At 41.4% G+C, this 144179-nt stretch overlaps 1 protein-coding gene across 2 annotated transcripts; it reads right to left on the bottom strand.

Annotated features, from left to right (window-relative positions):
- Positions 1–38661: 38661 nt before the first annotated feature.
- On the bottom strand, positions 38662–143933 carry gna12a (guanine nucleotide binding protein (G protein) alpha 12a). 2 transcript variants are annotated; one of them, XR_005945295.1, is made up of 5 exons: positions 143470–143933; positions 105338–105553; positions 50110–50160; positions 44916–46600; positions 38662–42322 (listed from the first exon to the last, which is right to left on the bottom strand). XR_005945295.1 is itself a non-coding variant. In XM_041206241.1 (4 exons), exons 1-4 carry the CDS (start codon positions 143740–143742, stop codon positions 46031–46033), a joined length of 1110 nt encoding a protein of 369 aa, XP_041062175.1. In that variant the 5' UTR covers positions 143743–143933; the 3' UTR covers positions 38662–46030. The 2 variants fall into 2 exon arrangements, 1 of the variants encoding a protein (XP_041062175.1); XM_041206241.1 differs by having other exon boundaries at positions 38662–46600.
- Between the last annotated feature and the right edge of the window lie 246 nt (positions 143934–144179).

Below are 144179 nucleotides of genomic sequence, written 5' to 3'. Positions count from 1 at the left end.
CAGGTCCCGACGAGAGCATGAAGCAGCACTGAAGTAATCATCGATGTACCGGAGAAAGAGTTGTGGAAGGGGGCCGGAGTAGGACTGGAACAAGGAATGTTCCACATACCCCATAGAGAGACAGGCATAGCTGGGGCCCATGCGGGTACCCATAGCCACACCTTTTATTTGGAGGAAGTGAGAGGAGTTGAAGGAGAAATTGTTCAGTGTGAGAACAAGTTCAGCCAGACGGAGGAGAGTAGTGGTGGATGGGGATTCGAACACAGTTCGAGGAAGAAGCTAAGGGCCCTCAGACCATCCTGGTGGGGATGGAGGTGTAGAGGGATTGGACGTCCATGGTGAAGAGGAAGCGGTTGGGGCCAGGGAACTGGAAGTTGTTGATGTGACATAAGGTGTCAGAGGAATCACAGGTGTAGGTGGGAAGGGACTGGACAAGGGTAGAGAGAAGGGAGTCAAGATAATGAGAAATGAGATCCTTGGGGCAGGAGCAAGCTGACACGATCAGTCTACCGGGACAGTTCTGTTTGTGGATTTTGGGTAGGAGGTAGAAGTGGGCCGTCCGAGTTTGGGCGACTATCAGGTTGGAAGCTGTGGGAGGAAGATCTCCAGAGGAGATGAGGTCAGTGACAGTCCTGGTTTCATGGTCATCATTAGACCTTTAATTCCAGATTTTTATTAAATTCAAATTTCATCATCTGCACGGTAGGGTTCGAACACAGATCCCCAGAGCATTACCCCGGCTCGCTAGATTACCAGTCCAGTGACAATACCACAGCCACCATCTCTCCCAATTCAATGAGACCAAGGTCAAGTGATGAGATTTAAAATAAACTCATTATTTCTCAGATGTAACACTGGATGGAAGAAATGAATGCACTTTAACTCTGGGTTTTCACAACAGTATGATGGCTTCAACTTTTTAAAGCTAAAGTCAGTTTCTGAATCTGACACAGTGGGCTTTGAACTCTCATTGCCTGCAGTGCATTGCCTGTCCAGTTCACAAACACAATTCACTACCATACGCACTTTAGTTCCACACTTGACAACAAATAAACCAGTGCAGACATCAGAGAAGCTGATTTCACATTAGCAATGATGCACTATCATTATCCATCCTTAAAGGGTCTATGATAACACATCTGATGGTCAATTTGCAATGAGCTAAAACTGTTGTGCAATGCAAGTATTAAAGAGCTTGGATGAAATATTCCAGCACCCACTGGAACCCTGCCTATTTTTCCCAAGAAGCTTCCAGAACATTCTTAGCCCCAGAGCAATTAAGCACATGCTTAGCCTCAAAGTAATTAAACAGTAAGGGTAAGAACTTTTGTTTAATGTAAAATGAAAGAAATAGCAAGAAAGCTGAACACAATTCCTCTCGACAATATGCCAGGTTTGTAGCCAGCCAATGAGTTGAAGAAATTTATTTTTGGTTTTCTATTAAAGCTGATAGAAAACAGAAATGATCAAGTCTGTCATTAGGGAGCACTGTGCCATTTACTTTGTTTCTCTGGGAGTCTGGGGCAAGCTTGCTGGTTCCCAAGCTCAGCTGGATCCTGACAATTAGTTTTTGCAAGGAACTGTTGTTCTTGGATTGGTGTACAAGTCGGGTTTCAGTGTTTTTGAAGATCCCAAAAAAAGCCATCAGTCTGCAGCGTTTGTATTGCAGCCAGATCAATCCACCACTGGCTAACAAAAATCTCACAAAGGCTTCACTTTTAGGAAGACTCTAGGAAAGTTACAAAAAGAAGATTTCAACTTCCAAGGGCCATGAGGGGCAGGGCTGGCAGCACTCAGGACACTAAATATTGAAGGCAATGAGAGAAGCGCCATTGATTTGGTGAACACGTCGCTGCTTTGGCCCTGCATTTTGAATCTATGTGCACAAAGTGATTTCAATGGGCACCAGGTGCGATATTATGGGGGGGTGCGGTGGTGGAGGGGAAAGAGGGTGGTGGATTCTTTTTAACCCTTCAAAGAACAAAGTTAGGGGTCATTTGAAACCTCAAAAGGGGTGTATTTGGGAGAGTTGGGAAGCTAAAATGTTAAAAATGTCAAATCCAACCCCAATCACTAATGAAGCTGTCAATCATTAAAATCATTTAAGGAGGCTGCTTACCTCCATTTTAAAAGTTTTTTTATTGCTGTCTGGGTTTTCTGGGTCTTGGAAAACACTGAGTAAAAGCAAGAATGAAATGTTGGATGTATAAGAACTGTGCTTTTATAACACTTCTTGTGGGCTTGGAGGAGCAAGAGTGTTTCCTGTGAATTCCCTCACCTCACCTCCAAGATCTACCGTCAAACTCATGCGCTCAACGGATCTCTGTGCAACCATCCAACCTCCCAAATTAATCAAACCATCTACTTCACTCTGCCCCAATCCTCAACACCAAACCTACTTGGCTCCTGGTCTGCAGCCTTTTCCCAAAGCTTCCTCGTCCAACAGGGAGCCAGGCCTGTCCATCCAGCTGGCTTTCAGAAGGAGAACTTGGACAAAAGAGGAAAAAAAACTCTCACCTTGTAGTTAAAGCTTCATGACCTTTGGGGAAACCTGCGCTACTGGGATTCCCATCCATAGTCCCAGCCCCTATCTCACGCTGAAAACTTGCCACAGTAAATGTCAAGCCTGCGCTTAGCTTGAAACATTTCCTGGTTTTGATGGATAATGAATACCCAATTTGCTGAAAACTTGCTCCCACCTCCAAAAAGTAGGTTTGTGTTGTGAACATAAAGCAGGAGTCAGAATTCACCGAAATTCAATTCAATCTGGATTTTATTACTTGGAAAAAAGAAAAGACTCAAATTTATACAGCATTTTTAATAGGATGTCCCAAAGTGCTGTTCAGCCAAAGTAACACTTTTTGACATATACTCACTGTTGCAATGTAGGGAAATGTGACTGTTAGTTTGCGCATAGCAAAATTCCACAAGCATCAATATGATAATGACCAGATAACTTTGTTTTTTTTTTAAAAAACAGGATGTTGTTTGAAGTATAAATATTGGATACTGGAAAGTACTCCCCTGCTTTTCTTCGTATAGTGTCATTGGATATTTTATGTTTACCTGAAAGAGGAGTCAGGGCCTTATCTTAAACATATCATCAGAAAGACTGCACCATTGGAGTGGGATGTAAACCCCCAGCCTTCTGACTCAGAGGCAGGAGTGCTACCACTGAATCACACAGCTGACACAGAAAACTCTGGTGCATGGTCAGCAAAACTTTTAGCATTGCAGCACACTAATGCCAGATCCTCATCTCCATAGATTTAAGATAAATTTAAAGAATGGATAGGTGAATTCTATGGATGCCCAATTGGATTACACCCCAGTGTAAACCTGGTGAAAATGGGTCCGACCCTACAATTCACTGCTGAAAATACCTTTGCGCTGAAATCATGCCTCAAAAATGAGTAATTTTAGTGCTACTTCACTTGAACTAAGAATGAGAGGTAAGTTAAGCATAGGAACTGCAGACATAAAACTGGAATGGGAAAAAATAACATGTGCTGTGATTTCTGCATCAGACTTTATGTTCTTCCTTTAGGGATGGGTGAAAGGCAGTAATTTATCTAATTATATGATCAAGTCAGTTGTGACTGGATTAGGCACACGTGCAGAGTCAACACACAATTTTCAGATTAGAAGCTGCCTCCAATAGTCATTTTCTGCGCTTGCCCTTGAAGTAAAAGTAAAAATTCCTGATTTGTCACGCAATATTGAAAATGCTCAGCATACACAATTTTAAATAGGGCATTTATCTATTGTTCAACACAAAGGAAACCCTGTCTTCAAGTACATGACCTGACCACAAAGAAACTTTGTTAAGTCTTGCTATAATTCACTAAAACGCTATAGTTTCAGCAGCTCTGCCCTTGAACCCCCTACCAGAAGGTTTCATTCAACACTCTGAACTCCATTCAGCTGCTTGGTGACCTCTGATAAATGCTTTACTAGATGGAACCACAGAGACCATGTTGTACCCCAGTGTAGGTATTGCATTTCCATCAGGCTTGAATGTTGCCCCATGCATCTAATTGAGGGAAAAACAGACAATGCTGAAAACACACAGCAGGACAAGTCGCGATTGTGGTCAGAGAAATATGCTAATGATTCATCAGATCTGGTGGGCGTTAGAGATTTAATAGTCTTTAAGCGAGGGCAAGAGGCAGAGAAATGAAGGTAAATGGGGGAGGAAAGGACAAAAGATAAGTTCTATGTGATAGGGTGTAAGGTTGTACAGTAGTGGTGATCTGCTACTCTGCTTATTTCCCCCACACCTCACGGTCCTGCCCTTTCCTCTTCAGTTGCTCATAAGAGCCTCCCATTTGCAACTTCAGTGAGCAATATGATTAAGGAAAAGACTACGTTAGTTGGTTTCCTGTATTTAAAGGAAACACAAGTTCTCTTCCTGAAAGATCCTCTGCCTGTAAGAAGCCGTTAATCCTCAATGTTCTTGCCTTTCCGCCATCATCACTGAAAATTCACTGGTTTCACTATTAGCTGTGACTCATAACTGCGCCTTACTTGACCCTGCTAAGATAGGAGAGATTAAATGACAAAAAGGATGATGGTTATGGTGAAAGACAAAATAAAGTGGTAATAGGAACCAGAAACAAAATATGGGTCTGGAGGAGGGGTAAATGGCAGAATCATAACCAGCACCTGCTGTCTGAACAAAATGGGAGCAGTGGTTATGATCTGAAATTGTGGAACTCGTTGTTGAGGCCAAAAGACTGTAAAGTGCTCTTGGAAAGATGCGGTGCTCTTGAGGTGTTTAAAATGATTAAAGTAGTTGACAGTCTCCCTCTATGGATCCCGTTTTCTCTTGTGGGGAGATCCAGAACAAGGGGCATAACCTTAAAATTAGAGCTAGGCCATTCAGGGGTGGTAGGAGAAATCTAAAACAATCTAAAAGCTGCTGAGGCTGAAGACAGGTCAGAGCAGGGAAGGGGCAGTGGTGGTGCAATTGAAAATTTTAAACCAAAATCGATAGATTCTTGTTAGGCAAGGCAATTAATGAATGTGGAATCAAGGTGGGTAAATGGAGCCAAGATACAGATCAGCCATGATCTAATTAAGCAGTAGAACAAGCTGAATGGCCTCCTCTTGTTCCTATGTGCCCTGATGACCAGTTAAGGTGCAGCATTGACTCAGTCAAGAAGATTCTTGAATCTGTAGACTGTCCTTCGGAAAGAAAGTCGGTCTTTCAGCCTATTCTGCCATTCAGTTAGATTGTGGTTGATCTGTACCCTCAACTCTGTTCTCCTGGATATGGAACAAAATCAGGATTTTTAACATCTACTTCAAAGAAAATCATATGGAAATGTTTATTGAATGCAGTTTCTAGGCTAAGAATTTTGTTTATTCTACAGTAACAACTGCCTCACATGTGGAGGACAAAGCTAATTTACTAAGGATGTTGGGATAATGGTTTTTTTCATGATTCAGTGGGTACAGGCCATTCCTAATGCAGAACTGAACCAAACACACCATGGAGATCCCGTGTCCGATCCATGATCAGTTCTGGGTTAGTACAGAGTTCTCTGCCACTGGGTTAAAGAAGGGGAAATTCAGCCCAGGGGGTTTCCAGCCTGAATGCTATCTATGTGCAGACAGATATTGGCTGACAGGATTGGGCTCAGTTCCAATGTTCAACATCTAGATTCACAGATATTTAGTGACCAGGTTTAATTTCTTTAGAGTTGAGTCTCAAGTATCTGTCAATGAACTTCATGCTTTCAATGTACAGTGACTTCCTTCAACTTTCACCCCCACCCACATCGACCCATTCAAGTGAGATCAGAGAGTGAGTGTCAGCAGGTTTTCAATTATGGAGAGCTAGCACAATCCTGGCATCAGCCATTGCTCACATGCACTCACTTCTCAGCAGGTGTGACTGGGGAAAAGGACTGTTGGGATGATTTTTCCTCTCCCTAAATCAGGATGTGCAGGCCTGGTGCAGTGCCCCAACTGGCTGACCTGACTTACATCAGTTAATTCAGCACAGACCAAAAATCAAACCAGGAAATGGCTTGGTAGTGTACAGCATGCTGATTATCAATTGTCATATCACTATTTAAAGTTTATTGAAAATATTGATTTCTAATAAATGTATATCTACAGTATAAAGATCTTACATCTTCATGTACTTCATGTACCAACTTTTTCCATTATAAACTCCTGTGTCCATATTAATGATGTAAACCACCGAAGTAAATGTATCACCAATGGTGGCACTGTTGCATCTCAGCCTTGCATGTTCCGGCTCCTCATCCTGTACTGTTAGAGAAACGCAAATGTTGCACTGACTTTACATCTCTGTTTCCCAAACAGCTACAAGTTACACATCAACCGCACCACCCCCCCCCACCCCCACCACCTATCTGCACTCACTTATGACAGGCTACCATCTATTTCAGGCAATCAACACTAACCATTTTCCATCACAATAGGAGTTAATCACAGAGGCATCATTCATAACTTATTAAGCACTAGTTATTTCAGGCAGATTCAGTTTTCAATAAGCTCAAAGCACCTTGTTGAAGTACAATTACCTTAGTTAACCAACTGTACTTGCTGATTTAAAAGGCCTGTTGATTTCAGGCAAAGTCTTCCAGCAGCGCTTCGCAATTCATTAAGATGCAATTACCTCGGCCACTTCCAGACTACTAATCAGCTGCCAGTGTGAAGCAACCTATTGAATAAGGCTTGCATTTATAAAGTGTCTTCCACCGACTCCCGGGCCACCTGCAATTTCTGTGGCCTGCAGGAGTCATATTTATGTAGGGTGCAAGAGGTTGCAGCCCTTCTTCCATCACCTGAAGGGCTCTTTCTCATCTTCTTGTTGCACTTCAGTCCCACACTCCTGACCTGGTGCAGAGGAGAAGGGACAGATCAGACCTTCTCGTTGGACTGCTCCTGGGCCCGGCCATGGTGGCCATTAACAGGTCCAGGCAATTGGTGATCAAGGGGGTTGCTCAGCCTGATTCTCTTCTGTGGTTAAAAGCAAAATACTGCAGATGCTGGAAATCTGAAACAAAAACAAAAATTGCTGGAAAAACTTAGCAAGTCTGACAGCATCTGTGGAGAGAAAGACAGAATTAACGTTTCGAGTCCATATGATTCTTCTTCAGAACTGAAGGGACTGTTCTGAAGAATCATACAGACTCGAAACATTAACTCTTTCTCTCCACAGATGCTGTCAGACCTGCTGAGCTTTTCCAGCAATCTTGTTTGTCTCTTCTGTGGTTACATCTGTGCCCGAATGTCACTGGAGAGGGAGCATGTGACGTCCACCAGTACGCTTCAGGACTTCCATGACTGGTGTGCACTGTGGGGACTGGAGTGCATTATCAACCCTGGGAATGACATTTTAAGTTAAGTTTCCTTTAAAGTTTGTGTTTGTTTTTGTTCTATTTGTTTTCATTACAGCGGGTCAATAGTATCCCTTTCAATGGGGCACTTAATTGGTGATGGGTTCACAAAAGAGATATGAAGTGCCTTTTGCAAACACAGGATGTCCCAAATTGCTTTACAGCCAATGATGTACCTTTGAAGCATAGTCACAGATTGCAATGTGGGAAATGTAGCAACCAATTTGCACACAGCAAGCTCCTACAAACAGCAATGTGACAATGGCCAGATTTTTCTTTAGTAATGTTGATTCAGGGATAAATACTGGCCAGGATGCCAGGGATAACACCCCTACTCTTATTAAAAAGTGACATGGAATCTTATTTGTCTACCTGAAAGGGTAAATGGGGCCTTGGTTTAACATCTGAAAGATGGCATTTCTGACAGTGGAGTGTCAGCTTTTTTTTTTGGCACTCACATCCTGGATTGGGTCTTGAATCCACAACCTTCTGGCTCAAAGGAGAGAGTGCTATTAGCCAAACAGTGTCCAATGTATATATATAAACTACTAGGATCCACTTCACATAGCAGGCAAATTGCATCAACATCAACTATAAGAATGAAGACTGTGTACAAACAAAAAGGCCAAATGCATGACTAAAATGGGACTGAATTACAGTGTTCCCTGCTCCAAATGTCACCCACCCTCTCAACATTAAACCCCCACCTCTTTCAATTTAGAACAGCTCTTTTACTCAACTTCCCATGTGCAATACCATGAAAGGTCAACTGGTATATATAGCAAAAGTTGTGTTGAAAACACTTGGCTAGTTTACTTTGCTGCACTATAATTTAAGCTGGGACCCCACCCAATGGGAAAGTAATAATGTGTAGTTATTTTTCATCTGAACGAATTATCACTTGCCTTGGCACTAAAAATAAATATTCCAATCCCTGTGATCATGGGTTTGGGTCCTATGGGAGGGAAACAAAAATTGGGAAAACAGAAACGGATTAAAGCAAGAGACAGTAGATGGTGTGCAGCAGCAAGGCTTGTGTGCATTACTGCAGAGTGTATGAGATTTGGTCCTCAATTTGGTTATGGGGAATTCAAAGTAAAGGGAAACTTCAGCCATTTATTTTAGATGCTTCCCCACCCCCGTCCTTTCACACATACATACAGATTTTTCTTTTCCTGCATTACCTTTGATGGGCTCTTGTGACATTGGCAACGTAAACCCTGGAAATGAACATTCTTAAGCTGATTAGCACAGATAATGAGAGCTGTTGGCCTTTCTCAGCACGATGGCTTCACCAGTCATCACCACTCCCGTTACTACTTTAACTCCACACATGCCCACTTTCCAGTAAGGGTCATTTGGACCGCTAGGAGAATCTGGTCCTCTGGCTGCTTTCCCCTGTCCCTAGCCTCTGAGGCTGCCCTGGATACAGGATTGCCAACTTTCTTTGCACACATTTGAGTTTAATCGCTGTCACCATTGGTTGCCCAAAACATCCATTCTCACAGCTCATCCACTTCCCACACCAACTGGAAAGTGAACATGCTCTTTGTAACTCGATTGAATGATTTGTGACCAAACAGCCTTTTATCCTAACTTCAATAATTTTATAAATAAGAAAAAGTGAAAAAATACAATATTATTTTAATTCCCAATGATTTTACTCCCTTGGATACTCACAGTAGTGACCTGGAGATTAATTTTCAATCCTGGAGGTTGGCAAACCTACCTGGCTCAGTGTGGGTGGAGGGGGTGGTCAAAAACAAAAGGAGTTAGTAAAATATTCTTTACACAGAGAGTGGTTAGAAATTGAAATTCTCTGCAAAAAAACACAACATTAAAGAAGAGCCCCAAATTATTTCAAAATAGAATTCCATACAAAGAATGGGAAATACCGAAGGGCACAGTGGGCAGGAGAGTGGGATTAGACAACATGAAAAAAAACACTAGCATGAGTTGATTGAGGAAAATGGTCTGTTTCTGTACTTAATATTCAATAAGGGTGAATTGCTCAGGGCTTCTCTCACTCTTCTGCCATTACTTACATACTACATTTTGCCTGAGTTACAGGGCAGAACCAAAGAATTGGAGCAACAGTTTTGATCAGATTCAATTGATCCTTTGGATCCCCTTGTTGCACATATGGGTCAGTTACAGTTTATCAATTAACCTCAAGTCAATGGACAAGTTGTTCTGACTTTGGTCCATTTGATTCAACAGAGCACAGATAGAATGAGCACCTATGCTCATGTTACCTTTGCTGATTTCTCTTCAGCTTTTAACATCATGCAGCCATTCAAGCTTACTGAAAAGCCTGGATGTCAATCCTATTCTGCTACATTAGATCAGTGATTTCCTTTACAACAGGACCTCAAAAAACAGTAATCTCAGGGTTACTCAGTGCCACGTGCTTGTGAACATAAAAACAGGAACGTTGAGCACTTCAACTTGTAGCTGGAGAAATGGAGTAGGAGGGACGGCTTTAGATTTCTGAGGCATTGGGACCGGTTCTGGGGCAGGTGGGACCTGAACAAGGGCAGGTTACATCTCAACAGGACTGGGACTAGTGTCCTCACAGGGAGGTTTGCTCATGCTATTGGGGAGGGTTTAAACTAGGTTGACAGGGGGATGGGAACCTGGGGGGAAATTCGAAGTGCAGAGGAGAAAAACTGGGAGTGGGAAGTAGTGATCAACTAATAACGAGGATATATCGGAGAGTTGCATCAAGGTAAATAGCATTAAGAGTAAGCAATAATAAATCATTAGATGGAGTCAGAGTAAGCAGGAAGTAAACAGCCTCAGTCATGTATGTGACTGCACGGAGTGTGATGAATAAGATTGGTGAACTGCAGGCACAGGTTGACAAATGGAATTATGATATTTTTGCTGTAACAGAGACCTGGCTAAAGAAGGGCAGGGCTGGGTGTTAAATATTCCTGGGTACAAGATGTTTAGGAGAGACAGGAAAGGAAGAAAAGGAGGGGCATGGCAATATTGGTTAAAGATGGCATTACAGTACTGGAGAGAGAGGATATTCCAGAGGGGACAAGGACAGAATCTCTCTGGCTAGAGGTAAGGAATGGGAAAGGTACAATAACATTGATTGTTATAGTAGATAGACCACCAACTAGTGGAAGAGATGTGGAGAAACAAATTTGCAAAGAAATTACAGAGAGGAGCAAGAGTTATAGAGTAATCATAATGGGGGACTTCAATTATCCAAATATAGACTGGGGCAGGAATAGTGCAAAGTGACAAGAGATTCTGGAATGTGTTCAGTATGTTTCCAGTCCAACGGGAAGTCAGGCACTTTGGACCTGGTTCTGGGGATTGAGTTGGCCCCAGTGGATCAAATATCAGTAGGAGAGCCTCTAGGGGAAAGTGACCATTGTATCATAAGGTTTGGGTTAGTCATGGAAAAGGAAAAAGATCAAGAGCAGGGATAACTAATTGGAGCAAACCCAACTTCAATGGGATGAGAATGCATCTGAGTCGAGTCAGTTGGAATCAAACATTGGCAGAAAAGTCAGTGGTTGAACAATGGGCCACCTTCAAAGAAAAAGTATTGTAGGCGATGTCAAGGTATATTCCCTTGAAGGGGAACAGTAGGACAAATAAATCCAGAGTGCTCTGGATGACAGAGAAATAGAGACAAAGATGAAAAGGAGGAAGTGCTCATACGACAGATGTCAAGTAGAAAATACAATGGAGAATCAGGCTGAATATAAAAAGGACCAGAGGGGAAGTGAAGAAACTGGTATGAAAAGCAAGGAAAGAGCACGAAAAGAAGCTGGCAGCAAACATAAAAAGGGAATCCCAAGGTCTTCTATAAGCATGTACATAATAAAATGGTGGTAAAAGAAAGAGTAGGGCCAATTAGGGACAAAAAAAAAGGGGACACTTGCATGTGGAGGCTGGAGAAATAGCAGAGGTGTTGAACGAGTACTTTGCATCTGTCTTTACAAAGGAAGAACTTGCTACCCAGGCTGAGGTGAGAGAGGAGGTAGCTAGTACACTAGAAGAAGTTACAATTGAGGAGGTGGTGGTGTTGGAAAGACTATCTTTACTTAAAATAGATAAGGTACCAGGTGCATCCAAAGGCACTGAGGGAAGTGAGAGTAGAAATTGCAGAGGCACTAGTGATAAACTTCCAGTCTTCCTTAGACGCAGGAGAGGTGCCAGTGGTGCCAAATGCTGGAGAACTGCGAATGTTACACTCTTGTACAAAAAGGGGTGCAAGGATAAAGCTGTCAACTACAGGCCAGTCAATTTGACCACAGTGGTAGGGAAACTTCTAGAAACTATAGTACGGGATAAAATCAATAGTCACTTAGACAAGTGCAGGATAATTAAGGAAAGCCAGCATGGATTCATCAAGGGAAAATCATGTTCAACTGATTTACTGGAGTTTTTTTGAGGAGGCAACAGAGAATGTTGATAAAGGAAACACTGTTGATGTGGGGGCATATGGATTTTCAAAAGGCATTTGATACAGTGCCACACAACAGACTTGTGAGCAAAATTCTAGCTCATGGAACAAAAGGGAAAGTAAGCACTTGGATAAGAAATTAGCTGAGTGGCAGGAAGCAGAGAATAGTGATAAATGGTTGTTTTTCAGATTGGAGGAAGGTTTGTAGTGAAGTTCCTCAGGGGTCAGCGTTGGGACCTTGCTTTTCCTGATATATATTAATGACATAGACTGTAGTGCACAGAGCGCGATTTCAAAATTTGCAGACGATACTAAGATTGGAAATGTTGTCAACTGCGATGCGGATAGTCTTGAACTTCAAAAGGACATAGATATGTTGGTGGATTGGGCGGACAAGTGGCAGATGAAGTTCAATGCAGGGAAGCGTGAAGTGATTCATTTTGGCAAGAAAGACATGGTGAGACAGTATAAAGTAAAGGGAGACCCTGTAAAGGAGGTGCAGGAACAGAGGGACCTCAGTGTATATTGTACTACATTGAAGGTGGCAGGCATGTTGAAAGAGCAGTTAATAAAACATATTGTATCCCAGGCTTTATTAATAGGGGCCTTGAATACAAGAGTAAGAAGGTCATGTTGAACTTGTATTAGACAAAAGTTAGGCCTCATCTGGAGTACTGTGTCCAGTCCTGGGCGCCAAACTTGAAGGATGTGAAGACATTGGAGAGAGTGCAGAGGAGATTCATAAGAATAATTCCCGAGATGAAGAACAGTAGCTATGAGGATAGATTGGAGGGGTTGGGACTGTTTTCCTTGGAGAAAAGAAGGCTGAGAGGAGACTTGACAGAGGTATTCAAGATCCTGAGGGGTATGGACAGGGTAAACAGTGTGAAACTGTTCCCACTCAATAAACGCCAAGAACTAGAGGGCACAGGTTCAAAATAATCGACATAAGGAGTAAATGTGATGTGAGGAAAATTTTCCTGAAAGATTGGTGGAGGCAGGTTTAACCGAGGTATTCAGAAAGGAATTCGATTGCTACCTGAAAAGAGAGAATGTGCAAGGTTAAGGGGTAAGACAGGGGAATGGGACTAGGTGGAATGCTCTTTCAGAGAGCCGGTGCAGACTCTTTGGGCCAAATAGCCTCCTTCTGCACAGTAAAGGTACTGTGATATGGTGATAATGTCTACCCTGAACAGATCACTTCACGCTGTATATCATGCAAACTCATGAACTGGCCTTAGGCCATAACTTTAGGCCCTGAAAACTTCCCAGTCAACCTCAGATTACCCTGGAAGGGCAAGGTATCTCAAAAATTTGAGGAACAGGTGAAGCTAGCTGTTTCACGCTGCTGCTATGCAGTAGCAACACAAGTGGTATTCACCACTAACAGGATGCTGCCGTCAAGCCAAAAAGACATTCTGCCTATCACACAAATGAGTAATGTGGTATATGAATTTCAGTGCCAGTGAGCTGCTCGGTTTGTAGGCCATATATCCCAAAGACGGGCGGATCATTTTAAACAGCATATCCCAGCCGTTTTTCGCAATGGGCAGGGTACAGACCGTACCCAACCAGTCTGTGCTAGCAAAACTATGTCCAACATTAGATGTGATTCCGCAATTGAGGATTATTTAGCAAATGTTGTCCAATGTGCTAAGAATTATGCTGACAACCAACTTAAGATTGTCAGTCGGGTTCACAATATGGCGCATTTGTGTGTACCGGAAGCTACATATATTAATACACAGGGCCCTGTTCTTTACAGACAGAAAGAACATGTACATCCATTGCACCTGTTTCAGCTAAACAAAATGAGTGACATTCGCTGACTCATTCCTCAGAGCAATGCCTTGACCAGAGGCAAACTACCTGGTTTGAATTTCAAACAGTGCTTGGCAGTTAACTGTCAGTCACCATCAGTGGTGCGTTCTCTATGGCAATGCCACTTGCCAACCAATCAGCACTCTCTTCACATACAGTATAAATTGTTTTCCCTTCTTATATTGGTATTCTTGTGATTGTCCTGATGAGTGCAACATGAAAAGCTTAGCCATGTCTCTTGTTTCAGCAATACTCAAGTTCTGTACAATCAAAAGAGCTTTTAGTTTGGCTGACAACTCAAATTAAATTGTAGGCTGAGGATTGCCTCATCAGGAAAAGAAAATATGGGCATGTAATTATATGTTGCCCTAATACATCTCAAATATCACAAAGCGCTTTTCATAAAACAAATCACTTTGAACTTGAGTCAATGTTGTTATGCAGGTAAAGAAGTCATAACAAAAAAACTTTCATTTTATAATCAAGCTGCCAGAAAGTCACAATTAACCTAAGGGGCCTGGATTTAGTTTGTTGGAGTTTTAACCTGTTGACTGTTTTCCAGGTTTTCTATAACCTTCCTCTACATGTACATCAGGAGAGATTTCAGTTTAATTATCCATCCTTGAACTGTCTGTACTCAGCCTCCTGTACTGTTCCAATGCAGTTCAATGGAAGCTCGAGCAACAGCGCCTCATCTTTCAATTGGGCATTTCACAATTCTGGCCTCAACATCAAGTTTAATAATTTTACATCTTAACCACTGCTCTCATTTTCATTTGGACATTCCACAGCTATTTATTCCTCCTCGGGACCCATTTTTTGTTTCTATACTTGTCCCGTTACCAACACCTTTTGCCTTACACCATCATCCCTTTTGTCCTTTAATCACTCTGCTTTCTACACCATCACAGACCTTCCCTTTTATTCTTCACCACTCCCCTTTCGCAGGTTACATATTTAGTTAAAAACTCGAAGAAACATTAAATCAGTGTTTCCAGCATTTTTCTGTTTTGCAGGCTTCCAGCATTTTGCTCCTGAGATTTAACTTTTACTACTTGCTATTTTAGAGCATGTTGACTGCTGAAAATAAGCTTCATCGGGTTGAGTCATGGGTTTTAGCTAATTAAAAGTCAGTTTCAGTAAATGAGTTACATACAATCACATCTTAAAGTACAAACATATGAACATACGAACAAGGAGCAGGGGTAGGCCATTCAGCCCCTCGAGCCTGCTCTGCCATTTAATAAGATCATGGCTGATCCGACAGTAACCTCAAATCTACATCCTACCCGATAACCTGTCACCCCCTTGTTTACCAAGGATCTATCCACCCCTGCCTTAAAAATATTCAAATACTCTGCTTCCACCCTCTTTTCACAAAGAGATTTCCAAAGAGTCACGACCCTCTGAGTGAAAAAATTTCACCTCATCTCCATTATAAATGGGCGACCCCTTATTTTTAAACAGTGACCTCTAGCTCTAGATTCTCCCACAAGAAACATCCTCTCCACATCCACCCTGTCAAGCCCCCTCAGGAATCTTATATACTTCAATCAAGTCACCTCTTACTCTTTTAAACTCCAGCAGGTAAAAGCCTAGCCTGTCCCACCTTTCCTCATAAGACAACCCACCCATTCCAGATATTAGTCTGGTAAACCTCCTCTAAACACTCGCTGCTCCAATGATTAACTGAGGAATTTGCTGTTAAAATTACTTAACATACTACAGTTAATATTTCAGTGTGCTGTTCATACTGTAGTACATGGCAAAGAATATTGGAGAGGAACGCCTGGTGAGATATATAAACCACACAGCCAAGTATATTCCATTAATGGATACAGTACATTTATACAAATACTTTAACAAATAGTACATGCATTCCAACTATAATGTATGCATTAATACACATAGTATGCACATTACAAATGTATTAATTTGGTTTACCTGTTAGTTTTAAAGGTGACAGAAGCCAAAAAAGTGTTTTTAAATCACTTGGTTTTGGCATTTCTATCACAGGCTACAAATGAGTTTTTTGTCTTCTCAAACAGCAACAACAGCTGTATGTTTATAGATACATGGGCTAGCACTTCAATGGAAATAAAAATTGCAAAGGTTGTAAAATGGGCTTACAGCTCACTGTTACTCCAACACACAAAGTCAAGATCCACACCACAGTCGCTGTAACCACAATCCACTCACCAGACACATCAAAAACCTATCCAAAGACAAACTGATGGTGACCGGGTAATACAGTAGCTTTCCAACTGGCCTCTCATCTCCTTAGCTGGGTTTGATTCCATCCTGGACAGAAATAGTTTAGGGCACTCTCAATCCACTTCTTCTATGGTGTAGGACCACAGTGCAGCACTTGATTCTAATTTGGGATTACATTGGCAACCTCACTCAAAGTGACCACATAGCCTGGTATGGGAGAAGGAAATTCTTACCCAGGTGAAGTAGGATCACTTCACTGAGCTTGGGTCTTGGTACATTGTTGACATGGGGTGCCTAAAGTAGAATAGTGCATGGTAGTTGAAGAAGATAATGAGGATAAAATAAGGAGCTCTTTTCCACCCCTCATCTCATCCCCTGTGAATCAGTGCTTCCACTTCAGTAACAGAATTTATTACAATAATAAAAACAAAAAAACTGCGGATGCTGGAAATCCAAAACAAAAACAGAATTACCTGGAAAAACTCAGCAGGTCTGGCAGCATCGGCGGAGAAGAAAAGAGTTGACGTTTCGAGTCCTCATGACCCTTCGACAGAACTTGAGTTCGAGTCCAGGAAAGAGCTGAAATATAAGCTGGTTTAAGGTGTGTGTGTGGGGGGCGGAGAGATAGAGAGACAGAGAGGTGGAGGGGGTTGGTGTGGTTGTAGCGACAAACAAGCAGTGATAGAAGCAGATCATCAAAAGATGTCAACAACAATAGTACAATAGAACACATAGGTGTTAAAGTTAAAGTTGGTGATATTATCTAAACGAATGTGCTAATTAAGAATGGATGGTAGGGCACTCAAGGTATAGCTCTAGTGGGTTTTTTTTTATTTTATATAATGGAAATAGGTGGGAAAAGGAAAATCTTTATAATTTATTGGGAAAAAAAAAAGAAGGGGGAAACAGAAAGGGGGTGGGGATGGGGGAGGGGACTCACGACCTAAAGTTGTTGAATTCAATATTCAGTCCGGAAGGCTGTAAAGTCCCTAGTCGGAAGATGAGGTGTTGTTCCTCCAGTTTGCGTTGGGCTTCACTGGAACAATGCAGCAAGCCAAGGACAGACATGTGGGCAAGAGAGCAGGGTGGAGTGTTAAAATGGCAAGCGACAGGGAGGTTTGGGTCATTCTTGCGGACAGACCGCAGGTGTTCTGCAAAGCGGTCGCCCAGTTTACGTTTGGTCTCTCCAATGTAGAGGAGACCACATTGGGAGCAACGAATGCAGTAGACTAAGTTGGGGGAAATGCAAGTGAAATGCTGCTTCACTTGAAAGGAGTGTTTGGGTCCTTGGACGGTGAGGAGAGAGGAAGTGAAGGGGCAGGTGTTGCATCTTTTGCGTGGGCAAGGGGTTGTGCCATAGGAGGGGGTTGAGGAGTAGGGGGTGATGGAGGAGTGGACCAGGGTGTCCCGGAGGGAGCGATCCCTACGGAATGCCGATAAGGGGGGTGAAGGGAAGATGTGTTTGGTAGTGGCATCATGCTGGAGTTGGCGGAAATGGCGGAGGATGATCCTTTGAATGCGGAGGCTGGTGGGGTGATAAGTGAGGACAAGGGGGACCCTATCATGTTTCTGGGAGGGAGGAGAAGGAGTGAGGGCGGATGCGCGGGAGATGGGCCGGACACGGTTGAGGGCCCTGTCAACGACCGTGGGTGGAAAACCTCGGTTAAGGAAGAAGGAGGACGTGTCAGAGGAACTGTTTTTGAATGTAGCATCATCGGAACAGATGCGACGGAGGCGAAGGAACTGAGAGAATGGGATGGAGTCCTTACAGGAAGTGGGGTGTGAGGAGCTGTAGTCGAGATAGCTGTGGGTGTCGGTGGGTTTGTAATGGATATTGGTGGACAGTCTATCACCAGAGATTGAGACAGAGAGGTCAAGGAAGGGAAGGGAAGTGTCAGAGATGGACCACGTGAAAATGATGGAGGGGTGGAGATTGGAAGCAAAATTAATAAATTTTTCCAAGTCCTGACGAGAGCATGAAGCAGCACCGAAATAATCATCGATGTACCGGAGAAAGAGTTGTGGAAGGGGGCCGGAGTAGGACTGCAACAAGGAATGTTCCACATACCCCATAAAGAGACAGGCATAGCTGGGGCCCATGCGGGTACCCATAGCCACACCTTTTATTTGGAGGAAGTGAGAGGAGTTGAAGGAGAAATTGTTCAGCGTGAGAACAAGTTCAGCCAGACGGAGGAGAGTAGTGGTGGATGGGGATTGTTCGGGCCTCTGTTCGAGGAAGAAGCTAAGGGCCCTCAGACCATCCTGGTGGGGGATGGAGGTGTAGAGGGATTGGACGTCCATGGTGAAGAGGAAGCGGTAGGGGCCAGGGAACTGGAAATTGTTGATGTGACGTAAGGTGTCAGAGGAATCACGGATGTAGGTGGGAAGGGACTGGACAAGGGGAGAGAGAAGGGAGTCAAGATAACGAGAAATGAGTTCTGTGGGGCAGGAGCAAGCTGAGACGATCGGTCTACCGGGGCAGTTCTGTTTGTGGATTTTGGGTAGGAGATAGAAGCGGGCCGTCCGAGGTTGGGCAACTATCAGGTTGGAAGCTGTGGGAGGGAGATCCCCAGAGGAGATGAGGTCAGTGACAGTCCTGGAAACAATGGCTTGATGTTCAGTGGTGGGGTCATGGTCCAGGGAGAGGTAGGAGGAAGTGTCTGCGAGTTGACGCTCAGCCTCCGCGTGGTAGAGGTCAGTGCGCCAGACAACAACAGCACCACCCTTGTCAGCGGGTTTGATGACAATGTCAGGGTTGGACCTGAGAGAATGGAGTGCAGTAAGTTCAGAGAGAGACAGGTTAGAATGGGTGAGAGGAGCAGAGAAATTGAGACGACTAATGTCGCGCCGACAGTTCTCAATGAAAAGATCGAGAGAAGGTAAGAATCCAGAGGGAGGGGTCCAGGTGGAGGGAGAATATTGAAGATGGGTAAAAGGATCCGTTGAACTGGGAGAGGACTCCTGCCCAAAGAAGTGAGCCCGGAGACGAAGACGGCGGAAGAAGAGTTCAGTATCATGCCGAGCCCGAAATTCATTGAGGTGAGGGCGTAAGGGTATGAAACTAAGTCCTTTGCTGAGCACTGAACGTTCAGCATCGGAGAGGGGAAGGTCAGGGGGTATAGTGAATACACGGCTGGGGTTGGGATTGGAAGATGGGGTGGGGACGGAGGGACAGGCAGGGGTGGAGGGTCCTAGATGGGTGTTGGTGTCGATGAGTTGTTGGAGCTTGCGTTCCTTAGCACTTGAGAGAAAGAGAAAAAGTTTCTTGTTGAGGCGTCGGATGAGCCGAAGGATAAAATGAAACTGGGGGCACGCGCAGCTTTGAAAAAGGGTACGGCGGTGCTGCTGGAGGGAGAGGTCGAGTGTGTTCATATGGCGGCGCATGGCACTGAGAGTGGATTTCAGAATGTGACGGGAACAGCAGTCCGAGAAACGTTTTATGTCCCGGAGATACCTGTAATCCTGGGTGGGTTCGAAACATGAGGGGTGGAATTTCAGTTGAAATCCATGTGGGGTAAGTCGGAGACGGAGACAGTCACTGAGAAAGGAGATATGGCTGTGAAAGCGGGTTTTAGTAAACACCTTGTCAAACACTAGGAGAGAAATGGAAAGCAATGAAGGTGAACAAGGCAACAGAGAAATCCGGAAATCTTGTCGCAGAGAGGAACAGAACTTCTTCAAGGAGGTAGGCATTTCTTGAAGAGCAGTGGCAGTCAATTAAACACAGAGATAAAAACAAAAAAACTGCGGATGCTGGAAATCCAAAACAAAAACAGAATTACCTGGAAAAACTCAGCAGGTCTGGCAGCATTGGCGGAGAAGAAAAGAGTTGACGTTTCGAGTCCTCATGACCCTTCGACAGAACTTGAGTTCGAGTCCAGGAAAGAGCTGAAATATAAGCTGGTTTAAGGTGTGTGTGTGGGGGGCGGAGAGATAGAGAGACAGAGAGGTGGAGGGGGTTGGTGTGGTTGTAGCGACAAACAAGCAGTGATAGAAGCAGATCATCAAAAGATGTCAACAACAATAGTACAATAGAACACATAGGTGTTAAAGTTAAAGTTGGTGATATTATCTAAACGAATGTGCTAATTAAGAATGGATGGTAGGGCACTCAAGGTATAGCTCTAGTGGGTTTTTTTTATTTTATATAATGGAAATAGGTGGGAAAAGGAAAATCTTTATAATTTATTGGGAAAAAAAAAAGAAGGGGGAAACAGAAAGGGGGTGGGGATGGGGGAGGGGACTCACGACCTAAAGTTGTTGAATTCAATATTCAGTCCGGAAGGCTGTAAAGTCCCTAGTCGGAAGATGAGGTGTTGTTCCTCCAGTTTGCGTTGGGCTTCACTGGAACAATGCAGCAAGCCAAGGACAGACATGTGGGCAAGAGAGCAGGGTGGAGTGTTAAAATGGCAAGCGACAGGGAGGTTTGGGTCATTCTTGCGGACAGACCGCAGGTGTTCTGCAAAGCGGTCGCCCAGTTTACGTTTGGTCTCTCCAATGTAGAGGAGACCACATTGGGAGCAACGAATGCAGTAGACTAAGTTGGGGGAAATGCAAGTGAAATGCTGCTTCACTTGAAAGGAGTGTTTGGGTCCTTGGACGGTGAGGAGAGAGGAAGTGAAGGGGCAGGTGTTGCATCTTTTGCGTGGGCAAGGGGTTGTGCCATAGGAGGGGGTTGAGGAGTAGGGGGTGATGGAGGAGTGGACCAGGGTGTCCCGGAGGGAGCGATCCCTACGGAATGCCGATAAGGGGGGTGAAGGGAAGATGTGTTTGGTAGTGGCATCATGCTGGAGTTGGCGGAAATGGCGGAGGATGATCCTTTGAATGCGGAGGCTGGTGGGGTGATAAGTGAGGACAAGGGGGACCCTATCATGTTTCTGGGAGGGAGGAGAAGGAGTGAGGGCGGATGCGCGGGAGATGGGCCGGACACGGTTGAGGGCCCTGTCAACGACCGTGGGTGGAAAACCTCGGTTAAGGAAGAAGGAGGACATGTCAGAGGAACTGTTTTTGAATGTAGCATCATCGGAACAGATGCGACGGAGGCGAAGGAACTGAGAGAATGGGATGGAGTCCTTACAGGAAGTGGGGTGTGAGGAGCTGTAGTCGAGATAGCTGTGGGTGTCGGTGGGTTTGTAATGGATATTGGTGGACAGTCTATCACCAGAGATTGAGACAGAGAGGTCAAGGAAGGGAAGGGAAGTGTCAGAGATGGACCACGTGAAAATGATGGAGGGGTGGAGATTGGAAGCAAAATTAATAAATTTTTCCAAGTCCTGACGAGAGCATGAAGCAGCACCGAAATAATCATCGATGTACCGGAGAAAGAGTTGTGGAAGGGGGCCGGAGTAGGACTGCAACAAGGAATGTTCCACATACCCCATAAAGAGACAGGCATAGCTGGGGCCCATGCGGGTACCCATAGCCACACCTTTTATTTGGAGGAAGTGAGAGGAGTTGAAGGAGAAATTGTTCAGCGTGAGAACAAGTTCAGCCAGACGGAGGAGAGTAGTGGTGGATGGGGATTGTTCGGGCCTCTGTTCGAGGAAGAAGCTAAGGGCCCTCAGACCATCCTGGTGGGGGATGGAGGTGTAGAGGGATTGGACGTCCATGGTGAAGAGGAAGCGGTAGGGGCCAGGGAACTGGAAATTGTTGATGTGACGTAAGGTGTCAGAGGAATCACGGATGTAGGTGGGCCTCCACCCCTGGAGGTGACCCTCCACCCCTGCCTGTCCCTCCGTCCCCACCCCATCTTCCAATCCCAACCCCAGCCGTGTATTCACTATACCCCCTGACCTTCCCCTCTCCGATGCTGAACGTTCAGTGCTCAGCAAAGGACTTAGTTTCATACCCTTACGCCCTCACCTCAATGAATTTCGGGCTCGGCATGATACTGAACTCTTCTTCCGCCGTCTTCGTCTCCGGGCTCACTTCTTTGGGCAGGAGTCCTCTCCCAGTTCAACGGATCCTTTTACCCATCTTCAATATTCTCCCTCCACCTGGACCCCTCCCTCTGGATTCTTACCTTCTCTCGATCTTTTCATTGAGAACTGTCGGCGCGACATTAGTCGTCTCAATTTCTCTGCTCCTCTCACCCATTCTAACCTGTCTCTCTCTGAACTTACTGCACTCCATTCTCTCAGGTCCAACCCTGACATTGTCATCAAACCCGCTGACAAGGGTGGTGCTGTTGTTGTCTGGCGCACTGACCTCTACCACGCGGAGGCTGAGCGTCAACTCGCAGACACTTCCTCCTACCTCTCCCTGGACCATGACCCCACCACTGAACATCAAGCCATTGTTTCCAGGACTGTCACTGACCTCATCTCCTCTGGGGATCTCCCTCCCACAGCTTCCAACCTGATAGTTGCCCAACCTCGGACGGCCCGCTTCTATCTCCTACCCAAAATCCACAAACAGAACTGCCCCGGTAGACCGATCGTCTCAGCTTGCTCCTGCCCCACAGAACTCATTTCTCGTTATCTTGACTCCCTTCTCTCTCCCCTTGTCCAGTCCCTTCCCACCTACATCCGTGATTCCTCTGACACCTTACGTCACATCAACAATTTCCAGTTCCCTGGCCCCTACCGCTTCCTCTTCACCATGGACGTCCAATCCCTCTACACCTCCATCCCCCACCAGGATGGTCTGAGGGCCCTTAGCTTCTTCCTCGAACAGAGGCCCGAACAATCCCCATCCACCACTACTCTCCTCCGTCTGGCTGAACTTGTTCTCACGCTGAACAATTTCTCCTTCAACTCCTCTCACTTCCTCCAAATAAAAGGTGTGGCTATGGGTACCCGCATGGGCCCCAGCTATGCCTGTCTCTTTATGGGGTATGTGGAACATTCCTTGTTGCAGTCCTACTCCGGCCCCCTTCCACAACTCTTTCTCCGGTACATCGATGATTATTTCGGTGCTGCTTCATGCTCTCGTCAGGACTTGGAAAAATTTATTAATTTTGCTTCCAATCTCCACCCCTCCATCATTTTCACGTGGTCCATCTCTGACACTTCCCTTCCCTTCCTTGACCTCTCTGTCTCAATCTCTGGTGATAGACTGTCCACCAATATCCATTACAAACCCACCGACACCCACAGCTATCTCGACTACAGCTCCTCACACCCCACTTCCTGTAAGGACTCCATCCCATTCTCTCAGTTCCTTCGCCTCCGTCGCATCTGTTCCGATGATGCTACATTCAAAAACAGTTCCTCTGACATGTCCTCCTTCTTCCTTAACCGAGGTTTTCCACCCACGGTCGTTGACAGGGCCCTCAACCGTGTCCGGCCCATCTCCCGCGCATCCGCCCTCACTCCTTCTCCTCCCTCCCAGAAACATGATAGGGTCCCCCTTGTCCTCACTTATCACCCCACCAGCCTCCGCATTCAAAGGATCATCCTCCGCCATTTCCGCCAACTCCAGCATGATGCCACTACCAAACACATCTTCCCTTCACCCCCCTTATCGGCATTCCGTAGGGATCGCTCCCTCCGGGACACCCTGGTCCACTCCTCCATCACCCCCTACTCCTCAACCCCCTCCTATGGCACAACCCCTTGCCCACGCAAAAGATGCAACACCTGCCCCTTCACTTCCTCTCTCCTCACCGTCCAAGGACCCAAACACTCCTTTCAAGTGAAGCAGCATTTCACTTGCATTTCCCCCAACTTAGTCTACTGCATTCGTTGCTCCCAATGTGGTCTCCTCTACATTGGAGAGACCAAACGTAAACTGGGCGACCGCTTTGCAGAACACCTGCGGTCTGTCCGCAAGAATGACCCAAACCTCCCTGTCGCTTGCCATTTTAACACTCCACCCTGCTCTCTTGCCCACATGTCTGTCCTTGGCTTGCTGCATTGTTCCAGTGAAGCCCAACGCAAACTGGAGGAACAACACCTCATCTTCCGACTAGGGACTTTACAGCCTTCCGGACTGAATATTGAATTCAACAACTTTAGGTCGTGAGTCCCCTCCCCCATCCCCACCCCCTTTCTGTTTCCCCCTTCTTTTTTTTTTCCCAATAAATTATAAAGATTTTCCTTTTCCCACCTATTTCCATTATATAAAATAAAAAAAAACCCACTAGAGCTATACCTTGAGTGCCCTACCATCCATTCTTAATTAGCACATTCGTTTAGATAATATCACCAACTTTAACTTTAACACCTATGTGTTCTATTGTACTATTGTTGTTGACATCTTTTGATGATCTGCTTCTATCACTGCTTGTTTGTCGCTACAACCACACCAACCCCCTCCACCTCTCTGTCTCTCTATCTCTCCGCCCCCCACACACACACCTTAAACCAGCTTATATTTCAGCTCTTTCCTGGACTCGAACTCAAGTTCTGTCGAAGGGTCATGAGGACTCGAAACGTCAACTCTTTTCTTCTCCGCCAATGCTGCCAGACCTGCTGAGTTTTTCCAGGTAATTCTGTTTTTGTTTTGGATTTCCAGCATCCGCAGTTTTTTTGTTTTTATCTCTGTGTTTAATTGACTGCCACTGCTCTTCAAGAAATGCCTACCTCCTTGAAGAAGTTCTGTTCCTCTCTGCGACAAGATTTCCGGATTTCTCTGTTGCCTTGTTCACCTTCATTGCTTTCCATTTCTCTCCTAGTGTTTGACAAGGTGTTTACTAAAACCCGCTTTCACAGCCATATCTCCTTTCTCAGTGACTGTCTCCGTCTCCGACTTACCCCACATGGATTTCAACTGAAATTCCACCCCTCATGTTTCGAACCCACCCAGGATTACAGGTATCTCCGGGACATAAAACGTTTCTCGGACTGCTGTTCCCGTCACATTCTGAAATCCACTCTCAGTGCCATGCGCCGCCATATGAACACACTCGACCTCTCCCTCCAGCAGCACCGCCGTACCCTTTTTCAAAGCTGCGCGTGCCCCCAGTTTCATTTTATCCTTCGGCTCATCCGACGCCTCAACAAGAAACTTTTTCTCTTTCTCTCAAGTGCTAAGGAACGCAAGCTCCAACAACTCATCGACACCAACACCCATCTAGGACCCTCCACCCCTGCCTGTCCCTCCGTCCCCACCCCATCTTCCAATCCCAACCCCAGCCGTGTATTCACTATACCCCCTGACCTTCCCCTCTCCGATGCTGAACGTTCAGTGCTCAGCAAAGGACTTAGTTTCATACCCTTACGCCCTCACCTCAATGAATTTCGGGCTCGGCATGATACTGAACTCTTCTTCCGCCGTCTTCGTCTCCGGGCTCACTTCTTTGGGCAGGAGTCCTCTCCCAGTTCAACGGATCCTTTTACCCATCTTCAATATTCTCCCTCCACCTGGACCCCTCCCTCTGGATTCTTACCTTCTCTCGATCTTTTCATTGAGAACTGTCGGCGCGACATTAGTCGTCTCAATTTCTCTGCTCCTCTCACCCATTCTAACCTGTCTCTCTCTGAACTTACTGCACTCCATTCTCTCAGGTCCAACCCTGACATTGTCATCAAACCCGCTGACAAGGGTGGTGCTGTTGTTGTCTGGCGCACTGACCTCTACCACGCGGAGGCTGAGCGTCAACTCGCAGACACTTCCTCCTACCTCTCCCTGGACCATGACCCCACCACTGAACATCAAGCCATTGTTTCCAGGACTGTCACTGACCTCATCTCCTCTGGGGATCTCCCTCCCACAGCTTCCAACCTGATAGTTGCCCAACCTCGGACGGCCCGCTTCTATCTCCTACCCAAAATCCACAAACAGAACTGCCCCGGTAGACCGATCGTCTCAGCTTGCTCCTGCCCCACAGAACTCATTTCTCGTTATCTTGACTCCCTTCTCTCTCCCCTTGTCCAGTCCCTTCCCACCTACATCCGTGATTCCTCTGACACCTTACGTCACATCAACAATTTCCAGTTCCCTGGCCCCTACCGCTTCCTCTTCACCATGGACGTCCAATCCCTCTACACCTCCATCCCCCACCAGGATGGTCTGAGGGCCCTTAGCTTCTTCCTCGAACAGAGGCCCGAACAATCCCCATCCACCACTACTCTCCTCCGTCTGGCTGAACTTGTTCTCACGCTGAACAATTTCTCCTTCAACTCCTCTCACTTCCTCCAAATAAAAGGTGTGGCTATGGGTACCCGCATGGGCCCCAGCTATGCCTGTCTCTTTATGGGGTATGTGGAACATTCCTTGTTGCAGTCCTACTCCGGCCCCCTTCCACAACTCTTTCTCCGGTACATCGATGATTATTTCGGTGCTGCTTCATGCTCTCGTCAGGACTTGGAAAAATTTATTAATTTTGCTTCCAATCTCCACCCCTCCATCATTTTCACGTGGTCCATCTCTGACACTTCCCTTCCCTTCCTTGACCTCTCTGTCTCAATCTCTGGTGATAGACTGTCCACCAATATCCATTACAAACCCACCGACACCCACAGCTATCTCGACTACAGCTCCTCACACCCCACTTTCTGTAAGGACTCCATCCCATTCTCTCAGTTCCTTCGCCTCCGTCGCATCTGTTCCGATGATGCTACATTCAAAAACAGTTCCTCTGACATGTCCTCCTTCTTCCTTAACCGAGGTTTTCCACCCACGGTCGTTGACAGGGCCCTCAACCGTGTCCGGCCCATCTCCCGCGCATCCGCCCTCACTCCTTCTCCTCCCTCCCAGAAACATGATAGGGTCCCCCTTGTCCTCACTTATCACCCCACCAGCCTCCGCATTCAAAGGATCATCCTCCGCCATTTCCGCCAACTCCAGCATGATGCCACTACCAAACACATCTTCCCTTCACCCCCCTTATCGGCATTCCGTAGGGATCGCTCCCTCCGGGACACCCTGGTCCACTCCTCCATCACCCCCTACTCCTCAACCCCCTCCTATGGCACAACCCCTTGCCCACGCAAAAGATGCAACACCTGCCCCTTCACTTCCTCTCTCCTCACCGTCCAAGGACCCAAACACTCCTTTCAAGTGAAGCAGCATTTCACTTGCATTTCCCCCAACTTAGTCTACTGCATTCGTTGCTCCCAATGTGGTCTCCTCTACATTGGAGAGACCAAACGTAAACTGGGCGACCGCTTTGCAGAACACCTGCGGTCTGTCCGCAAGAATGACCCAAACCTCCCTGTCGCTTGCCATTTTAACACTCCACCCTGCTCTCTTGCCCACATGTCTGTCCTTGGCTTGCTGCATTGTTCCAGTGAAGCCCAACGCAAACTGGAGGAACAACACCTCATCTTCCGACTAGGGACTTTACAGCCTTCCGGACTGAATATTGAATTCAACAACTTTAGGTCGTGAGTCCCCTCCCCCATCCCCACCCCCTTTCTGTTTCCCCCTTCTTTTTTTTTTTCCCAATAAATTATAAAGATTTTCCTTTTCCCACCTATTTCCATTATATAAAATAAAAAAAAACCCACTAGAGCTATACCTTGAGTGCCCTACCATCCATTCTTAATTAGCACATTCGTTTAGATAATATCACCAACTTTAACTTTAACACCTATGTGTTCTATTGTACTATTGTTGTTGACATCTTTTGATGATCTGCTTCTATCACTGCTTGTTTGTCGCTACAACCACACCAACCCCCTCCACCTCTCTGTCTCTCTATCTCTCCGCCCCCCACACACACACCTTAAACCAGCTTATATTTCAGCTCTTTCCTGGACTCGAACTCAAGTTCTGTCGAAGGGTCATGAGGACTCGAAACGTCAACTCTTTTCTTCTCCGCCGATGCTGCCAGACCTGCTGAGTTTTTCCAGGTAATTCTGTTTTTGTTTTTTTTTTATTACAATAATGTTGGACCCACTCAGTTACTGACTGATTCTGCTATTCGCGACTCAGGAATTTCCTGGTCTCACTCGTTACCATGTACTGGGGCGGAGGAAGAATGGTTGGGGTGATGTTGTGAAGGACACAGAAAAATCATAAAATGACTTGAGATTTGTTGGTTTATCAGTCTCCCAACCTGCCTGGCATTTTATGAATCAGTGAATGTTGGTCCAAAGTTGCTCCACCAAACACCAAAAGCTTTAGAGCTTCGACAGTTTAGCTACCAGCCATTTGGATTGTTTTCATAGAATTGAACAGCATAAAAGGAGGCCATTTAGCCCACTGTGTGGGAACTTTGGAAGGAAGACTGCGGGACAGAAATTGTTGGCCTGCTAGTGAACTTCTGCTATGACTTCATTGAGAATATGATGGATGGGCTTGAAAATAGTGCTGGACCAAGAAGTGCTAGGTCTGAGCTTTCACTGGGAGTTGCACAGGACTTTGCAAGGGCAGAGTCTCTGCCCATCCTTCAAATGGACGGTAACCTGTAGACGGCTTGATCAGGAATGAGGACTTCCCAATTTGAGAGTACCTGTGACTTTAGTCGATAAGGATATGGCACATCTTTGAAGGCCAGTGCACCCAGCCTCCTCAATGTCTCGCCTTGGGGTCCAGGGAATGGCATGGTCACCAGAAGATTTAGGATAATTGAATTTTGGCTGTTTTCTGTGAGTTTCACTCATGGTGAGGGGGGAAGGGGAGACGCCAGAGAGTGCTATTCCATGTATCACCCTAGCCTGGGTATCAAGGTTGAATTTTACACCACCCAGGAACAGGCAAGAGCACAAGAGTGCGTATGGCGGAGTGGGTGCCTACTGCTCATAGTTATAGGTGACCTCACATTGACCTTGGATATTGAAGCAGGGTTAGCAGCAAAGGTAACTGACTGACAATTGTCCTGTTAATAGCCAGGAAGTTATGAACCTGTGAATGAAGCTAAGTATTATAACCTATTTAAATCCATTGAGTTTTCACTCTTGCCACAGTTTGATTTTTTAAAATATATTTGATTCATAGTTTGTAGCTTGAGTCAAATAGTCTGTCAAATGGTGTTTACCATCAATCAAAAGACTGAAGAAGCAGTTTGCAGTCCATACCATACCATTGAGATCTTCTATGGAAAAAGGGGTTTAGTGTTTGCCTGGAGGCTGCTGTTCTAGAATATTTGTGATTAAAACCAAGTTTTGGTTCATAGAAAGTGCATGCTTGCCTTTGGAAGCTGACCAATGCTGCTAACTTGAATAATTTTTTTCTGGAAAGAGCCTAAAATTTGATTCATCCATACGCTTGTCCTTCCCTATCCCTGTAACCTCCTCTGCCCTAACATACCAAAATCTCCGCGCTTGTCCAATGCAAGTCTCTTGCACATCCCAGATTTCCTTCGTTCTACCATGGGGAGCCATGCCTTCAGCTGCCATGACCCCAAGCTCTGGAATTCCCTCCCTAAATCTCCTTGCCACACCCATCTATCTGCTGCCCTTCTCCTTCGAGGTGGTCGTGGTCATGGGTTTGGAAGGTGCCGTCTAAGGAGCCGTGGTGAATTCCTGCAGTGTGTACTACCTACAAGATGCACTGTAGGAATTCACCAAGGCTCCTTCAACAGTACCTTCCAAACCCACAACTACTACCACTTAGAAGGTCAAGGGCAGCAGATAGATGGGAACACCACCACCTGGAAGTTCCCCTCCAAGTAACTTACCATCCTGTCTTGGGAATATATCGCCATTCCTTCACCGTTGCTGGGTCAAAATCCTGGAACTCCCTACCTAACAGCACTATGGGTGTACCTACACCACAGGGACTGCAGTGGTTCAAGAAGGCAGCTCACCACCACCTTCTCAAGGGCAACTACGGATGGGCAATAAATGCTGGCCTAGACAGTAAAGCCCACATGCTGCAAATGAATTAAAAAAACCTCCTTTGAATTCTGAAGTCCCCTCACTAAACTCTCCGCTTCCTTTAAGATGCTCCTTAAAACCGATCTCTTTGGCTAACCTTTTGGTCACCTGTCCTAATATCTCCGTTAAGTAGCTCACTCAAAATTTGTGGAGCACTTTGGTACAAATTATGACAAGAAAGATATTATACAACTGCAACTTTTTGTTCTGGATACAGGCCAATCAACCCTCTCAATGATCACAGAATTACTTTTCTGCAGACTGACACACTGTGCACAGGATTTCATGTAACATTCATTTTAGTTGCTGGAGTAATTAAACAGCTCTCTGCAACACCACAACAGTAAGACTTATGAATCTGAGAATAACATCACTATTGATTATACAAAATAACAGATGCTGGTGGAAATTAAATGCTGCAATTCAATTACATTCATGAAACATTCATGAAGCATTCAAGTTTCATTGTGATCAGAATCCAGAACTGAATTAAAGCTTTAATTTCCTTCAAGCACCAATTCTTAATGTCTATATTAATACTGCAGCTCCACTAAGACATATATCCTGGACACAATGTAGAATACAGTGAACTGTTAATACATCACTGTCATATTTCTAATTACATGGAGCTTACATTAATTTGGTTTTAATTTTCAGATGTTGGGGAAGGAGAGTCTTAATTATTTCCTTTAATTTTACATTTTTAACCCAATGCATGTTAGTCAGGATAACGAGGCCTTAATTAAATGTACTAATCAAGCTTGTTTTCACCGTCAGTTGTTTTGTGGCATCTTGCATTGAGAGTCAGTAAGTTGAAAAGCAAGGAACTTGCATTTATATATGGCCTCTTTTGGGCCATGATCTCAGGACATCCCAAGATGGTTTTCACCATTGTTGTAATGTAGGAAACACAGCAGTCAAATTTGTGCACAGAAAGGTCCCTAAAACAGCAATGTGACTAGATAATCTGTTTTAGAGATGTTGGCCAAGGCACAGGGAAGAATGTCTCTGCCCTTCTTCAAAATAGTGCCAAAGGATCTTTTATGTCCATCTAGCAGTACAGAAAAAGTCATAGCTTATCAAGGCATATTGGTAATGTCACTGGACTAGTAATCCAGAGGCCCAGGCTGATATCCTGGGGATGTGGGTGGAATATAAATTCCATTAATAAAAATATGGATGAAACGATCATCGATGTTGGAAATCTGCCATCCTTACTTGGTCTGGCCAACATCTGACTCTACTGCAGTTGGCCTTTGAAACCATTAGGTTCAAGGGCAATTAGGGATTGGCAACAAATGCCCACATCCCATGAAAGAATGAAAACAAATCTCATCAAAAAGACAGCACATCCAACATTGCAGTTTTCCTTCATAATATATTATAATATATTCTGACAGGCTCAGAGCATGGCATAATGGCCATGCCTGGCACACATGATTTGACTACGAGGGCATCCTACTTGGGCCAGAACCTTAAGGCATTTACATACATGCATTTCTGGCAGGAATAATTAGATAACATTCAGGAGCAGGGCTTCTGGCTGGCTTTGCTTTTTGACACTCAAGGACACGGAGGGGAGGCCTATTTTGCTGCCTTGGCACAGACCAGAGATTGAATCTGGGACCTTCCAAGTCTGTATAACTCAAGTTATTCACTGAATAAACTTGGTTTTTTGATGCAGCGAGTAACAATGATTTGGAATACACTGACCAAAACTGATGGTGATGTAAACAGATTCAACAATGTCAGAAAGGCAACTGAAAAGGAGGCATTTGCAGTGGAAGGGTAGGGGAGCGGACCATTGGATAGCTCTTTCAAAGAATTGGCACAGTTGGCTTAATGGATTCATTCTGTGCAAATAATCCATAATCTTGAACATTTTGGGACACCTAATTAGCATGGCACATTTCAGACATGTCCTTCTTCAAGTGCCAGAAACTTTGCTCACCACTTGCCAATTGGTGAGGGGGGGGGGGGGGGGGGGGGGGGGGGGGGGGTGGTTTGGCCCTCTTTCAGCCCTGCCCTTCAATTTAGCAAGTGGTCCAATAGGGGGACAGTAGTATAGTGATTATGCTGCTGAGTTAGTACAGCAGCTGAAGAATTTAAATTCAATTATCAAATAAAATCAAGTAAAAAGTGTGTGTCAGTCATGGTGACCATTCAGCTACTGGATTATTGTAAAAACCCATCTGCTTCATTAATGTCCTTCAGAGAAGGAAATCTGCAGTTAATTGCCAGTCTGGCCAATATCTGTCTCCAGTCCCACTAATGTGGTGACTCATAACAATCTCTGTAATGACCTGGTATGCCAGTCTGCTAAAACAAAGTACAAAAATAAAACCACTGTACAGACCCTCTGGCATCAATTTAGGCATTGGATTCAGACATGACAAAGACGGAGACAACTCTACAAAGTCCTTCTCACTAACACATGGGTGCTTGCGCCAGGATTGGGAGAGCTGCCCCAGAAACTAGACAAGCAATAGCTTGATATAGTCACGTTCACGGAATCATACCTTACGGTCAACATACCATGTTGCTCTATCACCGTCCCTGGGTATGTCCTGTCCCCGGCAGGGCAAACCCACCACATATGGGTATACATATGGCGGTGTAGAATTGAGAGGACGTGGCTGGGGAGCCCTTAATATTGACACTGGACCCCATAGAGTTTCAAGACAACAGGTCAAACCTCAGAGCAAAGCAAAATACTGCGGGTGCTGGGAATCTGAAACAAAAACAAAAATTACTGGAAAAAACTCAGTGGGTCTGACAGCATCTGTGGAGAGGAAGACAGAGTTAACGTTTCGAGTCCATAAGTCATTTGGACTCGAAACGTTAACTGTCTTCCTCTCCACAGATGCTGTCAGACCCACTGAGTTTTTCCAGCAATTTTTGTTTTTGTTTTCAGATTCCCAGCACCCGCAGTATTTTGCTTTGCTCTGAGGTTTGACCTGTTGTCTTGAAACTCTATGGAATCCAGTGTCAATATTAAGGGCTCCCCAGCCACTCCCTCTCAATTCTACACCGCCATATGTATACCCATATGTGGTGGGTTTGCCCTGCCGGGGACAGGACATACCCAGGGAAGGTGATAGAGGAACCTGGGATGTTGACCGTAAGGTATGATTCCGTGAACGTGACTATATCAAGCTATTGCTTGTCTAGTTTCTGGGGCAACTCTCCCAATCCTGGCGCAAGCACCCACGTGTTAGTGAGAAGGACTTTGTAGAGTTGTCTCCATCTTTGTCATGTCTGAATCCAATGCCTAAGCTGATGCCAGAAGGTCTGTACAGTGGTTTTACCTTTGTACTTTGTTTTAGCAGACTGGCTTACCAGGTCATTACAGAGATTATGAGTCACCACATTAGTGGGACTGGAGACAGATATTGGCCAGACTGGCAATTGACTGCAGATTTCCTTCTCTGAAGGACATTAATGAAGCAGATGGGTTTTTACAATAATCCAGTAGCTGAATGGTCACCATGACTGACACACACTTTTTACTTGATTTTATTTGATAATTGAATTTAAATTCTTCAGCTGCTGTACTAACCCAGCAGCATAATCACTATACTACTGTCCCCCTATCTCATGGCCCAGCATATCACTCACTCGACCATTACCATCAAGGCAAGGGGCCAATGCTTGCTTAATGAGGGGTGTAGAAGAGCATGCCAGGAGCAGCATAAGGCTGAGGTGCCAATCTGGTGAAGCTATAACATAGGACTACATATATGCTAAAAAGCTGAAGCAGTGTTCTATAGACAGAAATAAGGGCATCCAATGGATCAGATCAAAGCTCTGCAATCCTGCCACATCCAATCCTGAATATGGATGGGCATTTAAACAACAGGAAGAACAGGCTCCCATAGACATCCTCATCTTCAATAATGGTGGAGCCCAGTATGAGTACAAAAAGCAAGGCTGAAGTGTTTGTAACCATCTTCAGCCAGAAGTGTTGAGTGAATGATTCAACTCAGCATCCTCAAGGTTCCACCATTAGTGAAGCAAGCCCTCAACCAGTTAAGATTCACTCCACATGATATCAAGAAATGGAGGAAGGCACTAGATACAGTAAAAGCTACAAGTCTTGACAACACCAGACTATACTGCTGAAGGATTACACTCCAGAACTAGCTGTGATCTAGCCAAGCTATTCAAGTGCAACTACAACACTGGCATCCACCTGACAAAGTGAAAAATTGCCCAGTTATGTCCTGTCCACAAAAAGCAAGGCAAATCCAAGTGGGTGAATTATTACCTCAGCAATCTACTCAATCAATAAAGTAATGGAAGGGGTTCACCAAAAGTCATGCCAAGTGGTATTTACTCACCAATAACCTGCTCACACTTCTGACTTATGCCTAGTAGGAAAGGCTTTGAGGAGTCAGGAGCAACGTTCCCTCTAAGGTATGTGGCCATGAAGCAATTGGGAATGCACCATGTGGTGCAGTAACAGGTCAAGCATAACTAACAATTCTTGACAGACCTATCTCTTGGAGCACTATAAGGAAATGGGCAGATTCGCTTTAAACAAAGAAAGATCCCTCACTGCACAAATTCCATGCCATGTCATTTGGACTAGACGGGGCTGGAATTCATTGGGGTATGGATGGGAGTTGGGGGAAAAGCAGGTTTCTCCAGCTACAGATTGGTAAAATCCTCCAAGAAAACTTGAGGACCCAGTTGTGCTATGGCGCTACTGTTTCAAGAGACAGCTATTCTTGCGAAGTGTCCTGATGATTTAGTGAGCACTCTGAAAAGAAAAACATGAACAAGTGACAGATGGCCCTTGTGGAGGGACGGTGGTGGGGAAAAATGATTGAAAATAGGATAAAAGGGGATAAAACAATGAATAAAACTGAAAATAAAAAAAATAAAAATAAGTGGATAAAAAATAAAAATGCATATTGAAAAATGGGTGTAAAAAAAGGGGTGAGGATAGAGGAGAGTTCATGGTCTGAAGTTCAACAACTTGTCACTTGTTCATGTTCTTTTCAGAGTGCTTACCCTTGTCCTGCTATTATCACATTCTGCTTTCTTACCTTAATGCCACTATCAGCACTTTTTTTAGCCATTACCAATACCATTAACACTCCCTTTGTCCTTTTGTTCATGACATCTTTGCCAATCTCTTTGCCCCCACCTATTGCTGGCCTTCTATCCAGCTTCACCTGCTCCACCTCCCTTAAACAGCATAAATTTCATCACATTTTTACTTCTCTTTAGCTCTGAAGAAGTCATGCGAACTCAAAACGTTAACACTGTTTTTCTCTCCACAGATGCAGCTAGACCTAAGTTTTTCCAGCATTTTCTGTTTTTATTTCAAGTTTCCAGCATCTGCAGTATTTTGCTTTTAGTATAGATGGAGCAAGGCGGAAGGGCAAATGTTTAAAATTTTAACCAAAAATATTTGGTTACTATGGCTAAGTTTTATCTTTGCCCACATGGTCATTAAGGAACGATGATGAGTGAGCAACTTGAATGAGGAGGAACTGGCATCACTTCTTGGTTTGGCAGTGGAGCATACAAGTTCATAATTGTTTTCAACAGGATGTCAGTCTCTAATGGAAGAAGTTGCACTGAAGCTCAGGCAGCACAGCACATAAAATATTGATGTCGTGATCTAGGCCCAGTCTTTTTCCAGCACAGTGAAAGGTAAGGGGGCAGATTTAAAGTAAAATATCATTATATTCAGCCATTCAGAACTGTAGCAGCTTTCCTATCTCACATTAAATAACGATGAGAATACAGAGAGATTCACTCACGAGGAATGCAGTTACAGCAACTCATTCAATGCTCATATTGAAGGCTTAGTGGGGTAAGTCTTATCAATCTCATGTCATCTATTTCAAGTACCAAGACCCAGGATGCCAATATCACCGGACAGAAACAACCAACAACTGCCAGCTTCACCATTTTTTAAAAAATCTTGTTCAAATAGAAAATTAGTACCAAGTAGAAGTGACCTAGATATAAGACACTTTCAAAGCAAGTTTATGCTATGGTCCACTGGTTGCTTTCAAGTGCCTCAAGTTGTTCAGGTTAAAAGATTTTTCATATCTGAGACAGCTATATCCCTGAACTCTATATAAGCATCAAAGTTGGACCTGTATAATATTTTCAATTGTCTGTTCAAGACTGGCTTTACAAGAGGGAGAAAAAAAAAAGTGGTTGAATTCTCAAACATGCTTTATTTGACCTACTAAACTATTAAGATTTTTCTTTCCTCAATCCCACTTATTTTTCAGTATCTGAGTTGTGTCCCTGGGGCTTTGGATTTACATTTGTGACTCATTATTGAATGTCAGAGTTCAGTGCAAGGCCTGTTAGTCAGCCCTAAGGGGTTACTGTGGGAGATGCAAAGTCATTAGTGAAATCATATGATGTGACTTGTGACTTGCCATGGAAGTGACCCATGTTGGGTTAAGTACCGTAGTTTCTGAAACAGAAGTGATGCTTAAAATTTGATGTTTACTGGAAAAAAAAAGCTGCCTTATTTCTTCAAATGTTATAAAATTTAACCTATGCATTATCATTTGGCTATTCCAATCTCCCTAGGTCATTATACTTAAATTGAATTGAAGGTCACCTGTACAATATAAGTTTTAAATGGGTTGATTTAATGATCCATGAAGAATTAATGGCAAATAAGATGGACAACTTCAATCATTGGGCAGGAACAACTAATGCTTTCAAATCATAAGCCATTTGTAGCACCTAAAGTCTTGGCCTTACAACTCAAGTTAAAAACACAATGGTTCTTACTCCACTTCCCCTGTAACAATGTTAAACACCAATACCTTTTCAGATCATAATGATCTGGTCATAACACAATTTCAGCCTGCCTAGCCAGTAAATTGGGTTCTAACAACTTTAGAAATGACAAAAACATAAAATCCTGGAAAAACTCAGCAGATCTAATAGCATCTGTGGAGAAAAGAAGAGAGTTAACATTTCGAATCCTTATGACTTTTCTTCAGAGTCTGGAAGAGTCAGCTCTGAAGAGTCATTTGGACTAAAAACATTAACTCTGCTTTTTTCTTCTCTCCACAAATGCTGTTCGACCTGCTGAGCTTTTAAAGCATTTTGTGTTTTTGTTTCAGATTTCCAGCATCCGCAGTATTTTGCTTTTATCTTAGAAATGACAAGGCTGCTTTTGTGAAAAACTTGAGGACCCTACACCTGGGTCAAATGCTTTGATTCCCCAAATAATTTTTGCTCTCACCTCTACATTCCCACTGTTCCCTTATGACTTACATTGAAGAGTTCTTGGTTTTCTCAGGTTGCTTCCACGTTTACTTGACTTCATATATCTATTTATATTATCCCATTTGAAGCTACTGATAAGCTTAGTGGATTGATCTAATGCTCTCCTGTGCATACACTTTCATCTTTTAAACTTCTTTTTGGTTGAAGGACCTCTTTTCAAATCAATGACACACCTTCATCTAACTTATAACACTAGAGAATCCTCATAAAAGTATTGCATGCAAACAATGTTTTAATAATACTTTTGATTAAACAGATATTTACTTACAGATATAGTGATCTTCATGCCACTCCCAGTGCTCTTCCGTGTCCACTCACTCCTTGGCGAGACAGTTGGCATGGCTGATACCAAAGCTGCCGCACTTCGTAAATTCAGCCCTGCTCTAAGTGTTTTCACAATTGTGTAGAACCCTGAAAAGTCTCTATGAATTCTTTAGGGGTTCACAGACCCAAGTCTGAGAACCGTTGCTTTAAATGCACAAACTTTGGAACAGTGTCACCTGGTTCCTAGAGGGCAAGAGTCAATACTGTAAAATATCTCAGAAACTGACAGAAATAGGCCATTCAGTCCAAATGGTCTATGCAGGCTAAAAGCAAAATACTGCAGACGCGGGAAATCTGAAATAAAAACAGAAAATGCTGGAAAAACTCAAGCAGGTCTGGCAACACCTGTGGAGAGAGAAACAGAGTTAACGTTTCGAGTCCCTATGACTCTTCTTCAGAGCTGGTCTATGCAGGCATTCGTGCTTGACGTAAGTCAATTCCCACCTAACCCCATTAACATATTCTGTCTCATGTGCTTACCTATAGCTTCCTCTTAATAACTGGAGCAATAGACAATATTCTCCTTGGTTTATTGATATTGTTAGGGCAGATGCCAACTTGAACTGATTCAAATGTTTGGTGCTGATCCCTAGGTGCAAAAAGTGGGAAGCCTCTTACTCCCCATGAATGACATACTTCACCCTGACTTGCACAATCTGAATTGATCAAGCTCCATTAATAATTCCTTGAATTTTGATGATGATTATCAGCTCAAAAATATTCCTAACATCCTGCACCTCAAGTTCAACATCACCAGCATCAAATTCTCTATTCGTTTAGATAAAAACTTTTTAAGATAACAAAATTTTTCTTATATTACTGTGGCATTTCTCAAAGTTGTAGCAATCCTGTAATGGATATCTGATTTATGCTCTTGAGCACAAGAGTATAAAAGAAGAAAACAATTTAACAACAAAAAGTTTAGTTTGCAACTTATGAGAGTTAAACAATGAAGAGGGGGCCTGGATTAAAATATCAGAAAAGTGCAATGCTGTTCTTGTATCCAATGAGTCTTTGGAGAATGAACTAGGTTTGGCTTTATTTACTAGGCTCAGCTATGCTGTCACTAGAAGGCACTAAATGCATGATGCTTTTAGACAAGGGTGGGGGAAGGGGGAGAAAGAGAGCCTACACAGAAGAATTCCAATCAAGTCTTGGAAGTAACACCAGCCATTTCCATTGAGGAATGTGCATGCCCTGGAGAGTCCTAAACAGATGCAGAATTAATGGGGGTGGGGGGAGAGGGAAAGAGGAGAGAGGAAGCATGAGGGGGATGGGGGTCTGAGGCATGAGGGGGTCAGTAACCCAAGGAGTGGGCGGAAAACAAGGGTAAGAGTGAGACAACAGTAGCAGAAATTCAACATGTCTGACCACATAATCTGTTTGATTCATTCAGTACATGCTACAATTCCCACGCCAATTTATTTTTACTGTGTTCAAAATAGCACCATCACACAATGTCAACTTTTAGCATCAAAAGCGAAAGCCAACTTTTTAAACTGCAGTGGATGCATTTTTCAATTTTTTTTATTATCAGGTTGTACAAGAGTTTACACGCTTTCTCAAAATATGTTAGAATACAAAATAGAGTACATAATGTTTTCCAGGTTACACGGTACTTGCAGAGAGACATATAAAGGATGTGGTTGCAAAGGATGCAGGTTTGGTGAGTTGGGACTGAAACATAGTGAAGCTCGTTTCTGGATAAAACTAATATTGCATTCCATGTGTCAAGTGTTTGGCAAAAAAACTATATCCCACTATTCAGCACCTCAAAAGTACAGAATTATACAAATAGAAGACATTAAATACAGGCAACTACACTCCACATAAAGTACACTTTAATATTTATAAAATCATATATACATAAAATGCAATAGAAAGCAATTTGAGCTAAAATACAATTTATACAGTTAACAAAGGCATCAAGTGTTTACATGCTTTGTCTTTATTTCTTTACTTGTATCTAATTCAAACCCTGTGAGTAAAGCTTGATAGTTAGTATTACCGTGTCCATTAAGTATATGAGATGCTAAAAGTGTTTCACTGCGTTGATTCTGTAGAATGATTTTCTTCAAGGAACATAAATGAAATTAAAGCTTATTCTCTAGGGTGTCAGGCAGCAACAGCTAACCCTATGAGCTCTGAATGCCCTTAGCATTTTCTCAATTTGCCCAATATACTAGCAACCACTGCATGATTATGTAAATCAGTCTGGATTAGAAAAAATATACAAAATTAATACTAAATCTTGTTCCTTTCCTTCATATTTTAACTTTTTTTTAAATTTAAAAACTTCTTCCTCTATACAAAGTGGGTTGGGGTAGGGTTATCTTCGATGCACCAATTGCTCAAGCTTGACATTCAGCTACAGAGACATTAGTTATCGTGGAAACAATCATGTTAAAGATAAAGGAAAGTGATTTTTAATTAACAAGTACATAACCCATCTACTTTTATTTTTATAGACTTTGGCTGTATTGCAGACTCTGCAGGTGCCCATCACTAAAGAGAACTCAAGGTTTTACAAATGGAAGCTTTATCTTTCAAATGAGAATATAAAAACCTCGTTTAAAACGGCAGAGGGATTAGGATTAATGTGACAGGTAGGCAAATATCTACAATAGTTATATTATACCTATAATATATAATGAACAACCATTAATTTATCAGTGCAAGATTCCTTTGCATTTTTCAGCTTTCAAGGGGTAGCGAGAATGCTAAGTCTCACCTTGGCTCAATTGGTAGCATAGTCATCTTAGTTGGTTGATTGAAGTCCCACTGCATACAACCAAAATTGACAAGTGTAGTACTGACAGAATGCTGCATTGCCTGAGGTGTCATCTTTCAGAGACTTGACTACTTCTACAGGTGAATGTAATAGATCCTACACCACCATTCGGAGAATAATGGTGAGTTTTTTTTAAATGTCCTGCCAATATTTCTCTTTGAAAACAACCAAAATCAAAATTAAATCAACTGTTTACTCACCTCACTGCTGTTTGTGGCACCTGGCTTTGTGCAAAGTGACTGTCATGTTTTCTAACCTGACAATAGTGGCAATATTTGAAATAGTATTTAATTAGTTGGCACTTTAGGACATCCTGAGGAAATAAAAGGTGGCAAATAAATGGCAAAAGAAGTTTTTCCTGATATGCAAGAACAGAATATTCCTTTAAATAAACGTTGTATGTAGGTGGATAGGGATTTGTGCAATTAAAAAGGCACTCAATATTGAGAGTCAAATATAATCCTGAAACCATGGAAAGAAATTACACACATTTCCAACTGCCTCCTTTATACAGAATCCTGTGCACGCTGCCTTGCCGATTGTTTTCGACCCCTTTTACACTACAGCACAGGACAGGATGTGTAACAAAGCAATTTATGTGCAGCTTATTAGTAAAAATAAAAATTCCAAATAAAAATAAAGCTGCCATCTTTTTCATGATCTATGCACATTAGGATACCAAAATGTGCCATTAGCTGGCAGTCATGTATTCTAGTGCCAATAGTTGTTAACTTTTACCCAGAAATATAATTGTGTTAAAACTGGAGGAGCACTGGGCTGGATTTGGCTTGTACAAATTCAACAACTATTTTGCTCTCATTTTACAATTCTGCATTTACAGGGTTAAAGCAGCATACAGTGTGATCCATTTAGTATTTCAATACAAACATCTATGTATGTACCACATGATGAGCACTATCCTGATTCACCTCAAACTTGCAGGTGAATGACTGAAGATGAAACTTCTCCACAACCTATTCTTCTCTTTCCTGCTGCAAGGCAACTGAGCAAGAACTTTAGACACTGCTCAACCCCAAGCTGATGCATTCCACAGATGATATACTGATTGCTCTGCACAGTTTCTTTACAATATCTAAGCAGACAGTAATTCAAAACCTCCAATTATTGTAATAACATCCAGTCTGTCTAGTGGTAGCTCTCAGGGTCAGATGGCTATGGGTTCAAATCCCGCTCCAGAGACACGAACAAAAATATAAACTGCCACTCCAGCGCAGTACTGAGGGCAAGTTGTACTGTCAGAGGTGCCTTTCTGATTAAATTGTTAACCCGAGGCTCTGTCTGCCCTCTCAGGTGAATGCAAAAGACCCCACGGTACCATTCTGGCCAATATAAATCCCTCAACCAACGTCACTTTAAAAGGAGAGTGTACTGGCTCATTATCTCATTGCTGTTTATGGGACCTTGAGATTTGTAAATTGGTGACCACATTTCATACATTACAACAGTGGCAACACCTTCAAAGTGCTTTGGGATGACCAGAGGTGGTGAAAAGCACTCTCTAAATGCAAGTTTTCTTCTTTTATAACTGGACATTCAGGCTGCATTATTTTTCCAAGTTCATCATATTAGCAACAACTGAGAAGTTAAGAATCCACTCCATTTATCCAACACTCAGCTGCTGAGTGTTGGAGGTTGGAATTCTTGGAGCTCAAGCCTCATCCGTACAATTCAGTTCCAAGATCTATTTGCTGTTAAACAACCGTTCATCCACACCAACCATGCCTCTCAGCATATTAAAATCTAGAAATTAGAATCCCTTCTCAATATTTTCCTCCAGTGGAAGGAGATTACTTTAGCAACTCTGAGCTTCACAACTTAAATCTCTATGTCCCAGAATCACATATCAATTTTCTCTGAACATTCTCCAATACACTGAAAAGTGAGTTGCGTTATCAATGACATTACAAAATTAAAATTGGTTTACATAAAACCTTTAAGATACATGTCAGTCCTTGATTAGTGCTGTTAAGAGCAATCTCGTTAACCAAATACTAATGAACAATTAAATGACAACTCGTTTCCCTCTGACAGATTTGTAAAAAAATTACTGGAGCTCCATTGCAATTCCTGTGAAACTGAACTTGGTGGTTAAAAATCCATCTCTGACTGCATTAAAATGTTCATTTCTATAATGCGGATACAAATTGTGAATTGAAAATACAAATGGTGACATTTGTATTTTCAATCCCAAAGTTTAGTTAACTGAATTAACGAGGCGATACAATTCATAACAAATATCAATCCAGAATAACTTTAAATAATTTGGATTGACCTAAAATTAGACCCAGGAGAGGCGACACAACGGGAGGTTAATTGAAAGAGCAGTATTGGATTGTGCTGGACAAGAAGCTTTGCAACATGCCTGCAAATGATAAACAAATTAAATTTCAAGAGCAGAATTTATTTAAATTTCATGTAAATGCAGTAAATGAAACCTAGCAAAATGTTCTGGAATGAAATGAATGCACACTGAAGTAATAAGATTTCAACTAGGTTCAACTGTTTTTTCTAGCAAAACAACCTGTAATTGGAATCTGCTGCTTAGCAAGTTCTTATGGGAAGTACTTTGGGAAAACAGCTTATACAACTTAAAAGGATCTTGCTGCATGCTCAGAAGCTATGGAATAGAATTTCAGCAGATACTCCCCTGATTACCCACTTTAACTTCGGTGAAATGGTGTAAACTGTCTTTTATGCCAATTCTACAGGGTTTCCACTGATCTTAAGGCAGGAGATGAGAAGAAATCCCACAGAAATTCTACCCCAGGTCATTTGGCTCAATGCCAGCCATTAGCAACTGAAGCTAAGTGGACTTTTGCAGAGGTAAGAGTTTTTTGCGCAGGGAAAGAGAAATAAAACAATGTGGGCATAAAAGGAACAGGAATTTCAAACTATACAATGGGGAGAATAAACTATCTTAAAAACAGCCAATACTACATTGTGCCACAAAACAGTCTGCATCAGCTAAATCAGGCACGGGCCAACAGTGAAGTGCTAGTATTGCATCAGCAAAGAAATGAGTTCACAACATACCAGAGAAGGCAATTGAAAAAGCTGGTACGTGACACAAAGTGTTAAGCAACAGGCCAGTACCAGAGACTGTATCAATCCATCTATCTTAACCATAACAAAAAATACCATCTCGATTCTTGAAAGCCCTAAACTTGCTTTTCATGTCATTTCAGTTTTATACAAATACCCTTAAAAACAAGAATAAGGCCAAGGGAGACCTACACAGTGGAATGACCACCAAATTAAGCCCCCATTATGAATAAATTCTTCTGCCAATAAGGCTGGTCGTCCCAAACAGTTTGTACTGTGCTGTGTAAAAATAGGAGGATTAAACAGATGGTGTAACTATTTACTGTTTTAAGCATCTGGGGACTTGGTAGGAAGGAGGAGGAGGAAGAGAGAAAGAGAAGGGCAAAAAAAAAATCCCTATTGATCCAAAAAGGATCATTTGCCAAGTATGTTTTACTCCGAGTATTTCAAAGGTGGTTAAGTGCACATTACACAAAATACAAATCATGCAAACCTTAAAGCTTATAAATATACACACACCTCATTCTATATAAATTAATTCTGGCTTGTTTTAAACTACATCACGTTCTTCTGGTTCTTAAAGATTGAAACAGTGCAGAGGGAAAACATTTGAACGAGTTCATTTCACAAGAACTTGTTTGAGGAGAAGATGCCACATGCAGGGTAATTCTTTGACTAAGGTCAGTAGACATGAAGATGATTTGAAAAATGGGAAACATTACCAGTTTAAAAAACACGTTTTCACCGGGAGACCTGCTCAAAAGATTTGACACTCTAATTCTGATTTGGTTTAATTTTGCTTAGATTTCCCAGGGAATCTCAAGTCAAGAAAGTTAATCATTGGAGGGGGGAGAAGAGGAGGAGAGAAATTATTTTCCATGTGAAGATCATAGAAAATCAATTCAAAAAAGAAAATTGAAAAATATCTTCCACATTCATTTTAAATAGTCAGTGAAGGATAACGATAAAAAGCAGAAAATATCAACGTGCAGCTGAAAAAGAATGCACTAACAAATTGCATGAGAATCACATTGCATGGGTTGGCAGTTTTGTAGTTTTCAGATGAATGTCACAACTGAAATTCACTGGAAGTTTCTCGAGTTCTGAAATTGATTGGTGAAAATGATTTTAAAAAAGCAACATTTCTTATGATGCACTGAGTACCTGGGCTAATTTTAACATCAGTGTTAAGCCACTCCTTTTAAACAGTTTAACATATTTACCTTTGTTGTGCATTAACCATTTAAAATAAAAATGCCTCTCACAGTGCTGCCAATTGCCTCCAATTGACTTCAATCTCAGGTGAAAACCAGCTGCTCAGGTTACAAAAAAATTAACCAATTATTCAAACTCATCATTTCTACTTTCCTTGTAGCAGGGTAGTTTAAACCTATATGTAATAACCAGCAACAAAAATGAGGCTGAGCGTTGCTGCCTCTTTATTGCTGAAAATGCTTCTTACAGGTTATACCATTTGTTAGACAAATTAGCACTGAATTTAATTGTGATGCTCCATGATAATTTTGGAATTTACTGACCACACTTTAAGTTAAAATTTGAATTTTCAGAAGGAAGTGAAATAATATCTAACAAGTTCAAGATCTAACCAGACAAACTTAATAGTGCCAGTACAAATCTAAACAAAAAAGTGCTTAAAACTACAGATAAGTCAAAGACATGAAACACTCAGTACTTTCATCTCCAATTTGAACCTGCTGCATTTATCCTGTTAGTGTGTTGCATAAGATATTCAATTAAACCAGATATTAAACCTGGAGACTTAGAAGAAAGATATTAGCCATTTTGCGACAGTAAGAAAAAGCCCAAAGTCCAGATACATGAAGGATTTCGAATCAGCTATGCGTACTAATTGTGGTGCTATGAAAAATGTAACTGAAGTCTATGTCACTTACTTCTGTTTTCAAGACTCCTCTTGTAATGCTTAGTGGCAGCAGCCACTTACTTCAAAAGAGCAACTCCACGCCTGTGACTCATTTCCAAAACCAACTGTGCTACAAAAGGGTGCACAGCCCATTTGGATTAAGATTTCATTTGAAAATCTTTACACTGCTGAGAATCTATTTGAAAAACAAAAATCAATATGCAACATGCTAAAGGTTAGTGTGATTTTGACCTGTTTTCAGATAAAAACGGAGTTTTGAACAGCACTCCAGACAGCATGTTTCCATGACTTCATCAAACTTAATTTGTAAGGCATTCTATGAATGCTCTACACACAAGTCAGATATGGCCATAAAGGAATTTTAATTATAATAGCTGTCAGTAACAAACACATTCACAACAAAGCAGGCTGTACCATAAACTCCTGCACTGTCATACTTGATTGTGAAAAGGTTTACAAGAACAATGAAATAAACTGTCATGCCAGGTCCTTTACGTTGCAGTCCCAAATGTCTAGCAAATTAGCACTGCTGTAATAGTAGCCGTTTTTGTAGCTTTTTGCAGCATTCTCCCTGAAAAGCTATAAAGCAAAGGAGGATCACCATTTCTGGGTGTGCCATCCACACTCTCTGCCAAGAGTGACTTCGGACTCCAGATCCTGTTTGCATTTGGCTGTATTAAATAGTTGAATTCCAGGGAGGGCTCGTGTCCATGAAGTAATTTGGATAATAAACTTTCCCTGAAACTTTAATTGATGCAGACTTCCATGCAAGCACCCTTGAGTTGTATGCCATTTTGGTACATGGAGCTCAATAGATTGCAATACATGGTTCAGTCACCCAACTTTACCAAACATAACCAGAAAAGAGGCCTTAGTGCAACAAATGTCTAAAACTATTGTTCACTATTGTTCTGATGTCTGAGCAATTGTATAGAAGTGAAAAGGACACTTATGAGCACTTCCAATAAGATGCTGTCAAGCATCATGTTTTCATGTAATCCATAACGTCTATTTTATACCCATGACCAAAACTATCAGCAACTCTGAGCTCATGAACCCAGTGCTGATGGCTGAGGAAATACCAAAGAGCACAACAAAGTCCAATGATGATCTCACTACATTTCTTCATTGCAACATCACATCTTTCAAATTCTCCTGCAGAATAGTGTCTTTCACTGCATGGAATACAAACCGAATGTTTTCCGTGTCAATAGCTGTTGTGAAGTGGTGGAACAGTGGTTTGGTGCGATCTCGTCGCTTGTTGTTGAAGCATTGCACCAGGTATTTTTGTACATCCTCCAGCTTGTGAGGGTCCCACTCAAAGTTCGGGAAATATTTCTTAATGTTGACGGTTTTCACCTTCCCCACAAGCAAGTCCATTTTGTTGAGGAACAAAATAATGGAGACAGAAGAAAACAATTTGTTGTTTACAATTGTCTCAAAGATATTCATTGATTCTACCAGGCGGTTTGTCCGCCGGTCTTCCATCAGGACTTGGTCAAATTCACTGGAAGAAGCCATGAACAGAATGGATGTAATGCCATCGAAGCACTGAAACCATTTCTGCCTCTGTGACCGTTGACCACCCACATCTACCATTTTGAAAGGAATGCCTTTAATGACAAAATCGTGCTCCACAATTCCTTTGGTGGCTTTTCTTGCAAGCAGGACATCATGTCTGCTGGGAAGATAACTCTGAAATAAAGAAACCAAATTAGAGCATATTGCACAACCAGGTACATTGGTGACCATCACAAATTTTCTTTTACTATCTCTTTTCCTGCCACCCCCAACAAAAAAAAATCCTAAACACATTAAATGTGGAGGAACTTCTGGATTAGCAATACATCAGTTTTAAGATTCTTATTTCACAAGCCCACAATCACAGCAGGTTCAGGCTCCAGCAATGACTGGATACCAGCCAGACATGGAACTGAGCTTGTTTGCTTTTGGAAGAGGGGGCGGGGGGGGGGGGGAAGAAAGGGAACTGCTTGGCAGGTGTATTTGTTTTCCCTCAATTAGGTCCCATGTTAGTGGCATGTTCTACATGTAGGAAAATGATCAAATATCAGTTGCAATGTTCAATGCAAATAACTGCACAAATTTAATTTGATTATCAAAGATGTATAAAGCAGTAAGTGTTCAGGAAATATTTGAAAATGTTCTTCTATGGTGAGATTTGGATACTATCCCTCAAACTTTGAGCAACTCTAATTTACTTAAAAGAATGTGCAAAATTTAATCTGAGTGACAGCAATAATTGCTGGCACCACTTGTGGTGTAGACCAAACAAAGCTCAAAAGGCTCAAGTTGATGTTAACTGAAATCTACTCCAATGTTTCTCAGAGTGATTGCAAAGCAATAATTTTGCCAAGGGGATCAAAATCTGGAGTGGTTTGGGTGTTCTAAATCCAATGATATTATTGCCTTGAGATCACTGTCATGATTCTAATTGAAAACGCTGTAATATTTCTTATTTCAGTACACAGTTTTTAAAAAAACTTTCCCCTCCCTCTGTATCCAACATTAATTTTAAGAACTTAAGGCTGGTGAGAACAGTTTTGGTCAGCTTCACTGCCATTTATTGAGACTAAGCTGATTCCAAATTAGTGATCTCAGCTGGCTGTTCCAAGGCTACAAATTAGCTCCAAATCTGCTGCAGTAAAAACATATACTATATTCTCAAAGATGGGTAAACCAGCAATAAATTGTAGTTTGGTAATGTGAATAGTCCATTTGTAAGCTAATGATAATTATTCAATTTACAGCTTGAATAAATAGACCACTTTAAAAAAAACAACTTTCCATGAGACATGGCAGTGATTTCCAAACCACTCGAGACTGAGAAATCCCGAGCTTGTACTTATGATGTACGACAAAAGCTGGACTGCATTTCTGAATAGCCACAACAAACAATGGACAAATACACTACATAATAAACTGTAACAGCCAATAGACGTGCAGCAGAACTGTTGTGCGTGGAAGAGCAGTTGTATTTCTTGATTGACAGTTTCTATAAGTTCATCAATTGTAGGTGCACTGCCGAAACTGATCATGGAGACTTGAAAATTCAAAAAAACTTCCAACTTTAGGAATTACCATCAGAAGCAAATGACAGCGATCATAGCCAGACAATCTGAGTGCCTTAAATCAGACAGCAACATTAAGAAGTTCAAAAATCACAGGACAGAATCACCACGAAATATTCAACATTAGAAATAAAATATCATGTCGAATCATACAGTACAGAAGGAGGGCATTTGACCCACTGAGTCTCGATCAGCTCACTAGTGCTGCAAACTACTTCACAAACAAATGCATTGAATGAGAAGCAGGCAGAGAATTCCTATGAACTTGAAAGAGTTTGATTAAAAACAGAGTGGCCTCTCCTCTCTTGCCTTTTAACTCTTTCCTTCCCCTTTTCCTCTTCTCAACTCACCCACACCGAAACTCTCCCAGCATTCTTCCCACCCCAAACATCTGAGGTGCAGAGTCCACTGAACTGCAAATATTTGTAGGAAGGCTCCCACAGGTGTTTTATAATGGATTTTAAAGGTATAATAAATACAATTACTAGACTGTTGGAATGTAATCACCTTAGGGTGCAGTTGAGTGCTTGAATAAGGATTCATGGTGTATTGTGGGACCTAGCTGTGAACAAATTAGCTGGTAGGTTTTCACAGAGAATATGACAGCACTGCAAAACTGGCTAATTGTGTAATAATGAGTTTCCTCCTTAATTGTTGGACCTTGGCTGAACCTCAGAGAACAGTCTGGCACCATGACCAGGATTGCGTGCATCATCATCTAAAGGCAGAGGCTACATGATAAAATCCCCTTAAAGAAGTGGGGTTGGTCTTTATGGTTTTCAACTGACTTCCAGCAGATTTGCAGCTAATTTGTAGCCTTGGAACAGCCAGCTGAGATCACTAATTTGGAATCAATTAAGGATTTGACATCAAAGTAAGCCACAAGCAGAAGCAGCATTTGGTTAGAAACTGCTACTTGCCACCAATGGGCATTTCCAGCAAAACCAGCTGCCACTGCAAGCAAACAGGTGAGCAAGAATGGCATCAATGAAGTCATGGATATCTTCTGCAGCTACAAATGAAATAGTCAGCAGTCTTAAGGAGCCAAAAGGTTTCTTGACAGAACCCTGGGTCACGCTAATGACAAATAACATCTGGGGAACCTAATGTTGCAAACTTTGGCATTATGCATTTTTGGAAGTGATAAGCATTTCATCACTCCCAATGTGAACACAAATCCAACTACTTCTGTTCCTACTAAAATAAAAGCAAAATACGGGATGTGCTGGGGATATGTGGAGCGAGGACCAGAGTTTAATGTTTTCCGTAATCAAAAAATATTTTACAAATAATATAGATTAAATATAAACACCAGCCCATAGAGCCACCTGTACAGGCATTTGATTTATTTCAACATCTGCCAGTAATTGGTTTCCCACTTGAAACAGTAAATCCAATTCAAACTAATTAGCATTAAAAGAGTCTTGTGTACATACAAGACATTGGCATAATTGAAAAAGCCTGTTAAATCCTCCCAGACACACCACCCCAATCTCCTTCAACATGATCTCAGTGGAACCCAATTCTTGCCCAATGCTGTCGGTCTACTCCTGCAAGAGATAATTTTCTGGAGGAAGACAGGCAAAGAATTGCAAAGTGGGGATTTTGACAAAGAAAATAGCCTTTCTAGTTTTATTCCCCCATATGGATAAGTACCAACTACGGAATTTGGCTATGAGAAGACTTTTGAGTGTTTGAATAAGGATACATAGGGTGTTCTATGACTGTTGTGAACAAATCAACTGATAGCCTTTCCAAGAATATCACTGCACTCCAAAATTGGTCCATTGTGTGAGACCTTATGAGGCATTTTTAAAGTGTGGTAAGTTGCTACATGCTGGTCTGGTATTGCATGCAAGTTCAAAACAGCAGTGAGAGGGAGAGAAATTCAGCTGGCCCAAAAAAAGCTCATACAGCCAACAGTCACCATTTGCGGACACACCAACCATCATCTTTACGTGACCTTTTCTCCCTATTAATTTGTGTCTTCCACATAATGCAAAATTAAACTTTGATAAATTTTAAATGTATACCCAGTGTAATCTAGCTTTCCAAATTAGCAAAAGTGAATCCCTGATGCTCTGATTGTTAACTTAAAAGTGCATTTACACTCACCAGTTGTCCAATTTGGTCAAGGTTATCCAGAAAATACTTCACAGATTCACCCTGTTGGCAGGAAAAAGTTTTAAAAAAATCATTAGTTCTAATTTCCAAAATTACAGTTCATTCAGACGAGGGGAAAAAGATTAACCACATTTCTCTTAAAGCAGGGTGAACTCAAACCAGGCATCGAATCATTGTCAGTTATGTTGAAAGTCCTTTTCAATAGTGAATTAAAGGGTAGTATAGCAACATCAGTGGGGAATCTTTTAATTCTGAAGTTTATGTAGAAAGCAAAATATCATTCTCAGATTTCATTCAGCAACCAGACTATAAATCACCTCCAAAACTGTTATTCCAACGCTTCAGTTTCAAGTTTGTTACAGTAAAAAGGTCTAAAATCTAAAGAATTGCTACACATTGGATTTATTGCTACTTGTTTTATAAAAATGTATCTTATCTTTTGACCCACAGAACTTCAGTACATCCCAAATCAACCCACACCTCTCAATGAAAATAGCGACACCGAAACATCAATGTTTAATTGTGGGACCATCTGATTCAACAGCAAACATCCACCATTTCACAAAATTTATTTAAACCTATGACCCTTTTAAACTCATTCCTTTTTAAAGAATGAATACAAATTTTACAACAATCTTGTGAAAAACATTAGATTTAAATAAGTTTGTGCTGAGTTAATGTAAATATCAAGTCAAGAGATTTGAAAGCGATTGGTGACGCTGCAGAAAGTCTCCTGCATGGTGACAGCGAAACCGGCTAGAATAAATGCTTCTTGCACTCCAGTAACAAGTTCCCTCCCTCCTGCCCTCGCTGCTTCTATTGTCATACATTGTGTTCTCTGGAGGAGCAGCAAGAATGGGGGGGGGGGGGGGGGAAAGAGAGAGAGAGAGAACGAACCTGTGATTGGAGGAGCTGCAGCAGCGAGTGTGGGAGAGACAGAATCTGTGACTCCTCTCAGGTTCTGTTTCTCCCACACATGCTACTCCTCCAATCACAATACTGCATTATTTCCCCACTCTCAGTGACCTCGCACTTGCAATTGTTCAGCCCTGTTTGAACTAGGGAGGTGGCAAAATCGGATTTATATTTAGAATGGTGGAATTCCAGAATCCAAATGTCAGAAATCTATCAAACGGCAGAAATATCTCACCCCTGCACTTAATTATTGTAGATTTAACATACATATCCTAGCATGAATGGGGCACAGCAAAGTGGTGTGGATGGTGGTTTCATGATCAGAAAATAGGTCCTATTTGGATATCAAAATAAATTTTTAGCAGAAAGTAAGAGTTTTGCAGTTAATATCAACCTCTCAATGAGAGATCCCCAACATTCCAGGCCTACACAGATCCCCTGCCTTACCTCTTTTCCACTATATTGATGACTGCTGCTTCCTGCTCTTACCCTGAACTGAAAAATTAATCAACTTCGCTTGCATTTTTTGTTTTTTCCTTGCCTTCATATAGTTCACTCAGATTCCTCCCTTCCTTGTCTTCCCTATCTCCATTTCTAGGGATAGGTTGTTAACCAATATCTGATAAACCCAGCAACTCCCATAGGAAGCAGAATTAAATCTCCTTGCACCCTATTCTATTGCCTTCATCCCATCCATTCTGACAGTGGCAACTTCCATACCAGTGCTTCCGATAAGTGTTAGTTTATCCTCACACCATCAACAGTCTTGATATTTTACCTCTGCTTTATAGTTGCATTAAGAGTCCTTGACTCATTGTCGAATGGCATGAACTGTACACTTTTTGTATCACCTCCAATATAATCTATTTACTGTATGGTGAACTTCTGTTTGCAGGGGCTGTGATTATAAAAAAGGGTTTTACTACATCAGCAATTGCTTTAGGACAAACAGGTTTATACAGAACAAATGACTCCTGCAGTAAAAAACCTGAGCAAATGAACATCTCATTTACTCTAATATAAGAACAAAAAAACTGCGGATGCTGGAAATCCAAAACAAAAACAGAATTACCTGGAAAAACTCAGCAGGTCCGGTAGCATCGGCGGAGAAGAAAAGAGTTGACGTTTCGAGTCCTCATGACCCTTCGACAGAACTTGCGTTCGAGTCCAAGAAAGAGTTGAAATATAAGCTGGTTTAAGGTGTGTGTGTGGGGGGCGGAGAGATAGAGAGACAAAGAGGTGGAGGGGGGGGTGGGGGTGTGTGGTTGTAGGGACAAACAAGCAGTGATAGAAGCAGATCATCAAAAGATGTCACCAACAACAGAACAAAAGAACAGATAGGTGTTAAAGTTGGTGATATTATCTAAACGAATGTGCTAATTAAGAATGGATGGTAGGGCACTCAAGGTATAGCTCTAGTGGGTTTTTTTTAATTTTAATATATAATGGGAATAGGTGGGAAAAGGAAAATCTTTATAATTTATTGGAAAAAAAAGGGAAGGGGGAAACAGAAAGGGAGTGGGGATGGGGGAGGGAGCTTACGACCTAAAGTTGTTGAATTCAATATTCAGTCCGGAAGGCTGTAAAGTCCCTAGTCGGAAGATGAGGTGTTGTTCCTCCAGTTTGCGTTGGGCTTCACTGGAACAATGCAGCAAGCCAAGGACAGACATGTGGGCAAGAGAGCAGGGTGGAGTGTTGAAATGGCAAGCGACAGGGAGGTGTGGGTCATTCTTGCGGACAGACCGCATTTACTCTTGCCATTATGTTCCTTTCAACCAGGCGCAATTAAAACAATAGCTCAATCAACCAGCTAATATTTAGCTAAATGATTATTGGTCACACTGAGTAGAAAATTTATATTTTTGATGAAAAAATTATTTGCAAAATAATTGGGGAGTTCCAGAAGAATATCAGCACCTCACCATCTATATGGTGAGAAACTGCAGATTTCTAGTGCATGAATCACAAAAGGCTACTTTGCAGGTACAGCAAGTAATTAGGAAAGCTAATAGAGTGTTTTGGTCATTGAGAGGAATTGAATATAAAAGTAGGGAGTTTATGCTTCAGTTGTAGAGGTCATTGGTGATAACACATCTGGAATAATGTGTACAGTATTGATCTCCTTATTTAAGGAAGGATGTAAATGCATTAGCAGTTTAGAGAAGGTTTACTAAACTAATACCAGGAATGGGCATGCTGTCTTCTGAGTGAAGGTTAGACAGGCAAGGCTTGTATCCACTGGAATTTAAAAGAGTAAGAGGAGACTTGATTGAAACATATAAGGTCCTGATGGGTCTTGACAGAGTGGATGTGAAGAAGATATTTCCCCTTGTGAGAGAAACCAGAACTAGGGGTCACTGTTTAAAAATAAGAGGTCGCCTATTTAAGACAGAGACAAGAAGAATTTTTTTTCTCTGAGGGTCGTGAGTCTTTGGAACTCCCTTCCTCAAAAGACTGGAAGCAGAGTCTCAATGTTTTCAAGGCAGAGCTAGATGGATTCTTGATAAACAATGAGGTGAAAGGTGTGTCGGCAGGAGGTTACAGTCAGATCAGCTATGATTCTATTGAATGGCACAGCAGGCTCAAAGGGCTTGGTGGCCTACTCTTGCTCCTAGTTTGTACGTACATTCGTATTCTATTATAACAACAGCTAATCACAGTAACAAAAACCACAATGTGATCTAATTGAGTTTAGCAACTCAATAAACTAATTCCAACAATTATTAATCATGGAGAAAAAAACAAAAAAACTGCGGATGCTGGAAATCCAAAACAAAAACAGAATTACCTGGAAAAACTCAGCAGGTCTGGCAGCATCGGCGGAGAAGAAAAGAGTTGACGTTTCGAGTCCTCATGACCCTTCGACAGAACTGTCGAAGGGTCATGAGGACTCGAAACGTCAACTCTTTTCTTCTCCGCCGATGCTGCCAGACCTGCTGAGTTTTTCCAGGTAATTCTGTAATTATTAATCATGCATGTTTTCTATTCCTGATGCTTCAGCTCTGGGGGCTGAAGTGCCAGACCATTTGTTGGTAACATTTGTCATTTATGCAGACCCACAGTAAAAGACATCAATTCTTATAGATTTATTTTAACTTGTTCCACCCAGCAGAAACAGGACAATTAAAATGGCCTCAGTGGGTTAACAACATTGATCCCACTACTTGCCCACATGCAGCAATTCTAACTTGCTCTAGTGACCCACATAAGTCAGCACTGTTCTTCTTCAAACAAGTACAGGGAGCTCTGATCACAGGGTCACAGTTTGACCACAATTTTAATCCAAGGTCTGCACAGGGAATCCTTCATGGCTTGCCTGCCAGTGACATGAGGAATCAGGGCCAGAAAAGACCCAGAAAGACATGATCATTTTATTATTTTTTGTGTCCTTGCAGGTCAGGAAGAATGTTCATTCAGGCCTCAAAAGCTTACCATTGGCCTCATCTGTCCCCAGGCTTGGGTCTCCTTCTCCCAACGGCGTCCTGACCTTCCTGTAAACCACTTGCCCGAGTGCCAGGGACTGTTCTTTAGGCCTCTTGGTGGCATCCTTTTGATAGCACTTCCCTCTTGGTTCAGACGAGAAGCTGACTATGCTGATGAGATCTGGCTGTAAAAATCTCCCTAACCTTACTCTGTAAAGGTGTTTCGCTATCCACCTAGGCCCCCAACTGCACGGATCTGCCATAATTAAGATCAGCTTTTCAGTTTCTAAAAGGGTCATTTTAAAATGAATCTTCCACTTGAAAGAGTTAAATGCCCAGTCTTGCTCTGCTATAAAAGACATTTGTTGCTCTGCATAATTAGAGTCTGCAAGGAGAACACAAGCACAATCCATTTCAGAACCGTTTCACAGTTAAATTCCCTTGACCTAACTCCTACTATTGCTTCTATTATGTCCCAGACAGGGTGGTTGTGTGGGAGGGCTTGCCTGAAACCTCCCCAAACAAAAAGGCTGATAACCAATTTAAAACCAATCTCAATTCAGTCAGGAAGCTCAATCCATCACTTCCTGGTTCGACACATGGGAAAACCTGAAATAAAATAATTATAATTGGCTACAACCAATAAACTCTTTTCAGTTCAAGGTTAGACTTGTTAAAATTTGTGCCAAGTCCATCTGTTTTTTGCCCTTTTCACTGCTAATAGGCAGGTAGACAACTTGCCAGTGTGTTTGCTGTTCTGGGATGGTTTTCTGATTTTTCTTCCCTCTATCATTAGGATTCAGCTCATATTCAAACTGGTCCACAGCAGTAGGGAAGAAGAAGTGGTATTTCATTTCATCTCACTTTGAAAGCTTGATATAGAAACAACCCTCTACATCTGACTTCCAGTATTGTGAACAGTGCCAGCACTGACTGATCAATGCTCATCTTCAGCATGGTTGCTCAGAGGTCTCTTTGCCCCAACAATGTTGTGACTTCATTCTGACAATTATGAGTTTTCCATGTTTTAGGAGAAGTGCTTCAAGTTAAAATACAAGATATGCAAGCAGTTTCTATTAAACCTGAGATAAAAACAAAAAAACTGCGGATGCTGGAAATCCAAAACAAAAACAGAATTACCTGGAAAAACTCAGCAGGTCTGGCAGCATCGGCGGAGAAGAAAAGAGTTGACGTTTCGAGTCCTCATGACCCTTCGACAGAACTTGAGTTCGAGTCCAAGAAAGAGCTGAAATATAAGCTGGTTTAAGGTGTGTGTGTGGGGGGCGGAGAGATAGAGAGACAGAGAGGTGGAGGGGGTTGGTGTGGTTGTAGCGACAAACAAGCAGTGATAGAAGCAGATCATCAAAAGATGTCAACAACAATAGTACAATAGAACACATAGGTGTTAAAGTTAAAGTTGGTGATATTATCTAAACGAATGTGCTAATTAAGAATGGATGGTAGGTCACTCAAGGTATAGCTCTAGTGGGGTTTTTTTTATAATGGAAATAGGTGGGAAAAGGAAAATCTTTATAATTTATTGGAAAAAAAAAGGAAGGGGGAAACAGAAAGGGGGTGGGGATGGGGGAGGGAGCTCACGACCTAAAGTTGTTGAATTCAATATTCAGTCCGGAAGGCTGTAAAGTCCCTAGTCGGAAGATGAGGTGTTGTTCCTCCAGTTTGCGTTGGGCTTCACTGGAACAATGCAGCAAGCCAAGGACAGACATGTGGGCAAGAGAGCAGGGTGGAGTGTTGAAATGGCAAGCGACAGGGAGGTGTGGGTCATTCTTGCGGACAGACCGCAGGTGTTCTGCAAAGCGGTTGCCCAGTTTACGTTTGGTCTCTCCAATGTAGAGGAGACCACATTGGGAGCAACGAATGCAGTAGACTAAGTTGGGGGAAATGCAAGTGAAATGCTGCTTCACTTGAAAGGAGTGTTTGGGTCCTTGGACGGTGAGGAGAGAGGAAGTGAAGGGGCAGGTGTTGCATCTTTTGCTTGGGCATGGGGTTGTGCCATAGGAGGGGGCTGAGGAGTAGGGGGTGATGGAGGAGTGGACCAGGGTGTCCCGGAGGGAGCGATCCCTACGGAATGCCGATAAGGGGGGTGAAGGGAAGATGCGTTTGGTGGTGGCATCATGCTGGAGTTGGCAGAAATGGCGGAGGATGATCCTTTGAATGCGGAGGCTGGTGGGGTGATAAGTGAGGACAAGGGGGACCCTATCATGTTTCTGGGAGGGAGGAGAAGGCGTGAGGGCGGATGCGCGGGAGATGGGCCGGACACGGTTGAGGGCCCTGTCAACGACCATGGGTGGAAAACCTCGGTTAAGGAAGAAGGAGGACATGTCAGAGGAACTGTTTTTGAATGTAGCATCATCGGAACAGATGCGACGGAGGCGAAGGAATTGAGAGAATGGGATGGAGTCCTTGCAGGAAGCGGGGTGTGAGGAGCTGTAGTCGAGATGGCTGTGGGAGTCGGTGGGTTTGTAATGGATATTGGTGGACAGTCTATCACCAGAGATTGAGACAGAAAGGTCAAGGAAGGGAAGGGAAGTGTCAGAGATGGACCACGTGAAAATGATGGAGGGGTGGAGATTGGAAGCAAAATTAATAAATTTTTCCAAGTCCCGACGAGAGCATGAAGCGGCACCGAAGTAATCATCGATGTACCGGAGAAAGAGTTGTGGAAGGGGGCTGGAGTAGGACTGCAACAAGGAATGTTCCACATACCCCATAAAGAGACAGGCATAGCTGGGGCCCATGCGGGTACCCATAGCCACACCTTTTATTTGGAGGAAGTGAGAGGAGTTGAAGGAGAAATTGTTCAGCGTGAGAACAAGTTCAGCCAGATGGAGGAGAGTAGTGGTGGATGGGGATTGTTCGGGCCTCTGTTCGAGGAAGAAGTTAAGGGCCCTCAGACCATCCTGGTGGGGGATGGAGGTGTAGAGGGATTGGACGTCCATGGTGAAGAGGAAGCGGTAGGGGCCAGGGAACTGGAAATTGTTGATGTGACGTAAGGTGTCAGAGGAATCACGGATGTAGGTGGGAAGGGACTGGACAAGGGGAGGGAGAAGGGAGTCAAGATAACGAGAAATGAGTTCTGTGGGGCAGGAGCAAGCTGACACGATCAGTCTACCGGGGCAGTTCTGTTTGTGGATTTTGGGTAGGAGATAGAAGCGGGCCATCCGAGGTTGGGCGACTATCAGGTTGGAAGCTGTGGGAGGGAGATCCCCAGAGGAGATGAGGTCAGTGACAGTTCTGGAAACAGTGGCTTGATGTTCAGTGGTGGGGTCATGGTCCAGGGAGAGGTAGGAGGAAGTGTCTGCGAGTTGACGCTCAGCCTCCGTGAGGTAGAGGTCAGTGCGCCAGACAACAACAGCACCACCCTTGTCAGCGGGTTTGATGACAATGTCAGGGTTGGACCTGAGAGAATGGAGTGCAGTAAGTTCAGAGAGAGACAGGTTAGAATGGGTGAGAGGAGCAGAGAAATTGAGACGACTAATGTCGCGCCGACAGTTCTCAATGAAAAGATCGAGAGAAGGTAAGAATCCAGAGGGAGGGGTCCAGGTGGAGGGAGAATATTGGAGATGGGTAAAAGGATCCGTTGAACTGGGAGAGGACTCCTGCCCAAAGAAGTGAGCCCGGAGACGAAGACGGCGGAAGAAGATTTCAGTATCATGCCGAGCCCGAAATTCATTGAGGTGAGGGCGTAAGGGTATGAAACTAAGTCCTTTGCTGAGCACTGAACGTTCAGCATCGGAGAGGGGAAGGTCAGGGTGTATAGTGAATACACGGCTGGGGTTGGGACTGGAAGAAAGGGTGGGGACGGAGGGACAGGCAGGGGTGGAGGGTCCTAGATGGGTGTTGGTGTCGATGAGTTGTTGGAGCTTGCGTTCCTTAGCACTTGAGAGAAAGAGAAAAAGTTTCTTGTTGAGGCGTCGGATGAGCCGAAGGATAAAATGAAACTGGGGGCACGTACAGCTTTGAAAAAGGGTACGGCGGTGCTGCTGGAGGGAGAGGTCGAGTGTGTTCATATGGCGGCGCATGGCACTGAGAGTGGATTTCAGAATGTGACGGGAACAGCAGTCCGAGAAACGTTTTATGTCCCGGAGATACCTGTAATCCTGGGAGGGTTCGAAACATGAGGGGTGGAATTTCAGTTGAAATCCACGTGGGGTAAGTCGGAGACGGAGACAGTCACTGAGAAAGGAGATATGGCTGTGAAAGCGGGTTTTAGTAAACACCTTGTCAAACACTAGGAGGGAAATGGAAAGCAATGAAGGTGAACAAGGCAATAGAGAGATACGGAAATCTTGTCGCAGAGAGGAACAGAACTTCTTCAAGGAGGTAGGCATTTCTTGAAGAGCAGTGGCAGTCAATTAAACACAGAGATAAAAACAAAAAAACTGCGGATGCTGGAAATCCAAAACAAAACAAAATTACCTGGAAAAACTCAGCAGGTCTGGCAGCATCGGCGGAGAAGAAAAGAGTTGACGTTTCGAGTCCTCATGACCCTTCGACAGAACTTGAGTTCGAGTCCAGGAAAGAGCTTATCACCCCACCAGCCTCCGCATTCAAAGGATCATCCTCCGCCATTTCCGCCAACTCCAGCATGATGCCACCACCAAACACATCTTCCCTTCACCCCCCTTATCGGCATTTCGTAGGGATCGCTCCCTCCGGGACACCCTGGTCCACTCCTCCATCACCCCCTACTCCTCAACCCCCTCCTATGGCACAACCCCATGCCCACGCAAAAGATGCAACATCTGCCCCTTCACTTCCTCTCTCCTCACCGTCCAAGAACCCAAACACTCCTTTCAAGTGAAGCAGCATTTCACTTGCATTTCCCCCAACTTAGTCTACTGCATTCGTTGCTCCCAATGTGGTCTCCTCTACATTGGAGAGACCAAACGTAAACTGGGCGACCGCTTTGCAGAACACCTGCGGTCTGTCCGCAAGAATGACCCAAACCTCCCTGTCGCTTGCCATTTTAACACTCCACCCTGCTCTCTTGCCCACATGTCTGTCCTTGGCTTGCTGCATTGTTCCAGTGAAGCCCAACGCAAACTGGAGGAACAACACCTCATCTTCCAACTAGGGACTTTATAGCCTTCCGGACTGAATATTGAATTCAACAACTTTAGGTCATAAGCTCCCTCCCCCATCCCCACCCCCTTTCTGTTTCCCCCTTCCTTTTTTTTTCCAATAAATTATAAAGATTTTCCTTTTCCCACCTATTTCCATTATAAAAAAAACCCCACTAGAGCTATACCTTGAGTGCCCTACCATCCATTCTTAATTAGCACATTCGTTTAGATAATATCACCAACTTTAACTTTAACACCTATGTGTTCTATTGTACTATTGTCGTTGACATCTTTTGATGATCTGCTTCTATCACTGCTTGTTTGTCCCTACAACCACACCACCCCACTCCACCTCTCTGTCTCTCTATCTCTCCGCCCCCCACACACACACCTTAAACCAGCTTATATTTCAGCTCTTTCTTGGACTTGAACTCAAGTTCTGTCGAAGGGTCATGAGGACTCGAAACGTCAACTCTTTTCTTCTCCGCCGATGCTGCCAGACCTGCTGAGTTTTTCCAGGTAATTCTGTTTTTGTTTTCTATTAAACCTGATTGAGTTTGTGGCATTTTTAGATGTTAGAGGCATTACCTAAATATTTTTAAATCACAGAGGTGTTACCTGATCCATGCAAGATAAATTTGAGAATTCATTAAAAAAAGTAATTACTATCTAGGATGCAACATTTGCCTGAAAGAAAACTTTTGAATATTCAGCCCCACAGCATGTTTCAAAGCCTTCTGGAAAATACAAAGAAACTCTCAATGATGAAGGGAGACACCCTTTGTTTCAATCTGAATACTACCTGTATGAACCGAGATGGGACTTGAAGTAAATTAGAACCTTGAGCTGCATAATAGATAATTTACATAATTTACAAGAAATGTACAATATTTCTTCCTTGATTGTCTATAAAGTAACACAGTGGTAACAGCTGAATGATCACCTTCTGAAAGTGAAAATTTCAATATCAATGATTTAAGTTCCTTAATCATTAACTCAATTATTCCTTACTAGACACAATTTCAAACATATTTGTGAAAAACACACTAATTAGATCAAAGGCCGATTCTCACTCAGTACTGATTTTGAGACCGATCTAAACTGGATAAGTAGCTTCACATTTTCAATTAGTCAACCAAACTCTAACCAGACAAAACAACATCGGGGGGAAAAATAATCTTTCAATAATTCGTAGACCAGTGATCCCTTTAAACGAGGTTCAATACAAGTCAGAGACCTTACCATTTTCTTCCCTATAAAATTAGAAGCTTTCTTTTGTAGAGGGTTTTCAAGACAGAATGACCTTCTAGAAACAGTGGTCATAGTCAAATCAATGACAGATTTTAAATAAGTGGATGAAGTATAAATACTTGAAATGGTAAAGGAAGGTGAATAAGGAGATAGAGCAAAGAATTAGCATGGGTGCAATGTGTTGGATAGCCTCCTCCTGTGCAATAAAATTTGATGATTTTATTCAATATTTGAACCCCCTAACTTCAGATTCCACATCATTATCTTTAATATTGTTTCATCAACATCACACTGCTGTTGGTCTGCTAAGTTGACCCTCCATATCATTATGGCCATTTAAAAAGTTTGTCTCGAACTATTCTTAATCACAACCTGACTTTTACATGCAACAATGGAAATTTATCTTTCCCCCCCTCAATTCTCCAACATACAATTTCTCCATGTCTTTCATTAGTCTAACGAATACACCATCTGTTACCTTCGATAGCTCCATGTTTAGTCCTTCTTTATCAATCAACATTCTGGATGTCACTGAACATCTCTTCAATGCCTTCCTTGTTCATTTCAGGGACTCAATTCCCTAAACAACTGTCATTTCCATTAAAACTCAAATCTGTCCAATACTAAACAGTGCTTCCAAGTACAGACAAGCTTGGCTGGCACATCTTTTGCATTTGTGAACAAGACATGAGAAATAGCTTGACAGCTTATCCCTCTGAATTTCACTCTCCAACTTTTACCAAAACGTCTGTCTTTACCTACTGTGGTAGTACATGTCCTTCAAACTTCCCTTTAAGCTCAAATACATAAATATTTGCTTCTTCCCCATTTGATTGACAAGGAAGTCAAAGTTATTGCGGAGGGGTGGTGGGTGCTGCAGACAGGAAAGGGGAGTTAAGGCCAGAATCAGATCTGCCATGATCTTGTTGAATGGCAGAGCAGGCTCAAGGGACTGAATGGCTTATCCTGCTCTTATTTCTTATTACTTCCCCAGTGTGCAGAAATTGAGACTGCTCCAACTCATTCTTTCTCAGATCTTCAAATCGTGGAACTCACTATCTTCTTATATTCTTCAAACCATGCTACTGTCCAATTTACTTGCTGTATTATTTAGTAATGTCAACCCTGCTGACATCCTGCACCATGAGCCTAAAAATAAAATACCTCTCCAGTCCAGAAATCTATTGTTCTGAAACACCAGTTGTCCGGAATTTTTTTTGTATAGAATTACATGTTACCCTAACGTCATTGGCATTTTAGTACAGTGCTTTGGGAGCAGAAACATAGAAGATACAGTATTTGGATACTGAATAGAACAATTATCAAATCTTCTGTAATGTTTTAACACTGTTTTATGTTTCAGATAAATATCTAAGGTGTTTTCATGTTCACATTCTTGTGGTTAGGCATTCTAACATCACTCTATAATCCAGAAAATTCTGAAATCCAGAAATGACTTGGTCCCAATTATTCCTAACTGGAGAGGTTAAAGTGTATTAGGATAAGCAATAAAATTGAGCCTTAATCAGGGCATTATAACAAAATGTTTTTTTCACTTTATCTTGGTCTCACCAAACCATCCATCAATTGAAACCAGAGAAGCAATTCTCCAGACCATATCAAAGGAGCTTGGAACTGAGTATTCCAGTGACAACTCACCCTTGATTCTGTACTCTCACCTGTTGCAAATGCAGAAAAAAATCCAAGGAATTGAATTTACATCCTTCAGCAAACAGAATGAACTCAGCAGTAATTTAACCTCAAGATAAAAGCAAAACACTGCGGATGCTGGAAATCTGAAATAAAAACACCTGGAAAAACTCAGCAGGTCTGACAGCATCTGCAGAGAGGAATACAGTTGACATTTCGAGTCCGTATGACTATTACACCTGGAAAAGCTCAGCAGGTCTGACAGCATCTGTGGAGAGGAATACAGTTGATGTTTCAAGTCCGTATGACTCTTCAGATGAAGAGTCATTCGGACTCGAAACGTGAACCGTATTCCTCTCCGCAGATGCTATCAGACCTGCTGAGTTTTTCCAGGTATTTTTGTTTAGGAATTTAACCTTGATGTTTTCCCACCAAAGCTCATTGCTCACGTGATTTACCTTATAACAGAATCAAATACACAAAAACTCTCTCAACACGTAGCACACAATTCTATTAGATCAACATCTTGGGCAAAGTTTTTAGATTGTGAAAATCCTGAACTTCCCAATCACGGAAAAGAACACATTCTATTAGGCTTTTTATTCCCTCAGCATACTGCATCAACTTGATTCATACATCAGCCCAACAAAATCATTTACTACAGTGAACAAAATCCCGTTGCCTTTGTTTAAAACAAAGAACACCAGCAGTCACATCATCTGCCAATAAAGTTGATTTTTCTGCAATGCGCTATTTCATGATGATATCTTTTCAATCAGTTCATGTAAAGCCGCTCACTATAGCATTTACAGACACTAAACTGAGTACCTAATCCTACTTAATTTTGGAAAAACGCTGTAGTAATTGATTTCACAGCTCAAACAACTCTATACAAAGCAATAAAGGCTTCTTCCCACTGAATGTTCAGCAACAAAAACAGGTTCCTTGCTAGGTTTGTCAGCTCTTCTGAAGCACTAAGTACTTCATCTAGTGAATGAATGAGTCTTTCATAAGCACATTTACATCACCACCACCACCACCACAACTTGTATTTACATAGTACCTTTAATATAATAAAACATTCTGGGCACATCACAAGAGTGTTATCAATCAAATATGACACCAAGTCACATAAGGAGACATCAGGGCAGACTTCCAAAAGCTTGGTCAAAGATGCAAGTTTTAAGGAGTATCTTAAAGGAGGAAGGAGAGACACAGAGGAGAGTTTAAGGACAGATTCCAGAGCTTAGGACCTTGGCAGCTGAAGGCACATCTGTCACTGGTGGTAGAATTAAAATTGAGATGAACAAGGGGCCAAAAACGGAAGAGTGCACGTATCTCGGAAGATTGTGGGTTTGAAGGAAATTACAGGAGCAAGGCCATGCTGGAATTTGAAAACAAGGATAAGAATTTTAAAAATCAAGGAGTTGATTAATCAGGAGCCAATGTAGGTCAGATATAGGGTGAAAAATGAACAGGGCTTGCAAGTTAAGAGATGGGCAGTAGAGATTTGATGATCACAGGTTTATGGAGGTGGAAAATGGGAGTGCACTTTAACAGTCAAATCTAGAGATAACAAAGGCATGGGTGCGAGTTTCAGCAGATGAGTGAAGGCAGGGGAAGAGTTGGGTGATATTACGAAGGTGGAGATAGGTGCGTTTGGCTGATGGTGTAGATATGTATTCCGAAAGTGATCTTAAGGTCAAGTGCACCACCGAGGTTGCGAATAGCCTGGTTCAGTTTCAGATAGTTGCCAGTGAGAGGAATAGTGTTTGTGACTAGGGAGCAGTCAAAGACAATGGTTTTGGTCTTCCCAATAATTAGTTGAAGGAAATTTCTGTTCCTCTTGGGCCTTACATCAGACAGGGAGTGAACCGAAAGTGGAGAGGGCGACAGAAATGGTGTTGAAGGTACAGTGGAGTGTCATCAAGTCTATATGCTGAAACTAATGCTTTTTTTTGGATGATATAGCCAAAGGGGCAGGATGTGGATAAGATATAGGGGAGGAGCCACAGAAAAGTCTTTATGGAGAACACCAATGGTAACTTCACAGGCACAGGAAGAGAAGCCATTGCAGGTGTCTCTCTGGCAATAACTGGCTGATAAGAATGGAATCAACTAAGTGCAGTTCCACCCAGCTGGATGGTGGTAGAGAGTTATTGGATAAGGATAGTATGATCAACCGTGTCAAAGACAGGTTGAGAAGGATGAGGACAGAAAATTACCACCGTCATAGTCACATAGAATATCATTTATGACTTTAATAAGAGCGATTTTGGTACTGTGGAAAGGGTGAAACCTAATTGGAGAGTTTCAAATATGGAGTTCTAGGAAAGATGAACACAGATTTGGGAGTCCAAAACATTTTCAAGGGCTTGGGTGAATGGAAGGTTGGAAATGGAAGGACAGGAGGAATAGGGTGGGCATTTTCAGAATGGCAGGGTGTAACTAGTGGAGTGCCACAAGGATTAGTGCTTGGCTTCAACTATTTCCAATCTATATCAATGTCTTAAATAAGGGGGTTAAATTTGAATGTCCTTGCAACCTCAGAGGGGTCAACAGTTTTGTTTTTGAGAGGAATGATGAAGGAGATTGAAAGGATTAAGGACAGTACTTGAGAGAATATTAAAATCAGCTAACAAGGAGGTCAGGAAGCTGGGAGCCAGCAGTTTAGGGTAATAGGGTCAAGGGAGCAGGAGGCAAGTCTCATGGACAAGGTGAGCTCAGAGAGGGATGAGGGGAGATAGGAGAGAAACAAGAGCAAGATGTGAGTTCAGGGCTAGAGCAGGGAGCAGCTTTAGTGTGAGGATAAAGGCAGTTGTTTGAATGGCCTCAATAAGAACAAGGAAAAGGAAAAGAATATGCATATGCCTCTGTATCCTGCTTTGCTATTGAACGGATCACAGTAGACCTTCTACAATCAACAGTTTCCTGCCCTTAACTCCCCAGATGCTTTAGTGCCCAAAAGTTTATTGATCTCTGTCTTGAATGTACTCTGACTGAGCATCCACATCACTTTGGGCCAGAGAATTCCAAAGCTTCACAATCCTTAGAGTGAAGAAATTTTTCATCCCGGTCCTTAGTGGTTGCCCCAATCCCCCCAATCCCAATCCCCCCCCCCCCAACAAAATCCCAATCCCAATCCCCCCCCGCACCATCCTGGGATTATGATATCCAATTCTAGCATCAACCATATCAAGCCTTCTCAAAAATTTTTTTTTTGTTTCAATATCATCACCTTCCATTCTTCTGAACTCCAGAAATATAATCCCATTCTCCATAGGACAGCCCTCTCATGCCAGGAATCTATCTAGTAAACCTTTGTTGCACCCAATCTGAATCCTTCTTTAGTTAAGGAGACTAAATCTGTACACCGTCCTCCAGATCTGGTCTCACCAAAATACTATACAATTGCAGCAAGTAGCCACTTGCAGACACAGTAGAGGTGGCAGCACAGGTGGTATACAGGTGGGAGGGAGTTCCCCTCGGAGTCCTCAACATCAACTCTGGGCCCTGTGAAGCCTCTTGGCACCAGGTCAAACATGGGCAAGGAAACCTGCTGCTGATTACCACGTATTGCCCCTCCTCAGCTGATGAATCAGTACTTCTCCATGTTGAACACCACGTGAAGGAAGCGCTGAGGGTGGCAAGAGTGCAGAATGTACTCTGGATGGGGAACTTCAATGCCCATCACCAAGAGTGGCTCAGTAGCACCACTACAAACAGAATTGGTTGAGTCCTAAAGGTCATTGTTGCTAGGCTGGGTCTGCAGCAGGTGGTGAAGGAACCAACAAGAGGGAAAAACATGCTTCACCTCATCTTCACCAACTTGCCTGCCGCAGATGCTTGTCTACGACAGTATCGGTAGGCGTGACCACTGCAGTCATTGTGGAGATGAAGCCCATGTTTGACCTGGTGCCATGAGACTTCACGGGGCCGAGAGTCGATGTTGAGGGGTCCCAGGGGAACTCCCTCCCAACTGTATACTACCTGTGCCGCCACCTCTATTGTGTCTGTCCTGTCCTGCCTGGTGGGGCAGGTCATAACGAGGGATGGTGATGGTGGGTGGTGTCTGGGACATTATCTGCAAGGTATGATTCTGAGAGTACAACTATGTCAGGCTGTTGCTTGACTAGTCTGTGAGACAGCTGTCCCAATTTTGGCGCATGTCCCTAGATGTTAGTAAGGAGGGCTTTGCAGGGTCGCAGGGCTGAGTTTGCCATTATTGTTTCTGGTGCCTAGATCGATACTGGATGGTTTCATTCATTATTGAGTTGTTTTTAGTGGTTTGATACAACTGAGTGGCTTGCGAGACCATTTCAGAGGGTATTTAAGAGTCAACCACAAATCCTAATGGCTCTCCCCTAATCTCTTGCTGACCATTCTGCCCTGCCTGCATACTGGGACTCATCTTTCCTATTTACCTACCTATATTGAGGATACCCTCAATGTTGTAAGGCACTACCGCCATGCTAAATGGGATAGATTTCGAACAGATCTAGCAGCTCAAGATTGGGCATCCATGAGGCTCTATCAGCTATCAGCAGCAGAGCTGTACTCAACCATGATCTATAACCTCATGGCCTGGTATATCCCCCATTCTACTATTATCACCAAGCCAGGGGGTCATCTCTGGTTCAAGAAGAGTGCAGGAGGGCATGCCAGGAGCAGCAGCAGGCATACCTAAACATGCAGTGCCAACCTGTTGAAGCTTCAGCACAGGACTACTTGCGTGCCAAACAGCATAAACAACAAGCAATAAACAGAGCTAAGTGATTCCACAACGAATAGACCAGTTCTAAGTTTTGCAGTCCTGCCACATCCAGTCATGAATGGAGGTGGACAATTAAACAACTCAATGGAGGAGGCGGCTCCACAAATATCGCCATCCTCAATGATGGGGAAGCTCAGCACACCAGGGCAAAGAATAAGGCTGAAGCATTTGTAACAATCTTCAGCCAGAAATGATCAATGGATGAACCTCCTCCGGAGGTCCCCAGCAGCACAGATGCCAGTCTTTAGCCAATTTGCTTCACTCCACAAGGTATCAATAAATGACTGAAGACACTGGATACTGCAAAAGCTATGGGTCCTGGCAGTGAACACTTGTGCTCCAGAACTTGCCGCGCCCCTAGCCAAGCTGTTCCAGTCCAGCTACAACACTGGCATCTACACGGCAATGTGGAAAATTGCCCAGGTATGTCCTGTACACAATGCAGGATAAATCCAACCCAGCCAATTGCCACCCAATCAGTCTACTTTTGATCATCAGTAAAGTGATGGAAGGGATTATCAACAGTGCTATCAAACGGTGCATGCTTAGCAATAACCTGCTCACTGACGCTCAGTTTGGGTTCAGGCAGGGTCACTCAGCTCCTGACCTCAATACAGCCTTGGTTCAAATATGGACAAGAGCTGAACTCCAGAGGTGAGGTGAGTGTGACTGGCCTTGACATCAAGGTAGCATTTGACCAAATGTGGCATCAAGGAGCCTTAGCAAAAGTGGAGTCAATGGGAATCAGGGGAAAACTGTCCACTGGTTGGAGTCATACCTAGCACAAAGGAGGATGGCTGTGGTTGTTGGAAGTCAATCATCTCAGTTCCACGACTGATGATGATTTTTTTCAGGGTAGTGTCCCAGGCCCAACTATCTTCAGCTGCTTCATTAATGACCTTCCTTCCATCATAAAGTCAGGAAAGGGGATGTTCACTCATGATTGTACAATATTCAGCACCATTCGCAACACCACAGATGCTGAACCAGTCCATGTCCAAATGCAGCACAACCTGAGCAATATCCAGGCTTGGGCTGACAAGTGGCAAGTAACATTCATGTCACACAACTACGAAGCAATGACCCTTCTCCAAAATGGGAATCTAACCATTGTCCCCTGACTTTCATTGGCATTACCATCGCTGAATCCCCCACTATCAAAATCCTGAGGGTTACCATTGACCAGAAACTGAACTGGATTAGCCACATGAATACTGTGGCTACAAGAGCAGGTCAGAGGCTGGGAACCCTGTGCAAGTAACTCACCTCCTAATGCCTCAAATTCTGTCCACTGTCTACAAGGCACAAGTCAGGAGTGTGATGGAATATTCTCCACTTGCCTGAATGAGTGCAGCTCCAACAACACAAGCAGCTTGACTGCATCCAGGACAAAGCAGCCCACTTGATTGGCACCCCATCCACAAACATTCACTCCCTCCACCACTGACGCACAGTGGCAGTAGTGTGTACCATCTACAAGGTGCACAGCAGAAGCTCACCAAGGTTCCTTAGACAGTACCTTCCAAACCCAAGCCACCACCATCTAGAAGGACAAGGGCAGCAGACACATGGGAACACCAGCACCTGGGAGCTCCCCTCCATGCCACTCACCATCCTGATCTGGATATATAATCACCATTCCATCACTGTCACTGGGTCAAAATCCTGGAACTCTCTCCCTAACAGTACTGTGGGAGTATCTACACCACATGGACTGCAGCGGTTCAAGGTGGCAGCTCACCCATTACCTTCTCAAGGGAAATTAAGGATGGGCAGTATATACTGGCCTAGTCAGCAATGCCCACATCCCATGAATGAATAAAAAAATTCTGCTCATAAGGGAGCATAGAAGAATGCCTTGATTGACCTTTCGGAGGATGCTGAGAGAGGTGTAGAGGCAGAAGATGCAGGCTTACCCAAAAGGGAGTCAAGCCTGGGACAGCACCAGGAAAGTAGCAAGATTGAGAAGTGTGGTAGGAACTGGGAGGGAAGAGTACCTGAGAACAGAAATGAAAGTACGCATGATGACAGGAGAGAGAGAGATCTAGGAAGGGTAAAGAGAACAAACAAAAATTAAAAAATCATCATTGACTAACCTTTAAACACAAACTTATAAACTGATTCAAACAAATGTCCTGATGCATCTATTCACAAGTTTATCAGATTTATTATTTTAGAACATGGAAGGATGGCCTCAAATAAGATAAAATCAATTACCGTTATTGGAGGCATCTTATGCCTGTGCTTAACGTTTTCCTATAGAGAGGAATGACAAATCATTGAGAGCTCCTAGCAGTGGGTATTTATAGAAAACAGATGTGTAGCACCCTGGATCTATCTGCAATAGTATGGAAACATGGAAAATTATTTTAAATCTCAAACCTGAAAAGTTGTATTGCTAGACCCCATTGATTTGAGTCAGTTTTTGAAAGTGAACTACCACTGTTGGGTTAACTTAAAATTCCTAATTGTTCATATAACAAATTAAAAAACTCCCAACCTCCCCAGAAGCCTGCAGTAATACGCAAAGATGAAAGAAGTGCTCTGACCCAAAAGGAAACATTGGATCAATATCATACTGTACTACTTTGAAAAAGAGATCTATGTGATTCAACATGGTTACTTCCAGAAAAAAAAAGGAAAAAAAGTCAGATGTTCTCAGGAACTGTTGAGTTATTCAAAGTCTTAACAAGGGTTAACTTTAAGCTGTTAATGGTAAATACTTCCAATCCCTCAGCGTGCTCATGACCTACTATGGAGTATTTTGCTTGTGGTAATCGGTCTCAAGCTTTAATGAGCACCTTCCGGCAGTTCTACTCTTGCCTTTTTATTTCCAAAACAGCTGGCTCCGGTTGTTCTTTAGTTTCTAATAACAGCTTGTTTTTTGGGTTGCTTCGATGTCCTTGAAAAAGAAGAGCAAATATCTAGCCACATCAAGAACACAAATATATAAGCCTGCCCTGCATTTAGCTTTCAACATACCAGAACACCATCATATTGCTTTTGGAGAACACAAATCAAGACATCTGCTTAACTTCCAGCTACTTTAAAACAAACATTTTTTATACTGTTTGAAGTGTGAAACTTTACACAGTCAGCCAAACCAAATTTTTCCAATGAATCTCATAAGCAGAAATGTACAGGCCTATACCCCCAGCCAAGCACCACAGAAGATAAAGTCAGGAAAGGGGATGTTCTCTCACGATTGTACAATATTCAGCACCATTCGCAACTCCACAGATGCTGAACCAGTCCATGTCCAAATGCATCAAAGTAGTACAGTATGATATTGATCCAATGTTTCCTTTTGGGTCAGAGCACTTCTTTCATCCTTGCATATTACTGCAGGCTTCTGGGGAGGTTGGTAGTTTTTTTTTTAAACTTGTTATATGAATAATTAGGAATTTTAAGTTAACCCAACAGTGGTAGTTCACTTTCAAAAACTGACTCAAATCAATGGGGTCTAGCAATACAACTTTTCAGCTTTGAGATTTAAAATAATTTTCCATGTTTCCAAACTATTGCAGAAAGATCCAGGGTGCTATATTTCTGTTTTTTATAAATACCCACTGCTCGGAGCTCTCAATGATTTGTCGTTCCTCTCTATAGGAAAAGGTATGCCATTGTACTTTGTTCCACTATTAGATTTTTGGGATGGGGAAAAGCGAAACTGATCACGAATACAACTACAAACTTCAATTGAATAACATTTCTTGCATGATAGAACTAACCTTTTCCTGTACAAAATGCTTGTCTGAGGGAGCACATGTTCAATGTTTTAAATATGCATTTTTCTTTCAAGAATACATTGGAAACAAAACATGTACCCAGGGCCCTCGTTCTCCACCTTTAATCAGAGTAAAGATAGTTCTAGTCCTTAAATTTCTTAAAACACAAGAGGCATGGATCATATTTTGTTAACAGATCAGCACCTTCATTAGATTTCATAACAAAGAAAAATGTAATGACAAACCGTGCAAAAATAAGTTGCCATTCATGGACAATGTCGTTGCATCGACCATCTCACTCAAGACAAAAATATTTGCTGGAACTTTGCCAATGGTAATATCTCTTCCGATTCACTTATTAAAAAGAAATCAAATAGCTGCCTCCTGAACATGCAAAAGTGAATGTCAGCTTTTCGATGCAGTTTATATTATTTCTGAACTAAATCTCCCTTGTGTCACACATTCCAAATCCTATGAAAACTTGAATTCAGAAATCGTACCATTTCTCAGCAATACAAATAAAAATGTGGAGCTCAGAAAGTGAATGCTTTCAACTCAAATGTAATGATGGCTTTAGAGTAGCTTGGCAGAAGAAAATTTTTGTTGTAAATGTTAATTTCAGTCAGGGTCAATATTTACTTGGATAGATATTAAGATCTTGCAGTCTTATGATGACTACCAGTAATTCACAGGTATACCAGAAGAAGAGTACATCTCTGCGAAGTCTAAAATGCTGGTTCTTCTTAATTTCATAGAAAATGTAGAAAAAAGAAATGAGCACTACTTATTATCCGTCAATGCAATTTAGAAAGGATTACAAAACACAGATGTTGGAGAGCAATTACATGGCAGTAACCTTAGACATGGGGTCAAACATCAAAGAGGAAAGCTTAAGTACAGCAACTTCCATTCATAAAATGCCTTTAATATGGGGAAAAAAACAGCACAAGGCTCTTTGCAGATGGATTCCAAGTTGAAGGCAATATCATAAGAAGTAACCAAAGGTTTAGTCAAAGATTTGGGTTTTAATCAGGGCCATAAAGTGGAGGACAGAGAGGTGGGTGGATGAGTTTAGGGTGGAGGTTTGAGTTTGGGGCCTCAGCAGCTGAATGCATGGTTATGAATGGTGAGGCGAAGTTTAGGGGGGGGGCAATGTACAAGAGATCAGAGTCAGAAGTTTTTTTGGGGGTGGGGGTAGGTGGGGGTTGAGAGGAGAATGTATAATTGAAGGAGGTTGCAGAGATAAAGAGGGAAAAGGTCACAAAGGGACATAAACATAAGAAACATAACTTTAAATTGGAGTTCCAGGAACTATTTAGGTCAGAAAGGCGATGGGTGAGTGTGGTGCGAGATATGCCATAAGCTTTGGAGAAGGATAACAACCATATCAAAAGCTGCAGAGACCAAGAAGGTCTGAGCATGCTGCAATATCCCAGAGGATATCATCTTTGATTTGGTCCATTTTAGTTTGGTGCTGAGACAGAAACCTGGCTCCAGAGATTCAAATGTGGAGTTGTGAGAAAGAGTGGCAACACATTCCTGGAGTTTGCTGAGGAATGACAGTTTAAAGATAGGATGGTGCTTTGCATGGTGAAGGGTCAAAAGGTTTTTATTTAAAAAAACAATAGCAGTCATTTTTGGAATGGAGGTGAAGCAGGCACCGAAGAAGTCGCCCAACGTCAGGAAATAGTACCTGAGCAGGCACCATCTACTAGCACAGAGGTCAGAAATATAAATTGGATGATCAGCAGTTTAAGGGGAATGGGGTCAAGGGGCCATCTCACAGGCAAGATAACCTGGAGAGGGCATGATATAGGAAACAAGCTAGAGAAGGCACTAGACTAGGCACTTTACAGCCTTCCGAACTGAATATTGAGTTCAACAATTTTAGATCATGAACTCTCTCCTCCATCCCCACCCCCTTACCGATCCCCCTTTTTTCCAATAATTTATATAGATTTTTCTTCTCCCACCTATTTCCATTATTTTTAAATGTATTTCCATCTATTGTTTTATCTCTACCCTTTAGCCTATTTCGATTCCTTCCCCCCACCCCACCCCCACTAGGGCTATCTGTACCTTGCTCATCCTGCTTTCTACCCTTAATGTCACCTATTAGCACATTCTTTAGATAATATCACCACCTTCAACACCTCTTTGTCCATGACATCTTTTGGCTATCTCCACCTATCACTGGCCCTCTGTCCAGCTCTACCTGTCTCACACCATTCCCCCCCCCCCTCGAAACGTTAACTGTGCTCCTCTCCACAGATGCTGCCAGACCTGCAGTTTTTTTCCAGGTATTTTTGTTTTTGTTTTGGAGTTCCAGCATCGGCAGGTTTTTTGCTTTTAAACTAGAGAAGGACATGGGCTTTATGTGAAAGTGACCCTGGTGGTAAATTTCACTTGGTGGGCAAGAAGGGGGAGTGGAGAAGCAGCAGAGCAGAAGCAGCTCAACAAATGGCTGCAACCTCAGTAAAAAATAAGTTCAGTATCTTCTTGCTTCTTGTAGGAGTTACAGGGTGGAGGAAGCAGGGGAGAACAGGTTACACAGCCAAGTGCAGGAGAAGCCTGAGGTTATCTTTTTTTTCTCCACGATGATCCTGGATTACCCAATCTTTTTGACAGATGAGAACAAGAACCAATAGTGCTAACATGATCCAACCAGATCTGGTGACTAACTAAACTAGTTACTATCAGGTGCACTCACACCTGTGTAATTTGGGTTTGAGGGAGTGAAGTTGGGGGTCATACCTGGGTAATGATGAGGATGGAATACAGCCTTGTAAATGCCTACAAAGAGGGATTGGGTTATGTGCGAGAGGGTTTACATCTTCACCAACTGGGCAGTAATCTGGTGGAATGAATCATCCATGATAGACTTCATTCTGTCAAACTTTCTCAAGTGAACAACTCTACTTTATAAGATCATAATTAATTCTTTTGCTCCTTCCAAAAATGAAGGAGCATGATTTAAAACAAATGTATAAGCTTCTCTGCAAATATAATGCTTTCATCCCTATGCAGGTTTTTAAAAAATACTGAATTGAATCTTGTATGTGTATCGGAGTTTGTTGTAGAATACTTTTTTAAAAAAATACAGAGATGAATGTGGGCTGTGATTATTAATGAAGGGGTTTATGGCTGTGCTAAGAATAAAAGTTTGTCTGCAGCTTCAGGACACAGAACTGGCTAGGATTAAAAGTCATAAGACAATATGCCTAAAGGGAGACTATTTATAAGTGGTTTATTTTGAGTACTTTATCTGCCACAAGTTAACCTGTGTTACATTCTACTGTAACAATCAGTTTGTTGTAAGTTTACAATAGGATTTCACAAATTTGAGATAGAAAGGAACCACAGTGCTAGATGTAAAGATGCTTGAAGACTGTACCACTTCACTTGCACTCCTCCCCCAACCCCCACCCCATCCTCCAACACTACTATCTGAACAGAAATGAACACAGTCGCAGTTTCTTGTCAGGACATTATTGCAAACGTGATCTGCCTCCTATACATGGAGCTGGACTATGATAGTACTCTACTAGTGTACATGCATATAGTCTGATTTAATTTCATAGTCAAACATGTTTGATGTTAAGTACAGACCCATTTTATAAGCAAACAGGGTGTATTTTATTCCCGCAACTACAGCATTTTATCTTCATTTCATTTAATAAGCCACAACTGACAGTCCCAGTATTAGAAGTAGAAGACACAGCACTGTTATTTCTCAACCAAGGGATAAACCACCTTACAGCTACATCAGTATGGCACTACACTTGTGGCTGGAAATTCTTGAAAGGCTAAACTTTCTCTCATAGGCAAAACGGACATTGGAGACATGATTTTGCATGACAAATAAACATAACAAGCATTGTTCAGCTAATAACTTTAAATCTCCTTTGTTGCATCGTGGCAAGATGCATCCACTGACAGAACAAAACTATATTTAAGTTCATACCAAATACAAGAAACACAAAGTAATGTGATGGTGTGAATATAGAACAGTGCAAACAGAATTACACAGGTAAATCACAATTAAAGAGACAACAACGTGGAATTTCAATCTTCAACAGAAAAGCATAATCCCATTTGCTTCAATGCACCTTAAAAGAGATGCTATTTGCAAAAGCTTGTTCATGCTTTCCATGCACAAAACTACGATGTAGTGGGGTGTACACAACTTGTGTCTGGACAAAATAAACAAAGCAATTAAGACGCAACCAGTAACGTTGAAATTGTTTTTGGCCAATATAAGTTTGTTTCAAATGGAAGGACTGTATTAGAATGTGGAATACATCTTAACAAGGGGCTATCAAAATAGAATAAATCACAGTTTTTAACATATGAGATTAAATTCTTCAGGAAAAATGTTTGAGTTCAATAGTGAAACATAATACTGACTTGGCTAATTGATTACCTTCTGTCATAAAATCTGAATGATCTGTTCAGTTCCCCTTAAATTACCTCCATGACATCAGTATTTTCAACTGGATTGGGAAGCAACCATTTTATCAACTGAAACCAAACAAATGGTAGTGTCCATTCCATGGTCTGCCAGATAGTGAGGGGCTCCTATGTTACTAGATGAAGGGTATACATGAGGCTTGCCTAAAAATGTTATTTTCAAACAGGGAACACAGTTAAAGTTTAAACAGCATCAGAATCCAGCATACATATATTCTAGCTTATAATTTTCAGAAACATTTAACAAAACCAAAATGCTGAATAGTTTAGACATAACCAGAACTCTACACTTTGCAAAATACAGGGTGGGAGCACCAGAAGTTTGAGCTCATTGGCACGCAATTGGCCATCACAGTTGAAGTGCTAACTCAATTCTCTCTTCTTATTCTACTATCTTTTTGTGCATGGATGTGTATGGCTGCTGCTGTAAATGCCACCCAATGCATGGGTTCTCATGTATCTATAGAGGTTTAGTGCGTGTGTGTGTGTGTGTGTGTGTGTGTTAGTTAATTGAATTAAAGCCAGCTATTCTGGGTGCTTTGATGTATAGTAGTTTTGACATGTAAAAGAAGTAGAGAGTACATTTGTATTTTGTTGAATAGAGCAAACAAGAGTGGGAGTGAAATCTTGCACCTAGCTGGGAGACACCAGGCAATGTTTATATTACTAATAAAATTAGTACCATGAAGGGGTTTTATTGTTTGAAGGGGTGGGGTTCAAAGGGCATGGTGATACAATGAGAATCTGCATTCAAAATGGGTGGCTAGGTATAACAGAAGAGAGTTTTGTGTAGGCAAGTCAGAGGCATGTAAGATCTGAGCCTGTAAGCCTACAACTGTCTGCAAAGGAACAAATTGAAAGGAACCTCATTTTTAATCTGTATGTGAAAATGCTTTGCCTGGTGTCTGCTTAAAATCTATTGGTTATTATTGCCTTAATGGAGATTAATTTGGGAAATTGTTATAAGTTATGATAGTAGTAATTTGTAGCCATGTGTGTAATTATTTAATTTGTTGTAATTTAGTCTCATTTAGTTTTATATAAAAACCTCTCAAGAACTGGTGGTCTTATTCCTGAATTTAAAACTGCAACTCCAAACATACCAATTGAAAATGTAGGATATGACAGTTGTTTAAAGTTATCCTCTGGGATTTTAAATAAAATTTACAAACTGCAGTGTCATAACAAAACCAATGTCAGATGATTAATTAAAAAAAAACATCAGTAAAACCAGTATAGCTACAGAACAACACAAGCACAGAGGGCCAAATGGCCTCTTTCTGTACTGCACCATGGAAAATACAATTGTTCATCCATCAAAAATTGCATTTGTCAACGACAAAAATGAATACTATGTGAAGTCTAAAACTGAAATAAAGAATAAATCAAAGCATGATTTCTAGCACTGAAATACTGGTCCACAAATTTTAGCCTGATGCTGAAAATTAAAACAGACAAAAATCATTACCTTTCAAGCATCAGTTTACTATTTCTCAATCTTTAAACAAATTTTTAAAAATTATCCTAGGAAACCAGCTACATTTGAGTTTGAACTTCCTTTTAACAGCAGCTAAAATTTATGTACCAGTGTTTCAGTGCTAGAAACCATGCTTTGATTTATTCTTTATTTATGTTTCTAGTCTTATTTGCTTCAGGCTTAAGCACAGCATTATTGAAAATTCAGGAGTTAAATGTAGGCTACATAACTTCCAAAACTCTATTACAGAATTACTGGAAGTATTATGCACAGAATCCAAAAGGTGAAGAACAACACGCAAAAATCATTGGCATCTTTGAGAGACAGTAAGAGAAAAGCTTAAATGTAGGATTCCCTTCCTGACCGGCCAATTTTTTTCTCCCACACAAATAAACAGTACATCAGTCAGAATCCAAATTCAACCTGGCAAGCTTTTAAACAAAGCTGCTCTCCAAAGCCACGAGGGAAACAAGGGGAAATGCAATTATGGCTATGTTTCACTGACTAACTTGCTGAATCTAGGCTAACCATAAAAGGATGCAACAACCATCAGAAAACACAACAAATAAGTCAAAAGCTGAGCCAACCTCAAATCAGGAGACTCATTGCTACTTTCCGATTTTACAACAGTTCTGGGGTAGAAAGTCACACATGTCACAGAATCAATTAGAAAATTGTTAGCCTCAGTGCTTGAAGCTACAAATACAAAAAATCCTTTCAACTATATGTATAAAAATAGAGTGTACTACAGGTAATATCTAAGGATAGCAAGAAAATCTAGATAGACTCTTGATATTGACAATTTAGCTCTTTTCTGAACATTGGCTGACTGCCCACAAATTGGCAACAAAACAATTTTCTGAAAGCCTTAAATACTCTCAATTCCTTTAAAATCAACAGTTCGCAAGCAGAGCAGGGGGTGCTATGATGCAGTTTGGAAGATAGAGTACAGTTTCAAAATCCTCCAACAAAATGTTGGTTTTCCAATGAAACTTCTTAACTTAAAGGTCATGTGCCACGACAGTACTGCACCCTGATGACCGAAAACCAACAAGTAAAAAATGCATGAAAAAAAAGGTTTGTGTGACAGCTAAGTTTGAAATTGATTAGAGAGACCAATGCCAACTTGTAAGAGGTACAGCACATCCAGCAGTGAAGACATTGTTGCAGCCCTCAAGACCCAAAAATGAAACTTTTAAATTGCTATTATAGCTAATCATCTGTGATACAAACTGTGCATTTTTATTGTAATGGACATGCTAGTTACACCCCCAGTGTTACATTTGCCGTTAAACTTTAACAGCTCACCTTATGATTCAGCACTTGCCCTTCTGCAGTGCAATGGATTAGTTAATTTCTAAATTTCAATAAAACTATATTGAATTCACTGCTCCAATAACTAGTTATGAACCCAAGCCTGAATGTTGCTCAGGTTGTGCTGCATGCAGACAATGGACTGCTTCATTATCTCAGGGTTTGCAAATGGAACTGCAGAGTCTGCAATCGTCCGCTAACATCTACATCTTATGAAGGAGGAAAAGATATTGAAAAAGCAGCCGAAGACATTTGGGCCTAGGAAACTTTCGAGGTACTCCTGCTTGATCTCCTCGGGTTGAGACAATTGGTCGTCAACAACCAACCTTTGAGATATGCATGACTCTACTGGTGGAGGGTTTTCCCCAAATCCCAATGACTTTAATTTTACTCAGGCACTTTGATGTCCCCCGCTCAATCAAATGCTGCCTTGACGTCAAGGCAGTCACTAACTTCACTTCTGGAATTCAGCTCTTTTGTCCATGTTTGGACCAAGGCTGTAATGAGGACTGAAGCTGGGTGGTTCTGACAGATTGCAAACTGAGCATCGATGAGCAGATTAGAATGAGTAAGTGCTGCTTAATGGCACAGTCAATGAACCCCTTCTGCACTTTGCTAAATGATTGAGAGTAGGTTTTTTGGGCGGTAATTATCTTGTTTTTTGTGGACAGGGTATACCTAGGCAATTTTCCACATTGTAGGTTAGTTGCCAGATAGCATTGTAGCTATATTGGAACAGCTTAGTTAGGGGTGCAGCTAGTTATAGAGCACAAGTCTTCAAAACTACAGCTGAGATTCTGTCAGGCCCTTCGTCTTTGCAGCATCCGGTGTATTCAACCATTTCTTGATATCAGATGGAGTGAATTGAATTGACCGAAAATTGACATCTGTGATACTGGGGACCTGAGGAGGAGGCCAAGATAGATCATCCACTCGGCAATTCTAGCTAAAGATGATTGCAGCCCAGTCTTTTAAAATCACATGCTGGCCTCTATCACCACTGAGAATGGGGATATCCATAGATGACTTCCTGTTAGTTGTTTAATGCACGACTGATAAAACTGCAGAGCTTTTATCTGATCTGCTGGTTGTGGGATCACTTAGCTCTGTCTATAGCATTTTATTTCTGCTGTTTAGCATGCATGCAAGTCCTGTGTTGAATTGCTTCAATAAGCTGGCACCTCATTTTTAGGTACACCTAGCATAGCATCCTACGTTCTTCATTGAACCAGGATTGGTCACCCCCTTGATGCAAAGGTTACAACAGGTTGGGATGGAATACAATTCTGGTATGCTGATGGCCCATTAGTCATGGATATCTAATTTTGAGTAACTTAATCTATTTTGAATCTATCTCAGCTGACACTGTAGTAGTGTCGTGTCACACAACACAGTGGCAGGTGTCTTCAGGGTAAAGATGGTACTGCTGCATCTCAGCCAGCTTGGTCAGTTGTGGTGCTGCTGAGTCCAACTTAGAGATGGACATTAAAATCTCCTACCCAGGTTACATTTTGTGCCAGGGTTGTCCTCAATGCTTCTTCCAAGTGGCACTCAACATGGGGGAATATCAATTATCAGCTGAAAGGAGGAAGTCGCAATCAGCAGGAGGTTTCCATGCCCATGTTCGCCCATCTGATGCCATGAGTCTTCGGGTGTCTGCACTCAATGTTGAGAGCTCCCAGGGTCACTTCCTCCAGACTGTATATAAATAGTCATTTGGTGGTACAGAACTTGAGTATTGCTGGAAAAAGAGATATGTTTAAGCTTTTTGTCTTTCACTCATCAGGACACCTGCAAGAATACCAATATAAAAGAGGGGAAAACTACAATTTATACTGTCTGTGAAGAGAGGGTCAAGCTGCCTGGTTTAAATTACAAACAATGCTTGGCAGTTAACTGTCAGTCACCATCAGTGGTGCATTCTCCATGGCAATGCCACTTGCCAACCAATCAGCACTCTCTTCACACACAGATTCTAGTTCTGAATACTGTCAATGCCTTCAATAAGTTTATTCCAAATTCCTTTGGAAAGTAAGGCAGGCGGATCCAGAAGTTGCCTATTTAAATCTTTTCACAAGGATGGAAACACTGTTGGAAAACAGTCATCAAGTCTTAACACCTAGTGGAATAAATGAATGAAACAACCAGACACTACAGCTCAATAAGGCAGCCTGATTTCAAGTCTTTAAATTACTCCCTCCAATTAGTTATTTTCCAGTAATATACGTGTTATTGTGCAGTGCTCAGTGCACCCAATTTGTACAACACTGATCACATCTTCTAACATTGACTCAGAGATTCACATGGAATGACTTGGAAGTATAATGACCGAATGAGCCTAATAATGATGAGGCAAATATGATAACCGTCATCAGCTGTCCCTCAAATTCAAGGGTGACATCTACTCGGGTAATGAGTTTCTGCCTTGGGTCGTTATGTGACTGAACAGGTTGATTTTTGACCCATATAGCTTTGGCCACAATGGGGCAGGACAACCCATGGCATAATGGGATCTGGAGTGCAGAATTTGCTTCCTTTTCTTTGCTTCTCTACCACTGCTCTGTATCATTAAGATGTTGTGATTCAAAATGTTTTGCAGCTTGATGGATAAGTTGTCATCATTCAGCATGACTGGTAGCAAGCTCCTCCCAGTCATTAATGTCAAGCCGCACTTCGAGGAGAGCTTCAGAGTGTACTGGTAGTGTTTTTTTCTGTCCTTCTCTGAACGTTAGCCATTTGAGAGTTGAGAAAACAAGACCTGACCAGTTAATCTATTTTTAAGCAGTAATGATTCAAGGAGCAAATCTTGCCAAGGCAGCACCTGGAGAACTTCCTGCTCTTTTTCAAATAAATAGCGTCATACGATCTTTCATATTCACCCAACAACTGTATAGAAAAATGTGGTTAATCTTTCACCTGAACAACAATACTTCCAACAATGCAGCACTCTTTCTTGAAGTATCAGTTCAAATTATGCGCTCCAGTTCTGAAGTGGAATTTAAGGATGGGGAAAAGAGACTGACATTACAGTGGTTTCCATATCAGAAAGCAAATCGAATGATTCTTGAGATGGCAGACTGCACCCCATGCAAAGTCACACTTCACTCTTGAACACAAAAGTGAAAAGTCAAACTACTGCATGACTGAATGTGGATTGGGTAAAGGGGCTATGTACTCACTTCAAAGACAGTATATTTAGCCCCAAAGCTCTTAATACCAGCCATTATCTTTTTCATAACAGAAACATACTGGTATAAACAATGTACATGTGATCAAGCCCTTTCTGTAGAGACTGCAATAGAACATAAAAGACAGGAATCTGACTGATACCTAGCTTTTTTGGGGAGCCTTTCTTTTTGTTTGCATACTGAAACATGTTATTTTACTCTTCATTGTGGAAAAAGTTTAGTTCGCCCAAGTAACCAAGGTGTTTTACAAAGTCTCATGAATTAATCAGCAGTGAACATCAGCTCAAAACTGTACTAATATTGCTTAGCACCATGTAAACTATAAGGCTCATTTTAATTAACTTCACTCTTGATAGAATTCTCTGGTTAACACTGCTAGGACTGACAAATCCCCTTTAAAGCAGCCAGCATACTCAGCGTCTTCCAGTAGTTAAAGGCTATGTCAATTTGACTTGAGGCTTTTCCCAACAATAGGACGGTGGAAGTTTCCACACCAGAATCTGTCCCCCTTTCAACCTGTAGACACCAAATCTACCAACAACCCGTGACCCCACAAAAGGACTACTGCAAATAAACCTATTTCACTGCATAGTTTTGCAAAACAGCTAATTACGACATAAAACAAAAACAGGAAGTGCTGTAAAAACTCAGCAGGTCTGGCTGCATCTGTGGAGGGTGAAACAGAGTTAATGTTTTAAGTCCAATGTGACTCTTCCAAAAAAAAGTCACTGTTTTCATTTCAGATCTCCAGCACCCGCAGTATTTAGCTTTTATTTAGATACTGGAGGATTTATCTTCAACAAAATAGCTTACCATAGATTATTCAAAATAACATGCAATGGTTCTCCCACAGCGAGAAACATCCAATATAACCAAAGATGCAGCCATTTTGTTGATGTTATTACAGCAACAGCTAAGCTTATTCCCACACAATTCCTGTTACTGGACAAAAAAAAAGTGATGTGACGAGCAAGCTTTAGAAAATTTCATTAGCAGATCTGCTCATAAAATATCCTGTCAAATCACCATGATACAAGCATCACGAGACCATCAGTTCAGCAAAATTAGAGATATTTACTACTCATTCAACTGACAGGCAAAACACTAATTTGACTACATGTGCTTCATAATTCCACTCAATGCCGGATTCAACATCACCGGTTTCATTTCCAAAGTGATTTTGTTGTGTCTTTCCAGGAGTCAAAGGTATTTCTGTTTCTGTAAATTTGATAAGGGTGCAAACTTGACTCCTATTAGTTACTGGGAATGCAAAATAAAATCTGAAAAATTGAATTGCTATCAACTGGTAAGTCACAGGGTTTCTTAATGAAGTTTTCCATATGGTGCCAACCCAAGTTCAACAAGAAACTAATTCAGGAAGAGTTCAAGAGGCAGGAGAAGCTGCTTGAAATTTTGGCACTGGGATATGAATAAATTCAAGAGAGAGATCAATGGTTACTGTATTGCAGATGCCAGAAAAATAATGCGAACAGCAACAAAGATCCCAAATGTTGAAAGCATGTACACGGTGATATGGTCACTTATCTGCACCTAATACAAGTACACCATAGAGGAAATTTTGAAAATTAGCCTATTCAGATAACTGACATGCTTTGCTGCCAATTATTTTCTTGAAGTCTGGAATAAACTCGATGTTCCTCCTTATATGGCTCATTCGATTCCTATTACTGGAATCGGTCCATTTTTTCCTATAAACTTAAGCAGTGTTTCAATTTAACAACATCTGATTTATTTTCTACTGCAGGTTTTGAGCTGTGGAGTGTGCACGGGCAAGGGCAGTATTAGTCAGGCTTCCACTCCTGGTCACTTTGCATGAATGCTTGCAAGAAACACGAGAACTGGGTTTTGGCTGTGATATCCTTGCAACTGAATATCCTGCTTAAAAATTTGAACATTGGGCTTATCTATCTGAATTTAGATTTTTTTTGGAATCAAATCCTCTCATTTTGCGGTTACCTTTAATAATTTTTCCACATTCGTATTTCAACGAGCATTTATAAAAACACTATCGCTACAATTCCTTCATCCTCCACTAGATCGACCCAACCTCCTTTAATTTTAAAAACTATTTTGCTTATAAAAGCATTACTATTTATGCTGCGTGTTATCTTTTTATATTCCCTTTTCAAATCCCTTCTGCACTGCTGATCTGCCATCCTGTTTACCAACTGTTTTGTCCAATTAATTTTGGTACGATTCCTACTAATCTCACCAAACATCACCCTCTTCTCGTCTAGTATCCTTACCTTTTACGATATTACCCTTTTCTATTTTCATACTGAACCCATTGTAATTACTATTTCCCAATTGGTTTCTTAGCCTGACCAAAAGGAAACAGCGTATTTCTTGTTAGATGAGAAACAAACTGATCTAGAAAGCAATAGTGGATTCATTTTTGAAATATTCCCTACTCTTACCACATATCTAATACTACATTCTGGGACCAAGTTAATGTAATTACCAGGCATCATTGCCCTGTTGTTCTTGCATAACTACCTCAACTGCTTGCAGCTCTCCCCCTCTATATGATCTGCACTGTTTGATAGCCTGTAATGCTTACACATCCAGGTGAATTCTGTGTTAATTCACAAATAAAAACAAAACTGCGGATGCTGGAAATCCAAAACAAAAACAGAATTACCTGGAAAAACTCAGCAGGTCTGGCAGCATCGGCGGAGAAGAAGAGTTGACGTTTCGAGTCCTCATGACGGGTCATAGTCATGAGGACGGGTCATGAGGTCTCGAAACATCAACTCTTTTCTTCTCCGCCAATGCTGCCAGACCTGCTGAGTTTTTCCAGGTAATTCTGTTTTTGTTCTGTCTTAATTCAACCCTCTACAAAACATTCTTATGATGTAACAGAATCCTGCTGAATCAGTCCTTTGCCTCACTCTACTTTCGGCTCAACTTTAGCTATGTCATTTCCTATCTCACTGAACATTTGACTTTTTTCTGATCCAGCATCCTTACCTTAGGCTCTACATGAAAATGGGAAAGAATAATGAAGAGTTAAACAATATTATGGTCACTATTTCCCAACTGTTCTCAAACTGCTTTTTGTCCCAAATGATTTCTCAAAACAAAATAAAATAATATTTCTTTCCTAGGCGGGATTGGAAACATACCAATCTAGGAAGCAAATGATAAAAACAAAAAAACTGCAGATGCTGGAAAGCCAAAACAAAAACAAAAACAGAATTACCTGGAAAAACTCAGCAGGTCTGGCAGCATCGGCGGAGAAGAAAAGAGTTGACGTTTTGAGTCCTCATGACCCTTCGACAGAACTTGAGTTCGAGTCCAAGAAAGAGTTGAAATATAAGCTGGTTTAAGGTGTGTGTGTGGGGGGCGGAGAGAGAGAGAGAGGTGGAGTGGGGGTGTGGTTGTAGGGACAAACAAGCAGTGATAGAAGCAGATCATCAAAAGATGTCAACAACAATAATACAAAAGAACACATAGGTGTTAAAGTTAAAGTTGGTGATATTATCGAAACGAATGTGCTAATTAAGAATGGGTGGTAGGGCACTCAAGGTACAGCTCTCGTGGGGGTGGGGAGAGCATAAAAGATGTAAAAAAATATATAAAATAAATAAATAAATAATTTTCCCCCCCTCTTTTTATAATGGAAATAGGTGGGAAAAGGAAAATCTATATAATTTATTGGAAAAAAAAAAGAAAACGAAGGGGGAAACAGAAAGGGGGTGGGGATGGGGGAGGGAGCTCACGACCTAAAGTTGTTGAATTCAACATTCAGTCCGGATGGCTGTAAAGTGCCTAGTCGGAAGATGAGGTGTTGTTCCTCCAGTTTGCGTTGGGCTTCACTGGAACAATGCAGCAAGCCAAGGACAGACATGTGGGCAAGAGAGCAGGGTGGGGTGTTAAAATGGCAAGCGACAGGGAGGTTTGGGTCATTCTTGCGGACAGACCGCAGGTGTTCTGCAAAGCGGTCGCCCAGTTTACGTTTGGTCTCTCCAATGTAGAGGAGACCACATTGGGAGCAACGAATGCAGTAGACTAAGTTGGGGGAAATGCAAGTGAAATGCTGCTTCACTTGAAAGGAGTGTTTGGGTCCTTGGACGGTGAGGAGAGAGGAAGTGAAGGGGCAGGTATTGCATCTTTTGCGTGGGAATGGGGTGGTGCCGTAGGAGGGGGTTGAGGAGTAGGGGGTGATGGAGGAGTGGACCAGGGTGTCCCGGAGGGAGCGATCCCTATGGAATGCCGATAGGGGGGGGTGAAGGGAAGATGTGTTTGGTGGTGGCATCATGCTGGAGTTGGCGGAAATGGCAGAGGATGATCCTTTGAATGCGGAGGCTGGCGGGGTGATAAGTGAGGACAAGGGGAACCCTATCATGTTTCTGGGAGGGAGGAGAAGGCGTGAGGGCGGATGCGTGGGAGATGGGCCGGACACGGTTGAGGGCCCTGTCAACGACCGTGGGTGGAAAGCCTCGGTTAAGGAAGAAGGAGGACATGTCAGAGGAACTGTTTTTGAAGGTAGCATCATCAGAACAGATGCGACGGAGGCGAAGGAACTGAGAGAATGGGATGGAGTCCTTACAGGAAGCGGGGTGTGCTATACCCCCTGACCTTCCCCTCTCCAATGCTGAACGTTCAGTGCTCAGCAAAGGACTTAGTTTCATACCCTTACGCCCTCACCTCAATGAATTTTGGGCTCGGCATGATGCTGAACTCTTCTTCCGCCGTCTTCGTCTCCGGGCTCACTTCTTTGGGCAGGAGTCCTCTCCCAGTTCAACGGATCCTTTTACCCATCTCCAATATTCTCCCTCCACCTGGACCCCTCCCTCTGGATTCTTACCTTCTCTCGATCTTTTCATTGAGAACTGTCGGCGCGACATTAGTCGTCTCAATTTCTCTGCTCCTCTCACCCATTCTAACCTGTCTCTCTCTGAACTTACTGCACTCCATTCTCTCAGGTCCAACCCTGACATTGTCATCAAACCCGCTGACAAGGGTAGTGCTGTTGTTGTCTGGCGCACTGACCTCTACCTCGCGGAGGCTGAGCGTCAACTCGCAGACACTTCCTCCTACCTCTCCCTGGACCATGACCCCACCACTGAACATCAAGCCACTGTTTCCAGGACTGTCACTGACCTCATCTCCTCTGGGGATCTCCCTCCCACAGCTTCCAACCTGATAGTCGCCCAACCTCGGACGGCCCGCTTCTATCTCCCACCCAAAATCCACAAACAGAACTGCCCCAGATCGTCTCAGCTTGCTCCTGCCCCACAGAACTCATTTCTTGTTATCTTGACTCCTTGCTCTCTCCCCTTGTCCAGTCCCTTCCCACCTACATCCGTGATTCCTCTGACACCTTACGTCACATCAACAATTTCCAATTCCCTGGCCCCAACCGCTTCCTCCTCACCATGGACGTCCAATCCCTCTACACCTCCATCCCCCACCAGGATGGTCTGAGGGCCCTTAGCTTCTTCCTCGAACAGAGGCCTGAACAATCCCCATCCACCACTACTCTCCTCCATCTGGCTGAACTTGTTCTCACGCTGAACAATTTCTCCTTCAACTCCTCTCACTTCCTCCAAATAAAAGATGTGGCTATGGGTACCCGCATGGGCCCCAGCTATGCCTATCTCTTTATGGGGTATGTGGAACATTCTTTGTTCCAGTCCTACTCCGGCCCCCTTCCACAACTCTTTCTCCGGTACATCGATGATTACTTCGGTGCCGCTTCATGCTCTCGTCGGGACTTGGAAAAATTTATTAATTTTGCTTCCAATCTCCACCCCTCCATCATTTTCACGTGGTCCATCTCTGACACTTCCCTTCCCTTCCTTGACCTTTCTGTCTCAATCTCTGGTGATAGACTGTCCACCAATATCCATTACAAACCCACCGACTCCCACAGCTATCTCGACTACAGCTCCTCACACCCCGCTTCCTGTAAGGACTCCATCCCATTCTCTCAATTCCTTCGCCTCCGTCGCATCTGTTCCGATGATGCTACCTTCAAAAACAGTTCCTCTGACATGTCCTCCTTCTTCCTTAACCGAGGTTTTCCACCCACAGTCGTTGACAGGGCCCTCAACCATGTCCGGCCCATCTCCCGCGCATCCGCCCTCACGCCTTCTCCTCCCTCCCAGAAACATGATAGGGTCCCCCTTGTCCTCACTTATCACCCCAACAGCCTCCGCATTCAAAGGATCATCCTCCGCCATTTCCGCCAACTCCAGCATGATGCCACCACCAAACACATCTTCCCTTCACCCCCCTTATCGGCATTCCGTAGGGATCGCTCCCTCCGGGACACCCTGGTCCACTCCTCCATCACCCCCTACTCCTCAACCCCCTCCTATGGCACCACCCCATGCCCACGCAAAAGATGCAATACCTGCCCCTTCACTTCCTCTCTCCTCACCGTCCAAGGACCCAAACACTCCTTTCAAGTGAAGCAGCATTTCACTTGCATTTCCCCCAACTTAGTCTACTGCATTCGTTGCTCCCAATGTGGTCTCCTCTACATTGGAGAGACCAAACGTAAACTGGGCGACCGCTTTGCAGAACACCTGCGGTCTGTCCGCAAGAATGACCCAAACCTCCCTGTCGCTTGCCATTTTAACACCCCACCCTGCTCTCTTGCCCACATGTCTGTCCTTGGCTTGCTGCATTGTTCCAGTGAAGCCCAACGCAAACTGGAGGAACAACAGCTCATCTTCCGACTAGACACTTTACAGCCATCCGGACTGAATATTGAATTCAACAACTTTAGGTCGTGAGCTCCCTCCCCCATCCCCACCCCCTTTCTGTTTCCCCCTTCCTTTTCTTTTTTTTCCAATAAATTATATAGATTTTCCTTTTCCCACCTATTTCCATTATAAAAAGAGAAAAAAAAAATATTTATTTATTTATTTTATATATTTTTTTACATCTTTTATGCTCTCCCCACCCCCACTAGAGCTGTACCTTGAGTGCCCTACCATCCATTCTTAATTAGCACATTCGTTTAGATAATATCACCAACTTTAACTTTAACACCTATGTGTTCTTTTGTATTATTGTTGTTGACATCTTTTGATGATCTGTTTCTATCACTGCTTGTTTGTCCCTACAAACACACCCCCACTCCACCTCTCTCTCTCTCCACCCCCCACACACACACCTTAAACCAGCTTATATTTCAACTCTTTCTTGGACTCGAACTCAAGTTCTGTTGAAGGGTCATGAGGACTCAAAACGTCAACTCTTTTCTTCTCCGCCGATGCTGCCAGACCTGCTGAATTTTTCCAGGTAATTCTGTTTTTGTTTAGGAAGCAAATGGCCTTTTCCTTAAATTCCTCTTTATCTCTCCTGAAAATATTATCAGGAATATTAAGTTTACAATTCTTAGACCCAGGCCACATTTCTAACAGAGTTACTAAATCACAAGCCTCTACTGTAGGTCCCAGCATATAAGTAAACTGTTGAAGCCCCAAAAATCCTTCCAAAAACGAGAGCCAAGATATAAACTGCTGTGAACCTTCACGACACAGTTTACATCACCTGTTTGATCCCTTGCTTCTGGTTATAAGGTAACGGCAAGTAACAGGCACATTTGTGGGGTGAAACATTGAAGCTGACTACTAATGTGGGAACAGCATGTTACGTTTAGAAAACTGAGAAGGGTGGTGGGGGTTGGAGGTCAACTTATATGCCAAGGAAATGCAAAACATGATCTTTGAGGCCAGAAAAAATGGGATTGTCTGATACGCCAGGTCAACTTATACACTGCAATGCTTCTAACCCTCTAGTTTTAATTTGAACGTTTTGTACATTCACATGCATTGCACTCAATCTTATCAATTTTAAGGTAATCTTACTCTTAATGTCTCCCTCTTAAATGATTTAATTTGGTTTTTTTGCTTTTATCTTTTCCTATCAACCCTTTTGCCTTCATTTGTTTAGACACTCTTCCTCTTACCTGCCCCTGCTCTAGTACTTTAAACCCTGCCCGTATATATTTTTTACCCACTCTGACATCTATTACACTGGCTTCAGGGAAGTAATACAACAACTAGGACTCTTGGTTGTAGCTACAAAAGAAATGTAATTATTCTCCTAAATATGGAATCCCTCTTATTACATGGCATCTTAGCTCTCTCTGCTCCACAGTTATCATCGGTTCAGATATATGGTATCAAATGCCTGTTTGCCAATTCAACGCTCTCTGGGTATCCCTACATCTCTTTGATTAGTGGTAGGTCAGAGGATTGGACAGACTTCAAGAACCAGCAAAGAGTGACTAAAAAGATAATAAAGAAGCAAAAAGCAGAGTATGAGAGAAAGCTTGCTAATAATATAAAAACAGATATTAAGAGTTCCTAGATGTATTTGAATAGTTAAAAAAAAGTAAAGCTCTTGTTGAGCCTCTAGAGAGAGTCTGGGGAACTGATAATGGAAAACAATGAAATGGCAGAGGCATTGAACAGATATTTTGTGTCTGTCTTCATGGTAGAAGACTTTGAAAACTTCCCAAAGAAAATTGAGAATCAAGAAGCGATAGGCAAGAACGAACTTAAAGCAATCACCACCATGAGGGAAAAGGTGCTGGAAAACTATTAGACTTAAAGGCTGACAAGTCCTCAGGGCCTGATGGCCTACATTCCAGGGTCTTGAGAGAAGTGGCAGCAAGATATTAAATGCATTGGTGATAATCTTCCAAAATTCCTTAGATTCAGGAAGGGTCCCAACGGATTGGAAAATAGCTAGTGTAACACTTATGAACATATGAATTAGGAGCAAGAGTAGGTCACTCAGCCCCTCGAGCCTGCTTCACCATTCATAAAGGTCATGGCTGATCTGATTGTAACCTCAACCTCATATTCCTGCCTACCCCGATAGCCTTTCACTCCCTTGTTAATCAAGAATCTATCTAGTGCTGCAACCCTCAGAGGAAAAAATTCTCATCTCGTCTTAAATGGGTGACCCCTTACTTTTAAACAGTGACTCCTCATTCTAGATTCTCCCACAAGAGGAAACATCATTTCCATATCCACCCTGTCAAGCTCCTCAAGGTTTTATATCTTTCAATCAAGTCGCCTCTTACTCTTCTAAATTCCAGTGGATACAAGCCTAACTTGTCCAACCTTTCCTCATAAGGCAACCCCCCATTCCTGGTACTAGTCTAGTAAACCTTCTCTGAACTGCTTCTAATGCATTTACATCTTTCCTTAAATAAGGAGACCAGTACCGCACACAATACTGCAGATGTGGTCACAACAGTGCCTTGTACAATTGAAGCATAGCCTCCTTTCTCTTGCAATCAATTCCCCTCACAATAAATGATAACATTATATTAGTGTTCCTAATTACTTGCTGTACCTGCATTCTAGCCTTTTGTGATTCATGGACTGGGAACCCAGATCTCCCTGAATCTCAATCATCTGCAATCTCTCACCATTTAGATAATGAGCTTCTTTTTTATTCCTCCTGCCAAAACAAACAATTTTACATTTGCCCACATTGTACATCATTTGCCAGATTTTTGCCCACTCACTTAACATGTATGTCACTTGGTAGCCTCCTTATGTCTTCTTCATAATTTACTTTCCTACCTATTTTTGTGTCTTCAGCAAATTTAGCAACCATTCCTTTGGTCCCTTCATCCAAATCATTAATATAAATTGTAAAAATGCTGAGGCCCCAGCACTGATCCCTGTGGCACACCACTAGTCATATCCTGCCAACCAGAAAAAAGACCCATTTACGCCTACTCTCTGCTTCCTGTTAGCCAGCCAATCTTCTATCCATACCAAAATGTTACCCACTACAGCATGAGCTTTTATTTTCTGCAATAATCCTTGATGTGGCACTTTATCAAATGCCTTCTGGAAAGCTACGTACAGTACATCCACCAGTTCCCCTTTATCCACAGCACGTGTGACTCAAAGAATTCCAATAAATTGGTTAAACATGATTTCCCTTTCACAAAGCCATGTTAACTCTGCCAGATTGCCCTGAAATTTTTGAAGTGCTCTGCTATAACATTTTTAATAACAGCTTCTAACATTTGCCCTGTGAGAGATGTTAAGCTAACCGGCCTGTAGTTTCCTGCTTTCTGTCTCCCTCCCTTTTTGAATAAAAGGAGCTACATGCTTTTTCTTTTAAGTTTGATACTGTCTTTAACTATTTTAGTTAACCATGAATGGTGAACCCTCCCGTGGGAATTTTTCTCTCTCTTTGGAATGTATATATTCTGTGTATTCTGAAATATCCCTTTAAACATCTGCCACTGAACCTCTATTGACCTATCCCTTAACTTCATTTGCCAGTCCACTTTAGCTAGCTCTGCTTTCATGCCCTCATAATTGCCCTTATTTAAGTTTAAAACACTAGTCTTGGACGCACTAGTTTCTCCTTCAAAATGAAAGTAAAATTCAATCATTATGATCGCTGCTACTTAGAGGTGCCTTCGCAATGAGGTTATCAATCCTATCTTGATACTCAATACCAGGTCGAGCAAAGCCTGCTCTTTGGATGGCTCCAGAATGTGCTGTTCTAAGAAACTATCCCGAAAACATTCTATGAACTCATCTACGCTCCCTTTGCCCATCTGATTTTTCCAGACCACATGTGGATTTATATGTTTGTCTATATCCCCCACGGTTATTGCTGCACTTTTCTGACAAGCTCCCATTATCTTTTTTTATTCACTGTCCTACCGTGTAGTTACAATTAGGGGGCCTGTAAACCACTCCCACAAGTGACTTCTTGCCTTTATCATTTCTCATCTCAACCCAAACTAAACATCCCTCTCCATTGTGCTAATACCATCTTTAATTAACAGAGCCACCCCTCTATCTTTTCCTAACTTCTTGTCCTTCCTAAATGTCACCCACCCTTCAATATTTAGGTCCCAATCTATGTCATCCTGTAGCCATGTCTCTGTAAAGGCTATCGGGACATACTTATTTAATTCTATTTGCACCATCAGTTCAGCTGTTTTGTTTCAAATGCTACATGCTTTTAGATACGGAGCCTTTAGTTTTTACCTATTATTTTTGTAGCGCCTAGCCTTATCTGCAGATTTACTCAGATTTGTACTCTGTCCCTTCCTGTTTATCATTTCCCATATTAATACCTTTCTCTCTTGCCTGTCTTTATTCCTTGGTTTACTACATCTTCCCAAATTTGATCCCTGGCCCCCAATATTCAGTTTAAACCCCTTTCTACTTCCCTATTTATGCAGCTCACGAGGACACCGGTGGTGTATAAGGTGGGTAAGTGTGAACTTGTCTATTTTGACAGGAAGAATAGAAAAGCAGTATATTACTTAAATAGATGGAGATTGCAAAACTCGCTGGTACAGAGGGGTTTTGGTGTCCTGGTACATGAATCACAATAAGTTAGTATGTACGTACAGCAAATGATTAGGAAGGCAAACTGAACGTTGGCATTTATTGCAAGAGGAAATGGAATATAAAGTGGGAAAGTTTTACTGCAGTTGTACAGGGCCTTGGTGAGACCACATCTGGAGTACTATGTAGGTTTTGGTCTCCTTATTTGAAAAAGGGTATAATTGCCTGAGAAGCAGTTCAGAGAAGATTCATTCAAATTATTCCTGGGATGATGGGCTTATTTTATGAAGAAAGGTTGAACAGGTTAAGCCTATACTCATTGGAGTTTAAGAATGAGAGGTGATCTAATTGAAACATAAGGTCTTGGGAGGCAGAATTGGATATGGTGGATACCAGGATGATGTTTCCTCTTATGGGGGAGAAACTAGAAATTGGGGACATAGTTTATGAATAAGGGGTAGGCCTTTTAAGACAGAAATTAGGACAAAATTCTCTCTCTCAGGGGGTGATTAGAATGTGGAATTCTCTTCCCCTGAAGGTAATGGAGGCTGAGTTAGAGAGATTTTTGTTGAATTGTGGTGTAGACTTGAGGCATCGAATGGCCTACTCCTGCTCCTATGTTCCACTAACAAAATGGATGGCCACCCATTCCTCATTACATTACTCTGCCTTGAGGCGGCACCTTTTGCAAATGTACATCCTGTGAACTCTTTAGCCTCCTTATGTGACAAGTAGTCACCAGGGACTACACAATCTACAACTGTCCTCTACCATCATTTCTACCTCACCCACTTCAGCCAATTCTAAAATATTTATTAAAAAGATTAATAGAATCAAAAACTTAACAACTTAACCTCTCAAGTATAACTTATGGCAAAATACACCCACAGTTGAAATACTACGGAAACAGTGGCCTTTTGCTGCTCAAGAATAATCTCTCACTGCTTCACTCGTTCATACTGTCTTAACTTACATATAGCCCAACAACCAAAGGTAGAGTCAAAGAAACAGAACAGTTAATCATACAATCTACGTATAGCATTATTTAATCCACTGCTGGCTCAATCCAGCTCACATACAAGACACCAAATAAACAAGCTTAAACCAATCTTTGTACTGAATATCTAAAATTAGACAAATCAAAGTACAATAGAATAATTAAGTAAAAATTTCAATTCCTGTACCTCTCAGAGTGTAAGCACCACACTCTATTGGCATTCACACTCCACTGGAAATGCAGGCTAAAATTGTGCATGGGTCAGATACTAAAAGTAGTCTTTAAGACTGAATACGTATAGTTACCAAATCTGTCTTTTCTCCTAAAACTTAATGTCCGAGAAGGGGCTTAATCTCATTTTCAATTAGTACTTGCCTATGGAAGATGAAAAATGTCTCCTTCCCCACACCCCACCAACAAAATTACATTTGATTTCATACAGTTAATTAAATATATCTTTAAGTGAAAGAGGTGGCTTTTGGCTTATGTTATTTCAAAAGAAGGAATGTAACACAAAAAAATGAATAAAATTCAATAGATTTTAACTTTTATACAAAAGTGATTTTTTGAATAATCAAGTATTATGAACATTTCAGAAAAGCTATTCTTGAACTTAGACATTTTTTGACAGATGGAAAGATGTAACTTAAGGCCATCTCAGTAATGGAATGATCTAACTGAATTCTTTAAATGATAGGAAACTTTCTCACTCTTTTCCTTGGATATTTGTCTACAAATAATAGCTTTACTTGAACTGCCCACAGGAACGAGAGTTCTTCCAATAAGATCTTAAAGTTTAAGACAGCAAACTGGTGGGTATTTTGATTTAACAGGTTTAGTAATGGAGAAAACCCTAAAAATCAGCTTTTAAAACACTCAATTCTTTTATCTCCAAGGCTTGCTAAGTTTTTAATGACATGCTTTAAAGAAAACGGAGTTACAGACCATGCAAAGTGTCTTGAGGCAAATTAACCTCCTCAGTTCTCAACTTCGACAATGCTGAATGTTCTGTTGAACCTACTTAATAGAAGCTGTCCACCTCATATTTATCTAAGCGTAAGCCAGACTGATCATCTGGTAATGTCATGCTTCTGCACTCTTTTCAAACTGATCACTATAAAATTACATTTTCTAAAGAGTAGCAGAGGGACAGATGCACTTATGTGGATTACCACATAACATTTGGTTTGTAATAGCAAATACTGAGTCATACACAGAACCACAAAGAAGAAATGTGTAGCTACAGATCTGAAATCTTTGGTCTTGAGGAGAAAATCTTATTAATTTAAGCCCAAGGTGGAGAAATTGAGCACTTTTCAACATAAGGAAGGAAAGGGATTACATTTATATAGCAACTTCCACAATCTTAGTAAACCTCAAAAATACCTCATTGGCTTTAATGTTTTAACAGCAGTCACTGTTGGAATATAGTCAATTTGCACACAAGGTCCCATAAACAGTAATGACAGGAATGGCCAGATGTGTTTTGGTGATATTAGTTAAGGGATAAATACTGGCCAGGGCATTAAGATGAATCCCCTGTTCTTCTATGATTAGTGCCATAGGATTTTTAAGTTGACCCGAGTGGGGGGACACATCCTTGGTCTAATGTTGACTTGAATGTAACTGATCTGAGAGCAGAGCACACTCCCAGTTCTGCACTTAATGGCACCTGATTATGTGCTTAGGTTTCTGGAGTGAGGCTTGAACTCTCAACCTTCTGATGCAGAAGTAATAATACATTATATGCCAAGACTGATGCCTAAAAGTCAAGACCTCTAATGTGTTCAGTATGGCGAGAACTATAGTTAATTCTTAGTTCTACCCAAAAACTTCACTCATTTCCAAATGTGGAAAGTCTCAATTTAGTTCTTAGCAGGTATGTGTCCACTGCACAAGCCTACTTGCAATTTGGGACTATTAATAATCTCATTTGAAAGACTAAGATAAAAACAAAATACTGCAGATGTTGGAAGTCTGAAGCAAAAACAGAAAATGCTGGAAAAAGTCAGCAGGTCTGGCAGCATCTGTGGAGAGTCCGTAATGACCTGAAGGACGAAGAGTCATACTGACCTGAAACGTTAACATGGTTTCTCTCTCCACAGATGCTGCCAGACCTGCTGAGTTTTTCCAGCATTTTCTGTTTTTGTTTCACTTAAAACTATTTTTTTTTAAATGTAAATGCCTTAATTAATTAGTCAGGTGGTGAGCTCAGCACCACTAGTATCTCCAGCAGGTGGGAGCTGCCTGCCTGGCACCAGCCACAAAGCCACATAGTTGGGGCTGCCACTGCTTTGCTGAAGAGAGTAGGCAGCTCCCTTGAGGGCCAGCAGTGTCTCCAGTGATGAAAGGGGCCATACAACCTAGGTGATGATATGGCACTGAACCCAGCACAAGGAGACCAGGAAAGGTCAGCTTTAAATAAATGGAGTGAAGGTTTCTGATGGCCCCGCAATGAACCCGACAGCTGGGCACTGAACATGCACTTGGCTGTTTAGGATTGCCAAATTAAAGATTCAAAAATTGCAATCAAAAACGCACAGGTCTCTTAACAAGCTCATTAAGGAGAATAAGGGGCCATTAATTGATGGCAAAGAGGTTCCCCGTTACTTCCCCACCCCCCAGCAATCCTTTGAAAATTCAAATCTGTCCTGGAGGTGTCAGGGTCCCGAGATGACCACCCGAACCGTGATTTTTAAATCATGCTCGCACAGGGTCCCCACCATACGTCTCTTTGAAAATCAGGCCCAGGATATCTAAAATGGTGCGCTTCCCACAATTGATCCCTCTCAAGTTTATGCACGTGAATTTATTCAGAAAACGTTTAAATAATTTATCAGAATCACAGAGCAGAAGAGGCCCTTCGGCCCATCGAGTCTGTACCGACACGTGAGAAACACCTGACCTACCTACCTAATCCCATTTACCAGCACTTGGCACATAGACTTGAATGTTATGACATGCCAAGTGCTCTTCCAGGTACATTTTAAAGGATGAGAGGCAACCCGCCTCCACCATCCTCCCAGGCAGTGCAGTCCAAACCATCACCACCCCCTGGGTAAAAAAGTTTTTCCTCACATCCCCCCTAAACAACCTGCCCCTCACCTTGAACTTGTGTCCCCTCGTGACTGACCCATCAACTAAGGGGAACAGCTGCTCCCTATCCACCCTGTCCATGCCCCTCATAATCTTGTACACCTTGATCAGGTCGCCCCTCAGTCTTCTCTGCTCCAACAAAAACAACCCAAGTCTATCCAACCTCTCTTCATAACTTAAATGTTTCACCCCAGGCAACATCCTGGTGAATCTCCTCTGCACCCCCTCCAGTGCAATCACATCCTTCCTATAATGTAGCAACCAGAACTGCACACAGTAGTCCAGCTGTGGCCTCACTAAGGTTCTATACAACTCCAACATGACTTCCCTACTTTTGTAATCTATGCCTTGAATGATAAAGGCAAGTGTCCCATATGCCTTTTTCACCACCCCACTAACGTGCCCCTCTGCCTTCAGAGATCTATGGACACACACACCAAGATCCCTTTGTTCCTCAGAACTTCCTAGTGTCATGCCGTTCATTGAATACTTCCTTGTCAAATTACTCCTTCCAAAGTGTATCACCTCACACTTTTCGGGGTTAAATTCCATCTGCCACTTATCTGCCCATTTGACCATCCTGTCTATATCTTCCTGTAAAACCAAGACACTCAACCTCACTGTTAACCACCCGGCGAATCTTTGTGTCATCCGCAAACTTACTAATCCTACCGCCCACATAGTCATTTACGTCGTTTATATAAATGACAAATAATAGGGGACCCAGCACAGATCCCTGTGATACACCACTGGACACTAGTCACTAAAGCATCCTTCTGTCATCACCGTCTGCCTCCTACAACTAAGCCAATTTTGAATCCACCTTATCAAATTACTCTGTATCCCATGTGCATTTGCCTTCTTTATAAGTATCCCATGTGGGACCTTGTCAAAGGCTTTGCTGAAATCCATATTACATATTAATTACATATAAAGTCATGAACAACTTACTAACTACAAAAATGGGGGGTGGCGGGGGTTATCTTAAAAAAATTGAGATCCTGCTGGGAGTCAGGAGCTGAACCAATGCACCAAGTGAAGGTTTATGAAGCCAACTTCAATGAGCTTCACCAGGTGTGTAAAATAATGCCGTTATTGAGGCAGTCACCCATGCAGAGACAGTTGAATAGGAACAGGAACAAGCAGAGCTTTATATCAGACTCAAGCTGAATACTGATCAAAATAGACAAATACCAGCAGCCATCAAAGCTAGGGATCACTCTCTGAAGTGTGACTAATGATCTGTGTAAGTCATCATATAACAGACAACTAGCTTCATGTAAAGGAACTTAGCCATTTGTAATAGTTCCTAATTGTTGTAATGCACCAACACTTATTAAAAGAAAATGATCTTAACAGTCAGGTACCTCTAGCTTTCCTCACAATCTCAGTCAATACAATTCTTGAAGGCAAAACATAGCAGCCTAAGCTAACATATATCTCCTAGTGATCACTATACAGCAGCACCAGAGATGGTGATTTTCCAATCCATCCATGTTGATTGTGCATGGGCAAGTAGTGGGAGGGCTGGAAAATGATTGGATTATATGTTTATGCATCTTCAAAAGACTTTGGTCGAGAAGAAAAACAAACCTTCTTTGGTTTTAATAGGGAGCATTGATTCATTTATTTTAAGGCCATTCTCCCATTAGAAAGGGATTAGGAAAGGGATTCCTTCTTCTTCAGCTTTGATGGTTGTGGGACTTAAATGAACTCCAGACAGCACAGCTACGGATCTTTACTACTTTTTAAAAGTGACATCCACTGTAACATCTAAATAAGGTCAAAGTGCAGGTCTTAATAATCTACAGCTGCATGATATAAATTATTGGTATTTTACAGGAGTTGCCCAGCAACTGAGATATTTACTTTAATAATTGCAAGCTGGTACTTAATGATGATTCCACTTGTGAAAAGATACTGAATATCATCTGACAAGCAACAACACCCAAATAGTCACATTTCAATTTCATTTCATACATAAAAAATTAAGTCTAAAATTAAATTCTAATTAGTCTTCTGTATGCAGTGAAATCATGACATTTCTTTATATATGGTAGCAGAAGTTCTTAGCAAATACAGCAGCATAAAGACATGCTCTGCAATATGCCAAGATAAAAAAACTTTAAGGGGCATAATGATACTTAAATTTTACAGCTACATAGCTGTATACATGACTAAAATGCTGCTTACAAGAATTGCATCCAATAAACCCAAAACCAGGGGTTGTGGAAACAGACAAACGAGTTACACTACTGTATTGTAGATCCAAGAGTTTTGAGTAAGATTTCAAAATTATACTGAATGAGAAAACCTTAATCTTTTCCAAATTCTTAGGAAACAAAATGCTTGTGTTCAAAAATAACAGTTGGACCCAGTTTGATGCATCCATTATTTTTGAAACTGTTATGCTCAATTGACTTCACACAAAGGATTTTGAACACAAGCCCCAATCTCACGATGGCAAGTGTGTGTCATTGAATTCAATGAATCTGGCAATTTATGAGCTAACAGCCAAAAAAAATTAAGGTTTTGTGGGATTGTGAAACCCATTTTGGCTCATGAATATCCTTCAAGTAAGGAAACCTACTACCTCTATCTGATCTAATCTATACATGGTTCCAGTCTTGTACCATATCACTGATTCTTAAAGCCCTTAGCACAAACAGGGATGGGGAGTAAATAGGTCTTGCCCACATACTAGGAACAAATAATTTTTAAAATGGCAATTCCAGATTGTATGGAGGTCTAGAAAAAAAAATGGACATTCAGGTATAGACATTCTGGATGGAAATAAATCTGAGCCATTTTTTAAAAATTAGCCTCCTGAGATCTAAGCTACAGTTTTAGTTTCACAATGTAGATTACTTTCTCATTCAATAATATACAGAAATGATAGACAGGCAAAGGCCAGTTGGTCTATTGGGCCCATTCTGTAGAGAACTTTATTACCTCTGCCACAACCACACCACCCCCACAAGCTTCCCACTCACCAGCAGTCATGTAATCTCCTGGGAGAGACATGATGATATTTTATAAAAAAAGACTTAGGTCAATTTAGGAAAATAAGAACGCTAGGAAAGTCATTTAATCTCCAAAAGCAGTCAAGACAAGTTGTTGGAGGCCACAGAGACAGCAAGGTACACCAGCCAACAATCCAACTTATTTTTGCATACAATATCAGCTTCAGCTAGAATCTTTTCCAGCTGGCAATTTGCTCCAAAGGTTGACGACCTTCTGCAAAAATAAAAACCTCTTGACGTCTAACCAGCTTTATATTTCTGTAAATACACATGCATTTCCATTCAACAGCAAGGATAGATACGGAGGAAGACAAACATGTATTTACACAGTATTTCAAATGTAGAACATAACAGGGATCTTTGTGAGGAAAACAGGTGCCAAATCAAAGAGGGAATATATCAGGAGGTTTGATGAAAAGATTGGGAAGTGGGAAATGAGACACTTAGGAAGGGAATTCCTAATATTGGTGCCTAGTTGGACGAAAGAACAGTTGCCAATGTTGTGGCAAATGCAGACTTAGATGCACAAGAGCCTGAATCAGATGAAGATAAGAATCTGAGGGGGCAAATGATTTATAGGCTTGATTGATGTTCCAATGATTGGCTACCGAGGCCTGAAAGAAAATGGATGAGAATTTTAAATTTAAGAATTTCCACGAACTGGGATACAATTTACATAGGTGTAGCCAGTGAATATTCTGAAGTTATTACTCTGATACCAGCTCCAAGTTCATCACAACTCATTTCAAAGCAATATCAATGCAAATTTTAAAAGCAAACAAACTAAAATATTTACTTACAATTTAGCTTTTTATAGCACAAAAGGATTTTTCACAGCATATGCTCAGTACCAAGTTATAAACAAACCTTAATGAAATCCATATGAAAGCTTTGATTTGGCGCCAAACAACTCCACAAGATTTTCAATAAATTCCACGAACAAATTTAAATAAATAAGCATGCATGGGTGGTGCTGCAGTGTTGACTTTCATGAAGATCATGGCCTTTTCAGTTTTTGGGTGGGGCATAACTTATCAGTAAGTAGGGGCAATAAACTGTCAAATCTAGTTTAAGAACTCTGTTTTTCCAATCATTTTAAGTATTACTGATATTTTGCAGAGACAAGTTCTGCTTGTGATCAAATTCCAAACACTTATTTCTGAAGAGGAAACCAACTTTGCCATCACTCTAGAATAGTGGATCTCAAACAGTTATAACATCCCCTGGGGGTAACATGGGAGAAATTGTCTAACAGTGGATTTAACTTTTGTATCCTCATTTTTAAATTCATTATTTTCTCACCATATGTGTGGGTGTAAAATAAAATGTTAAAATGATAAATAAAACATCCTAATGGAAGTTTGCTCTGCCATCTGTATTTTTTCCCCAAATGCAAGGGCACATGACATGATCCAGGGACAGGCTAGCAGGTTTGTATAGGGAACAGTTTTCATCACCAGCGACCTCTCCGCCTGCTCTTTCAGATTCCTAGTTTGGATCAGAAGTCTCTTTAGAAGGCCTGTGCTTTTCCAAACCACATGGAGCCTCCTCTAGGAGGAGGAGACCATGACTCAATTTACCTGGCCTTATGCTAGAGAAGCAAGACACTTGCTGACTGTTGGCAGTTTCCTAGGAGTGCGAACCCTGGCTAGAAATGGAATTATGGAGTCTGGAAGAGTGGGGAGTCAACTGTTCCAGTCCACTGACCACTCGCTCCAGGAGGCCTGTGTCTATGAGCTGGCTCCTTGGGGGAAGGAGTGCATGGTCCACCCCATCAGGAATCTCTTGCACCCCAAGAGAAGAAAGGTTGTGTCTGCATCCTGTCATCAAGATCAGTGCAGAGGAGCTAGGTGGAATTAATGAGGCTGAATGATTCCTCTGCAGCACCAAGGGGTCTGGGTGTTCTTATGCATGAAACACACTAAGTTAGCATGCAGGTGCAGCAAGTAATTAAGAAGGCAAATGGAATTTTGGCTTGCATTGCTAGGGGGTTGGAAGTATAAAAACAGGGAATTCTTGTTACAACTGTACAGGGTGTTGGTGAGGCTGCACCTGGAGTACTGTGTTCAGTTTTGGTCCCCAAATTTAAGAAAAGATACGCTGGCATTGGAGGCAGTTCAAAAGAGATTCACTAGGCTGATTCCTGGGATGAAGAGGTTGACTTATCAAGAGCGGCTGAACAGGTTAAGCCTTTATTCATTAGAGTTCAGAAGAATGATGGGTGATCTTATTGAGACGTACAAGATTCTGAGGGGGCTTGATGGGTAGATGCTGAGAAGATGTTTCCACCAGTGGGGGAAATCTTAAAACTAGGGGACATAGTTACAGAATAAGGGGACAATCATTTAAAACTGAGATGCGAAGAAATTTCTTCTCTCAGAGGGTAGTGAATGTCTGGAATTCTCTACCCAGGGAGTTGTGAAGGCTAAAAGTATTTAAAAGGAGGAAGTAGGTAGATTTTAAAAATATCAGGGAGTTGTGGACTATGAGGAGCTGGCACGAAAGAGGAGTCGAGGCCTGGGGCAGATCAGCCATGATCTTACTGAATGGCAGGGCAGGCTCAAGGAGCCAGATGGCCTACTCCTGTTCCTTACTTTCTTATACAACGTGGGGCAAAAGAATCTACTGAAAACTTCAACTTAGGTAAGACATTCAGAATTTTCATACTTTTAAACAAATAAAATCTAACTCTTAATCAATATTGCCTCTAAACTGTGCAACAACCTGCAAGTGCCCATGCAGGTCATGCACAAGATGGCTCCTTTAACGTTACCTCGCATTTGCTGCTGCGCAAAAAAATTTCAAGGCCTCAAACAATTAAATCAATCGCCCAAACAATCCAAAAAAAAAACAAATTTAGAGAGAACGCTGCTTTTGATACCACAGAATCAGAAAACCTGCACAACATTTAATACTCCATTAACAAATATATCATACATTTTATGTAAACAAGTGCACGATGGCATCAACACTTCTTGATGAAAAAAGCTCAATCAATAGTAATACAAAACAAAAGTTTGCATTCATATAGTATACTTTATAATGAAAAATAGCTGATGTAACTCCACAAATGGAAGTTGACAGGAAGGGGTATAAGCCATGGGGGGAAAGATTTTTTTGGGGGGGGCCGGGGGGAGGTGACCAAACTTAGTCAAAAAAAATTTCTTAGGAAGACCTTTGGAACAGAGACTGTGGACATGCAAAGGGTACAAGGGGAAGAGTAGAGCTAATGCCATGAAAGGATGCACCACTGGTGAGGTAAAAGGGGAGTTGTACTGAAAAAAAAGAGGACTGAAGGATATTGTGGAAGGTAATGCAAGACTTGGAGGATGTTATAGAGATAGGGTACAATAAGACCATAAAGAAATTTGATAAGAATAAGTAGTTCAATTTAGTGTATTGTGGGAAAGGGGCCAGTGGTAGTTTGATGACAGGTGAATGGGACTTAGTGAAGACAGGACACAGGTTGCTGTGTTTTGAAAAAGTAGGAGTTTGTGTGGGATTAGAGGGTATTGGAATAGCCACATCTAGAGATGAAAAAGAATGGATAAGGGTTTCAGTGGAAGAGGGCAACAATGTTGCACAGGTGGAAGTAGCTAAATTGCTAACATGCTGACAATTCAGCTTCCACATGGTCACAACAAGTAAGTTACATGTTTAAGTCAAAGATTTATGACCCGCTTCTTAAGAGCAAAGAAACAATACATAGATACTAGCCAGACCTGTATCTTCCAAGAACAAGGTTTTAATCACGGTCAATAGTTCTGAAGTCTTTTTCCCCCACTGATTGGTCCAGTACCAGGACGAACTAGGTTTCACTAAAACCAATATAATACTAAAGCAACTGTAACAAAATGAGCATGCTGCACCTTTAGTACTGGGGAAATTTTCAAAATACAGGCTTGTGACAAGGAAGTTTGAAGGTTTAATACTGCAAAAGCATTGTTCAAAACATTTCCTGATGTTACCACGTCTACTGTACTGCATTAAAACTAACTATATTGGGTTATAAACAGACTGGAGGCTTTTTCTCATTCCTACATTCTTAACTTTTTTTTTCCCCTTCAGTACACTGACCTTCATTACAAGTTGGAAAAAATGTGTTGATTATACAATGCCATATGCCTACAAGTCCAAAATTGCACACCACAAATGCTGGCTAACCAATTTTGCATGTACGGCACTGCTAAGCTATTAACTATTACTTTTCACGATATGTTGAAAGCTGCATAATTTCATGCAGGACAAATGGTTGACAGTGACCTTAAGGCCAGAAATCAGTTCCCCCAATAATTTTGTGCATGAGTTTACTGTGTCCTGTGGTACTGAGCCACACACATCAAGAAGGTCCCAGGCTGGAACCTTGACCTGCGCTGAGTTATACATTAACAGTCTCCTCTTTGCTTCAGTACAGCTGGCAGAAATCCCCAAAACCCATCAATGCCTCAACTTCGGACAAGCAACAAGGAGGCATCCTCTGTGTGTGGGAAGCAGCTCAGTCTAGACAGTTTCCCTTCCCTCCAAATGTATTAATAGAGAAGGCTTAGTGCAAGGATCAGTGAAGACTTGGAATCTAACTCAGGCCCTTTGTCTGGAATCCAACATTCTACAAGACCAAGGCAGAATATTTGTACATTGGCACCAAGCAGTGTACAGTTTATTTATTCCTTTAATACTGGCAACACTTTTTGAAAAACCAGTTAAATGAAATCTTTACTGAACATATTATAGATTATTTAAACAATTGTTTAAATGTGTAAAATACAGTTAATAAAATACAGATCAACAGAATATTTAGTCAATGCCACAAGCAAGATGCATGGAGTAACTTAGCAGAGGAACATTCTGCTCCTCACTGGTCCCCATTTAAATATATAAGAAAATGTGCATAAAAAAAAATCATTCTATTCAGAATTATGCCTTTTATACTGCCAAATAAGCACTGAGGAGCGATCTGATTTTTTTAAAAAAAATACATTTCTGTTGTCTTCAGCTGCATTTATTTTGGTTCACTGTTATCCAATGCTACTGGCTCCTGTCACCAGTCTCGCACAGCCACCAATAATTCTGGAGTTTGCTAACAGCAGTTAAACCCATTATTTACCAGGTTTTCTCAGGAGCTGACTTTTGAAAATCCGGGTGGTCTACCTTAGGAAAACCTATGCATTAGGAGCCAGAGGAATCAGCATGTTAATAATCCAATGTAAAAAAAAAAGTAGCTATTGTCAGAACTACATAGTAGGAAATGGCTTCACCAAATAGTTAAATGGGAGGGGATAAAATAAACCAAGTGTTAACATTTTAGTGCAAGAACCAGTTCACCAAGTGACAAGTAGACCAACTATCTATTGACTTGAGGGCACCAGCAGTAACAATCTAAAACAGTATATTGGCTACATGTTGGCATTTTCAAATTGTCTGGGAGGCTAGTTATCTGCTGCCTCATATAAATCAATGTACTTTCCCTTCATTCTGAGCAACTCGTTAGAACTTGGTCACTTACCAGCTGAAACTCTCGTCTTCTGTTGTATGCTTCCTTGATTCCTGAATCTTGCCAGAGTGCCCTCAGTGCTGGCACATACAATTGAAATGTGGCTGGCTCTACTGGCATGCCACATTTGTTTTCAAATGCCATGACAAACATTCCATGCTTCTCGTTTTCAGTATTTTCCCAGGGAATGCCCAGCTTGCTCCTTGCATCCACCAACACCTTCATACCCTAAAAGAAAGGGATAACAAAGGGAGGTGATTATTAACCACTGATGTTCTGTGCAATAATTTATGATTACATTATTTTCACATCTACACTATTTGATGATGAGCGGAATGCTGTTACCTGTAAACTCTGCATGAAAATTAACTCTGCATCTTTAATGACTCTTCAAAACCGGAGACATAAATCTTCCCCTTTGTACTCCATACCCCCAAATAAAATCAAGATACTAGTGTGAATCAATTCAAGCTCTGGCCTTTTAGATTGGCGTTACTACCAACCGCAATGTGGAACTACACTATCACTGGTGTCATCCAAACAGATTTCTCTTTCTTTTAAAAATTAATCTTTATTATACATACAAATAGCCACAGTCTGAAGAAAAGAACAGTTAAAACAGAAGCCATCTGGTTCACTCATTTGCCAGCTTGCAATGCACAGGTGAAATTAAATGACAAAACTGCATAACTTGCGATGCTTTTCATCCTTTAAATAATGTGCATTCTCCACATACTACAGGAATCAGATCTAAGCTCTGCAGTCCTGCCATATCCAGTCATGAATGGTGTAGACAATTAAACAACTCATTGGATGAGGCGGCATCACAAATATCCCCATCCTCAATAATGGGGAGTCTAGCACATCAGTACAAAAGATAAGGCTGAAGCATTTGCAACAAATCTTCAGCCAGAAGTGCCGAGTGGATGACCTCAGTATCCTCCTGAGGCCCCCAGCATCACAGATGCCAATCTTCAGTCAATTCAATTCACTCCACGTTATCAAGAAACGGCTGAAGGCACTGGATATTGCAAAGGTTATGGGCCCTGACAATATTCCAGCAATCGTATTGGAGATTTGTGCTCCAGAACTTGCCAAGCCCCTAGCCAACTTGTTCCAGTACAGCTACAACATTGGCATCTACCCAGCAATGTGTAAAGTTGCCAAGGTATACCCTGTACACAAAAAACAGGTCAAATTGAATCTGGCCAATTACCACATCATCAGTCTACTCTCGATCATCAGTACAGTGATGGAAGGGGTCATCAACAGTGCAATCAAGTGGCACTTGCTTAGTAATAACTGCTCAATGATGCTCAGTTTGGGTTCCACCAGGATCACTCAGCTCCTGGCCTCAGTACAGCCTTGGTTCAAATACAGACAAAAGTGCTGAACCCCAGTGGTGAGGCGAGAGTGACTGCCCTTGACATCAAGGCAACACGTGACTGAGTATTGCATCAAGGATCCATCTTCAGCTACTTCATCAATGACCTTCCTCCCATCAAAAGGTCAAAAGTGGAGATGTTCATTGATGATTGCACTTGTTCAGCACCATTCCCAACTCCTCAGATACTGAAGCAGTCCATGTCCAAATGCAGCAAGATCTGGACAATATCCACACTCGGATTGACAAGTGGCAAAGTAACATTCACGTCACAGAACATGACCATCTACAACAAGAGAGAATCCAACCATTGCCCCTTGACATTCAATGACATTATCATTGCTGATTTCCCTGCTACCTACATCCTGGGGTACCATTAACCAGAAATTGAACTGGACTAGTTATATAAACAATATAGCTACATGAGCAGGTCAGAGACTAGGAATTCTGCAGCGAGTAACTCACCTCCCGACTCCCCAAAGCCTGCCCACCATCCACAAGGCACAAGCCAGGAGTGTGATGGAATATTCTCTACCTGCCTGAATGAGTGCAGCTCCAACAACGCTCAAGAAGCTTGACACCGTCCAGGACAAAGCTGCCTACTTGATTGGCATCACATCCACAAACATTCACTCCCTCCATCACCAACGCACAGTGGCAGCAGTGCATACCATCTACAAGATGCACTGAAGGAACTCACCAAGGCTCCTCAGACAGCAGCTTGCAAACATACGACCGCTATCATCTAGAAGGGCAAGGGCAGCAGATACATGGGAACAACATCACCTGGAGGTTCCCCTCCAAGCCACTCACCATTCTGGCTTGGAAATTTATCACTGTTCCTTCACTATTGCTGGGTCAAAATTCTGGAACTCCCTCCCTAACAGCACTGTGGGTGTACCTACACACCACATGGACTGCAGCAGTTCAAGAAGGCACCTTCTCAAGGGCAGTTAAGGAGGGCAATGAATGCTGGCTTGGCCAGCGACGCCTATATCCCATGAATGAATACAAAAAAAAGAGCCCAAGTTGAAAGGTTCTAGCGAAAATACATGCTGATCACTTACACATGAAAACATTAATACTGTAAAAAGACAGCATCCACATAGTCTCCATTTGTCATGCTGCTGCAACAATGTCAGAATGAATTGACTCAAAACACTCCAAAACTTTACCCTGAATCGCACCAATAAGAAACAACAAGCAACCTTTCGCGTATTCAATACTTCTCAAGGCTACTCCTGATAACCGATTTAATGTTTTACACAGTATTGAATCATGACTATTACTAGATAACATTGACTTCCTTTGTAATCACTTCCAGGTGAAAAGTATTTTATGCAATGACCAGAAGCTTCAGAAACTGTGAGTGCAACATTTAATTTTGCTTGGTATTCATAATATTTGTATGTGTGAGTGCTCATATACCAACTCAACTGTAGAGGCATCTTGCTGTTGGTAACCAGTGTGCGAATGGCAAAAATAATTAAATTAAGCTCAAGGTCCAGCAAGACCAGATACTCCGTACAAAGCAAAATCTTGGAAATTTCTTTTATTTTTTCGACATTCAATTGCTTGTTACATGGCTGTCAATGGAAAACAGGACTGATCACTAGTGTTACCGTAGAAACTAAAAATGACAGTTTTCCTTTCCAGAGTGTAAATAAACTTGGTTCAATTGGTAGGACTCCCATCTCCAGAAAGATGTGGATTTAAGATCTTAATCCAAGGTGATACTCATCTTTAGTACTGATGCATTGCTACCTTGTCAAAGTGGTGATTTTTCATGGCTTATCAAGAAACAAGTCCTATCCACTATTTCAGTTGAGTGTTAAAGATCTTATAATACAATTTGAAAACAAGGGTGTTCACCTGGTATTTTGGAAAGCACTGCAAAGGAGGAAATAACAAAGAATAATCCTTATTTTGTTGGCATACTACTTCTGCAAGTTAGATTTGGGGTCCTTAATTTTTCTCAAGGAACTGAAAGCCAAACTGAGATAAAAGTCAAGGAAAAAGATTATTTTTTTAAATAAAAGGCAGATGCGCCCCATTGAAGGAAGTAACTCCTGCTTTATTCTCTTTTCTTTCTTCCTGCACCCTCCCACTCCCCATCCCGTCCAAAATCCAAGACTTCAGCCGACTCTGGAAAACTGTTCCCCTCTCTGTCCCCTACCACTAATTACCCAAATATACACCTTTATTTCCTCTTCTCTACTTCCTATTCCCCCTGTTCACATCCATTCATTTTTTTCCTTCGCCCCACATTCTCCTTCCCAGCCATCTACCTACTTGCCCCCACTGCATCCATATGTCCTCTGCCACCAATGCAACCTCTAACTCTGTATTGATCTGAATGCTTGATCTTGACTCTGCATGTAATGGCATGGAACATCAATTGCTGGTTATTAAAAGTAAACATGCATTTGGGTTACAAGTTATTAATGATAGTGAACAAACATCATGGAATACATGACTTCTATTTCCATTGGCAGCTTAAAAAGGGAGATGCAGAGCAAGAGATTACCTAAAAACAGATACATTAATCAAGCAACTTGCAGGTTTAAGAGAGAAAATAAAAATGTTGACCGGGCATATTTCAAAATCTGATAAATTATCAGGAAAACAATTGGATGGCAGTCTGACTGCAAATGGATGGTATCAAATTGTGAGCTAGAAATTCCTCCAGCCATACATAGACTTCCTGTTTGTTTCTTGCCAGAAACTTTGCAGCTTTTCCAGGTTCCATTTGCCTCAAAGGCCACTCACAAGTTAATATATATAATGCGCAATCTTGGTACCCTGCTCAACTTCAAGCTTCAAATGGTTCTTCCAGTTCGCCACACCTCAGACTGAAATTCACCTCACTCACACCAATGATAAAATCCTTATTCGCACATCGGCACCACTGAATTGACTTTTCAAATGCCCCGACAGCTGCCAGCTGTTCTCCTGAACTTCGCCCTGCATAAACACTTAAATCATCCAGGCCTCTACCGATCACATTCTATATTAAGTCCTATTCTTATCAAGGCAGTCTCCACTGACCTCCACTCATTCTTCATTCCCTGCCGCATTAACTTTAAAATCCATATCTGTTCATGTAACCGCCATCCCAAATCAGAGCTTGCACCCTGTTCTTCACATTCTCTGAATTCCTGCCCTGTGTTCCCAACTCACTTATTGTAAAGAACCATGGGACATTTCACTACATTGAAGGCATTATACAATTTTCTGTAATTTTTTTTTAAACTTATGTTGGAGTTAGCTTTTTCTACTGGTTTTGGTATAATTGATCATAACACAGTAAAACTGAACACTCCACTTTTGATACCTAATATCAGCACTAAGTACTTTCAGGTCTGATCAAAGTTCTACTTCAATAACTTACCTTGCCCTCAAACAAACACAAATAGTCTCTCCAACTGATATATTTTCAACTGTATCAGCAATCCCTGCAACCTGTCTGAATAAGTCTGCTAACTTTACGACAGTGTTGTACTTTAGTTGTAGATTTATTAGTAACTAGGTTAGGCCTTATACACTCATTGATTGAAGGGCCAAACACTGTAGGGAGGCTGCGAGCTGAGATATGCAGAAGGATGCAAAGATAGGGTGGGTGGGTCTAAAGGCAAATTTTCTAAACTAAGCCTGCTGCGATGAGCAAAAATTACTAATGATTAGTATTGGTAGAATTGTTATTTTTAACTGGGGCATAGCTACTTGGTTTCTCAAATTATTGACACAAGCTAAAAAAATCAAAATGGTTATCAATGTTTTTGCCAAAGAATTCACAGCATCACTAGTAAAAATTGAACAATTTAACGAATGGAATAATTTCCAAAAATCAAACCACAATGATGTTCCCAAATCCAGATCACAGGAAGTTCTGTTTCCTTTCCCACACAGAGATTACATCACCACACATCAACACTTGGGCAAGTAGCTTTTGATGTGACTGAGTATTCAGAGTTCACATGTTGTGTAAAATCACTCAGCCAAGTTCAAACAATGCACTCCTAACACATTGACGCACAGGCAGTGAGCACAAATGCCCAAGTTTAATACATAAAACTTAAGACACGCAGCACAATTTAAATTAAGAAAAGGAAATGATAACAGATGATTGTTTATTTTTGAGAAGTTATTCTCCATTTCCGCCTGGGCCATTCATCAAGACAAGAACTGATGCCAATTCTACTCCAAGAGCTGCAATGCTGTTTTCAGTAGGACTCTATGGAGGAACAGCAGTGACCTTTTTTTAATTCATTTACAGAATGTGGGCATCGCTGGCTAGGCCAGCAGTTACTGCCCATCTCTAATTGCCCTTGAGAACATGGTGGGGAGCTGCCTCTTGAACCACTGCAGTCCATGTGGTGTAGGTACACTCACAGTGCCGTTAGGAAAAGAGTTCCAGGATTTTGATCCAGCGACAATGAAGGAATAGCAATATATTTCCAAGTCAGGGTGGTGATGGCTTGAAGGGGTACTTCCAGGTGGTGGTGTTCCCATGTATTTGCTGCCCTTGTCCTTCGAGATGGAAGCAGTTGTGGGTTTGGAGGGTTGGAGAGTTTCTGCAGTACTTCTTGTAGATGGTACACATTGCTGCCACTGTGCATCAGTGGTGGAGGTAGTGAATGTTGGTGGACAGGTGTCAATCAAATGGGCTGCTTTGCCCTGCATGTTGTCAAGCTTCTTAAGTGTTGTTGGAGCTGCACTCATCCAGGCAAGTGAAGAGTATTCCATCACACTCCTGACTTGTTGCTGGTAGACAGGTTTTGGAAAATCAGGAGGTGAGTTACTCACCACAGAATTCCTAACTTTTGACCTGTTCTTGTAGCCACAGTATTTATGTGGCTAGTCCAGCTCAATTTCTGATCAATGGTAAACAACCACTCACCCCACGCCCCCCCCACCCCCCACCCCAGCCTGGGAGAAAGTCATAGAATAGCATGGTTACAGTAAAGGAGGAGGCCATTCAGTCCATGCTGGCTCTCTGCAAGAGCAACTCAGCTAAACCCATTCTCCTGCCTTTCACCCACAGCCCTGCAATTTCTTCTCTTCAGATAATTATCCAATTCTCTTTCGAAGGCCTCAATTAAATCAGCCTCAACCACATTAAGACAGTGAATTCCCCACAATAACCACTCACTGCCTAACTTTTCCTCATTTCACCATTGTTTTGTTTTGCCTTAAATCACTGCCTTCTACTTCCTTCCACTATCAAGAACAGTGTCTCCCTATCTACTCTGTTCAAATCCCTCATGATTTTGAACAACTCTATCAAATCTCCTTTCAACTCATTCTCCCCCATGGAGAGTTGCCCAGTTTCTCCAATCCATCCGTGTACTTGAAGTTGCTCATTCCTGGAACCATTCTCATGAATCTTTTCTGCATCCTTTCTAATACCTTCACATCCTTTCTAAAGTTTGATGCCGAGAATTGGACACAATACTCCAGTTGAGGCCAAACCAATGTTGTCATAAACAGGTTTACTATTAATTTATTATTAGTTTATCATTAACAGGTTTATCATAACTTCCTTGCTTTTGTACTCAATGCCCCTATTTATAAAGCCCAGGATCCTGTATGTTTATTAACTGCTTTCTCAACCTGCCCTGCTAACTTCAAAAATTTGTGCACATATATCTTACCCCACCCCAGGTCCCTTTGCGCCAGGGCGCCCAACTCTTGGGGAAAAAAAAGGGACACTTTGACTGTGGGATTGAGGAGAAGGGTGGGGTGGGGCAGTGGGGGAAACAGGGTCAGAGCGAGTGCGTTGAGAGTGAGGGAAAAGGAGTGCAGGAGAGATCGGGGATGGGGTGGGCAGTGTGGCTTTGCATCAAAGATGCACAGTCAGTGGCAACAGGAGACTTCAGGCAGTCTCAAGGTTCGTTGCCCAAGAAATGCAGTAAAAATGCACGACAAATGACACCCGGCTCAATCACGGAACAATCCTGAGAAATATTGCATGGCTGGTTACTCTGCTCTGCACCCCATTGAGCATTGTATCCTTTATCATATTGCTTCTCATTCTTACCAAAATGAATCATCTTATATTTCTCGGAATTAAATTTCAACTGCCAGTTGTACACCCATTCCACCAGCTTATTTATGTCCTTGAGAAGTTGATCACTATCGTCCTTATAGTTTACAAAACTTCCAAGTTTTGTGTCATCTGCAAATTTTGAAATTGCACCCTGTACACCCAAGTCTAGGTCATTAACATAGCTCAGCAGAAAAGCAGGGGTTCCAACACCAACCTCTGGGGAGCCTCATTATATACTTCCTATAGTCTGAAAAACAACTGTTCACCACTCTTGTGTTTCCTGTCACTCAGCCAATTTTGTATCCCTGCTGCCACTGACCCTTTTATTCCATGTGCTCTAACTTTGCTGGCAACACTGTTATGTGGCACTTTAATCAAATGCCTTTTAGGTCCACATAAACTGCATCAACCACATTACCCTCAAAAGTTCTCAATGTTACCTCACCAAAAAACTCAATCAAGTTAAACATAATTTGCCCTTAAATCCATGCTGACTTTGCTTAATTAACCCACATTTGTCCAAGTGACTGCTAATTTTGTTCTGAATTATCATTTCTAAAAGCTTTCTCATCATTGAAGTCAACACGGCTAGCCTGTAGTTGCTGAGCTTTTCATTACACCCATTTCTGATTAAGGGTGTAACACTTGCAAGTCTCCAGTCCTCTGGCACCAGCCTCAAGTCCAAGAAGATTCCTATGACAATTTTGCCATTATTCAGCATCATGGTTAAGGTTAGCAACTCAACACCAGATAATTTAATCTATGATGCTCATCAAACTGATTCAATATTCTGCTCCAGCTTATTGCAGAATGAAACCTCTGAGATTCACTTCCATTCTCTGAATGGAACCTTCCTCTTTCTCCTCCTCTCCCACATTTTCCCAACAACTCAGTCCGACCTACTTATGTCCCATTCACTAAATGGAAGGATGGGAAAGTGAACCGCTGTCAAGTTCTTTCAGATGCTGTACTTCAGCAGGTTGCAATAAGAGTCCAACAGCAATACAGGCGCATTCACCTCCTCAGTCTTTCCTTCTACAGGAAGTGCCCAATTTCTGCCCAGCTTATTACCCCATAAAGGAAGCAGTTAGGAATTAACTTGAGCTTCACAGGTGTAGGGCACAACACATGGTGCACTAAATGTATTGTGCCACCACCAAGATAGTTCTTGAAAAAAAAACAAGCTGTGTAGACCCAAGTATGAGACAAAAAACAGGGGCAGTGAATTTAGAACTGCACAAGAATGAAGTCAGAAACTTAAAAGAAACATCCTCTACTTTGCTTATTTAAGTGGCAAATACTGATGAAAAAATAATTGTTTAGAAGAGGGTCTGAGCTCAGAACTTAAAGGAAGTGAATCATACATATCATTGAAGCTGAATCACTCCAAGGTAATGACTGTACTTCTACTGTTGCCAATTCAGTCTCCTCACACTATCTGGCTCAGCAAATCAAAAATCCAAACTCCAATGGTTAACATCTACAGGTACCTACATTTAAAGAAAACATCTGCAGTTAGAAAAACAAATAATGTTAATTTTGCCCATACAAAACTGGTTAATGTTAGGAAATAGAGATAGTTTAAGGTACATTTGTATTTGTAGGTGTTAGGAATGAGTTTCAGCTTTAATGTTTAAGTTTGAATTGTATTTCTGTATCTGTGTTAAGAAGTCAAATTGAGTTTTAGTTTAATTAGAAATGCAGAAATGAGGAGATATCCATAGCATCTGGTTGAGGTGGCATTTGTCACTTGGTTTCAGAGTGTGGTGTGTCTGACAGGGTGCTTATTGGTTTACATGGACTGTGTACTTACTGTGAACATTAAAGTATAAGATAGTTCTTGTAACTTGTGTTATCCTTACAAATCTATATATATCTGTAAAGCTATAGTTGTGAGTGAAGGAGTATTATAATATTAGTTCATCTTTTCTGATTTAATAAATGCTTCATGCTTTTGTTAAAAGTTCATTAGCTGACTATGGTGACTCTGTTCAGTAGCCCCTCTCCACGTATCCAAATATATAAAAGTTAGGATCTTTCAAGTTGGGTTCCACCCTGGGACCTGGCTTGTCCAGCAGTAACCTCAGGTGGGGATCATAACAACAGTATGAAAACAGTAGAAGAAAAAAAAGCAAAATTGGACAATTAGACATTTTGCACATTATACTGAATTTCAAAATGGCATATCTCAGCCACCATTGCTTTGAAATGGACCCTCCTTGTGGTAAGTGTTGGTTCCAGGGCCAGACACAAAAGGTTCTCAGGCAAGCACTGTTGTGATTATTTATAGGCAATCACTGCAAAAATTACACTGACTTTTGCAGGTAGGCAGAGTTTGTACCCTGGGGGGAAAAAAGCTAGTGAAGTGGTACTCTCTGTAACAAAAACAAAAATTGCTGGAAAAATTCCTCAAGTCTGACAGCATCTGTAGAGAGGAAGACAGAGTTAACGTTTCGAGTCCATATGACTCTTCATCAGAACTAAAGAGAAATAGAAACGTGGTGAAATATGAGCTGTTTAAAGGGAGGTGGGACAGGTGGAGCTGGATAGAGGGCCAGTGATAGGTGGAGGCAAAGGAGAGATTGTCAAAGATGTCATAAACAAAAGGTTAAAGGGTGTTGACGGTGGTGATATTAGCTAAAGGATGTGCTAATGGTGACATTAAGGGTAGAAAGCAGGATAAGCAAGTGACAGATGGTCCTAGTGAGGGTGGTGGGGGTGGGGGGGAGGGGGGGGGCGAAGGGATCAAAATAGGCTAAAAGGTAGAGATAAAACAATGGATGGAAATAAATTTTAAAAATAATAATAGAAATAGGTGGGAAAAGGAAAATATATCTACAAAAAATATATATATAATAATTATTAGAAAAAAAGGGGGTGAGGATGGAGGAGAGAGTTCATGGTCTGAAGTTGTTGAACTCAATGTTAAGTCCGGAAGGTTGTAAAGTGCCTCATCAGAGGATGAGGTGCTGTTCCTCCAGTTTGCGTTGAGTTTCACTGGAACATTGCAGCAGGCCAAGGACAGACATGTGGGCATGAGAGCAGGGTAGGGTGTTGAAATGGCAAGTGACAGGAAGGTCTGGATCATGCTTGCGGATGGACTGAAGGTGTTCCACAAAGTGGTCACGCAGTCTACATTTGGTCTCTCCAATGTAGAAGCCACCTCACTGGGAGCAGCGAATGCAGTAGACTAAATTGAGGGAAGTGCAAGTAAGTGCTGCAATTCTCTGTAATTGATTAATTAACCCTGTTCATTGTTCTCTACAGCCTTTGACACAGTCAGCCATGCTGTCCTATGCCAATGCTTCTATATTGTCCAGCTTAGTGGCCTGTATTCAAATATTCTATACTCATTTCCAAATGAAACCACAGCTTCTCCACCAACAGTTTCACTTTATCATGTCCACAGTGTTATTTCCACGTTCTCCTTTGATAACAACTGAAGACATGCCATGACACCCAGCCCTTCCCATTGTTTGTGCTATCAGGGTGCCTGGGTGACGCACGATTTTCTTCAGTTAAACAGTGGGAATACTGAAGCAATCATATTCAGCCTAGTTATAAACTTAACATCCTTGCCACCAACAATTCCACCCCTATTCACACCCCCACCACCCCAGACTCCACTTTAGGTTGAACCAGACTGCTCACAAGTTCAGCATTCTAATTGTCCCCAAGCTCAGTTTCTGACTCCCTATCCTTTTCATCACAAAGATCACTTACTGCTACTTATGCAATATTGCCCAGCTCTGTCCCTAAACTCTGATACTGTAATACAGTGGTAATATTATTGGACTCTCAATCCAGAGGCCTAGACTAATAATCCAGAGAATGCAGTTTAAGAATTGATCTGTTTTTTTAAACCTGGAAATAAAAAGCAGCCATTAGTAAAAGTGACTGTGAAACAATTGGATTGCTCAAATAGAAAAAACACCAACTGCTTCGCCAACATCCTTTAGGAAAGAAAATCTTTCATCCTGAACCTATCTGACACCAATACCCACACCAATGTGGTTAACTTTGTCCTGCCAAGTCAAGCCACTCAGTTGCATCAGAAATTGCTTCAATGGTTCAATATAACCCAATACCTACTCAGGGCAACAAATACCAGTCTTGCTGGCAATGGCCATGTTCTCAAGTATTTTTAAAACAGCTCATCTTCTGCTAAAACATTCAGTCAAACCTTTGTCACCTCCAAACACAACTAGTCCAATGCTCTATAATTTACACTGCAGAAAACACCTCAATTAATCTCTGCTGCCCACATTCTATTTTGCAAATCCCGCTCACCCATCGTCTGATTAGCTGACCAATATTGTCTCCAGTTGCTCCCAGCAACTCAAATTTAAAATTTTCATCCTCATGTTGAATTCCTTTCATGGCCTCACCCTCTTCCAGGAGCCCTACAACTTTAGAGAACTTTACATTCTGCCAACACTGGTCTGAAGTGCACCCCCCATTTGCCTCACCACTGGCAGCCAGGCCAGTAGTCATCGAGACTCCAAGCTCTGGAATTGCCTCCTTAAACCATCACCCCACCCTACCCTTTTCCTTTAAGACTATGTAATTTTGCCATTTAATGGCCCTCCATGGACCTTTTCTGGCCAGTGAGGAAAATGTAACAGAATAAAAAGTTGTAGGTCATGATTTCAAAAGCTTGGGCATTTGCAAACTTTATTTATTTTTCTACTCTAATGCTGTGGAATCCACCTTGTAACATAGCCACTTCTTGTAGTGATTCTGCACATTAAATATTGTCATGCCAGCAAATGCACTCAGAAAAAAATTTCCGGCTTTGAGCTTTTCAGAGGCAAGATTAAATGTATTATTTTGCCGCCAATAATAGTATGATTAATACAAAGTAGATAAGGAAAGGATTCTGACTCCTTTATGAAAAACATGCACACACACAGAACCGAGTAAAGGACTTGTACTTAGTGATCTGCACTTTCTGAAACTTCATCCATGTTGAATTCTGCCTCGACTAAATCTGCTTGTGCTCCACCCTTTTCAAGTTGCATCCACATAACAAAAATAACTGTACACAGACACCATGAATAATCATCTCAACTACAATACAATGTTCAGCATCCTCAGGCTTCAAAGTAGGATTGAAATAACCATTAAACTACTCATCACACAACATTTACAGTTTTAAATAAGTAATTGTACAGTGTTTATACAAGTAGCATCACTGGCATTATAATGCCAAGACATTGTTGTAACTAGGAAAGCTTGTTCTAGTAGCAATATGGTGGATTTTTATTTGCATACTCCATTGCCTTAATTTTGAACTATGAAATTGACTGCTTATTCTCAGTAGCTTTCAAGATAAGGCACCACCAAAATGTTTTCTGTTTGTCATGATCATAGAGCAGGTTTTAAATGTTGACAGAGTGTACCCACTTATCTTCTCGCTTGCCCATGCATGACCCAGACCTGATTTCCATTCCTCTGCCAATCAGCCAGCTCCCATGCTGAGTTAGCTGACAATGGGCAATGTAGGCCCAGGAGGAACACTTCAGCCACCAAAAGAAAAATACCCCAAGGTCACCAGTTAGGCTGCTCACTGCCCAGTACAAAATGGCTGAGCGTAAACAATATATTGTTAATCCACTGTACCTCAAAATTGCAATCGGAGGTACCAAATATGAGCTCCAATTTGCACAAATTAATGAGGTCCCTATCTGATTCAGGTATGTCCTTGGCCACCCATGTCCTGGGCAAAACTGCAGCCAGAAGGATTAGAGTGGAAACAGGGTGTTAAGTGCTGTACTCTAATTTTACTAGAACTGCATTTTCATTCAGCATTCCTTATATTTACCTGAATGAAATGCTGCTCTATTTTTCCAACAACATCAGTGCCAAGCATTTTCATTTAAGAGTTTTACTGAAACTTAAACTTTCCCAATGAATTATATGGATTAAATCCACATTAGAGCAGTTTTCAAAGTAGGAAGTCAACTGGCCAAAAGTTATTGAACTGAGTTTACTAGCTGCAAGGAATTACCTCAACTTCTATCAAGAGCTGCACTGGAAAATACAGCATCAACCTGCATTTCTCACCCATCCATTTACTAATATTTATTACGGTGCTCTCTACAGGCATCAGTAAAGCTTGCACGCAACTGTAAAATTACAGCCCAGCGAAGGTTTGACTAAAAACTGACGACAGTAATTTTCTAGCATTAAACTACAGCAGGCTTTAAAAAAGGACTGTGCTGTATCTTTCTATTTCAAGCAGACATTATGAAAGTGACCAAAAATATCATACATGCTGCTTTTGAATACTCAGCTATCATACCAGTTTTGTCTTCAGCCACCAGTTCCCGTGGTGCAATACCATACCCACATGCTACTCTGCTCTCTGGAATGGGTTCATACCTCACATATGCACTGATTGCATGTTAGAAAAGTAAATGAGATAAAGAAAATGGAGTTAGGTCACCCTCCCAAGTCCCTGACTGCAAATCTAGAAACAGACTGCACCAAAGCCATGCAGCCCATCTCAGCTGTGGTAACGCTCTGAAAGCACTACACACTTATTCCCACAATCTCATTCTTTTCTCACATACTTTTGGTTATTCAAATAGCTACCCTTTCATATATTCTTTAAAGCCATTACAAATCTCCTTTCACCACTTCTTTTTTGAGGTAGGGAATTTTGTGTGTAAAAAGAATAAATTTCCCAGAGCCTTCTATCTTTATTTTTTTAGTGATGATCTTAATTTTATGTCTTCTAGCTTCTCATTAACCAATGGAAACACCTGGGCAAATTGTGTTTGGTCAAATTGATTGAGTTTTTTGATGAGGTAACAGAGTTGAGGGTAATGTGGTCTAAATGGACTTCCAAAGGGCTTGCCAGACAAGTTGAAGCCATGGAATACAATGGACAGTGGCAGCATGGAAAGGAAGTTGGCTGAGTGACAGGAAACAGTAGTAGTTATTGCCCAATTTGGAGGAAGGTATATAGTGGGACTCCCCAAGGAGCCAGTACTCGGGTCACTGCTTTTCTTGATAAATATTAATGACTTAGACAAATACAGAAACTTCTGGAAAAAACTCAGTATGTCTGGCAGCATCTGTGGAAAGAGAAACAGTTAACATTTTGAGCAGAATATGGCTCTTCCTCAGCACTGAAGGAAGGTAGCAACGTGTTGGGTTTTATGCTGCTGAAAGAGGGAGGCAGGAGGTAGAACAAAAGCAAAAGTAATTAATGACTTAAGTGTGCAGCGTAGAGTTCCAAAATTTGCAGATGGCACAAAGCTTGGAAGCGTTGTGAATGGAGAGGAGAATAATGATAGAATTCATGAGGATATAGCAAATGAAATTTAATGCAAAGTAATAACATATTTTGGTACAAATGAAGACAGTCAATATAAATTGAAAGATTGTTATGACCCAGCAGTTTGTTAAAGCTGAGTTATAACAATCTTTCAATTTATTTATTTGGTAAAGCTGATTTATTTAAAAATCCCAGAGGGAAACTTTAAACAACTGTCATAACCTATATTTTTAAGTTATATGTTTGAGATGCAACTCTAAATTCAGGAATCAGACCACCAGTTTGAGAGGTTTTATATTAAACTAAATGAAACATTTTATTAATTTACACAGGTTACAATATATATATATATATCTATATACACACATGGCTACAAATTACGACTATCATAACTTTTAACAAATTCCCCAACTAATCTCCATTAAGGCAACAGCAACCCATAGACTTAACCAGACACCAGGCAAAGCATTTTCACCCTACGAATTCAAAATGAGGTTCTTTTCCTTTGGTTCCTGTGGAGACAGTTGTAGGTTCACAGTTACTTTGATCCTACACTGCACTCACACAATACTGCTACCTGATATACCTAGCATGTAAATTCTCATTGTATCATGAGCCTCTTTGAACTCCACCTCTCTAACAATAAAGCCCCCTTCATAGTGCCAACTTTATTATTAATATAAACATATTGCTTGGTCTCTGCTAGCTAGGTGCCAGATTTCACCCCACTTCTTGAACGCTCTATTCAAAAAATGCAAATGCACTCTACCTCTCTTACATCTCAAAACTAATGCACAACGAAGCACCCAGACTAGCTGGCTTTAATGCAATTAAGACACACCCACAAGCTAAACCTCTATTTTAAAAGAAAAATATTTTCCAATAATATTATATACATTAACAGCTTCATGACAAAGATACGATCCTAAAAGGTGCAGAACCAAGGAGTCCTGTGGTAGATGTGCACAAATCATTGAAGGTAGTAAAGAAGATCAAGAAAATGAATGCTAGGCTTTACAAATAGAGACATAGTGCCAGAATTTGCAATCGCAGTTCAGAATCGCACAGGGTCAGGAAATAGAAAAAACACATCCACTGAGCAGCAAAGACTGAAGCCCACCTCCAATTCCATCAGATCACAATGCTAACTTTAATTCTAACTAAACACTCTAATCCTTAAAAGTTAGCAAATCTTTTCATCATCCTTGTCATGGATGTTAACTAGGACAATAGTCAAGAGCGTTGAGTTATGGAAGACCTAAAGTCTTAATTGTAAACAGCTTTCTCATAAATCACTAAAATGTTAACTTAAGATTTTTAAATGGTATGGTTTCAAGACCTTGATATATGATACAAAAAAACTCAACTGATTGAGCAGTTCTCCTCGATTAAATTAAAACACATCAGCCCAAATTGCATCTAACCTTTGAGCATAAATCAGTGACTGTAGCCCTAGGGTATATAACACAGGCTGCATTTTCTGATTTGGTGAAATATTTCCTCCCAGGTTAAACGGAAACCTCAAAATTTGTTCTCCTGCCCTCGAACTTCAGTTTTTCCACAATGACAAATACAGAAAAAAAATTGAAGAAAATAAAAAGCACATTGTCCTGGCCTGATATTTCTGCAAGCATTTACTGTAAATTTAATTGCAGTAATCTTGTTACTGGACTACTGGCCTGGTTTGTAGATCAGCTGGAAAACAAAGAGTTTATTCATTCATTGGTTTTGAAATGAATTACATAGGTTTAAGAGTGAACCACAAATTAGTGGGAAAGGAAACTGAAAACACAAGTTTTTATTTGGACATAAAATCATTGTAATACTACTCCTATGATACAAAAATTAAAATAAAACTCCATGTATCACTACAAGGACACAGAGTAGGTTTTTACAGTTCTGTAAAAATTTGCAGCTGGAGACTTTACTAATGGCAATTATACTTGACGTCAAGAAAGTCATTATGAACAGGCCAAGTTAACGCATCCAGTAGCAAGCCTCCATTAAAATTAATGATGTTACCTGCCTTATGGATTACAGATTATGTGCACTGTACCCCTTGTATGTCCTCAACATGAGGTTAAAAAAGTGATTTCTATTTTGGAATGGAGTGAATATACAGGAACAAAGAAAATTTGGCTCACTGTTAGAAACAGAAGGTTAGAAATAAGGTAAGCAGATTTTAGGACTATAAATACTGTTATAGCTTCAAGTAGAAATTTGGTTTACAACTCTTCAGATGCCAAGTTTTGACACCATAGCTTTGAACTGGACTTGTACATTCCAAAGCATTTTACAGAGAAGTGCACAATCCAATTTAAGTCTCATCTTTGAAACATTAAGAATCACTCTGGAGTTACAAAACTGAAGATTCAAACAACAGGGGGCAAAGGAAAGAGAAAAGGAAACCCTTGCTCTCCTGCATGTCCCATAATTCATGTTCACCCTTCATAAGTAATGCTGGATTTCCTACTACAATATGTTGATTCTTTTCCAAAGATTATTCCGTTATACAATATCAGGTCATTCTACAGTGTACAAACACTGACTAAACCAGGAGTCGACATGTATTACAACAAAGATCGCCCCTGACCACCAACCTCCTTGATTTCCTCAAAGAAGTGGCATCTCAAGTGGACTGTTGCAAGTCCTACAACATGATATACTTGGGACTTCAAAAAGCCTTTGCCAAAGTTTGGCATGAAAGGCTATTAATGAGCTTAGAGCTGTGGGATTGTGTGTAAATCTTGGACATGAATAAGGATAGAAAGCAACAGGTATTTGCTAGAGGAGTTAAATAAGGGTGGATGGAGAAGTATTAAGTGGGCTACCCCAGAGATCTGGAAGTCACTACTATTTCTAATTTAGATTAATGAATTGAACTAAGAAATTCAATTAAAAGTATGGGTGCTCAGTCCAGTGTTGAAATAGCTAAGGGAACCGAAGATGAGAGAGTCCTAGCTGGCTTAGTAGGATAAACACCTAACAGATCCAACCAAATTCAGGCAGTATTCAACAAGCTAACAGTTGAAGTATCGAGCCAAAACAGTAGAAAATAAGTTGGAGAAAGTCATTATCAAACTACACTGAGTACTTGACCACATCTAGACTTTCCAAACACTTTTAATGATCCAAATATCATATGGCACTGGCCATATTTCCCAATGGTGAATGTGATGTGCAGATATGAGTTACATGAACCTTTAACTGAGCCAAGCAATAGGCCCCAATTTCAGCAAGACAAAAATGCTACAATGGCCTGTCACTTCCTAAATACTCTGCTTGCTAATTTTAGGTATCATTTTGTAATTGTTCAGTGAAGGGTCAGACTCTGAAGTATTTTGAGTGGAGCTTAAATTCCAAGAAAGATAAACATTTTGAAGTTCACAACCAACACTTTACTTAATGTAATACCCTAATAACTTGCAGCAATATTTTCATCTTATCCTTCCACATGGTTCTAAAAATCACCTTGCTCTTTCTGCAATAGTGAAACTGAAGAAAAATAATTTTCCTGACATATTTTTTGTCTGAGAAAACAGGTTTCTGAACTTCCGAACTCAACAACATTTTGGACCAAATACTTTTCACAATAATCACTCCTCTGAATTTCAGGATGGTCTTAGGGAATGAATGATACAGTTTTCCCCAAGTCTCCCTCCACTCAAAGGACACGAATGAGGCCAAACCTGCATGCAACCTATTAAATATGATAATGTGTTGGAGCTTATGCTAGGTTACAGTGAGGCCAAGGTACAACTTTGCTAGGATACTTATTAAAATAATCAGTTGTGGTATTCTCTAGTGAGCAAAAATTAAATATTAATTCTATTAATACACAATCTATTAATCTGCTAAATCTTGTGAATATATTTACTATCTGCCAATCTTTTTCATTTTTAAATTCTTATGTCCATATTCACAATAGAAACTGCCCAATTATCTATAATTACCTTCCTGTCAGAGGAGGAACTATGCTGACACTGACAGGAGCATGCAGTACTAAGTCTACACAGAATTGCCTATCAAGTTAAAATGAGGATGAATGAGGATTGAATTAAATTTGCATTTTCTGGTCCAATTATCGCCTGCCTCTTATTCCGACTTCGTCAGACACAAGACTTAGTTATGATTCACCACCTGCAATCCCAAGAGAGATTAGTTATTACCAAAAACACATTCTGAACCAGTAGCAGTTAACATTTAACAGGAAAAATGCCATAGAATTTCCCCATGTAATATTTATCTAATTCACAAAACATATATAAATTGCTTAAAATGGGAATTTCACAGATATCCTGTATCCAATTTTTGTTCATTCCATGCAAGTTTAAATTCATCGAAATACTCCTTCAAGTATCTTGCTTTTCAATGACTTGCAGGAAACAGTTGTCTACATTAGTCTATGGCCTATATTCAAAATGTAACACGCTATTCAGCACTCCAAATTGTCTCTGCCTCAATAGTATCACTAAGAGCCAATCAGAAAAGTACTGCAGGGATAGGTGGAAAAATAAATATTTCTTTAAATTATTGCAGTTACCTCCTGGATTAGGATAAAGCAGCAATGCACAGAAGGCCCAACTAAAAAGGTACAAAACAAAATGGTACAATGTAAACAGGAATCAAATGGATATTGGGGAGGTGGTGAAGGGTGGAGCTGATGGTTGAAGGAGGGGCAGAGGTTAAAAAGAAAGAACTGGCATTTATATAGCACCTTTCATAACCTCCGGATGTCCAAAAGTGTTCCACAACCTGTGAAGCACTGTCACTGTCAACCATAGAAAAGCATTTGTTTTAGACATGAATTACAAACTAAGCCTCTTTAAAATTGAAGCTAACTTAAAAAGTCAAAACAGTTGCTAATCTCTAATTAAAATAATTAATCCAAAATGAGTCACCAGCCATTGAAGTCAAATTATATTGAAACTCAGATAGTCTAATAGCACAACAGACCTTTCTTCCTATCTTACAGACTTAGATTTTACATTCACATTGGCAGTATATGCAATGTTGCAGCTCATTGTCAGGAATATGGCCACACCTTGGACTGTTCCTGAAGTCATTTCATCCTTCTAACACTCAAATTGAAGAGTAATGGTTACAGTCACAAGCTGGTGATGTAGCAAAAACAAAAACCCTATAGTGATTGCAGTTTTTAAGCAATTCAAAATGTGTGGATAGTTTTCAAATACAATTTTGTACTCAATTATATGAAACAAAATATTATTCTGTTACCCTGAGAAATAGCATGACTAGCTCATTTACAAAGGTTGCTTTATTGCTGATTTGGAAAGGTGGATCAGATAGTTTTGCAATTTGTCATTAGCCATTCGACTAATGACAGAGGAGTAGTTGTACAGGATACTGGAAACTCAACAGGCTCCAAGTGAACAATCAGAAATTATAATTTAAGAATGACAGAAATATTTATTTAAATACATACTAGACTAGATTTCATGGTATTTTTATATCAAATTTCTTTTTACTTCCTGTGAAGTCTCCAGGCAACACAAAGCCAGTATATTTTGGCTACAGTGAAGAGGGAAAGGAGGAGCTTTAAACGACAAAATTTCTTAATATACGGTATGTTGCTTTCCACTTTTACCAGTGCTTCAATATCCCAGCAAAATATTTCACAGATGCCAAGTAGCCGTTTTACATCTAATGGCCACAAATGGAATTGTTAATTTTGATGCGGTGTCAAACAGATGGCTCCCATATTATACACCCCACTTTGGTCTTCCTTTTCATAGAAATCAATGAACAGAAAAATTGGGCAAGTGTACAATGGTTGGCTGATCCAGTTTGATATCTCCAAAGAATGTGTGGTATTAGAGGTAATATATTAGGATGGATTTAAGATTGGATAAAAAACAAGAGAGTAGGGATAAAGTGGCCATTTTTGGGATAGCAGGGCGTAACTAACTGGTGGAGTGCTGCAAGGATCAGTGCTTGGGCTTCAACTACAATCTGTATCATTAACTTAGATAAGCTCGATGAGAAAGCAAGCTGTGAGAAAGGTTGCAAAAGGATGTAGATTAATTGAGTGGGCAAGACAGTATAATGTGGCAAAGTGTGAAATTGTCCACTTTCGTAGGAAGAATGGAAAAGCAAAATCATTTTTGTTTTTAAAAAGGTGCGAGACTTGTAAATGGAGGTAGTCAGAGGGATTTGGGTATCCCTTCCTTTCTCACAGCTTGCTTTCCCATCTAGCTTATCTAAGTTAATGATACAGACTGTTGTTGAAGCCCAAGCCCAAGCACTGATCCTTGCAGCACTCCATCAGTTAGTTACACCCTGCTAACCCAAAAATGGCCACTTTAGCCCTACTCTTCCTTGTACACAGAACATTTAGGTACAGCAAGTAATTAGTAAGGAAAATCGTTTGTTACCTGACATGGAACGTATATTGCAAATATCAAGAGTATTACAATTGTATTGAGGCACCTCCTAATGGAACATGCTGTATGGAGACAAGTTAAATTTCATAGCACTTTATGAATAAAGGATATTTTGGGGGAAAAAAATCATATTATGATTTTATTACAAAGAGGTTGGAGTACAGGCCTTTGGTAAGAACACATCGACTACTGTATACAATTTTGGTCTCCTTACCCAAGCAAGGAAATACGTGCCTTAGAAGGGGTTGTAATGAAGGTTCACTAGATTGATTGCTGGGATGAGGGGGCTGTCCTATTAAAGATAGATTTAATAGAATGAGCCTGTATTCTCTGGCATTTAGAAATTGAAAGATGATATCACAGAAGTATACAAAATTATTCAGTGGGATTGACAGCGTGGATGCTGAGAGACTGTTTCTCAGAGCCTGGAATTAGGGGTCATAGCTTCAGGATAAGGGGTCAACCACTTTGGGCTCAAGTGAGGAGAAATTTATTCACTCAAAGATGAGAATCTTTGGAATTCTCTACCCAAGTGGATGCTGAGTCACTGAGTATATTTAAGACAGGGGTCAATAGATTCTTAGGCACTAAAGGGATTAAGGAATATGGTCTTAATGTGAGACAGCGAGTCTAATGTAGTAGTTCAGCCATGAACTTATTGAATGGCAGAGCAGGCACAAGGGACCATATGGTCTACTCCTGCTTTTACTTCTTATGTTCTTATGAAAGTTCCAGCCAATACTTCAGAAGAGTTTTGAATGAATGGAAAGTTAAAGAGAAAAGTTTCAAGAATATTTCCTACAGACTATACTAATAGTAAACTCATCACTTTAAAGTTTGTGTGTCTTTTTCATGAACAGAAAGTAATAAAACAATAATATTTACGTATATGCATTTTGAATGAAGGGGAAGAAATATTATCAGTCCATGATGAGTGGTTAAAAGTTTGTCTCATTGCTATACACAAAGTCTTATACATGTAATATAAAGTCCTACAGGAGGTCAAACTCATTGGATACCATTAGGATCTGAACATCTACAGTTTGTAAACAACCACTGCAACATTAGTTGGATACTAACTAAATCTGCACTGGATTTTAAAAAATAAAATGCAATTCCATGGCATGAACTAGTGGGTTCTCCCAAAGATGGACTCAACTGGTTTGAATACCCTAGTTAGTAGCCAACTGTTATTAAGTACTACATGAAAAACATGTAAACTTCCACAAGATTGGAAATACTCCAGGTATTAGGTCTGTACAAATCTGCGATATGACACAGATAGTAAACCCCCAAGGTTCACGCAGCTCCACAATCTCTTTTCCGGATACACACTCAGTCTCGTCATTCCAGCCAACACTATCTAAAATGCTCCAAAAGTACACTTGTCTGCACTGCACAACACATGAATTCCCTGTTCACCCTTTTCAATCTGGGAAAGGGGAAGGGCAATGGATGGGTGAAACAGAAAAAATGCCATTAGGTTGATAGGAGAAGTAAAAAGGGAACTATTAATCAGCCTACATTATAACAACCAACTTCATGCGGAAATTTCTAAACACAAAATCTAAGGGACAACCATAATAAGGCTATACAGGTGCAGGAACAGAGGTAGAACCCAAAGATTTTCCCAGCCCTTTTCTTCCCAGTGTAGGTTTTTAAAAATTAAGCTTGTATGAATGCAATTATGCTATGCATTTTGGCTACAAATAGCAGACCTAACTGCAATCACTTCAAAAACAGTTTCTTGCATTTTGTTTTGTAAAATGCCTCAGCACGGTAAAGTAACTGACATCTCCAGAACTCTTTCCTTTAGGTGAGCAGCAAGAAGAAAAAGAATAATTAATGAATCAGTGTGTGCTATCAGCAAACAAAATTCAATACTTTAATATCACAAAGTGAAAACTAAAAACCTCAATACAAATAACATACAAAAAATCTTATCCAATAACTTTAGCTCAAAACGCAAATTACCACATCCATTTGCAAATTTAAACTATACGTTCAGACAATTTCCGGTCATCTCTGTAACCAGAGGGCTAAAAATCAATACTTTTCAGAATCTCAGATTTACAATCTCATATTTTAATTTGTTAATATTGTAAGGTGCACTGTATGAAACAGAAGTCGAGATGTTAATCGTCTACATTCTTACAATTATCAATGAACATCTTCCACTGGGTGCCCCATATTCAACGGTGTTGATCTTGATTACACCATCAATTGCTGTTGATTATTGATCATAACTTTCATCAACAGCCATAGTGCCACAACTAACTTTAGCTTTAACCAATAAAAGTCTATTTCCTTCAATTTAGGTACTTGGTAACCCTTCAGATTTGCACTAATGGTGTTAAGAAGTTTGACCATACTAATATTTGAAATTACAATTTTCCCTTCTCAAAAGTACAATGCAGTCTTTAAGCAAAGGTATGCATCAAGGCTACAGTTGCTATTGGGAGTATTGAAAAAAAACAGCAACTATTTACTTTTTTGAAAACAATGTTACTACTCATCAAGAATGGATTATAAATAATTATGTGCCTTTATATAAAGCTGAAAAGGACATTACCTCTTACATGAATCAGCATACATATAAATCTTATGGGAATATTTCCATGTTTAAAGTGCAGTTTGACTGTTCAATTATATTTTTTCAAAAAATATTTATCTTGGCAGAGGCACAATGACACAGCATCCTGGAACTCAAATGTTGAAAGCTCAGATGCATCAATCCTCACAAGAGACCCCACTTTCAGGTGCAGGGAAGCACTAAGCAAAAAACTCAACATAAAATAAAAGAAATAGTAATCAAAATCTAGACCACATATTTCACAATCCACCCTCTCAGCTGCAATATGGATACGGTCCCTAGACAATAGGAAAATGGGGAGAATATTAAAAACAAGAGACATTTTAAAATTCCAAGAGAAAACAGTGCAATAAAATAAGGAAAACTAGGTCCCTATTTCATGTATATCTATACTGTGCTCTTGCAAGGAGGCTCAGGTCACATTTGAAAAGAACACTGACATCAATGGGAATTTTAAAGCCCCAGTATTGAACAAAATAGTGATATTCATGTCTTGGTCACTGATCATAAACCTTCCTTTAGAAAATGAAGTATACGAGTTAACCCACAGAAGTAAAATCTCAAAAGACATGTTTGTATACGATGTCCACTAACTGAAACTTGCAGGAAGAAAACAGAAAACTACTAAATTGTTTAAAAATTTTGAAATGAGAAGACCAAAAATAGAACATAAATTAGTGGGTTGACAAATTTACTCCATTCTTAAATCCCATTTCCTTCATTATTGTAAAAAGATGCTTTGATAGTGGTTAAGTGAGTAAGCCACATGGTGGTGACTTTTTTTTTAAAAACAGGAAATAATTGTGTGGGGAGGGAGAAAAGGGACGACTTAGAACTTCTTTAATCATTAAAAATGTAAAGAACTGTAAAATGAAGATACCCAAATCTAAAAACTCTTCTAGCCTACAACAGGCTTCCATTTGAAGCCACAAAATCCAATAGCTCCAAATTTAATTATAACTACAAGGAAGTCTGACTCTGATGAAGTGGAGAAACTGCTTGTTTCTTTCTAGTCAGAAAAAAAAATTTCAAACATCGATAAACAGGGTGGATACCAAGAATTTTTTTTAACCACTGGAGATTTCATTGCACAATGGCAACAGCAACCTGAACTAGTTAGACATTTAACAATTAGCAGACACAAAGACATAAGGAACCAGGCTGCAAAATACCACAGGGAATAAACAGCAAAAGGGATATCTTGTATTTTTTTCTTAAAAGGCCAAGCTTTCCAAAGTGCCATACAGAATTTTTTTTTCCATTACCATGTTGATACAAAGCAAAATTATCACAATTAAGTAAGAGCAATTAGATTTGTCAATCACAAAATAAATCCTCCATAATAGATTACACACAAGCGCGCACTCCCACCCGTCCATGCACTCAGTTGCTGAACTGGAAATACTGCTGTATAAATTAGGGTGCAATTATGCTGACATTTCAAGTTTCAATCTGACTCAAGAGACAACCTGCTGTGGGAGTCCAGCTCTTTGGACATGAAACTCCACTGTGGTACTATGTAAAGTTCAACAGGTAGCCAGGATATTAAACAAAACAAAATGAGCTGGAAAAACTCAGCAGGTCTGACGGCATCTGCAGAGGGTAATACAGTTAACGTTTCGAGTCAGTATGATTGTTAGTTTGCTCCATTCGACATTCTCTCACCTGCGTGGAGCAAACTAACAATCATACAGACTCAAAACATTAACTGTTTCCTCTCCACAGATGCTGTCAGACCAGCTGAGTTTTTCCAGCTATTATTGTTTTTGTTTCAGATTTCCAGCATCCGCAGCACTTTGCTTTTAGCCAAGATATTAGTTGGACTCCTGGGCACTTTACCTGTTTTGAGAAAGCAAATACTTTTGCCACCACTCTCAAAAGCATGAAGAAAATTTCATACATCTCAAGTCTAACTATGCGCAAGCATGAATGTGTGGAACTCATTAATGATCGGGAGTATCTGAATCATGGGCAAGTAATATTGATACTCTTGCCACTAATCTGTTTTTAAGCACCAAAAGTATAACTACAATCTTGTATATTAGGATAAAGGGTTCACACCTGACTGGCATTTATATTGAAAATACTGTCTGGCATTGGCTTTGGAAAGGGTCCAGCTGCTGTGCATGAAAATGTTTTCAAGCCACAAGCCACAAAACAGCAAAGTGCTCAGGCCGCTCAGAAATGGATTGGATGGCTCCAAGTGCCCCTGGTGGCAATGCATATACTTTTACTCAGGTCACAACAACTTTTTTTTGATGGCTCTTTTTGACATTTGCGAAAGTTACTTTTTGGATTTCAGGGGCTCCTTTTTCATTCCTGGGGGAATATGGTGACATAGTGGTAATGTATGGGCTAGTAATCCAGAGGCCTGGCTAATGCTCTAGGGAACAAACTTCTTGCAATTAATTAATTTTTAAAAGGGTCTGCAGATGTACAACTCGTTCTTAATAAGTTACCTTTTATCAAGAAGTTAGAATTTTCATTTTGGAAATGGAGTATGGGAGATTTATTTATTACAAATTAATAAGATCATCTTATTTATAAGATGAATTCATAGAAAATTGAATACGAGGACTTGGCTATATCTATCTAAAGAAGAAACCCTAAAAAAATTCAGCACAAATACAAATCCCATCACGGCAGCTGGTGCAACTTAAATTCAAATAAAATCTGGAATTGAAAGCTAGTCTCAGTCATAGTGACCATGTAAATATCATTGATTGTTGTAAATCAATTAGCTGGTTTACTAATGTCCTTTACAGAAGGAAATCTGCCATCCTTACCTAGTCTGGCCTACATATGACTCGAGTCCCAAAGCAATGTGGTTGGCCCTTAACTGCCTTTTGAAATGGCCGAGCAAGCCACTCAGTTCAATGGCAATTAGGGATGGGAAACCAATCCTTGCCAGTGACACCCACATCCCACAAAAAAAACTCTCTAACACCTTTATTAGTTGATGCAGTCACATAACCTTCTGTATTTATGCTGATTTTTTTTTTAGCATTTCCTTTAGATAGATAAAATGGCACAAATACCAAGGACTGTAGGTTCTGGCATATTTCCCATAAATTCATTTTATAACGAAGATGTTTCTGTTAATTTATAATAAATAACTCTCCCATACTCAATTTCAAAATGAAAATTCTAACTACTTGGCACAAGGTAACTTATTGAGAATGAGTCTCATATCTGTAGACCCTTTTAAAAATTGAATGCAAGCAATTAACACTCTCCAGCATTCTTGGGTTTTGTTCTGCCAATTTCAAGTTTTTTTCACCTCAATATTGCCATTTAAAGTGAATGAAGACATCAGGATATTGACTTCCAATGGTCCAAATGTACAACAAGGGGGATATAAACAAATTGTGATGAAAGCATAATAATTTTCATAATATTTTTCTGGTTTATTGTGAGGTAGGTTTATGGGGTAGGTACAGTTGGGTCTGTGCATGATTTAATTACATCTGAAGTCAAGTAGACTGCAGTTCAAAATCATCAAAAGAAGCCAGGTGCTTGATATGCTAATGAGTAAACATGGATGCTGGCTTAGCATGCAAGGTGTGGAGGGAATTTGCATTTTTAGATAAATGAAGATTTGGATTTCAAAAGGATCTTAGTCTGTTTACAACTAGCCAGATAAGCAAGACTAAGGAATATGTTTATTTTTCCCCAAAGGTTACTGACAATATATAGTGGCAACATGAAAGTTTTTATATTATGAGGAAGATACAGTTTCAAAGATATATGGAACAACAGACTTTACATATTAAGAGAGAAACATATATAAAGGAGAATGAAAGGCTGTGTGTCAGAAGGCCATGTAATATCTAACAGGAGTGTGTGAAATAGCCTTAATGCAGCATTTGTGCATAAGTCTGCTGTCCACTGAAACTGAAATTGGGGAAAAGCCATTTGGAATTCCACTGCCCAGGGTATTGTGTTAACTTGCTAAGTTTGCTTTAAATCCAAGATCTATTTTGGACCATTGCCTTAAAGGGAATGTAACTGAGGATCAGGTTAATTAGGAATTTTAGGCATTACTATTATAGTAGTAATTGTAGTCTTATGTATATGCTTGAAATCTTTTATTTTGTTAATAAATATTTTAATTTATTTTTTAAAAATCTCTAAAGGTCTTGGCAGACTTATTACTTCTGAATTCAGTGCTCACATCTCATAATAAATACAAATTGCAAAACCGTTGTAATAGCGCAACCAAGTTTCCCTCCTGGATTTGGTCCGACTAGCACACATCATCTGCCACGTCATAACAAAATCGATGCTGCAGCACCAAGCTAATCATCAGATAACGAATGGCACCAAACCCAGATCCCAATGCTCAAAGTTTCTCCATTTCTCGCCTCTCTTCAAAACTACATCCGACAAATTCATCCCGGCTCTGCCACTGCAAAAAAGTGAAAGGTCAGCCAAGAACCCCAGCCATATCTGTGCAGATGGCAGCTAGGTCCATGCTGGTGCGAGGCTGAGTGGAGGCTCCCAAGGGCCCTGCTTCCAGCCTCATCAGTCAGTTTCCAGGCTCCTCCTCCCACCTCTTTTTTCATTTTTGGCTTCGTCTCCTCGGCTGTCGCTCAACACAATTCACAGAATCACAGTGCAGAAGAGGCCCTTTGGCCCATCGAGCCTGCACCGACAAGTGAGAAACACCTGACCTACCTACCTAATCCCATTTACCAGCACTTGGCCTCTGCCTTGAATGTTATGATGTGCCAAGTGCTCTTCCAGGTACTTTTTAAAGGATGAGAGGCAACCCGCCTCCACCACCCTCCCAGGCAGTGCATTCCAGACCGTCACCACCCTCTGGGTAAAAATGTTTTTCCTCACATCCCTCCCATAACCTCCTGCCCCTCACCTTGAACTTATGCCCCCTTGTGACTGACCCTTCAACTAAGGGGAACAGCTGCTCCCTATCCACCCTTCCATGCCCCTCATAACCTTGTACACCTCAATCAGGTAATCCCCTCAGTCTTCTCTGCTCCAACGAAAACAACCCAAGTCTATCCAACCTCTCTTCATAACTTAAATGTTTCATCCCAGGCAACATCCTGGTGAATCTCCTCTGCGCCCCCTCCAACGCAATCACATCCTTGGAAATGGTGTAGCCAAAAGTCTCCTTCATGGCTGCAGGACTGGACAGAATAACTGCTTCAGCTGCTCCAATCACAGGTCTCCTCTCTCCTGCTTTGCTGCTCCTCCAATCAGAGTATTTATCTGGAGGAGCAACAAGATCAGGTGGGAGAGAACCTGTGATTGGAGGAGCTGGAGTAGCAAGCACAGGAGACAGAATCTGTGACCGGAGAAACTGCTGCTCACAGATTCTGTCTCTCCCACACTCGCTACTCCTCCAAACAAAATACATACAGGCGACCTTTCTAATCAATATTTTGAACTTTTCACCCCTGTCTTTCGATCTTTCGCTTGCTATTTAAAAGGTTTCAAGGGCAAATTCGCTCATGCCCCATGTATTTTGAACTCTGCTTCTACTATGGATGCCATTGGCAGATAAAAGTCACATTTCTAGGTAGGCGTTGGAAGTCTTCAGGCACAGCATCTGACTTACTTTGGGGCTGCTTTAGGCCACATAACTTTTCACTGAGCCATAAGCAATAGAAGTGAGTCCTAAATCGTCACTCAAAAATAGTAATGAAATTTCAGGAAAAATGCATCATCTTAACCTACATGAGGCCATTTAAAAAGGAGAAATAAAACCATGGGAAGGCTAAAGAAAAAGCACTGCTTTTAATGTTAAGAGTTTCATTCTCCTCCCCATCCTACACCCCTTAAATCTAGTTAGGCAAAAATCTTTTTACCTTGAGAAACTTTTTTTGGTATTATTGTCAAAGCAGGCTGCAGGCCTACTTTTTTTGGTTTCTAATTCATCTGACAGCCTCTGAGCTACAGGACCCATTCAACAAATTACTTCAAAAGGATTCAGCAAGCAATGGAATTATTCTAGTTTAACATACCATAAGATCATAAGAACTAGGAGCAGAAGTAGACAATACAGCCCCTCGAGCCTGCCCCACCATTCAATACAATCATGGCTGATCTCAATTCGGCCTCAATTCCAATTTCTCGCCTTCTCCCCATAACCTTTCAACCTGTTACAAATTTAACATCTGTCTATCGCCTCCTTAAATTTATTCAGCGTCCCAGCATCCACTGCACTCTGAGGTAGTGAATTCCACGGATTCACGACCCTTTGAGAAAAGTAATTCCTCCTCATCTCTGATTCAAATCTACCACCCCTTAGCCTAAAACTACGGCCTCTCATTCTAGGGAAACATCCACAAGGGAAACATCCACTCCACGGCTACTTTGTCTATCCCCTTTAGCATTTTATATACCTCAATTAGATCTCTTCTCATCCTTCTAAACTCAAGCGAGTATAGGCCTAAACTGCTCAATGTCTCCACATGAGACAAGCCCTGCATCTCTGGAATCAATCCAGTGAACCTCCTCTGAACCGCCTCCAATGCAACTACATCCTTCCTCAAATAAGGGGACCAAAATTGTGCACAGTACAGTCTCTGCCTTGTACAGTTGCAACAACACTTCCCTATTTTTATGCTCTATTCCTTTAGCAATAAATGCCAAAATTCCATTTGCCTTCCTTATTACCTGCTGTACCTACATACTAGCTTTCAGCGATTCATGCACAAGAACACCCAGATCCCTCTGCACTGAAGCATTCTGAAGTTTCTCTCAATTTAAATAATAAGTCACCTTTTTATTCTTCCGACCAAAACGGATAACCTCCTACTTATTCACGTTAAAATCAATCTGCCAAATTTTGGCCCATTCATCTAATGTGTTCATATCTATTTGTAAATTTCTTATTTCTTCATTGCAACTTACTTTCCCACCTATTTTGGTGTCATCTGCAAATTTAGCAAAAGCACTAGTTACAGCTTGCCACCCAGAAAAAGACCTATTTATCCCGACTCTCTGCTTTCTACTAAATAGGAATCTCCAAGGAGAATTTAAAAAGTACATAACAGTTGACTATCATCTAATTTCTTAACACTTCTGGACCCTACAGAACCATTCAATAAAAGGGGATGAACAGATCTATAACAACTATGATACTAGAGGCTCAAACATTGTTGAAATTTCCTCTGCATGGGGGAAAAAAGTGCTTAAACATCTTGATGGGGGAAAGAGGCCATTAGGATAGAGACATTGAAAGTCATCTTCCCTACCCTTTTCTCCTTCAAAAAAACGACAATTATCACAAAATTAGCCTCCTCCCAATCAGTAAAGTGATGGAGGGGTCATTTTATCAAGCAACTCACCAATAACCTGTTCACTAATGCTTAGTTCATGTTCCATCAGAAGCACTCAGCTCTAGACCTTATCCCAATCTTGATCCAGACATGGACACCAGAGGAGAGCAGAGATATCGAGGCAATCGACCGAATATGGCATAAAGGAGCCCTAGCAAAACTGAAATCAACAGGGGTCAAAAGGCTAATGAAAAGGAGTGTGATGGAATACTCTCCACTTGTCTAGATGACTGCAACTCCAACAACACTGAATAAGCTTGACACCATCTAGGACAAAGCAGCCACCTTGATTGGCACCCCATCCACCACCAATGCAGTGACAGCAATGTGACCACATACAAGATGAACTTCAACATCTTGTCAAGCCTCCTTTGACAGCACCTTCCAAACCCATGACCTCTAGCCCCCTAGAAGGGCAAGGGCAGATGATACATGGAAACACCACCACTTGCAAGGTTCCCTCCAAGCCACACCATCCAGACTTGGAACTATATCATCGTTCCTTCACTGTTTTCCAACAGCTATTGGGTCAAAGTCCTGGAACTCCCTTCTGAGCAGCACTGTGGGTGTACCTACACCACATGGAATGCAGTGGTTCAAGAAGGCAGCTCACCATGACCTTCTCAAGGACAATTAGGGATGGGCAATAAATGCTGGCCAAGCCCTGAAATGAATTTTTAAAAATGTGGTCATGGCTGTTCAAGGGCATAGACTCAGGTATGCAAGATTTCCCCAGGGAAGCATCTTACGCTATTTCATTACTAACCTTCCCTCCATTATATGGTATGAGGTGGGGCTATTTGATGACAATTCCAGTGCGATAAGAAAGGGAGCTCCCATCATCCTAAAGTAAGGATCTTAACAACATCCAGACTTGGGCTGCCAAGTGGCAATTAATATTCATGCACACCACTGCCAGTTAAAGAGCATCTCAAAATCAAGAGAAAGTCATTATTTCCCCATCATCTCGAAAAGCATCACCATCATCAAGCCCTTCACTGTTAACATCTTGCAGGCCGCCCAAATCTACACCATAGCTAGAGAAGCAGGGCTCAGCTGGGCACTCCTCAATTAGTGGCTCACCTCCTGACCCCTAAAAGTCTCACCTGATGGGTATAGCCACAATAACACTAAGGAAGCTCAAAACGGTCCAGGACAGAGCAGTTCATTCAATTACTGTTCTGCCACTGACAATAGCCACAACCAGTACACAATTGCTGCAATATGTACTATCTACAGGATGTAAGGCAGCTACTCACCAAAACCACTTTGACAGAACCTCCTTCCTCTGCAACTTCTATCATCAAGAACAAGAACAGTAAGGCTGTAAGAAAACGATCACCTCCAAGGTACAAACATCCTGACTTGGACAAATGTTGCCATTGCTTCAGTCAGTATTCTGGAATTCCCTACCCAAACATCATCATCATCAACACAAGAACTCAAAGGAGAAGGTTGACCACCACATTCTCAGAGCAACTAGGTTTGAGCTACAAAGATTGCTATGGCTACTAAGTCAAGAAAGATGTTAACCTTTGTAGGTTAAAAGTTGAAAATAGACCAACTTAAAATTAATAGGCCTTTGAAAATTAAACTGGACGTTTCCTTTAAAAGATATTGTCCTAATTTTTCACAGGAGGAGAAAAATTCACAGCTGATTGACTGCATAAAATAAAAAACATCAACTCAAGATAACAGTGAGGCTACAAGATTACACACATCAAGATCTGTTATTAAACACTGTTTAGTTAAATTGATTAGGACTAAACTATAAATGGTTCTAGAGTTTTGATGAACTTGCATTAGCATGGATCTGGGAACTACTAAAATCTTTTTCTTGCAACAAAACTATAAGGATGAGAGTTTCTCTTTCAGTTGGTGAAAATGTCTCGTTTGTAACAAGGGTAACAAAACACGAAAACTTGTAAACACAGATCTTGTCGGAATAAATTGTATTTCATCATACAGGGATTAATCAAGGACAGTCAGCATGGTTTTGTTAAGGGGGGGGGGGGGGGTCATGTCTGACCAATCTGATTGAATTTTTCAAGGAGGTGACCAGGTGTGTAGATGAGGGCAATGCATTTGATGTAGTTTACTTGGACTTCACCAAGGCTTTTGATAAGATCCCGCATGGGAGACTGATAACGAAGGTAAGAGCCAATGGGATCCAAGGCAATTTGGCAAAGTGGATCCAGAATTGGCTGAGTGACAGGAAACAGAGGGTGATGGTCGAGGGGTGTTTTTGTGACTGGATGCCTGTGTCCAGTGGGGTCCCACAGGGATTGGTGTTGGGTCTCTTGCAGTTTGTGGTACATATAAATGATTTAGACTTGAATGTAGGAGGGTTATCAGTAAGTTTGTGGATGATGCAAAATTCGGTGGGGTGGTAAATAGTGAGGAGGATAGCCTTAGATTACAGGAGGGTATAGACTGGCTGGTCAGATGGGCTGATCAGTGGCAAATGAATTTAACCCAGATAAGTGAGAGGTGATGCATTTGGGCAGGGCAAACAAGGCACAGGAATACATGACGAATGGTAGGACCCTGGGAAGTACCGAGGATCGGGGGACCTTGGTGTGCATGTCCAGCGGCCCCTTAAGACAGTGGGACAGGTAGATAAGGTAGTTAAGAAGGCATATGGGATACTTGCCTTTATTAGCTGAGGCATAGAATATAAGAGCAGGGAGGTTAGGCTGGAACTGTATAAGATGCTGGTTAGGTCACAACTAGAGTATTGCATGCAGTTCTGGAATCTGCATTATAGGAAGGATGTGATTGCACTAGAGAGAATGCAGAGGAGATTTACCAGGCTGGACAGTCTTAGTTATGAGGAGAGATTGGATAGACTGGGGTTATTTTCCTTGGAGCAGAGAAGATTGAGGGGGGACATGATTGAGGTATATAAAATTATGAGGGACATAGATAGGGTAGGCAGGAAGGAACTTTTCCCCTTGGTGGAGGGATCAATAACCAGGGGACATAGATTTAAGGTAAGGGGCAGGAGGTTTAGAGGGGATGTGAGGAAGAATATTTTCACCCCTAGGGTGGTGGGAATCTGGAACTCACTGCCTGAAAGGGTGGTAGAGGCAGAAACCCTCATAACATTTAAGAAGTATTTGGATGTGCACTTGCGATGCCATGGCATACAAGGCTATGGGCCTCGTGCTGGAAAATGGGATCAGAATAATTAGCTATTTGTTTGACCGGCGGATTCGATGGGCCAAAGGGCCTTTTTCTATGATGTTGACCTCTTTGACTCTATACATTTCAACCCTTCAAACTTATTTCATCAACAATCCCAAAAAGGCCTCCATTCAAGGTGAAAGCAACTCAATACAAAATTCAGAATTTATTGCAACAACAAATGGTGGCAAATAGGGACTGAGATTCTCTTTTCCTCTCTCCCATAAAGAATAAAAAATTTCAATGGAATCATGTGCCCTATCACACCTTGCTAAAGTGGTCATTCATCATCTACACACTTACACAGGAGTGTCACAGCTAAGCCAGACCATGTTCTCACCCAACGTTCCTATGTGGAAATGCACACATACATTGCATCATAACAATTAAAAAGGACCTCTGGATGATTTTTCACTCCCAAACCGAGAGATGCTGTAAAAAAAAATGTTGAAATTCTTCCCTGGTTGAGATTATCTAACTCAATAAAGACTAAGGATTCCATCTGGGATACAGCCTACTGTACACGACAACCTGCATTTATAGGGCACTTTTAATGCAGCAAAACTTGCCAAGGTGCTTCACAGGAGCATCATCAAAACAGATTTGATACCGACCTACCTAATGAGGAATTTGGACAGCTAGCCAGAGCCTTAGTCAAAGAGGTAGATTTTAAGAAATGTCTGAAAAGAAGGGAGAGGTAGAGAGCTTGGGCCTGAGGCAAACAGAGGCAAGATCAACAATGTTAAAGCAAATAAAATCAGGGTACGCAAGAAGCCAGAATTGGTGGAATGCAGAGATCTCATAGGGTTATAGGATTGGAGGAGGTTACTGAGAGGTGGAGGGATGAGATCGTGGAAGGATTTGAAACAAGAAGAGTTTTTAAAAATGGAGACATTGTCTGACTGGGAGCCAGTGCAGGACAGAAAATGTAGGAGTGATGGGTGAACAGGTCTTTGTGAGAGTTAATATCCGGACAGCCAAGTTTTTGATGAGCTCAACTTATGGAGGATGCAAGGTGGGAGGTTGGCCAGGAGAGCAATGGAATTGTCAAGCCTAGAAAGTAATAAAAGGCATGGATGATGGTCTCCAGCACAGTGAGAAAACTGACAAAAATATCCAGGAAATTAACAGCAAAATTTTTTTTTTTTTTTAAACACATTGAACAAAAAGTACTCCCTCTAGATATCTTTTGCCTTTTACCAGTTGAGCCTCAAGAAAGATAGATTTTTGCTTTTGTTCTTGATGCAGCTGTTTGGCACCATAAACAATAGATTATTCCACACCAATGACTTACTACATAAACTTGAGTTATTTTCTTTTCTTTAGTCCCTTAAGTACTTCCACAACATTGTCACGTGAAGTTCAGTTTGTTAAAAATGAACTTTGTCACTGAGCAAACCAAATTTTATCTGTACGTGTTTTTCTTCGCTATGGATTAATATTGAAGGTTTTTTTTCCTCAGCCAGTCTGGCCTTTTATTTAATGTGATCAAAAGAAATAGCTGTTAGTTACTCAAATAAGAAAAGGGTTCAGTTTTTCAATTGGCTTCACTCCTAGTTGTTCATCTTTTGACATTTGTAGCCTCACTACTTCCATTTGTCTCAAATGGAAAACTTACTTTTTTTCCATGTTCAAGCTCCCTACAAAATGTTTGGATTCCCTTTCATGCTTCTTGCCTTAACAGAACTTAGATCTAGAATAGGCATTTTACCACGGCTACTTCCAGATTAGTGGAAGCTCTTCCACCTTTCGCACTTTCTTGGGCTGAGACAACAAACAGCCTGTTGCATGTTAACCTACATTTCCTTTACACAGCCTTGTGTGTCTTACTCTTTTTAATCACACTATTGGAAGGATGTCAAGAACCTGGAGAGGGTGTGGAGGAAATTTACTAAAGGTACAAGATGAAAGATTTTAGTTACACTGAAAGACCAAAGCAGCAAAGGTCAAGAGGAGATCTGATAGAGGTGTTCAAATTATTAAAGGATTTGATCGAATAAATAAAGAGAAACTGTTCCAAGAAGCAGATACAGATTTAGGGTAATTGGCAAAAGAACCAGAGGTGACATGATCTGGAACGCACAGAACGAGCAAAGGCAGATACAAAACATTCAAAAGCAAAATGGGAAAACAGTTCAAGATGAAAAAAATTTTCTGGGCTATGGAAAAAGAGCAGTGGAGTGGAACTATTTGGATAGCTCTTTCAAAGAGCCAGCAGAAATATGAAAGGCCAAATGGCCTTCCTCTGTGCAGTATCATTCAATGATCCTATTCTAGATCATTAGAAAGGTCCATTTATGGAGATTAAATTTCAAAATTTGATCCCCAAACACCAGTAAATTTTTCAGAATCCCATGTAATTAAAATAGAACTTGACTCATAAATCAGTGGCCCTGGTAATGCTTCTCTGAAATTTCTATTTTCCTCTCCTAAACTGTGCTACATGCTTCTCTTCCCTGCAATCTCGCTTTGTTGAAATAAAACCCTGTTGTACCACCTAACTCTCCCCAGCCCTTGAACATCAAAACCCAACTTTCCTTCTACAATAAACAGAATTTAAAAATCTAGATCTGGCATTATACTACCTATATTTCTCAAATTTACTCTGTTCTTTCTTATCATTTTCCAATCTTTATGGTACCTGACACAATGAGCTATGGTCTTTTGCCTGGGTTTCTCAATATAAGGAAGCACTAATATTAAACGTATAGCTACTTTAACAAAATGCAGTTAAAAATGTGAAAACTACGATTCAACCTGCAAATTATGGGTATCAAAAACAGAAATCATGTCTACAAAAGTGAAAATGTCACCAGACCCCAGAGGAAATTCACTTTCAGTCTATTCCCTGAATTAGGAAAGGAAATTGGCTTTTGTCAAGTCATATCAAAAATTAAAATTTACAGAATATATTGAAAGGAGGTTTTGCTACAAAAATATTAAGGAACTGAAAAAAATGAAAATACTTAACATAAATGTAGACTTTTCATAAAATAGCATCATGTGATTCACTCAACGTTTAAGAGTTTTGTTTTTGTACTAATTCAACAGAAAATTGAAATAATCGGGTTGTAATTCAATATCGGAAACTCAGAAGTACAGCTCAGAATAATGTACTTCCCTTCCGTAACAGGTAAAAAGTATACTGTACTGTAGTCTCATATTCTAAATATAGCGCAGGAAAGTCCTTTTCTACTTCTAACACTTCCGATTATAAAATCTAACAACATACAGCATACATCTTGTACATCTTGATGTACCTTAGCTTCTAAACCAAAACATTTAATTGCGTGCCTGCAGGAACAACAAATATGTACACCCGTATCAGAATCGCAGCATAGGTAAATCTGTAATTCAATCTATAATCCATTTAGTAAATACCAAACATGCTGTAATGACAACAGAAGCCAACTGTGCATTAAATACATTCATGATAAGTTCAGCTGATATTGAGGCAACTTGTTAAATAAATCACTGTATGGTACAGGTTTATACTTTTTACTTCGCATACTCGCTGGGGAGTTTGTATACTTGGGCTAACTGATTATCATAAAGGGAGAGAGCAGAGTTAACACTCCTTCAGCTGATCACAAAGGAAAACACTAGCAAGACCTACTTCAGAAGGGATGCCTTTAACCAGATGTTCACAATGCATAAATTTCAGCAAGGAAAAGAGGCAAGTGCCAATAGTGATTTACTCCATCTTCCTAGGAATTACGTTTTTTAAAACATCTGCACAGATTTTTAAAAAAGCCTTTGCAAATGATTTTCCACTTAAGTTAAATGTCAATAAAAAAATTAGGACAATTGCACAGCATCATCTTAACGCCCCCACTAATTCTGTCCGTGTGAAGGGGGTATCACGCAGTCCTAAATGATAACTGAAGACCAGGAGAAGCTTGGTAATTCCCCCACCCATTGAATTTGCCGAGATACCTTAATAACATTCTCGAAGATGGTGTCCCGGAACTCCTCCAGGGCTTTGCTGTCGAAGTCTTTGCCGTGAATGATCCTCATCTGTTTGAGAAAAGTGCTTTTGCCGCTCTCGCCGGCCCCGAGCAGTAGGATCTTGACCAACCGCCGGACGTAGCGCCTCTCCCGGGCCAGTAAGGCGTCGATCTCCCGGCTCCTCCGGCGCTGAGCCCGCTCGCTCTGGCTGGACTGACAGGCCGGGAAACAGGCGCCCAGGCGTTGCACCAGCTCAGCCATCGTCTCCGTCGGCAACACCTCAGCTACGAAAAGCGCGCACACACACGAACAACCCGGTGGGGGGATTTAAAAAAAACACAGTCCGACAACAAATAAATAAAATTGGCGCTTTAAATCGGTCCCACGGCTCCGCGCGATCTCTCAACGAAACCCACCGACTCCCCATTCATTCCCCCAACTGATGGGCGAAAACTTCATCAGAGGGTGGGGGCGGAGTGGGGTGCAGGCCGGCTCGAGCTGGGACGAAGATGGCCCGTCAATCCCAATCGCTAATTCGCTAATATTACTGTCAATCATAATTAACCCTATCGTCATTCAATAATCGCGTTGTCAATCGAATAAAGGGGTGGTGCCCTAACCTCACGTTTTAACTTTTTATTGGTCGATCGACCTATCAATCACAAACTTCGGGTACTGTCAACAGAAGCAGGAAGAGT

Source organism: Carcharodon carcharias, chromosome 15, assembly GCF_017639515.1.
Source record: "Carcharodon carcharias isolate sCarCar2 chromosome 15, sCarCar2.pri, whole genome shotgun sequence".
Lineage (NCBI taxonomy): Eukaryota > Metazoa > Chordata > Chondrichthyes > Lamniformes > Lamnidae > Carcharodon > Carcharodon carcharias.
The sequence above is the reverse complement of the archived record's forward strand: the minus strand, read 5'-3'. Positions and strand labels throughout refer to the sequence as shown.

Coding starts and splice junctions, on each gene's coding strand:
- gna12a (XM_041206241.1), bottom strand. CDS start 143,742: ATGGCTGAGCTGGTGCAACGCCTGGGCGCCTGTTTCCCGGCCTGTCAG. Junction 105,554..143,469: donor TCTTCGAGAATGTTATTAAG/GTATCTCGGCAA, acceptor CCTTTCTTTTAG/GGTATGAAGGTGTTGGTGGA. Junction 46,601..50,109: donor TTGACCAAATTGGACAACTG/GTGAGTGTAAAT, acceptor TCTTTATTTCAG/AGTTATCTTCCCAGCAGACA.